Source organism: Passer domesticus, chromosome 1 (assembly GCF_036417665.1).
Source record: "Passer domesticus isolate bPasDom1 chromosome 1, bPasDom1.hap1, whole genome shotgun sequence".
Taxonomy (NCBI): Eukaryota; Metazoa; Chordata; class Aves; order Passeriformes; family Passeridae; genus Passer; species Passer domesticus.
The window spans coordinates 10931620-11075798 of record NC_087474.1 but is presented as its reverse complement, the minus strand read 5'-3'; the positions used below and the strand labels follow the sequence as shown (position 1 = coordinate 11075798).

Sequence of the window (144179 nt, the reverse complement as noted above, 5' to 3'; positions counted from 1 at the left end):
ATTTCACAGTCACTGGAAACCCAGGGGCTTGCTGTTGAGTGCAGCATGTGCCTGAGCAAACCTTTTAAATCAAATTCTAAAGGCAGGGATGATTTCCTACTCAGAAATAAACTGATATCAAGCCAATACCAACCATTTCAAACCCTCATGTAGAAGAGATAAATATGCAACTTGTACAGGTGGAGAGAGTACATCAGAAGAAAAATAGCATCATAGAATAAAAATCAAAGAAAACAGACAAAAAAGTAATGATAAGCTAGTTATTGAAAATACCATAGAACTAAAAATAAAACACAGAAAAATATTATTTTAGTATACACTGACAGTAGTGGTGAAACATGAGAGTTATGTTCTGCATACTGTTTTTAAAATAGAAGTATTGAAACCATTGTAGCAGAAACATTGTGAGGGCCTTCTTGTGTTGTAATTAATTCTAAACAAAATGATATGGCTTTTTACTTCTCACATGATGGATTTTATTACAAAATAACCCAAACCTAGAACTCAAAATACTGATATTCTTATCAGCAGAATGTGAATTGCTGTGTAGATTAAAACTGTCCTCTGTAAGCAACCCCATCCCCCACGCCAATGTAGATAGGGCTAGAGTCATGCAAATCTTCCAGACTGTCTTAAACTACCTTTCTTATTTCTTGCCTCTTAATCCAGTGATATTCACAAAAATTCATCATATTTAATGTTTCTCTTAATGTTTAAGCACCTCAATGTCTAAAAATCAAAATCTTTGTTGCTACCTTCTCACTATGAAAATTCTTACCTTTCCTGGTTTTCTCTTCAGCTCAATTCCTTCCCTGATTTTAGATAACAGGGTCAGATTCTGCTTCTGCTTGCTCCTATCTTCACACCAGTTCTTTCAGCACATAATTCTTGAAAGAAATATTTAAGATTTTTGTCATAGAGTTCACTACAGCGTAATTTCTGTGAGTGTATGTGTATGCAAAACTGAGCAAGCCTTTAACTGGAATGAATATGGGGTCTGACTCCAGATTCACCCATTAGGTTATTTTTGAGTGCCATGAATCCTGAATATCTGATCTGGCAGGTTCCCTGTGTGAGTAGCACAGTAGCATATTGACCAGGGACTGGATAAGTTGTTGTACAGTTAGAAGACCCTGAGTCAATGAATGGATTTTTAGCAGTATTGTCAGGCTTTGAATTCTGCCTGAAAACTGAGGGGAGAGAAGGAGTGGGTAGAATTTTCCTGCTTGCAGAATTCAGCTGTTGGGGAGAAAGTGCAATATTTCAAGAGCAGAAGGTGTGGGTGCTGCTTCAGAAGTACAGCTGTGAGGAGGAAATATGCTGTGATATATTAAGATATCTCATGCAAATGCTACACGTGGGTCCAGTGTCTGAGAAATATTGTAGAAAGGATTATGTGGAAAATCCATGTGAATTGTGAATTGGTTCATACAGACCAGCTCCAAATGAACAGCCAATTTTGTATAAATTAAGACTATGACATCACCTTTATATATGAGTAGTCTTTTTTTAATATGGAAAGTATTATTTTACTGTTCCAGATAGATTAATAACTTTAGAGATACAGCATGAGCTTCCCAGCTGTCTTCTGTCAATGAGCAGTCTCCTGTCATGTCCATATCCCCACTCAGCAACAGAGATAGACATGTATACACACACTGAAAACACAAAGTAGTTACTCAAAATAGCTTGAAACCACAAATATCTATTATTTTATACTATCTAAAGATGTTCCCTCTGAGATGAAAAAGGACTGAAATGCCACCATTCCTTGGTATTCTAAGGACTAGGAATGTTATTGGACCTACAATCTTTGCAAACTGTAAGATTTTTAATGACAATACCTAAGCCCCACTCCTGTGACTGTCTGCACTCCTAAGACTCTTAGTGCCAAAATATGAAAATTATTTCATGGATTCAAGAACAGCTATTTCTCCACACAAACACAGAATTTCCCAGACATGAAGGCAAAATCTGCCTCAGTCTCATCATTGTCCGTAACTTTGTTATAAATGCAATAACAAATTTGTATAATAAATCATTAATATCACAATTCGGTGTTTGATATAAAGGATGGGATTCCAGTTACATCATTGATGTACTATTTTATTTTTAATGTCTGAAGCTTATTCCAGTTTCTAATGCAGTAGGAAGAAATCACAGTTATTTTAGCTAGGTTTCCATTTCAAGCCTGCCTGAGCTCCCTGCACTTAAATTCAATGCCAGCTTTTTCCCACAAATATATGCTGTTAAAGAAGAGAGCTAAAATTCACAGAGCTGTCAAGTAAGATATCCATTAAGATATTAAGATGCCAGCGTTCAAACTTCAACATTATAGCATTAAATCTCAAAGGAATTCACTTTGTTAATGAGAAACAAGACAGGAAGGAGTGCATGATGCAGGGGGGTGGGAAATGGGATAAGAATATGGAACAATATGATTGCAGAATAGAAAGCACAGATTGAGGTACCACAAGGAATCTGAATTCCTCAACTAAGACTTGTCAATGAGATTTTTAGCATATGATATGCAGTTTTAATTAAATTATGGCCCAGAGTCAGAGAAGAAAGCCAAAGGCCCAGGTTTTTATTTCATTTTTAGAACAGAGATCTTATCTTCTACAGTATTTCATGAACTTCTAATTAAATATGGATTTATGGTTTTAAAGTACCTGGAAAACCAGCATGACTTTTAGGATTCATGCTTTGCTGGACTCAGAGCAGTGCTGTCAAAGAGTGAAATTCCAGCCCTCCTTCTTATAGGTTCAGATAGTTGTGGGTAAGGTGTTACGAAAAAGTTTAGCTTGAGCACTGTGTGCCAAAATTATTACTATACTTCAGAGCAACAAAAAAAAAGTGTCACTTTGTGTACAAACATATTCAACAAAACTTTACTTGTGCTTGCTTATAGTAACAGGGCTCAGTTTTATAAAAACCTAATGACTTCTGAGTACTGTCAAAAGTGCTGTTTCAATCTGATGGTTATTTTTTTGCTGTGCCTGCCAAATCCTACATATTTTGGTAACTCTAATTGCACTGCTTTCACACCCTATCACATTATTTCAAACAAATACATTATATCTTCTATTTAAAAAGTATAATATTCTTTTTACAATAAAAAAAATTTCTGCAAACAGTTTTATTCATGGTGATGATTTATTGTTTAACATATTTCAAGTAAGTTTACAGAGTGTAGCTGTGAAGACTGGGTGCAAAGGAATATCAGCACCTGTTTTGTTATGTTCATATAAGAAGAGAATGTGGAAAAAAATAATAAAGTGTGTTAGCTGAGGCTCTTTTGATATTACAGTGGGCAGATAATTTCTTGAAGGTCAGCTTCTCCTAAAAATTCTTAAAAATTCTTACAGGATTGAAGGGTTAAGATGCTCTAGTTAACAAAGCAATACTTATAATAACTGAATATATGTATGCATAAGCCATCAAATTCAGGAAATGAGACCCTAACACAAAATCTTCCAAGCCAGATTTACTTGGTAAAACTGAGAATAATATTACTACCTTAAAACTGAAGGGGTTTGTGCTTGCTTAGGACAAATGTCTGGTGCATGTGTATGATATACTTCTAGAATTTTCAGAAATAGGGGAGTTTCTTGTGGGTAATGTGCTGAGACTATTTGTCAACAGGATGTATGGCTGTTAAGGTAAGTTGGAAATGGTTCCTATTTTTCTCAACAGTTTCTAAGTGGAGGTGCATAATATATGACTACTTAATTTCATATCATTCTGCAGAAATGGCTGGGATTTGAGAAAGTCAGAAGCTTAAAATAAAAACAATAATAACAATTTCAAAAAAAAAGTACCAAGACTCACCCCAGTAAAAATACATTTATATTCATGGAATACACTGATGTCTTTCTTTGCCTGTACTCTCTTTGTGAAAAGAAAAAATACTTCAAAATAGAGTTTCTCAAATAAGTGTCCTGGTACAAATTCACCAGCTGCCAAACTGCACCATCACAAGTAAGAGGAGAATCAGTTTTGATGCTCTACTGCAGCTTGTTTTCATTGATTCTTGGAATTTAATCACATTTCAGTTGTTGTTTCTGTGAGATGATTTCAAAACCCATTGAATTCAATTGTATTATACCAAGAGACTGATTTTTTTTTCACTGCAACTGCACTCAAAACCTAATTTTTATGTTTTAGAAAGATAGAAGTATTTTCTGGTGTCATCTAGTTTAAATTTTTTTTTTTTTTTTTTTTTGAATGGTCCTTTGAAAATTAGGTCTGGAAATCTGTTTTGAAATTCAGAGTCCATCAAAGTCTCTCTCCTGTGAAATTGCTGTTTCTCCTTGAAGCTTTCCATCCTCAGTGAAAATGTTTCCGTTTGACTTCTTTTAACAAGTAGCTTACAACCACTACTATTTTGAAGAAACACTTTGATTTTTGAAACTGCAAATTCAGTTTGTAATGCTACTAATTAGGCAAAAAATTTCCAGTGTATCTAAGCATTAGAACAAAATCTATTAGGGGCTACCCAAACAAGTTGGTATCTTATCCTACACATTTAGTCACAAATCCACATTAGCTTGTGGCTTAAACAACAAATACAAAATTCTCTACAATTTATACAGATTTACTCTTCAAAATGCAGACTAAGATTTTAAAAGTATAAGAGTTAGCATTTGTCTAAATACAGAGCAGTGAAAAGTGCAAAAGTCCTCCACCTTTGATTATTACATATTTATGAAATAAGTTTATAACTACATTCTTATTCATGAATTTCCAGCCAACATCTGAGATATGCTATTTTCCTTCAGTACTTATGCATCTGAAGTGAACATTTAAACTCACATTCAAGCATTTGTCAGAACAGAAGTCTTAGGCCTCTACCACAGATCTGTTCTGGGAATGATATTTGAAAAAAAATTACTGAAGAAAACAAAAAGTTTTTCCATCTAATTGTCCCCAGCATTTCTTCTGACAGTTGGGTAATTTATTTACATTCTTTTGTTCTTTAGAAAATCTCTTCAGTCACCAAAGTGTGGACCTTGACAGCCACAAGTGTTCAAAATCAAACCTCTCAAACTCTTTGCCATTGATCTGTATTTAGTAAATGAGTCCATGGCAATGTTAGTTTTAACCCTTTTCACACTTCAAAAATATGCAATGAGTTAGGAGTGTGGGCATGGCCAGTTACTCAATGCACTCATTGGATCAACTATGTCGGGGCATTAGCCTGAAATATCCTTTCTTATGCTAATTCCCGTGGAAAATGTCCTTTCAAATTTTCTCTTTGTCTTCTCTTTCATTTCCTGGTCCACCTCTTCAAATGGTTCAGGTGAACATCAAGGGAAAGTGACGATTTTGGTGACAATAATGTCTCAGACAAGCAGAGGTCAAACTTTCCAGTACTTCATGCAAAATGCTAAAATCCTCTGCATTTTCTACAGCTGAGACCACACAGGCATATATAATTACATTATGTAGATTGACAATGAAAAATTAATTTAAACCGGTGTGCTCTCAGCCATGCAATTTTAGAGTAGTCTAATTTTTCTAGGAACTATGCCTAAGGCAAGGCTTACACTGAGTAGAAAGAAAAGAGGTTTAAAATATATCAAAAATTTTCAATCCTCTTTATCTGCTACTTCTCCTCCCTAAGAAATTTCATGCCCTCAAAGGCTTTTCCAAACCATATAACCTGATGTTAAGAGTTTAGTGTATTTAGTTGGGAAAAAGAAATTATGTCATTTGATTTATACAATCAATTATAACCCAAAACAGAGTTCTAGTATTCACTGTTCAGTCATCAATAACAATTCATGAGAAAGTAAGAGGATAATACTCAGAATAAAATTTTTTAAATTACAAGTACAAAGGTAATTCCAGAACTCTGTTAGGTGATAGCACATATTCTACAAGCAAAAAGGAACATTTTCAAGTCTTGTCATTAATAATACACAAAAGTCCATTTTGAATATTCTTTTAAATTTTCCCCTCCAGTGTCATATATAATAATAGTCTTTCTCAAGAAAGACTACTCTTTCTTGAGTAGTCCTACCCTTTAAGAAAATATCTTTTTCTCATTCTTTAAGAAAAGATCTTTTATTTTACATTCTGCTTTAATAAAAATCTAAAATTCAGCATATTTATTTCTGCAAGCTCAGCACTTCAAAATACACCATGTAAAGGACAAGCCAAATGTTTTTAGTGTAGTCAAAAATCCTATGTATTTTTTATCTCTTTAATTTTTTTTTGATGATGTATTTGAAATGCTTGTGGAATCTTGTAGCATTTAAGCATATCTTTTGTTTTGCTTAACAGGAAAGCACATAAGCCCCTATTAAAGATGATTTATCACTATGATAACAATAGATGTTGATTTTCTGTTCTCAGGCTGCTCTGTTTTTTTCTTGTTAAAGAACATTCAAAAGCAGAAGAAAAAAAAGTAATGAGAAATGCACTGGCCTTTGAAGTTGTAGAAAGTTTTTTGTACTCACTGTCCTCAGCCATTCCCTACTGCTTCTTAGCAAAGTATTTCTCTGATGTATAAATCAAATCTAAGAAAAGTGAAACACATATTCTAGCATGGAAGATGTCAGTTTAGATGCAAGATACGAAATTTTGGGGTTTATCTGCATGCACATGCACACATGCAAGGACATTTTTGATTTGCTCACTTAGCTAACATATTAGTCCACTAATCATTTCACTAGAGGGGAGCATTTGTCTGTCATTTCCCAAAGTATTTAATACAAGAGGAATTCCTAACACACCCAATTTTGTCTCTTCTGTTTTGTCTGAGGGTAAAGGGGAGGGTTGGCTCGTAGATAAGATCTCATGAATCACTCTGAGAACTGCAGAGCAAAGTCAGATATATTGTATTTCCTAACCTTAGAGCCACTGGGGAATGTCCTCCTGTACAGCACAGCAATGATTCACTTGTGCACAGGCAGGACTTCAGCCACTTGGCCACAGTTACACCCTGGCTACTGAAGAAACTGTAAAGTGAGGCAACAGCTGTAAGCAAACAGCACCAGGACATTTATTATCTGTGCTCTTGGTGATTCAGCAGAGAATAAATGCCATGCTGCCTGTGAGCCACCCAGGGCATGCCACTCTTTGTGTTACTCTGGGGAGTGACTTTGGGAGCCATGAGCAAGCCACGTGTATTGACACTCTGCTGTGACAGAGCTGCAGTTTCAGAAGTCTTCCCTTGTTAGTTTCTGTCCCAAATATCCTTGCATGGTGCAGATACTGCACCCTGGGATAGATGACTTCTCCATGAGCCCAGGCCCAACAAACATCAAGCTGTTGCATATCCACTGAAAAATCAAGGGCAACGGAAAGAGTTGAGCAGCTCCTAAGAAATTTTGCAAAAAAAGTTTTCACATAAGCCTATCACATACTCTTACCACATCTGACTACAGGTTTATAGCATTTATGAATACAGGACACTTCTTCTAAACTATGTATTTTTTATTTGCTGAAGTCCCTTTTCTAAGAAGGGGCCTGTGACCTAACTTTCAGGTGACTATGTTTAGGGAATTATAGAATTAGTTGGGAAATATACTTCACCATGATTAAAATGCAGTGGATGTGGCATTTGAAATATCAGCAAAAATCCTGCTGCAGAATTCCTTTTTTATTAGAATATATTGAAAGATACTACTTCTCTAAGATAATAAAAATCTAGTACAAGAACAAGATTCATGGGCTGAGGAAGTGCCATAGCCCTGAAAATAGCCTTTCCTCATTTGAGTACACATGGAATGATTTTGACAACTTTTGGTGTTTTACCGTTCTCTCCTAAGGCAGGATGGAAAGGTGTTTAAAAAATACTGGAATTCTCATGATATTAAATCCTTTATTTTATTTTAATAATGATACAAAAACTTGGGTTCTAAGTTTTTTTCCAGAAATAAGAGTATTGTAGCAACCTTTGAAAAACACCTCCTCTCCAATGTTTCTTTAACAGGAATTAAGTAAAAAGATTATGATAGAAGGATTGCTACATCTTGGTTTTGTAATCATCATTAAGTCCACTTTAATTTTAGAAATCTGATATTTGTTTAGGAAAAGTAAAATATTTGAACCTTAACAGGTTGCAAAAGCATTTTTTATCTTGCATTCTTGATTTATCTAGGGTATCCATCTGCATTTCTTGTTCCTGACATTTATGTTATAATTGAAACTCATCTAATTGACTGTAGTTATTCCAAGGACATTTCCTGTAGTTTCATTCAGTGAAACATGACCTCCTGAGCCTACTTTAGTGATTAACTTGCATGATTAGTGTTTGTTTGCTGGGAAAGAAAAAAAAAATCAAATTCTTCCCTGTTGGCCACTGGTCAAAGCAATGATTTTCTGTGAGAGTAAATCACAATAGTAGTATATTCTTTGGAGAATTGTAAAAGCACAATATATAGTTTTTGCCATCTAAACACATCTCAACAATACAAATGAGTTTGAGTGCTTTTGAAGGACTCAAATCTTTTGTCATTCTAAGTGGTATAACTAAATTATGACTTAAGATAACAGCAATAAAGAAAAGCTTTCTCATTTTCTTTGTGGCTTTCTTCACTGGTTGGTGTGAAATCAGACTCCCAAATAATTTATCTTAGATAACTTAGTCCCAATTCACCTTATGACTAAAGAAAGTATTGCCTCAGACCCTAAAGACATTGATCTCATCAAAGCTCATGTGTAGGAGGAATTCCCCCAAGAAAGAGGAGCAGCCCACAGTACTGAGATGCTGCTCAGAGCTAGACCACAATTTTTGGGTGTAGCTTCTGAGGAAGCAGTTGTTTGAGTTGTTTGAGCCTCACACCTGGTATTCTACAGTACTTTTACTCAAGGATTGAAAGTGTCCCTTCAGAGTGTTCCTCTCGAGCAACACTGAGAGGAACAACCAGCAAAATATCTGAGGAACTCCTAAAGGAAAATAGAAAAACTATGATTTGTAAATTAATTTGTTGTAATCTTCTGTTAGAGATAGGACTCCTACAATTATTTCAGCTGAAACTGGTGCAGCTTTGGAGGGTTATAACTTTCACTCCTTAGAGGAGAAAATATCTCTGTGTGTCGGATATGGCGTGCCTTAAAATCCAGACCTGAAACCTTGGTTTTCAAAATAATGGTTGTGGAGGCTGAAAATACTTAGACATGTAACGGTAGTTTACTAAAAAGTTACTAAAAGTTTACTAAAAGGAAGGGATAGAAAAAATATTAGCCTTCTACACCACCCTCTTCTTCTGAAGCAAAAGGGAAAAAAATCACCTGAAGAACAGGCTATGTTCTGGGTGCAGTTTTGTTTGTGCTAACTTTTTGATGCAGCAATGAGAGCTTGTCACCATGGTAAACAAGCAAACAGCCGGCTGAGTTAACCTGTGTAGCAACTCCTGTGTTTTCTTTCCTACTTTGTGTGTCTATTTGACTTACAGGAAGCAGAGCTGTCTACTTCACAGAAATAAAAGATTAACAGGTACTTATTGGAATGTGATCTCCTCAGAACCAAACACTAATAGAGGTTGAAATTAATTGTGCATTTAACTTCTGGTTAATGTCCAACCAGCCAGGGTACTGGGTGTACTCTTGTCATTTCAACAAAATATACAGGGTGACTCATCTAAGCAATGGATTAGTTATCTTGGGTCTACATAAAGGTTTACTATTTTCTGCAAAGGAAATATGAGCTGTGAAGAAAGGTAAATGGTCCATACACCCCATTCTATTGATAAGCCTTGAAGTAACTTTGGTGTTTGCAAACTCTCTGAGAATCAGATATGATGGTCTTGAAATAAAGACTGACAAAAATAATTTCACTTAGGAGCAGCTATCCTAATACTCTTTCTTGAGACAGCTCTTTAATTCCTTCATAATTTCCACTTGGACTTGATTAAACTTAGCTTTTTCTGCCATTCTTGCTAAGCCAGCCCTTGCATGACTCAGATGTTCCTGATTCTTCAGAAGGGATAAACTGCTTTTGTTGCTGTATAAGCCAAATATGTTTGAGGACCATGAGCATGAAAAGACACTGAACTCCATTCTCCATCCTTATGAACTCAAATATTGGATTCTCAAGAGATCATCTTTGTTTTTAAATTTGCATGATCTCTGGCTAATTAAAGTCCTACATTGCAGAATTGATTTTGTTGCCTAGGCATGTGGGATATAGCTGTGCTATTTCTTTTGCCCTTAAATTCTGCTTGAGATTGGTGTTCAAAAAAAATACAGTTTGAATGGTCCTTTCCTAATGCAAACAACATAATACTTTACTAATCCTCAAATTTTCTAAATGTCTCATTCAAATCACTGGGGGAGTACGTTCTCCTCAGTCATTGTTTTGTGACCCATGACTTAATACAACTTAATTCATCATACTAACAATGAATTCTTCCTTTCAAAGTATCATTTTTCCTTTCAAAGTATCATTTTTTCCTTTCAAAATATCATTTTTCAGAAGATCATGAGGCATATTAGCTAATTAAACTTCATGTAACTAGCTGTGTTGCTGGTGTTATAACACTTACGGACCTCAACTGACTGCTGGGTCATTCAAATTCTCTGGGTTAAACCAATGAGAAAACACTGCAAATATTAAATTTTTTTCTTGGTTTTTTTTTTCCCTTCTTGTAAAAAACAACGTAAACAATATTAGACAATGATTACCGGAGGATTATCAGAGATTAAGACTTCTGTAAATAACTTGTATATTTTTTCTAATGTGAGTATAAGAACTCAGTCATGAACAATAAATTGAAGCAAAACCATTTCTACTTTTCTTACAAAAAGGGGGAAAATCAACTACCAATTGCAGAAAGCTCAGCATATTTTCTCTTGTACACAAGCAATCTGAAGATTAAATTTTGATATGTATTTTTTTCTGTTCTATATCAGACCATTTTTTGTTTCAGCTCCACTTTATTTCGGCAAAACATGAGTCAATATTTAATATAAAGTCTGACAATGTGCTATTGGTATCAGTATTATAAATGTTTGTCTAATGCATTAGGCAAACTACTGCAGGATTTGGTTTCATGTAATATAAGGAGAGAGGAACAGCGCTTGTTGAGACTTTGATCTTATCCTTATCAACATTAGCTCTTTCTGTTTCTCAGAGAATCTGCTGCACAGAAAAGCTATGATGACAAGCTGCTTCTTGGAAAATGTGGAAAGTCTTTAAGAACTTAGGAGAAAAGATATTACGTGTTTCTGAGCTCTGTTGAAATATCTCCTACGCCTTTTCTCCTCCCTTTACTACGAGGATGTTTTAACCCACCCAGGTGGTGGGAAATATTTGGAAGGGGAGTTTCTTTGTATGCTTAGCAATGTGGGAAAGCTATGAGAGGGGTGTTCCCTGAAAGCTGTGACTCATCCCTTGTCTTGAATACAGGCTTTGTTTACTGTGGAACTGCTGAAATAAATACATTTTTATTTAGGCATAAAACCTTCATTATATGTACCTTAAATTAAAAAAATCACAAAACTGCTTGAAATGATACACCTACTAGATTCAGGAATGCTTCCCAGTTGTTTTGCACTTTGCCAAGTGAGCCCTTGTTTATGCAGGCTCTGCATGTATTGGCACTTATCCCAAGTCTTAGCAATTTTACAATCCTTTTCTGATAACAAAATTCTGAACATTCCTCCTCTTTGCTGGTGGTTAAGGGAGACACCTCCCATTCTGCCCAGCCAGTTAATGGTTAGAGATTTTTTTCTCAACTCCCAGAGATGGAATCACTGGTATCTCTGGTTAGCCAGATGATTCTGGATCTCCAGTTTTTCTCTGATTTGCAGGACTGAATCTAAAGAGCTTATTGTTTTGTAATGCCAAGGTTAAGGGTTTCCAGGTAAGCACTTTCACTGTTATTAGGAATGCTCCATTTTATATAAAATGTAAGACTGCTTGCAGGAGACATCTCTCTCCAGTTTCTAAGCTATTAATGCTCTCCCCAGGTCCAATAATGATTTCATTACTCCCTATAAGAGGAAGCAGAGTTTCACAAAAGTCTTTTTTCTCTCCCCACTGACTATAAAAGGACTTTAATCCCTTACCTTTGTCTTCTTAATTCTTCCTGAATTAGTCACCTAATTTGAACAATGTGAATATTTTGTGCGTTACTGAGGGCTGAAAATTCCAGCTGGTGTCCAAACACCTGAATGCTGATGTGGTAATTTTGGATTTAAGGGCCTGCAAGACATCTAAGCAATACACATAAGGGTGTTTCTACAAGAAACTCTTCATTTAGATAAAATTACTGTGATTAGGACTAGTGCAAACCAAGATATCTTAACAAAGATCAATCTACATGTTTTACATTTTTATGGGGTTTGTACTCTGTCAGACACATGTTAAAATAATCTCAAATATCTTCAGCTGTCTTTAAGTTTCTTTGGTATACATATCATGATACATATCTTTAGGTGTGTGTGCAGTCAGAGAGCTTTTTCTTTAGTAAATGGATAAAGCTCTAGTGATTTTGCTACCCAGCTTAAGACAGCTACCTAAAACAACTAGAATAGATTACATTGAAATTCTTTTGTCCATTGACCACTGAGAGAGTTCAGAAAATTAACAAGGTAAGATCTATATTACAGTATAAACCAAGGTTAAGTGAGATGTCTCTCACTGCACATTACAGTTTGGAGGCCACAGGTCCACTATTTAAATTTTTAATAGGACCACTATACATTCTGTAAAAACCAACTGGTTTTATAGAGGCCAACCTGAAATGAAAGAGTCTTATGAACATGGGTTACTAGATCACAAAAATATGAAAGGCAGTAGAACAGTTTAAATAGATAGGAGCAAAATTTTCTATGACTGTCAGTCACGGTCTGTGAGGAGAGCAGTTTGTAAGGCTAAAAGTGTGTGCAGTGGAAGAGTGTTCCTTTACAATTTGCAGCTGCAAGCTTGATTAAATTCAGATAAATGATTTAATATTTATAGTGAAGTTACACATTAAATGCAAGAATGGTGAATATATTTTAAATTCTCTCCTGATCTGAATAAGATTTCCAGCATTATGCAGGTCCCAAGACAAAGAACTGAACAGTGGTATTCAATTCCATAATTTAATTTGCTAAAAATTTCTTGGAAGGAACATATTGGAATTATGAGACTAATTTTTAATATGCTGGCATAACAAGCAATAAAATGACTTGATAAAGAAATCTGTTGCCTCCCTCTTTTTAACCTAGAAATCAGTTGTTAACTTTCCATTTGTTAAGCTTAGATAATAGCATTATAAGTGTTCACCTCATCTAAGTAGACTGATATTTTCCAGGTCAAACAAGTTTTATCACACTGTGATTTGTCCAACGTCATCTTAAAACTCCATTTTAAGGAAGTCAGCCCTAAAGGAACCTATTCTGAATTGAAAGCCTGATTTTGTTTCTCTCACTTGTAGTCTAGCAGTTGCATCAGAGCTGTAACTTTGCTCCTTTTATGGCCTTTATGAATAGACTGCTGTTTGCTGGCCACCAAAGACACAATCTAACTTTTTTCAAGCTTCTAGAAAAAAAACCACAATGCAATATTGAGAGTTCCTCCTTTTGCATAGGAAACCCCATTAATAGCTTGGTTCACATATTAAAGTCAGAGTCACAGCATGTCAAATCCTTTATCAGTCACACATCAATTCCCCTCTGAAATCCTCAATTACATAGCTCAGAGCACAATCCAACAAGAGCAGCTCTGTAATCAGATGCCGTGAATGTTTACTGGAATATACGTGTGCGTGTGTGTATTTATATACTTACATACGTATGCTAATTTTAATATTCCCATTGTAAACAACAACAACTTGCCCTATGCCTATTTATAATGATCACAAAATGTTCAGAGATTCAGCTAATAACACATTAGCACTTGGCCAGCTGGAGAATTTGTGACAGCTGCCAATTACTTAGAATTCTTCTAATAAACAATAGTTTCTCCCCCTCTTGAAATATATGGAAATGGGCTATTGTTAAAGTGCTGCTGTACTGAAATGGCACCTGGGCTTGCAATAACGTGGAACACTGCATTCCAAGAGAGAAACAAATAATACATGGAACTCCGTGTCCCAACCTATTTTCTGCAGAGTCTGTGAATCTATCCAAGAAAAAAGAAGGGGAGGGGAAAGTGACAGGGCAGCTATCTTCACTGCTTTAATTTGGATCATGTTTACCTTTTACTTACTCAGCCCACAGTACCAAAAGCTTGAGCAGGGTTTGTGAAACAATGAAAATGCTGTTTTTTAAACCATTATTCTTGAAATCTACATATGCATTAATACAAGAACTTGCCCCAAAAGCTGAGCAACCACTGTGCTAACAATTTAGCAAAGTCCTGGGGTCACTCATTTTATTCCTTTCAGTCACCAGTTTTTTTCAGTTTCCCTTCTATGGTATTCAGTAATTGGGACGATCCATAGATTTTGATTCTGCAAGTCATGAGCTGGCAAATAGGATTTTAGTCCTAAATTTCCTCATAAATCTCTCCTAAATTCATGAAACAGTCAGTTTTATAGTCAGTAGAAAGGTGAGTTATGGCAGACCAGAATGCTGCTGCTGTGGTATGAAGTGCAAAGCAGAACTTTAAATATATTTATTCAGGCAAGTAAAGGACTATTTTCCTTTAGTTCTCACTGATGTAGAAATTTCAAATCTCTATTCTTTGTCAGAAAGTGCTTTTGGTGGGGAGAGAACCACAGCTTCCATTGCTCCATTAAGATTTATGATCACATTTAAGACACATCTCTAAGGACAAATACAGTGGACAGAAACTACAAAAATCATTACACTGGTCTGAGTTCTTCTCTAGCTGTCTACAGGTAAACACATATCACAACATAACCTCATTTTATAAAATACATATTAAACTTCTTCAGGCATAAATCCCACACTAATATTCAGTTGCAGAAGCAGTACTGTGGTCCATAAGGCTGAAAGGTCATATAAAGTATTTATGCAAAATTATTTCTCCAATGTACAGAGCTTTTAGGATTTGGATTATAGCTGAATGTGTGTGTGGATGTAAGATGTTTATATTCATAATGTCCTTGTAATGGAAGCTCAGGTTTTGATTCAATTTCCACACATGACACTGGAACAAGCTCCCAAGGGAAGTGGTCACCAAGACGAAGTCTACAAGAGTTCAAGCAGTGTTTGGGCAACACTTTCAGGCATGTGGTGGCATTCTTGGTGCTGCTCTGTGCAGGGCCAGAAGTTGGACTTTGATAATCCTTGTGGGTTTCTTCCAGCTCAGGATACTCCATGATCTGTTTGGAATTGCTCCAGAAGAAGATTTTGACTCAAGTCCACCTCTAGAATGCCCTACTTAAACTGTGTCTTCTTACAACACATATCTGAAGAGTTTTTGGGGGTTCTAGAAAACCCTTCCCAGCATTTTAACCATATTCAGAAGTAATGATTATGTTCACTACAACTGGCACATTGATGAGCATGACAGCATTCCTTTCTCTAACCTCTGTGTTTATAAAAAAAAATTTTAAAAACCCCAAAAATACCCCAAAAAAAACCCCAAATTGTCCTCAGGTACTGTAACATGCCGTTTTTTTCCTGGAAAAAAACGTAAGTCTGATCAAGGCCAATTAAAGAGATTAGAATTAAATGATTTACGTGCTGTAATAAAAAAGGTCAGCCACAGTCAGCGTTCAGCTCTGTTTATCTGCAAGGCTTTCCCATAAATGTCTTTTGCCAAAAAGCACTGGAATGACCTCCAAGACAGGGTGCTTAACTTGACTGTACTCTTGCCTCTATTTTAATTAGGCTTTAAATGGTAAATATTTACTAATTGTCCTGTGGGTAAATAATTAAGAAGTCTTGATCTGTTTTGCTAGAGTTCATCTGGCAACACTTGCAGATCACAATCTAGACAGGTTTACCTTAATTAAATGTCCTTTTCTTGTATCATTTTTAGAAGCAAAAGTTTCTGAGATGTGCAGATTAGAAGTGTGTGGAAGGAATAGACCCAGCAGGACCTCAGACATGCCTGCCTTTCCAGATTACCAGCTCCAGTGGGTCTGATTTCAGCTATTCCTGTTTTATTGCACCCATTGACTCCCCATCACATCACAGTGGCCACCACTGGGATGTTCAAGTTAAGAGCCTCTGTGGCCTCTTAGGGATGTCAGGGAGTCCTACAGGATGGTGGCCAGGGAGCTGGGGACCACATGGGACTCCCAACTCCAGCCAGGATCAGTGTGTCCAGGGGACACTGGGGACATCCCCAGCCCTGGCACCGGGCACCTCCCTGAACATCTAGAGGGACCCGGGCTGGAGGTGACTGAGGGGCATCAGCAGGGACTGACAGCCCAGGGGACAGACACAGGTCCTGGGTCATGGCAGGGTGGGGCTGTTCCCAAGGACCTGGGCAAGGACAGGGGTGCCTGTGGTGTCTCAGCCCCGACAACCAACAGCAAAGCTGTGCTGTCACACATGACAGCCGCCTGTAACCTGCTGGTTTCCATTTTCTTTCAGTTTGTCCATGTCTGGGCAGATTTTTTTCCTGTGATGGTTCTGATCAGATTCCCACATGAAATCAGTTCTCTCACCAAGTGCAGAGTCTTTTCAGGCTGTCAGGAGAAGCAGATCTCTTCAAAGAAAAGATCACAGTCTTTTCAGGCTGTCAGGAGAAGCAGATCTCCTCAAAGAAAAGATCACAGTAAATTTTTGTCTCAGTGCCACATTTTACAGGAGCAGCAGCAGTATCTGAACAACAACAAGAAAAAAATTAAACCAAAGAGTATTTTAAAGGAGTAAATAAATGCTTAAAACTGCTAGTAGATGGTCACTGTGTTTGTTCAATTAGTCAATGAAAAGGCATAGTTGGACTGTAGGGAGTGTAATGAAATTATTTGCCCACCAAGAATTTTGCTTTAAAAGGGAATTGTGAGGTTGATTAAAGTTCAGGATAGAAGTAAATTTTTCTAATGTCAGGTTAAATCAATAAGACTTTCACATCTGGAATATTACATTAATTTTATTTGTAGTCTCCTTTAAAAGTTCAAGTGTCAGTTTATTAGATTTACAAGGAAGAATGAAAAGAAGGATTATTTAGCTTAAAGAAGAAATCAAGATAAGTAAAAGAAGATAGAGATATGCAACAAATAATTGGAGAATTTTACCAAGGAAGAATTGTAACCCTTTTCCAGGTCTTATTTTATGGAATTTCAAAGCAATTAGTTATTAACATTTAATGGGAACAACCATAAAACACAACAGATCACATTAAAAACCCATCTACTTATGATTCATGGCATACCACAGATTATAATCCTGAATTTGCAGAAAATAACATCTCCTGGTGTTTATCTTTTAAATCTGTAGCATGGATCTGTTTACAGTCAGTTATGATTTTAATGGATGCAAGGATGTTAGTAGAGAGTGATCCAAGCTAACAGAAATTTGTATATCACTTTAGTGTCTTAGGGCATTTCACAAAGGGTTTGAAGTTCTAAGATTCTTTCCTCCTTGGATCATGCCTATTTTTTCTTTGGTCAAGTCTTAAATGAAAAAGAAGGGAGAAAAGTAACAAAGAAAGCTATACCAGTTAGATAAATCTTTAATTTTATCCTACACTTATATATAATATAAAATCATAGTAACTGTATGTTATACTTCAGGGATTTCTTTTTGTCTCAGAACAGAAGCACTAGACAACATCTGATGTATCCCAGTATGAAAGTATGAAAGACATGCTATTAAATTATCAGTATCTGCAATGGAATCCAGTGACACTGAAAAGAAAGACAAGAAAAAAGATGACAAGCCTTGTCAGGGCTTCTCTAGTGACAAGGGCTTTCTTTCCCTGATGAGATGAAGACATAAAAAATATGCTAGTGAAGACACTTGCAGCATGATTTTATTAATACAGTGAAATGATTGATCAGAGAACAGAATAATGTGCTAAAATGTATTAGAGTCAAGAAAAATTTTTATGATCATTTCCCATCCCATTATGTGCTAAATGCAGATGCAAATAAAATCTATATTGAAATATTTACAAAATTACTCCAGTACAACCTATCTTCTCTATTGCAGCTTCTGGTCATTTTGGTGACAGTGATGGGATTTTGGGGCCAAGGGTGTTAGAGTTTCCTTTTCTGGCAGCATAAAAGAACCAGCAACCAAAACCAATGTTTGATTGGCAAAAATGCATGGAAGGGGATAATTTCTCCCTTGACACATCCACAATTTAAGCAGACATCTGGGCAGGAGGAAAAGAAAGGAGGCACTAAAGAGGGTCACAAAACAGGTCAGTGGCAAATCTGTGAAGAGAAGCCAAGCATCATGTCACCAGCCCTAAGGCCTCTAGGCAAGAACAGCTTACTTGGGAAATTTCATTGATACCTACATGCTTTTTATCAAAATCCACTCAACTGAAATAATATTTTGCTCTAATTCTCTTAGGCCAATCAGGCATGCCAAGACAGTTCATGGCTTGAAACTGTAATACAGTGCTGCAGCTGCCTCCAAAACACACCAGAGAAAATGTGTGTGTGTTGGGAAGAGTGGGAGCTCTTAAGAGTTCTCCTGTGGGAATATGAAAGATGTTGCATGAGTGCAACTTCTCCCTAGGCTGCTGATCCAGTAATCTGATCTTGAGTAACCCTGCTTTCAGCCACCCTGATTCTCTAATCTCTGTATGAATAATCTCTAATTATTCATCCCCTCCATGGGATTTTAAAGCCTTGATTTAGACAAGCGATCATGTAATCAACAGCCAAAGAAACACAACTGTGGCAACCTGGGCAGAGTTTGGGTTAGTTTTCATTAAACAAACCCCTGCATGCCTTGTGGCAGGAAAATGGGGCTTTTTTCTTTATTGGACTTCCTCCAATACTTCTAAATGGCTCAAGACAAAAACTTTCAGCATGGAGTGCGTGGGAAATTCGTGTTGAAGTCAGAGTGTGATTTGCATAAGATTGTTATATGACCCAATACGTGTGCAATCTACTTGTGCTCTGGTTTTAATTAGGTACGGACAGCCTGTTTCCAAAATAAATAGCAGTTCCAGTGACAGAGGTCTTTATCCATCCAGAGCAAAACTCAAGCCAAATTTTCAAATATGTTTTATGTCTTTGCTTTTACCTTTTGGATTTTTTGATAGTCAAAAATAGTAGTGCCATATTTTATGTGTTGTGTACTTTCAGCTGTGTCCCAAAAGGTGAACATGAAATCAGGAGAAAGTCTGCTCATAAATGTTTTTTCTGTCTGATTTTTTTATTAAATAAACTTGACATACATTCTTTAACCTTGATCTATTAACCTGCTTTACTTGCTCCTACAAAATGAATAGACATTTATAAGAAAAGTGTGTATTTTCTCAGGTTATTGTAATAGAAGTTCTCGTTCTGAGTCTTAAACTCAAGATGTACTGATATACATTTACTATAGCACATACATAAATATATATATGTGCTATAGTATATATGCTATTTTTATATGTATATATATAAATATATACATAAATGTATATATACATTTGCTATAACACAAAAATCAATACAAATTTTTAGTTATTATTGATCAGCTGTTTCTTATGCAACAATTTTATAGAGCATGTGGTTTACAGACCAATATTATTACACATAAGCTCTGAATGTATTGTAATTCATATGTGATTTGTTTCTCTTGTTAAAAAGCAATTTCAATGACAAAAAGTTTCAATAAAAGTGGAATCTTTTTATCCTCATGGATATTTTGCAAATGTTTATTTTTTCTCTTGCCTTGCTTGTTTTGAAGTTGGCATAGTTAAAAGTATTGGAAAAGGAATTATAAATTAAGCAGTAATGTCAGTAAGGGTCTGTACTATTTTAATTAAAATAAGGCAGTACTTTCATTTTCAAGAACCTCAGAGTAATACATGCTCTTTATATATTTATATCCTGACAGTAGTGTGCTCATCAAAGCCTGTGTTGATATTTCCTTTGATGTCAAAAAGTGCAATGTTTGTTTTCAAGACTCCCAAAGTATTAAGCATATGGGAAAGAGAGAGGTGAATAAGGAAGAGCAAGCTTAAGTAGATAGATTTGCAATCAGAGGATTGGAAGTGCATCATGAGAATTTTTTTCTGTACTAAATGGCCTATTGCAGAGGCTTAAAAATGAATGCAAGAACAAGGTGAGCACTAGGTAATCCTCTTTCCCTGCACTCTTGCAATTCCTGGGAATCAGCAGCTAAATGCCTTCCTGACCCAAAGACTTTATCTACATTCTTATTTTAATATCTACTAATGGATGTGATCAGCACTAAATTGTGCAGTTCATTCTGGAACACATTACACTGTTCTCCACGATAACAACCTGTAGCAACACACTCTCCTGTGCAGTAATGCAACAGGTAGTACTCTCTAAATGTGTGTGTATGTGTGGGGGGGTGGGGGTTATTTTGAAGTGTCATAACTTGGAAAAAAACCTCAATATGTACTCCCTTGAATTGGTACTATAATATGTACATCTGGAACTTATTGTAATTTTTTCTGTGTTTATAAGGTTTGAAGCAAAGAGTGGAGCACAACATGAAAATGGTGTGCATTGGTTCTGGCTGAGGCAGAGCTCATTTGCTCACAGCAGCCCTCACAGTGCTCGGTGCTGGCAGCCAGAAAGGTGCTGGTAAGAGCCCAGTTTGCTGGCTGCTGCTGAGCAGAGCTCCCACAGCATCAGGGCTGCCTCTCCAGCACCCCTCTCACCAGCAGCCTGGGGGTGGCAAGAACTTGGGAGGGGACACAGCCAGGACAGCTGACCCTACTGACCACAAGGATATTCCAACCAATTTGTCACCTGCCCAGCAATAAATGCTATGAGAAAAGGAGAGACCCAGGGAGGATCTGTTATTATGTTTGTGTTCTGGTGAAACCACTGCCTGTACTGAAGCCCTGCTTGCTGGAAGTGGCTGAACATTGTCTGCTGATGGGAAGTAGAGAATAATCTTTTGTTTTCTATGCTTCCACTCACAGCCTTTAATTTTGCCTGTTTAAATTGCATTTATCTAGACTCATAGTTTTCTCTATCTTTTCTACCCATACCTCTATCCTGCTGAGAAGGGGAGGGATAGATTGGTATGGTGGGCACCTGGTATCCAGGCATGGTAAACCTATCACATGGTGACATAACCTTACTGTAGCCTCTATCATGAATAATAAAAATAGGAAAAGTTGGCTCAGAGTTCAAAACTGTCAAGTAAAACCAGGAAAAGATAAACTACACCAGCAGCACATGTGCTCAGACATGATCTATATAAGTTTTAAGTGAGTTCTATTCAGTAAATCAGCTAATAGGGGATAATATGTCAGTGCATTGCCTTTGACAACATAATTTAACCTCTCAGTTTACTGATGAGAAAGAACCTAGGATATATTCCTGCTATACTAGTGCACAATTAGAATAATTTTTAAGTAAATGGCTGCTGCTCAGAGACACCTAAAAAAGAGCATCTTTATTTTTCACAGTGATCCAATCTATATTCCTATTGACCTGTTTTGCAGATGTGGAAGAAAATTAAAAGATAGGTTGAAATTCTTGTTTCCTATCTGATTAAGGCTTTCTTCTGTTTAGGCAATTAAATGCTCTCTCAGAGGGTGAAGGTGTCAGAAAAAATTGACCATCTGTCTTTCCTTTGAATTCTTTGAATGTACCCTTCTGGTATAAATCCAAAGCAACTTCACTAAAACATCTTGAAAATATAACCCCATCCTTTGTGTATATATACCTGTTTCAAATGCTGAAGTCTTGATGTTTTTAATATACTATTTTTGAGCAAAATCCTGCTTTCCATATTACTCATCAAGTTGCTCAGTTGCTTTCCATCTGTTTGCAAAACGGTTGCACTCCTATGGTGTTCTCTATTTGTAGAAGGTAGAGCTGATTGAGCTGATAGAATTTAGCAACCTAAATATATACTATGATAAGTAGCATAGACATATATCTCATTTCTAACAAAAGGGTAGCAGATTAAAAAATTAATTAGTTACAGATTAAATTTTCAGTAAGTTGTTCTTTATTTCTTGTAATGATACCAAATGTGCTAATTAGTTATAAATTTACCTCTCAGAGAACATATCAAAAACTAAAACGCTGATAGCGTGAGCAAATTTATCCCATACTTTTATCCTAATAGCCCTGTTTAATACAAATTTGAGGTTAGAACAAATGGCACCATCCTACAGATGTAGCTCTAACACAGTATGTGGTTTATGCTGAGCCATTAGAGCTATTAAAGCACATTAACATTAAGTAGTGTAATAACATGAATTGTGCCTCATGCATTACTGAAATGCTTCTCTCCTTAGTACTTTTATTTTGGAATTCTGTATGATTTATTACTGTGCACCTGAGATAATTTCAGTATTGCACATTTGATCATTTTGGTCTTGATTGGGTTAGTCATAAGTATCTGAAGGAAATTTGGGTTGATTAAATAGCTATCTCAGACTGAACAGGAAAGTTCATCTGAATTTTGGAAGCACCGATTACCATTTTACCAGATTTCAATCCCAATACATACTCTATTATTGCTGTACTGTGTGCTCTTAGGTGAAAAAAAAAAGGAATACTTGTAAGTGGTTAGCTTCTTTGCTTCACATGTTTTTTTGTGATTTGTTTTTCAGTTGCTTTTTTTAAGAGATGTCATGACTTATGCCAATATAATTGAGTGACAGAATGAACTTAATGAAAAACAAGTGAGTTGATATAATTTCCCTGAAGCAGCTTAGCAGAGAAGTGACAGCATTAAAATGAGATTTTCCTGTTTCAATCCAATCCCTCTTCAGTGCAGTATCTGTTGTTTCCAGTGCTGTATCTCACCCTTTTATAGTTGAGCTTTATGCTAAAGTTAAAGAGTTGAAGTTTAGTCTTTTATTTGGAACTTTAATATTGGTATTTTTTTCCTGAAGTATTGCTGAATGTCTCAGATAAAATACTGAAAAATAACAGTGCTTTACACCTGACCAATGGAAAATCTTTTCACCTGTAAAAGTATTGGTGTTTTCTTTTTCCTTAAATCATGAAATATGTCCAAGTCTGGCAACAATGTAGAATGTATGTTCTTATTTTATCATAGAATTATTAAATTTAGAAATTGGACAAGACTCAGTTACTTTTCCATTCAGCACAGTGCTGCACTTAAAAACCAGAGAGCAAAATGATTCTTAACTATCTGACATTCAGCGCTGAGGATAAAACTCCCCATGAAACATTTAATTTTAAAAGCCTAGAAATACTGTTCCTTCTAATATACCTTAGGCTACCTTTCCAGCCTTTGGGTATATACTGTACACTATTGATCTAATTGAGACCACAATGCAAAATAGACTACCCTATGTCCAGACTTTGCTCACTTAAAGACAGCAAAAGAAGAACGATGTTTTAAATAATGATGCAAAACACTACAAAAAGGAGCTATATTTTACCTACCTCTTCTGTTTGTCAGAGGGAATGTCCTCTCTGTAATTCAGGGGGTGAGCAAGTCCTTGCAATGCTGTTGTTTAGATTGAGTTCATTGATTCATTCATGAAGATTTGTATTAAAACTCTGATGCTTTAAATATATTAGATTTGTATCATAACTTAAAGATATGAATAGTTGAGTATAGTATTAAAGAGACAAGAAAATTTAGCTCAAAAAGAGCTTACCGATACCAAATCATGACAGGTTTTTTCCAGTTTAAATAAAAGAAGAAAAGCCTAAAAACTGAACAAACTGAAAAAAAAAATCAATCCCCCCCAAAAAACCCCAAATTTCTTCTTTACCCAATGAATGAAGTGGTTCTCTTCTACCAAAACTTTTGCTAATGGTTGAAATGTGTCACATAGAAAACTATTAATTGAACTGAAGAATACACAATTTAAAGAATTGTAAGATAGGTGGGGAAATAAGGGAAAAGAAAATGGCACTGAGTACTGTTGGAAAGGGAAGCATAAAGTTAGAGAGTAGAGGCTGAGATCCTCAAGGATCGAATTTTGGTTTCATTAATTATTTCACATAGATATTAAAAGCTTCCTGAGGAAAGTCAATAGTGTCATAAAGCTAAGAGCAGTTTCAGCACCAGGGAGAACTGAGACTATATATGCAGAACATGCCAGACAACCCTGAAACACACATGCAAAATGCTAGGTCATGCACTTGGCAGGATTTTATGTTACTTCCTACATGCTGAATATAAATGAGAAAGAGGACAGGTTAATGACAAGATGTGGCTATGAAATACGATGTAGCTATGAAAGAGGCAAATACAGAATTGTCTCTAGGTTGACAATAGGAAGGTTTTAAGGCATCTCTAGGATGGGTGAACTGTTCTTTTTTATGATTACAGAAAGAAAGATACTAATGCTAATTTTAAAGGATTTTGTTAGACCTCACCTGAACTACTGTTCTTCTGTTCTGGTTAGGCATAGAATATATGTGCAAGAATAAAGAACTCCATCTGAATCTTGTACTTATGGTCCTCTTGTGCTGTTTGATCAGAGGCAAAAATGTCTACAATGCAAGGAATATAGGCTAACCTACCTCATTATGTACAGAGAAAAAAGCAATTTTTATCTTGTTTTTTAGAGATGATATGCAAATAAGGAATAATAAAAGTCACTGGTACAACAGAAAGTGGAAATCACATATGGATTTATTATTAGTGGAAAAACATATGGATACATTTTATGGCAGAAACTAGAATGAGATCCACACCCACCACAGCAACTGACTAACCAATGTCTCTTTAGCTGCATGCAAGTAATAAGTGATTCAAGTGCAGCTTTCTTCTGCAGCTATAAAATATGACCTACAACAAAGCTATTCTGCTTAATGGCTGCTTAATACTCCAATTTCCTGATTGCCCATTCCTGGAAGACAGCAGGAACCAATGGGTCCACCACTGCAGTGATCTCATTGTGTTCCCAGCCAAGATCCAGCTCACTAATCAGAGCTGGTTTCCTCCGTGAACAGGCTTGGAATATCTTCTTTCCAAAGGTTTCTGAGGAATGTGTCTGGCAGGAGAGCTGTGATAAAAGCACAGAGTCCTAAAGCCAGGAAGCCTTATGTCCTTTGGAATATAATGTGGTGAGCAGAAATACAGAAGTGTCACCTGGTACACAGCTAAGCTGCCCATGTGGTTTGCTGTCCCTGAGCAGAGGTGTGCAAGTGTGACTGAAACTGGCTAATCATTAAAGGGGAAAAAAAACAGCTTTGTGGTTTCTGACTTGTTTCAGTCATAGGAAGGCTATCATGTGACAAGGATGCACATGCAGGAAGGACAGCTTTGAACCTGCTATTTGAAGCTAAGTGGAGTAATGCCTAAAACAAACTATAATAAAGTGCATAAAAGCTGGAGTGTTAAACCAGGCTTTAGAATTTTAATAATGTAATAAACCAATTCATAAGGGATTGATAACAACATGTGAAGAGGACTTTGCATCTTCCTTGTTTGAATTAGCGAATTACTTGACCTTTCTACATATCACCTGCTGTCTACGTATTCCTTATCTGTGCTTGCTTCCTCTTCCTTATTCTATTAATAACCAAGCTAAATGACAGCTCTGGTGTACAATCAGATCTGTTGTTAAAAGAATCTTATTGAAAACCCTTGTTGATTCACAGTACCATCTGTGGAAGGCTGGACACCTAACTTTTAAATGACTAAACATAATTCTTACCCTTAATGCCTGTCAGGGATGTCTGTATTCTGGAAATAACAATGAAAGGAAAGAGGAGATGAAGAGAAATACCATTTAAGTCACTGTGATACTGTTTTAGAATGGTGTATACAGATATAAATATGTTTTTTCTTCTCATTTTTCCAAAATAGTCTACCTTTTAAGCAGTTTTTTTCTTTTTCTTGCATGCAGTGGAGCACTGCATTATATTGTTATCCTCTAAAGATCAGAAGAAGGAAAATAATAGAGAAAAATAATAAATATCTGCCAACAGATACCCTTACTTTTAATGAGCAACCCAAAACCTATGAAATAGTAAAAAGCCTTGTGAAACAAGCAAATAAAGAGACAGAAATCCATAAATTCAAAATATTCTGGTTTGAGCTGTTCTACATCATGTTAAAAAGTTTCCTATACTATCCTGACCTCATTAACCAGCAAATCACTGAATGCAGTCCATGATAACTTTTTGTACATTTTGAAGAATGATGATTCTCAGTCCATGGATTTAAATTTTTAAATCATCTATTATAAGTTTTTTTCACTCTCCAGGTTCACCTTAACCACTTTTTATTTTCTAGTGTTACACCCGGGGCAGGGAATGAAACCAAGGAACACAAAACATGATCTGAGCTGTCTCACAGCAAATTGGCTTCAGTAATGGGGCAAGGGTAACCCCATAACCATGTAGCCCAACAAAATATTGACAAGGCTGAATAATACTAATTGTTGACATGGTTTTTGTCTTGTAACTGCAGTGTGAGGCACAGCCTAGGCAAAGTTTCAATGCCTAAAAACCAGTAATGAAGAAAAAAGAGGAGGAAAAATAGTTTTCTTACAGTTGTAAAAGCTGTCCTTCATATTTTGCAGACTGTCAAATCTGGCATATCTACCTTAAAGTAAATGTCTTTAATATCTGCACAAACTGCAATAAATACCAGTGAGATGTCGTTGTAGAAGGAGGAAAAGCACATTTGCCAACTATTTCATTTTCTCCCCATCCACTCTTCATAAGTGAAAAAAGCTAATATCTTGAAAGCTTATGAGCTGAATGTCTGTATCCCATCATGAATACTGTTATTGATTCTGCTCAGTAGCAAAGTGAGTGAGGCAAAGCAAGTAAAGCAAAGCAAGGATTGGAATGTAAAACAGGTGAAATAGCTTTTGACATCTACTTCACAGTTTATTTTACACTGCTTCAAAAGTAGCTGGCTTTCCAATGCCATTAGTGGTGTGTAGATGAACGGGCATTGCAGCAGCAGATGGAATTCTCTGATGACAAATACAAGGTAATGAACACGGGAAGAAATAATTCGAACTGCTTACACACATTACTAGGTTTTAAATTAACTGTAAGCAATTACTCAGGAAAAAAATAGGGATCAGGGTCAAAATTTCTGGCCAATGAACTGCAGGTGATAAAAAAAGGGAGTAAAATATTGATACATATCAGAAATTAAACAGCAAATTATTTATCTACTTTGCATATGTGTTTTTATTGTTTCTAGTCACCATGGAATTTGTGAATCTTTTATGTAATGTCATTAATATTGAGAAATATCTGTGAAATAAAATGAAGTTTCTGTTGTTTATCACGTGCCTGGGCTCCAGGTGTTTATGTGTGTTTGTATTAGTGCTTATTCACATGCACATTATCCATTTCTTACAGTTATTTTACAACTAAATAAGGGATAAAAATATCAGTCTTTGGTTAATATGCCATATGGTGTGATGATACCATATAACATGGGCGTATGTCTGAGTTTTATTTGACTGGTATATGTTTACACAAAAAAAAGAAGTAGTTTTCCTAGGCAGCAAACCTGTTGCAGGAGATAACCTGGTTACCTACATTTTACCTGAAGTTATTCAATAATAGAATGCTGATAGATTTAGGGCAGCATACACTATCAAGACACCTTTGTTGCATTTTTAAATACATCAGTTCTCTTTTATTTAGAACACACATAGCTTTCTTTTTCTTGGTATTCCTTCACATATAAGAATTACTAATTTTGTGCTTTGGCTGTGCTTGTGTTTCTGAAGGCTTCCTGCCAATTGAATCCCATTAACTTTCACAACATTGTTTCCAGTGTATGACAGTGTAACTTGCATCAACTTTAGTTCTTAAATTCAATTGACACCATTACTCTGAATTAAAGACAATTAGGGAAACTCCAGTAGTACTGTTTTTCTAGCAGAAATTATTCTGAAATAGATGAATATGGATGTTCATGGTAATTGTCCTTTTGAATGATGCATATGGATAAATTCTGGCAATAGTGAGAGATCTACACTGTCAAAAGGTAAAACTGATTTGATTTTCACTTTTATTCAGGACATTTCTTTAACTCCTCTGAGTAATTTTCTATAATATTTTACTACTTTACATTGTTTAGAACTTAAATATAGTTATAAGCATTATAACATATTTAAATATTGTTTGAAATAAGTATCTACTTGAACCCAAAACAGAGTTTTAAGAAAAATACTTTTCAGGCAATTTTGTCCAGAGATGAGGAAAAAGGACACTCAGAGCTGGAACAGCTCTGAAATCCACCATGGAAATTACTCTTTATTCTCCCTCTAAGCTCAGTGTACAAAATGCAGAGACATTTAAATTACACGTTGGTTGTTTGTTTTGACTATAAGGGCAAAAAAGCAATTAAATGTCTATAATTTTTCAAAAGAGGGAGATGAAAGAAGACTTAGACAAGAAGCCATACTGCAGATATAGTGTGTAGTACTGAGTACAGTATTTTCACATTTGGGAAGCATGAAGTGACATATTTATTGCAACTCAAGAAGTTTCTTTTTTAAGAAAGCCTTGAATTCTCTTGAGCTACCTTAAAATATCAGTCTAGTAAAACAGTCTCTATGGAGATATTCATGTTACAGCATTCTCTGCCTTTGTGTTTCCCCACACTTTAAATAACATGATTTAAGGATTTATGTGTTTCATAAAAAGAATAAAGAGAACATTTATTAAAAGAAGATGACACTATATGGATGTAGGACTGAAAAGGACATTCTGTGTCATCAAGTCCAGTTCTTAGTTATACAATTATGTTTATAATGGTAAATAAAATATGACCAGAACAGTTTTTTGTTGCTGACACCACACGAGAATGAATAACTTGTGTATATTTCATCCTTTTTCTTGCTCTCCAAAGTAGATATGCACAAAGAATGTTCCCCAATTGATGCAAACTCACTGACCATCCCAGGAAATATTAAGGAATTGCTTGAAAGTTCCTGACAAAGAATCACTTTGGGATCACTTTTAGAGTGTAGACAACTGAGTTCCCATGCTCAAGAGTGTTTCTTCACCAGTATAGGTGTAATTAATACCTTTATAAGTTGATTTAACTGTATTAGAACTGCTAATTATTTGCTCTTCTTAGGTCTCTTGTGAGGCAGCTCTAGAAATTTGCTTCTTCAGTGAATAAAAAATCTGTCTAATCTACATTATAAATTTATTCACATCTAGATTATATACCATAGTTCTTTTTGCTATATGCTGTAAAACAGTATATTAGATTACAATCTGCTTTATCAAACTCTTGATTTATGTGAAGTAAAAGAAAAAATACCAAGATAACAAATTCAGAGTCAAGATGTTCTGAATTAAATATTTGACCAAGGTTTCTGCCAACTTTTCCTGTAATTCCTATTTAATAATGGCAAAAAGGTTGTTTTGTATCATAATGATTAAGCAGAGTACATTATTGAACCCTGTGGGCTTTGTTTGGACATGTGGACCCCAAGGACATAATGAAGAATGATGAAGTTAACAGTTTAATAAGGAAATCTATTTAGCAAATCTTCTCATGAAATAGTTTCACAATAAATTATCATCCTCTTTTATTTTGAATGGCTTTGGACTCAAAATTACTGATCATGAGTGTATAGAGGATTTATAGGGATTTCAAAGTCATAGCACTGAGTGACTGATTCTTAGCCTGAGTGTTCGTTGTTCGTTAGAATATCCCAATTAACATCAGTGGAAAGGTGATGTGATTAAATGCCCCTCAGTATGTAGAATCTTGTCTGGTGCAACTTTGCCAGCAATTCATTACAGTCAATTTAAAATGGTATGAAAAATGCACAAACCCTCAACCCAAAAAAAATGTTTTATTAATACAAATTTACAATGTTAATGTAAATTTAAGACAGAGTGATTATATTTTGGAGAACCTGCTTACCCTCCTCTGGTATATTGCATACATCTATCAGCCTCTACCAAAAAAACCTATTTTGGTATGTGTTCTGGCTGTTCCATCTTCTGTAATATGACAAAAAACCTGAATAGTGCATATGTGCATATTCATGCACATCGATGACCCTGTATTGGTGTCTGGGTTAAGAAATTAAGTGCACAAAACTGAAAATTAGTCAGGGTTTGTTCTGCTTCGTGTAGGAATCATGGCTCAAAAGACATAACTATAAACCCCATAACTACAGCAACCAAATTTTCACACCCAAAGACAATTCCAATTTACATTGTGTCATTCAACACAAAACCTATACACCAATAACAGCAATGTTTTTTATATAAGCAAAAAAACACCAAACACATATCTTCAATCTGTTTTTCCTGTCCAAAGGAAAATATTTCAATTCTACTCCAATATTATGTTTTTACTTCATTATACAGATGTAAAAAAAGCACAGATAATGAAAGAAAAAATCGTCGAAAGAGCTGAAAATTACAGTAACTACTGAGACCCTCATCCAATGCCCCTGAAATTCCAAAAGTTCTTTCTAGCTGCAGGAAAAGGGTGACAGCAAAACTGACTGGGTGTCTTACAGTGCAATATAACGTCAAGACAGTGGATACTCAGACTCTTTTTTCCCTACACGCCAATGGTTCGTGTTCCTATTATTCATATGGCTTCTGGTTATTATTTCTGCTTGCTTTCCTTCTGTATCTCTCTCCTGCTGTGCTATATTAGAAAACCGGAGTTCCTGCTGAGCTCTCACAAAGCTGTCATTCTCTGGTTTTCACCTCAAATAAACAAACAAATAAACAAAAGAATAAAAGTTCTTTCCATAGGCGTGTGGGGATCATGATAGTTACAGTTAGTTAACTTTTTTCTTTTTCCCTGGTGCCTGCTAAAGAACTGTGCATTTTAATTTATGGAAAAGCAAAAACTCATATTATTTCCATTTTTAAAGAATTGTGGATTTTGTTCTGAAGAATTTTCATTTTTATCACAATGTATCTTTTATGATTAAAAAATATTTTTACTTTTAGATGAAGTGCAGTCATTAGTGAAATTTAGCACAGTTTCTACAACTAATGCATGGTATTTCACAGACAGACAAGTGAAAGTCTTCTGAAATTTCCTGGAGATGTTGGAAAAGCTATTATAGCAACTATATATATACATATATATAAAGCTGCTGAAATTTTACTGTATAAAAGTTATCTTTCTTACTTACCATCCTTAAAAACTGCAAACACAGCTGTGTCAAGCATTTTAAAACCCTGACCTTTTTGAGACCATTTCTTTCTCAGTGGATGGGGAATGGCAGGTATTTCAGGGGCTCAGTTTGATATAGTGAGAGATGTGCCTATAAAGGAACTTCTCATTCCAGTGGAAAGTAACCAAACTGTGCCCATGGAACCTGGGCTGCTGAGTCTGTACCAGTCTTTAGCATTTTGACACTAAATAGCATTGATTTGATGAAATGTACTGTTCTGAAGTGATCAGAGCTTCACAGTCTGCAGAGATCCAGTCAATGCACTCAGTGCAGTCTTGGGTGCAATTCATCTCCTAGGTAAATATCTGTCTGAAATAGCTCAGGTGAATCACATCCCTGAGACATCTATGTCTCTCCTTTGACTCTTAAGAGAGATTTAGGTCACTGGTTGTGATGTTAACATCTGCATCATGGGTGTTGAAAGGCCGGTGAGCCAAAATTCAGGCAATGTTCTCTGGATAACTGAACTTACTCTCTGTTCCTTTTTCATGGTTAAAAAAAAGTAGATGGGATAAATGTTCACACACCTCACAGAGTATTGTTACTTTTTGATTGCTGCAAAACTGCTGTTTGTCTGGCTTGCAGAGAATAAAGACAATTCTTTTAACAGCCACCCTGGCTAGCAATTTATTCTTGGCCTTACTTTGGATCTATTCTTATTATTGGTGCATTTATGGACATGATGAACTGTATGTTCTTGATCATAGATTTCATGAACTCACACTCTGGTTGATGTTTTGTGGGGGTTCCCTGGACGAATGAAGAGACGTTAATTTTGACTCTATGTTTCAGAAGGCTGGTTTATTATATTATTATATATTATATTAAAATGATATATTGAAAACTATACTAAGAGAATAGAGAGAAAAGGATTCATCAGAAGGCTACAATGAACAGGAATGGAATGAAATAACAAAAGCTTGTGACTCGGAGAGTCCGAGCCAGCTGACTGTGATTGGCCATTAATTACAACAACCAACATGCACCAATCACAGCTGCACCTGTTGCATTCCACAGCAGCAGATAGTTGTTGTTTACATTTCTTTCCTGAGGCTCCTCAGCTTCTCAGGAGAAAAAATTCCAGCAAAGGATTTTTCATAAAGTATAATGTCTACACTCAAGCAATTGAGTGATATGATAAAACCCATGAAGATACAAGTCCACTGAGCAGCTTGCTTCCCACATTCACTTGACCTTCAGGAGAAAGTATATGCAGTACAAGAACCAAAAGTTAGAAATAATCTGAGTGATCAGTGAATAACCTGATTTTCAAGGCTCCCGAGCACAAAATGCTTTGATTCTATAAGGGAAAAATGCAGAAAACCAAATTAAGATGTTTTTTAAAATCTGTAAAATGTGTTTCCACAGTCACTGAAATGCCATAATCATATAGCTGTTCGCTGACATGATTACAGAACATAGTCAGGATTGTTTGCCTAGTTTAATTATATAGTTCCCACATGAGTTCTTTTACATAAAAACTTAATTCTTCACTTCATCTACTCCAACTCTCCTCTCTAGATATCTCTTTTGAGAGATCTTTATCTTAACATTTTTCAGAGACAAACTGTTTCACATTCTATACTGAATAATGTTTAATGCCTTTGAAGCATTTCCCATTCTGAAAAAATGGAAAGAACAGTGAATAATATCTCTCCTGACTAGACTGAGAGCCTCAGCCTACATATAGGGGGCCAGAAAAGGGGGGGAAAAAAAGAAACCTTGGAAGAAATGGATGAACCAAATGTTGCCACCAATATGGAAAATCACTGTATTAAGCAGGATTGTTTTTATTGTTTTTCACAGTTCTTTCTTGTAGTGATTTAATCTTACTACTAAGATTTCTGTATTTCTTTATGGAAGTGCTCAAGTCCAGACTGGATAGGGCTCTGAGCAACCTGGTCTAGTTACAGCTGTCCCTGCCTGTGGCAGGGGGGTGAAACTAGATGATCTTTAAGGTCTCTTCCAAACCAAACCATTCTGTGATTCTATTGCATCATATTGGATTATTCACCTGAGGTTACCTGTTGGACAGTGTGGCTAGTCACTTGTGAGTCGAATTTTCCTTATTAACTCTATTGATTTAATGTAGATGAAAAAATGGCACAAATCTACTTAAGAATAAATCAAAAATATCCTGCTATAACCCTAGGTCCTTCATGAGTTTACTATTGTCCTTCCTGCAAATTCTGCTATTCTTAAATATATTTAAAAATTATTTGTGATATGCAATGTTCAAACACTAAAGATGTACAGAAATGTAAAAATATACTGGGCTTGGGTAACAAAAAAAAGTAATTAGTGGTTTTCTGCTCATCCTTCTCACCCCTGTTCCATTTCATTTTGATTCACTTGTATCCTTCTGCTACTCTTTGCCCATATTTTTGGCCCTGACTCCTTTATTATCTACCACTCTCTTACTGAGCTCATACTCATTGAGTTTCTAAACAGAGTGAACTTCAGAGCATCTTACAAATCCCTCAAGGTTTTTCTTAAATCAGTGACCATCTGAGAGATCATCAATAACAACACCACAGCAGGCACCACGAAAATTAAGGAAATGTTTCAAAAAATAAGCTGCAAGTTATGATATTTGAAGATTCTAAAATGAAAGTTAATTAGACATATCAGAGTCAGGGTTGTGTATTGTAAGGGGAGGATGTTTGTTTTCCTTTAAACCATTTTGGGGGTTTTGGAACTCAAAACAGAGGCTGGTTTTTGGCCCCTACCTCCTCACTTTGTGTGCTGGGGTCAGTAGATGTGATTTACAATGTGCCCTCAGGGGTAAAAACAGTCACTGTGGTAGGATGGGCTGATCCAGATAGTTTGGTTGGGTTTTAACGTGACCAAATGCAATTCTTACCTTGATCCATCTGATTTTCCCTCAGATTTCTCTGCCATATGCACTTGACTATCTTTTGAACTTAAATTAAACCTCAACTATCTGTTTTATATGAAAAAAAGAGTAATAAACCACATAATTGCTATAATGAAGTTGCACTGCTGCTCTTTGGGATTTACATCAACAATTTTGTCTAAATTGTTTAGGCATATAGTGCTGAAATGACAGTGTATACCTCAAGAGAAATAACTTGAGATAAAATGATCCTAATGGGTAAGAGATGAAAAGAAATAGAAGGACAGTTAATTATCTATACACACATAATCTGGGGCTTTGTACTCTTTAAAGGGAGGACTCGGTTTCACCTGACAGCATCATGCCTCTACAGTATATGCTGATTTTTTTAAATCATCTTTCATACATAATCTCAAAAATAATTGTTAACATTAAAAAGTAATCTTAAAGCATCCCCAGTGTGATGGAGATTAGAGATAGCCAGACATTATATTTTATATTAGAGACAGTCATTCAGAAATATACAGTGGACAGGTCCTGCACTGGCCCTCTGTTAGGGTGCCATATTTTTAATGCAAGGAACAAACAAAACAGCAAGAATTGGTTGAGCTTATAAAAAAAAAAAAAAAGGGTCTTTGAGGTTCCTGCTATTGCTGAAACTTTTAATAGCTTACTTTTTCTTGAAGAAAAAAATATAATATTTGATAAATTTTTGTGTTTCAAGATTTATCTTTATTCAGCTCAAACATGTTTTCTTCTGTCTCTCTTCTCCTTCCTAATTCCCATGGCCAAAAATCCAGAGACTGAGAAGAGGGAGGTGGGACTGTGAAATAAATGAAAGAAAAAGAGAAATGTTAACAGTAGAGAGCAGATGAGTAAGATGCTATTTCCTTCCTCAGTATCAGTACCTTGGCTACTTCTAGCATATTTCAATGGCCCAAATGCAAAATTCTTGGTTTTTTTGTACTGACAAAATAAGAAACTGAACAAGGTGAAGGACATTTTCTCTCTTAAAATTCACCTAATTTATTCACTGAAAATGATTGCACTGTTCTACACATCAGTTTGTTTTTCCAGCTGTTGCTGAAGCTGACCATTCCTTTTCTTCTTTCAAACATCCAAGAAGGAAATGCATCTTGCATTTGGTGGACTACTTGCTCACAGCATCAAGGAAGGAATAATTGGAGTATTATTTTGAGACTAAAATAAAGATATTGACTGAGACCTTGTAAAGATAGGTTACAGATTTGCTGGTAGTCCTGACTGATCTCTGAGACTGGGGATATAGCTGTTCATAACATGTCTCCAGCAAGACTTTGGATGTCACCCTTCTGGTACAAAGTCCTGGTAAAAATAGGAGAGGTGGCTAAGCAGAGGAAGGTTGTCCAGAGATGCAGCTCACTCTTCATCCTTGAGTGTTTTCAAGGTCCTGAACAATCATTTCTGATCTCCTGCCAGACCCTTCCTTGAGCAGTGGATTATCCTGGAGACCAGCTGAGCTCCCTCCACACCTGGGCTATCCACTCATCCAAGGAGCACTTCCAGAGGCTGCTGGGTTTGGAGCTGCTCTAATCTTGCCCAGCAGATCCAAGCACAGCACACAGCATTGCAGAGACAAGAGGAACACAAGAGGCTGGGGCAGTGCCAAGGAGAATGGGTGAAAAACAAGCACACACATTCCACAAACTGAATACGGAAAATAAAGAAGGAGAGGAGCTAATGGAGTAGAGAGCACATTAGTAATCCCCTTGCCAACACAGCCCTCCAGTGTTTCCTCTGAAGGACACGGGGTTAGGACATAACACTGCATTTAGACAAAAACTGGAAGTCAAAGTTGGGTACTTTTCAGACTCAAGCAATAAAATTAATTCTTCCTCTTTTGTAAGCATATGTAAGAGATATTCAGCTTCAAAAAATACTTGGTCATACAAGGACAAGCTGAGAGTAAATGAAGACAGATTTGGACTCATTTTGTGAGTGAGAAAGAATTGCAGACATGGTGCTGCAGCAATAATACTACTACCCTTTCTCAAAGATAAACCCAGATTCCTCACATATTTTCCACATTTGCATGCATAAAAACAAGTTGATTTTTTGCTGCATAGAATGTTTTTCTTTTCACCTTTGGTTGGAACTATGGGCTGTGCTGGTGAAGCCCCAGCACAGCAGGAATCCCCAGGTCTCTGTGATTCCTAGGCAGGGAAACCACAGGGAAGCCTCCTGCCAGGAGCTGTGCAGGTGTTACCCTGCCATGCTTTGGAACTCCAGCAGTCACCTACATGCAGCACATTGTGGGCTGGAGCCCAGTTTTGCATCACCAGAGTAAATCTAACATAGCTACTCAGAACCAAACTGAATATAAAACATGAGCCATAAAACCAGTTAGAGTAGAATTTCCTTTCCTGATATTAAAAGTCTTCATGTGGCTTATTTTATGTGTACATCTCAAAGGGGGTTAAGTGGGATGAAAGCTGTGCAGTGAAGAGCTTCTCTTTTGGCTTTATCAGATTAGTCATTAGGTCATTTTTATGAGAAAGGGGAGAACTGAGGCCGACAGCAGTAAACACAGCATGTTAATGGCTTAACTGGCTGACTACAAACAATTAAAAAAGAGTTTATAACTGCATACAGGCTATTTGCATCTGCATATCACTTCATCCATTTACTTATAAAGAATGCCTTTACCATCTAATGTTTGGGGGTTTTATTCATTAAAAAAGAAACTCTTTAGGCAGAGACTGTGGTTTTCTTTGTAATGAATACTATTAAAAAACCCTCTTGCTATCAGTGGCTACATCTTTACATTTAATTTTCCTATATGGATTTATGATAAATAACCTATTTTTTAACTAAATGATTATCATATCTAATGGTTACATCATTTAACTATAATAACCAACACTGAGAATGTAAGTAATAAATAGCCAGCTGTTTACTCAGTGCATTTTTCTTATCATAGCATTTGTGAATTATTGATGACATTTTAATTGATATATTAACCTATTGGAAATTAGTAATGAAAGAATTGCTGCAATTATTTCATGGTCTACAGTTTGAGGAGTAAACCTGAAGCATTCCTTGCAATTACCAGTGGATTATTTCCTCTCTTTTTTTTTTTTTCCTGGTAAGGACTGTTTCTATTTTTTAGGCAGGAAACATCTACTGTAAGAGGAAAAATGTTCTACATTAAAAATCAAAGTCCAAATGCTTTATGCAAATATCAGTCTTTTTTTCTTACAATGAAAATATTTATTTTTCACATTTTGATAACAACTTTTTGGTTTTTTGTACATTTTCTGCAGAAAAATAAATTCTGACCAGTTATGATCATAGTGTAAAGTAAAGACATAGGTTTTGCACAGGAACACTTCATTGGTCATATGAAAACACTCTCTATGTCCTCAAGGAACAACTAATTTTTAAAGGCAAAACTTTTATTTCTTTCACATTGTCTTCTTAGATAGAATTTTTATATTATTAATCTAACATGTTACTGTTACAAGATGCTCCAATCAAGACATGAGTCTTTTAATGCAGGTGCAAAGCTACTACAACAAATTAATTCATTCAGTAGGACAAGAGAGGCTGTTCAAAAATTTTTATCTAATGTCAGAAGGGAAACTCCAGCAAAATGGAGTTAAAGCCACTTTCTTTTATGACCTCTGTATAAGAATGGAACTCCTGTCTTAGGTGGGGACTTCTAAGCAAAACTGCATTTGAGCAAAATGTTAAGAATAGCAAAGAGAAGAGAGAAACATTTTTAACGGAAGCATCTCTTTCCTTTCTGTCTCTTTCTAGTGTTGGTAAATATGTGATTTATCTTGTAGGCTTCATAATTTTAACCCAACAAATAAAGAAAAGCAAGGAAAGTATTCTTGTATTTGAATGAGGAAGGAAACTCAATTTGCAGCACAGCTGAATAATCATGGGTGCCATGCTACAAGAGTTTGTTGACAAAATGAGCATATAAAAAAGTGGCTCTGTTATCAATGATCATTGATCCATTCTACTAGCAAAAAATCAGCTGTTAAGCCTAATAATCTCTTATGGCATTGTGCAGTGGAAAAATGAAAGCAGCAACCACACTGCTGAGTCCATGTTTACAACTCAGTGAGATTTACTTCCACCAGGAGCAGAAATATGTGGTGTGACAGTGCTTTGGAGCCTCTGCTGGGGTACCCCAACCCCTCCTGTGCTGCAGACAAGCAGCCACCCAGCCCCACAGGTGCCCCACAGGTGCCCTGTAGGGAATGACAAGGTGCCCATTGTCTGGCAGAGCCCTGTGTGTCATGGGGTGGTTCTGAATGATGTTAATGGCAAATAGCTTTGTTTTAGGGAACAAAATAGCTCATGTTTCTTCTGTTGTGTTTGCAAAGCAGAAATATTTCCCAGCTGATGTAATGAAGTGAATTTGAATGAGTTCCCCTGGCAAACATTTTAACTCTTTCCAAAGCTGTTATTACTTTGATGCCCTGTGGTACAACATGATCATCTTCAAAGTTCCACAATAGTGTTTTACCTTGTATTTGAAACTGGATCTCCTAATATCTCATATGAATTTATGGAATAATCCAAGTGCAGTCACCAGAACAACTGTGTGGAATGCTGTCACTCTCTGCATGACCAACACAACTCGTACAAGCAACTCAGGATTCCACCCATCTGCTTGTGCATGAAGATGGGCATGACCTGGGAGAACTGCTAACAGACTGAAGGAACAGCAAGGTTTTGGGGTCATTTGGTGGTAGAAGCCTAGATTCTGACAGAAATATGTCTATAAACCATGCTCAATGCCACACTATGAACCTGCAAATTCAAAATAATGACTACTCTTTTTTGAATACTTTGAAAGGACAGGTCTTTTGCAATGTGAACATAGTTATTGAGAAAGCAGGGATGAGATGTGTGCAAAAATAGTGCTGAAAGAAGCTCAGAGGTAACACCAGAAACAAATCCATGGTCCCTAATTTTTGTGAATCTGTACCTTTCCATGAAAACCTCAATTTTACCATCTCATGGATGAGGAACGGGGATCTAGTTAGGGTTGGTATTTTTCTGCTGACATAAAGAGTGAAAGGGCAGGGCAAGACCCCCTCTGCTGTTGCCATTGACTCCAGACTGGGGGATAACAGGAATTGGGGCTTTGGGGATTTGCCATCTCTTTCAAGCACATGTTTTAAGCATAGGAGCACATGCACATATGCTCACTGCTGCAATTGCATGTGCAAACCTTGCTTGCACCTAATCTCTCTGCAGATAAAAGCCTAAATGCTAAGCACTCAATTGCCCCACCTGCATTCTCTCCATTGAAAAATTGCATTGAAATTCTGAGAAGTGTCCTTGATTCATTTTCAAGGTAGAAATAGGAAATAAATGCAAATATTTTGAGCCCTTTGACACGCTGCCTGTGTTGCTGCTGCCTGGAGAGAGGGGAAGGAGATGTGCAGTGCTGCTTGTTCTGCCTATGAGAAATGCAGTAGCAAAGGCTTGTGCTTGTCTGGCTTTTGCACTAATTCAGCATGACCAAGGCACACATACAGAGCTAACATCAGACTCCTTCTAGCAGCCACAGTGTGTCAAGACTCTGGCCTGACTGCTGGCTCAAAATTCCCTGAAAATCCAGGTTAAAAATCAAGAGATACCGAATTTTTACCTTTTTTTTTTAGCATTTGAGCTATTTTGATATTTCCTAAGTTGTGTTGTCCCTTGAAACATAGCCTGAGACACTAATCTTCTGCAGTTAGTAAAGGTGCCAACCCTAAACATGAGCAGATAGCAAAACGCCAAGGTTAAATAAAGCCACACCTGCACTTGTGGGTTTCTTTTTTAGGACTTTTACATATTGGCAGTGAATACAATTCCTTTTTGTCTGAGTCCATTCTCATTTCTGTTCTTGACTATGAGCTATGAGTGTCCAGCTGGTACCTTGGAAAGCTTAGTCTGCTTAGTAATCTTTAGCTTATTTAGGAAATTGTCAACAAATAGTGAAATTTAAAAATATCTGTTTCTTGGACAAATACATAACTGCTGCCAAGAAAGAATCTTAGAATTTTCCATAGCAAAAAGGTACTACAGTAAGAAAAAGGGTTTAGTAAACATGGAGATCATCACTCCATTTGCAAGCAGTCAGGATGTCTCCCTGACAAGCAAGGCATATGATTTTATGAGGAGAAAAAAGAAATAGGGAAAATTTTAAATCCATTATCAAATAAAAACTTTCAGGAAGTCTCTACTGGAATTCCTTAAGGAAAACCTACTGAAACAATTGCAGCATCACAGAATATGCTGATTTGGAATTTCTTTAAACTTTTTTAGAAATTATATTTATAATTCCCGCTCATGCCTATTCAGTCTGTAGACCAGAGACAATGCACATAAAACATGCAGAGACTGAACATCAGCACCAGCAGGTTTGCTGATGGGGACCCATTCCTGTTTGACTGCACTACTTGCTAATTATAGACAGGTTTTGGTTGCACTGCAGTCTGTGAGCTCTGACAATTCAGCAGTGTGATCCAAGCGTCCCAAGAAGGGATAACAGGAAGGTTTACTTCAAAATCTCACAGCTGATCCAAGCATGAGCACTAAGAGAAACACTGGGTAGCCTGTTCCAGTGCCCAACCAACCTCTGGGAAAAAACCTTTTCTAAAATCCAACCTAAACCTGCCCTGACACAACTTCAGGCCATTCCCTCGGGTCCTGTCACTGTCACCACAGAGCAGAGATCAGTGCCTGCCCCTCCTCTGCCCCTCACAGGGAGCTGTGACTGCAGTGAGGTCTCCCCTCAGCCTCCTCTTCTCCAGGCTGAGCAGAACAAGTGACCTCAGCTGCTCCTCACACAGCTTCTCCTCATCTTTGCTGTTTTCCTTTGGATGCTCTCTCATAGTTTAATATCTTTCTTACATTGCTGTGAACAAAACTCACACAGAACTCAAGGTGAGGCCACACCAGTGCAGAGCAGGGCAGGACAATCACACAACAAATGAGTACTTGAATGACCTAAAAAGGAGTTCTGAATTTTGTTCCAAGTCAGATCTTGAAGGCTTTATGTATTATCTTGTTTCTGTAAAGTTAAAGGAGGTAACTGAGGGTCACTCGAAATGTTTTGTTGATTATTTTGTGAAAAATATTTTCTTTCGCCTAAAACCTCCAGGCAGCAATGGTTTAGAAATAATTTGGATTTCAAAAGGGATTTTCAATAATTAGGTTCCTGATTCTAAAGAGACAAGCTTAGAGAGACACACACAGGAGACAGAAAAAAAGACCCTGTGAAGGAATTTAAAGTAAATAGTAGATTCAGAGAGCAAACTTGGAGCTAGGGAGGAGTGGTACATAATTTTGCATAACCTAGCCCATGGCCCCTCAGGGAAGTAACTGGACACTCACCAAAGAACAAGGAAGCAGCAAATCACTCACAGCTGAGCAAGACTTAAAACACCTCAAAATATTTTTCTTAACCATTGTTTGTGTCCATTTTTAGACTACTATAATTCCTTGAGCACACAAGAAGAGGGAAATAACTAAAGGAGTGTGTTTCTGCCATGTGTTGCAACACTTCTGATATTAAATTTATGTGAATCAGGGACAGAAGAAATTCAGTTGTAGAGGAAATGGGCAGTAGAGAAACTTTTGGGATCCTGAAAATCCTCTGAATAACCACTCTGCTCTGTTTGTCTCTTTAAAACACCTCTCTGCAAAGAGTGGCAATGTTTCTATGGCTGTGGTTTGAGCACAATTTTAATCTCATGGTTTTTTTCATTGAAGGATCATCTGTCTGCCTGTATCCAATGACAGAGAGGCAAAAACCAAGCAAATATTTGTAGTTATTTGGCTGAATTGCACACATCATTCTGGCAGCACTTTGATCTGATCTGTTAATAAGCAAAAGGAACATGTTCTGCAAGTCTAAAGGAAAGAGTTTTAGCACCAAAATTACCAAGTAGGCACCACTGGGGGACCTCTGCATGCAGTAATCACAGAGATCCATGTGACCTTCCTGTTGCCAAGCTCAGCTGTATCTATTTAAAAAGTACAAATATATACATGAACACTGTTTACTATTTAGAACTTGAGTGCTCCTGTTTCTTTGGTGTCACAATTTTCTATTGTCCTAAAATTGTTTAGTATCATAGTAATGATTGCTTGTTAAAAATGAAAATTCTGACACTCAGAAATGTTCTTTTCTGATGATAGGTAAATATAGATATTCGAGTGCAATAACTGCCTGGGTACACGAAGTTAAGTGAGACCTTTCTTGTTTTCCTAGTTTAACATGACTGAGTAGTTGCCATTATTTGTTCTGTGTTAGTAATTTTTATTTCATTGATTAGGTGACTCAGTAGTATCCAGTCTCATAATGGCATCTTTAGAAATAGGCTAGAAGGCTGCAATAGTAATTAATATGAAATATTATCCAATGAGCAGTGATGCAAGCTAGTATTTTGTTGAAATACAATTGCATGCCCACAGCTATTTGATGGGGCATAAATGATTATTATTTTTACTATTAATGTACAGAGCAGAGCTCATTCATTTCTGTAGAAACTACTCTTTTTTCTTTCTTTTTTTTTTTTTTCTGGCGTAGTGGCTTCCTCTATATGTGAAACAAAGCTGAAGTTTCAGTGCTGGAAAACATTGTTATGCAACTCTGGGATGCTAAACTCAAAATTAGGCTTTGGTGCTAGCATAGAGTGTAGTGAAGCAGCAGCCATACCACTAATTAAAGGCATATTGATTTGTTTGGCCTAATCTAACTATAGTCTTTATAATAAATCAGAATGTGTTTTGCAATTAGGAAACCCATACTAAATAACAAAAGTACTGTTATCTTTGTAAGCTTACTAGCTGTCTTTTAATACAGGCTTGCTGTTCATGGAGATGCATTTTATGGCTTTTCATTTGAGCCTCATTCAGGACTTTAGAGGCCCACATTACCCTGAGAGGATCCACTTAGAAGTATGCACCAAATAACCCCTCAATATGGTTTTTCCCTCAGGATTTTCAAAGTCCTTTTCTTTGTTTATGTTCTTCTTCAATTTTATTCTGCTGCAAGCATTGCTTTAAAAACTAGCTACTACAAATAAGTATCTACTTAGACATTTATCTTAAACTCAAATTCCTAGTTTACACACAAAGGTATGAAACTTTTTTTTTTTGCAGACAGCTAACAGTTAAAAAAAGCCCTGTCTCGTATACCTGTATACCTTTTATGTCTTGTATACCTCTTCACACCTGCCCCTTCTAACCTTCAGAAAGTAAAATCAGAGTTATTGCTGGGTTGAACATGAAGCTACATCTCTGTTAGTGGTGTCTGACCACTAAAACTGAAGGCATTGAACCAGAAAACTATTTGCTCTCTACCAATTGTACCATTTTCTTTCCAAAATGTCAGTTTACAGGGGATAATTGTATATGCAGAAACATGATCCATGCATGTTTTTCATGCAAAACATCTTTATGCACTAAACTGTGCATAACACAAAGGCAAGAAGGTAATGACTTAATAAGAGCTGTTAACACAAATAAGGGGATTAAAAGCCAATTTCAGAGCAATTAATTAAATTGGGATTTCTGTTATGGAGTTAAAAATTAATTGCGGCATTGTAAAAAGAATACCTGAAATTAATCTCAGGAAAGGCACCATAGTCTAATTTGAATTTGTAATTTTCCTTAAAAAATATAAAAGAAATACTGCATAGTTGTGGTTAAGCTTTTAGTCACACAGGTTCAATATATCTGAAGGCAGAACTTGCCATTAAGGGAGAGTAATTCCCATTTTCACTTTGTTACTCCTGCACTATAGTAAAAATGGCCTGACCATGGGTGTAAAAGCAATTTGCTAGAGCAAAGTGTAAATTAGGAACAGGATGAAAGTTTCAGCAATGTTATTGTGTTGCAATTCTGAGATGCTGTACATCAGCAAATAAAGACAAAGGTAAAACTGAAGCAGCCTTTATACACTTAGTAATAGCATCATTTCATTCCATTGTGCCTAAGTTCTATAACTTAGATTTATCAAGAGTAGTCAGAGTCCCTTGACAGAAGATAATATCACCATTATAACATATGGTAAGACTGAAATTGTGTTCATTCTTTATCTTTAAATATTTTGCTCTGGTCCTACCTCTAGCATTATGGTAATACTGGGGGTTTCTTGATTTAGTTACATACTCAGGAGCGTGCTCTCCCTTTGGATGGTGCACATAACTTCCATTAATGGTACTGGCACTTGTGTGTGCATGTTGAGTTGGGAATGCTCCCCTCCAGAAATTATACATGAAAATCCCTAAGGGAATAATATTTTCCACAACTGCACCATTACCCTAAATAGTTAGCATGCACAGTAATTAAGCAAGTACAACAGGCAAATTCAAATTTCAGGAGTCTGGGGTTTATTGTTACAGATGTTCTTCCGAGCAAAGTCTGCTCAGCAGTTCCTTAGGTCATAAATGTTTAATTTTTAATCTGTTTCTTATCAGTTTTGTGTAATGCAAGCTCCTTGTAAATTGAAAGAATTTTTACAAGTGGGTTTTTTATGTCTTGGAAATTTAAAGTAATAGTGGTTGTTTAGCATTTTTCTTCTAAAAACATCCTGCCCAATAGTAGTGTTATGTTTAACTCTAAAAGTGAATTCATTTGCTTGTGACTAGTGCTGTGAATTTGACAGTGAAAAAATAGATTTTTTTTTTTTAAGAGAATCTAAGGACTTGTTTCCATTCAGTCAATTATGTGACTTTAAAAATCTCTCCCATTTGGAAATGACCCTCCACTCCCCAGTCCCACTGTGAAAATAAATGCTTTGAAAATGTCCTCCTGCAGGGCTCTGAGGGTACACACCACCCTGAAGGACCAGATCTGGTGAGCAGGCACATCAGATGTACACTTCCTATTTATGTTGCTGTTTACAGATGGCAGTCTGTTTGCACAGATTGAATATTCTCCTGTGAAAACCACACAAGTTATTTCGCCAGTGTATTGTTGGACTCACTTTGGGTTACATCATTTATTTGCACTGAAGATATCTATTTAGGAGACTCAGAACCTCAAAACAATAGCTGTTTCAGGTGATATTTATCTTTTGTGACTCAAACAGCTGTCTTCTCTATTTGCATGATGATATAGTTTGTTAGTTAACAGGAGCTGATAAAAGGTAAACTGCTTTTTGAAAGACTGAAAGATAATAACATAATGATTGTGGGGGGAAACTCCTGGTGATTTAAACATATTTACATTTTATCTTCTGCCATCTGCTCTGAGCCAGAAATATGCTCATCCACATCATGTTGTGTGCTCCAGTCACTCAGCCCACCAGACGGGAAATTACTGTCTCCAGCTTCACAGAGTTAAATATTCCTGTGGCCACTGCCTGACCCAGTACAGCTCACTTTACACCATGTTCAAGGAAAAAAATAAATACATACATACATACATTGAAAAAAAATCTTAATTTTTAATCTAGAGAGAGAGAGAATCTATTATATTTTGTATAATGCAGTTGGCCTTTAGTCAACAGTCTAACACAAATTATAACCTACAATTAAGTAATTATTCTTTGTTGGTCTAGATGGAATTCTGGCAAGGAAGGGCACAAGTATTTACTTATTCCTGCAAGGTGCTGTAGGAAACAATCATGATGATAGAGTGCTAAGAAACCAGTTGAATATTTCAGAAATGCCGGGGTACCTAGTTAAGTTGCTTTTCTTTCCACAGAATTTAGATATATCACTAGTTCTGGATCTGAAATGGGTGTTTTCCTGTGCCTTTATGTACCAAAATACCTGCATTTGTCAGTCCATTTATCCCAGTAGCTTTCAAAATGAATTTGGCCATTTTGAAATTCATGTCCTCTAAAGCTGCAGTTCCAGATCTAGAAATACCATCTAGGACTTGAGTACTGAAACCTATTCTTTAGGTTCATCCTTTTGCAATGAGGTTTGGAGAGAGCTGGGCTGGGTCAGAGCCCAGCAGAGGTGACACCAGGGCTGAGGGAAGGTGGGGTTTGCAGTGCACAGCCGGGGGCTCCCCATGTCTGGACATGGGAGAGGATGGGGATGTTGAAGGTGTCTGGCTCAGCAGGTGTTTGGGGTCAGCCCAGACTGAGGACAGCACCCCTGCCGTGCCTGCAGCAGGGAGGTGAGGCTCCTGCACATGTGCTGGGACAGCTCCCATGGGAAGGAGAGGGAGGGAGGACCAGGCAGCTCTGCCTGCTCTGCTCCTGTAGCTTTCAATCTTGTGGCTGTAAGATGAGGCGCTGGAGGCTTTGGCTTTTCCCTCCAGTCCATGCTGTGACTTCCACGTTATGAAAAGGACAATGCAGTCAAGCAGAGTGAGCAGAAGTGCACCCTGCTCCTCTGTGAAATGGATTCCAGCTTCCAGTGCCCCACCCATTGCTTTCAATCAAATATATTGTTGGAAACTGAGCTATAATAACATTTTAATGTTCTCCAGTTATTAAAGTTAAACAGAGGGGAATAATTCTCCTTGGTAATCCAAAGCATTCAAGAATGAGAACAACAGTATCAGAAGATTGGCACAAAAATTAAAATATTTATATGCAATAAGTTATGGAGCGTTTTTGTATTCTGTATTTGTATTTTGTATTTGTGTTCTTGCTACCTTCTGATTTTTTCAAGTGTCATTAACCCTGGAAGCTCCTGGAGAAGAGAAGGGAAGGGAAGGGAAGGGAAGGGAAGGGAAGGGAAGGGAAGGGAAGGGAAGGGAAGGGAAGGGAAGGGAAGGGAAGGGAAGGGAAGGGAAGGGAAGGGAAGGGAAGGGAAGGGAAGGGAAGGGAAGGGAAGGGAAGGGAAGGGAAGGGAAGGGAAGGGAAGGGAAGGGAAGGGAAGGGAAGGGAAGGGAAGGGAAGGGAAGGGAAGGGAAGGGAAGGGAAGGGAAGGGAAGGGAAGGGAAGGGTTCCTAGGTCAATAAGCAAAAAGCTTAAATTCTGTCAGACTTTGTGGAAAAGACATAAGAGACAGCAGAAGCCTCACCCTTTGTTAACTTGGAAAAGGATAAATTCCCCATATATTTGCATTAACTTGTGCAGTTGGGGTCAGGTGCTCACAAACTGAACTGGAAGAAGTATCCGGTTTCTGGATAAAAGTATCTGGAAAAGGTATTTTTGTCTTGTTGCTGTGCCTGATGTTAGAAATTTTGAAATAATAACAATGTTTTGCTTCATTTTTTTTCCCCTTCATGGAAGATATTTTCATTTTTTTCCAAAATGCCCCAGAGTAACAAAGGTAGGTAAACCTGCAAATATTTAACTGTTAAACTTGTCAAAAAAAAAGCCTGAATTTTCTTACCTCTAGAAAAAGTACTTTACTATTTTTTGAGGGTGAATGACCAACAAAAGAAATGTAATTCAGACACATTACAAAGCAGAATACCTTGCTTCACAGAATACAGGAAGCATAAAGCACAAAGTGACACCTCTCAGCACACATTTTTTGCTCTCTAGGTCTTGTATTTTTGCTGCACCTAAAGAGAAAATTTAAGTATTTGTGGTTGCTGTTATGGAATATTTCCAATGAAATTTCAGGCATTTTTTTTCTCTAGAAGATTGTAAACTCCTCCCCCAACATGTGCACAGATAGAATGGCTAATTCTACTTCAGTTTTATGTGCTTTTTCTTCTGCCTCTCAGAAGGATTCTGCTTCCTTCTATTCCACTTCTACCCCCACATTTTTATGTAAACATTTTTATGTAAACATTTTTCTAAATTCTCCTTTACACTCATTCCACTTATCTTCTGCATCCCACTTAAACTCTGCAACAAATTTAATCTCCTCACGCTATCAATATCCCCATGGTTTAATTCCTGCCCGTACCTTAGTGCAGCAGCCAAACCAACCCTCATCCAGCTGTGGCTATTACTTTCAGCTCAGATTTGCTGTTTCTTGGTTGATGGCAGAATTTCTCCTAAAATACATTTGAACCATTTAAATCACTAAATCCTCTCATTTCAAATTCCTTAATTAACTGACAAGGCTTTGCCCCCTATTTTTTCTTTTCTCAGACAAAGGCTCAAAGACAGATAATAGATCTCCTAGTAACACCTGAATGTCTTTTATGTCATTGAATGTACACAGCTGGACTCAGAGCAATCCTTTGACTGATGGTAGGGAAAATATTGACTTTGGGAGTGAAAGATGAAAATACAATACACAATAACACAATACATCCTCTACTTTTAGAAGTGATTTTCAAGGCTAGATATTTAGTAACTGCTCTAAAAGATGTTTGTAGATCAATTTTTTTTTGTTCTATGTCCTTTGGGAAATGACCTTGCTGCTAAGAATGAAGAAGGCAGCATATGTGCTCCTTTAGACATGCTGAAATAAAAGGAATATCTTCACACATAATGGTTTTTCTTCATGGATATTTCTATAGAGCACTACAGCTCATGTCTGTAAATCACACGTGGATCACATCCTGCACCCACTGAAAACAAACACAAGTTTTCACTTCAACAAAAAAAGTTTTATCTGGTGAGCTTATAGCCAGGTTGTAAATGGTAACCTAGTGCATCAAAATGATCACTGTGTGAATGAGAGATCTTGAACCTGCAAATCCCTTCTGTCTGGAAAATTTCTCAATGACTTCTGTAGGCATTCAATTCAGTTCCACATCTGCAAAAATACCAGAGTGAAAAATACTATTGTGTGAATAGAGCCTGCTTTTCTTTCACAAAAATGTTGATTTTTTTAAATCACAGTTTTCACAATTGAACAATATTTGCTATGCAGCTAAGAAATCCTTGTCCTGGAGAATCTTCACTAAGGCTTAATAATCAAAATAACATCTTGTACTGAATTAGGCTCTGGCATTACTTCATTATACATATTTTTCTCTTAAGTTGGGATTCCAGATTCATATATAACTTTTCAGACGTGATTTTCTCACCAGCATTTTGTATTTTTTCCTTTGAAATATATTTAATTATTTTTTTTGTACATATCTTTACCAGACTTTTGTATCACCATTATATTTGAAGAATATAATTTTGAAAAACACTGAAATAGAATTAGGAAATAGACTGATAAAGCAGCTTGTTAACCCAAGACTAGTGAAAAAGACCCAGGTCTGAATCATGCACGACTTATAGCTAAGCAGTTTGAAGGTCTAAATTGCATCTTAGACCTAATTTCTTCAACAGTTTTCTGAAAGATACAGTTCTGCTATCTTATAGAATAATAACGAATTTCATACATACTAGTAGTCCATAGATGCTAGCAAAATTGGGGGAAAAAATCATCACACGTGTTCTTTCTTATAGGAACCACATTTTATCATTTCCTATAAGGAAATCAGAGTGCAGTAGGTGCTGTGGCAGTTAAGGGACAAGGAATTCAACAGAGGCTCTTCATCACTTGAAGCAAGGCGAGTCTGCATAGCAGCCTGCTGGTCCCATGTGCCCCAAGGAGGGGCAGAACCCTCTTTCCCCATCCACTGCCTTTGTTTGGGTCCTGGTTCTGTGACAGAGAGAACAAACTGTGATGGGGGCTGATATCTTCATCTCAGCTGGCCTAAAGCCTAGGCTCAAACTGCACTCTTTGGAAAGAGACACTGGTGCTTCCCAAGGCAACTCCTGCCTCAGTGTGGGATGGATTTCTGAAATGAAATACCTGAAATTCTGACAGGCTACTAAACACAGTTTAGTATTCAGTGTGTTAAAATGTGTTCACTGGGAGACTGGGGCAGCTGTCTAATATGAGCAGCTCATAACTTCAGTCACCTCTGTCTTGCACAGATGTGTTTTCTAATGGGATGGGGTTTAGAAACACTATGAATGAGAATGAAATTGTTGCATCTTCTATATCTTCTATCCTCTTCAGAATTAGCCCAAAATAAAGAAAAATAGTTTAGGGAAAGTAAGAGATTGGGAAATAGAGCACGAAGGCACAAGTTGTTTGACATTGTAAAATCAAGGTTCTTCACTCAGGATGTGACTCACCCCAGCTAATCTTAGTTGTCAATATTTCCCCAGTCTTTTTGGGATCTCTCTTACCATAGGAGGGGAGTGGAAAGACTTTTAGGGCATGAGTCATCTGTGAATATGGACATCCCTCTACAGCCCTGCTCTCAACAAATACCTGGAAGGAGGTTGTGTGAGGTGGGGGTCAGTCTCCTCTCCCAGGAGAGGAGAGGAAATTAACAACAGGGAAAAGGGCCTCAAGTTGTGCCAAGAGACATTCAGATTGGATGTTAAAATAATTTATTAATTGAGAGAGCAATTAAACAGTGGAACTGGCTCTCAAAAAACAGTGATGGAGTCACCATCCCTGGAAGCATTCAAAAATGAGCAAATGTAACACTTTGCTATATGGTTAAGTGGACATGGTGGTATTCTGTCAATTGTTTTATTCATGATCTTAGAACTATTTTCTAACTTTAATGATCCTACGATACAATGATCTGACTAATTATAATTATATAAATTTACCTATTTTCTTCTCAATCACAAAGGAGGAATCTAATGTGACTAGCTCAGACATGGATGTTTCCTCTGTGGAAGTCTAGGTCTGGTCAGATAAATCCCCTCCAGAACATAATAAACATCTGCACATCACAGAATCAGAATATGAAACTTTCCATGTGCAAAAAGGATATTTGCATATGTATAATAAACTTGAATGTAACTGCTTTATTTCATATAAACAAATAAAAGCTTCATGTAAGAAAATCACATGTATTTAGCAAAAGCAAGAAAAATATTTCTTTTTTCATATAAAAATCTTTATTCTCTTGTCCAAGGTTATTCTTATTTAAAAAATATATAAATATTCATTCTGTTCTTGATCTATATTTTTTCAGGGGCATATTCTGACAATTTTAAAATGTCAGTGGGGTTTCAAATACTTTCAGAATTAAGTACCAAATCTCTCACACCAATCAGGTTCTGTACCTTAACTCCTTCAGCTGATTTTAGAAGGTTTGCAGAGAGAAATCCAATGGACAACAAGTCAGAGATGCAGAGCACTGTGGTGATTAAAAGGAGAGGGAGCATTTCTCAGGGCATCAGACAATACAGACAGAACCTTATGTGCCTAATAGCAATATGCTAAAGCTATTTTCAAAATCAGATATCTTTGCATCTCTTTCATTTTCCCTTCACTTTTACTTCCTTAAATATGTTAGGTGTTAGGTCTTTCTGACTGCTGTGAGTCTGTGCCACCTTCTTACAGCACAGAACTACCTAACTAATGCAGAATTAATTTCAAGTACACTTTTATCTTCACCTCACCCTTTTTCACAATATTTTTATTTTAAAAATGTTTGTGCTTACATGGCAACAATATTTAAAACCTGCAAGTAGAAGAAATGTACCTTCAAAATACAGTTTTATTACTAAAAAAGTTTCCTTTACATAGATATATATTCTGCTTTGTTTGATTTTTTTTACATTGAATTATAGTTAAATACTGGGTACTAATAAACAGGAGTTGATCAGGCTTTTACTTCATATATCCCCTTAGTCATAACTAATATTATTGAGTTTCAACAAGACAGATTTGTCATAGAAGTAAAGTAGGAGCAGAAAAGACAGAAGAGGAGAAAATCCAGCAATTCAAATTACTTCTTGGAACCGATTTTGCAGTGATAATATGTAATGGGTAGTAAACTATAACTACTGCACACACATGGTCATAAACTTACATTATACAATCTATTTCTTCAGAAAAAAAGCCTATGTGTGTGATTATATGCAGTTACTACATAATTTAAGCTGTAACAGTATCATATGTACAGTTACAATTTTCATTATCAATTTTTATAATCTGTGGTTGTTAACTCCAGCAGGCCTCTTAGTAAAAAAATAACTATAAGCCTACAGCAAATGTTGACCTATGTTCAGTCCATTTTACCCATTTGAGCTGGCTAAATAGGTTACATGAGTTCACACCATACTTAGTGCAGAGAGGCAGAGAGAGGTGTTTCAAGAAAATGATTCATATCACCAGAAGAGACACAGGAAAAATAGATGGGGTGAACAGCTTTCCTCTTGTGACTTTGCTGCCTGTGAATTAGCTTATAGGTAGCTGAATTTAGCTGAGAGATTTTACACAAAACAGAGGCACTCCAACAAAGAGACCACAGATGTAAAAATTAAAAATAAATATTTTCTTTATAAAAGGTTATCTATTCCTTTTAGGTAATCTTGTGTTTCACAGTCCTTTTGATGTTGCAGCTTCTAATGCTTTGGGCACTATCACCATAGTAACTGACTAGAAAACTACTATACCAACAGTTCAAAAGTCAAGATGGAAATTTTCCAATATCATAGTTTACAAACATGTCCACCCTTTTAAAGCACAGCTGAGAGGTTTTCATCAATTTCCACATGTTGCCTACAAATAAGAGTTAAAAGATACTTTTCAAGCACAAATTAATGCCGATTACTTGCCTCCAGATTATGTTCCTCTAATTCAGAAGTCTTCAAATACATAGAGTTGGTATACATTATTTATGTTCACATTTCTATTTTTGCAAGGAGATGTGATGACAGGACAAAGGGTAATAGCTTTAAACTAAAAGAGGAGAGATTTAGATGAGATATGATGAAGAAATTCTTGTGATATGGTGAAACACTGGAAGAGTTTTCCCAAATTGTGGACGTCCCATCACTGGAAGTGTTCAAAGCCAGGTTGGTGGTCATTTGACCAGCCTGGTCTAGTGAAAAGTATTCCTGCCTATGGCAGGGACTGGAAACTAGATGATCTTTAGTTTTCCATGCAACTCAAACCATCCTGAGATTCTCCAACTTTTTTGGGATAAAGGTAATTTCAATAACTGAAAATGACTCTCACACTTAGTAATAATTTTACTTTATTTTTTTTCTCTAAATAAATATTCCTGATCTGACTGGGTTTTTTTCCCCCAAGCATATTATTCTTTTCTTTATTTATTCATTTTTATCTTTTTTTTGGTTTTTGGGTTTTTTAGTGATTTTGGGTGCCCCAGCATATCGAGTTTATTTAGAGATTTCTTCAAAGCTTCCGATTTTCAGGAAGGGCTGAATAAATAACACTTACAGATTTGGTAAGGCATGAGTGTATTCTGTAAGGTTTTAAGGGTTCCTTGCTATGATAAATGAAGAGATGGGATGAATCAAGGTGGTTTTTCGTGTCTCTGTTTAGGGATCTCTTTCTTTTTCTCTCAATGAAAATGTAAATCTTCAGGCACCAGGCTCTGAAACTTCAATACACCACTCATAAGCCTTCAGACTGAGGCTTTGTATGTGTGATTCCTGTTTTATACCTGCATCAATAGGTTACCTATCCAAAGCTGCCACATATTTACCTATTTTTGCATTCAGATTTTACATGACAAAATGAGCACCTGTCCATCATAATACACCTGCATTTAAGTTATTCCTTATAATGTTCAGGAGCCTAGAGACAAACATGACATCATTGTTCCCATTTGAAAAAGAGTCCAACTCATGCAATTGCAGCAAATATACTTAGAAAAAGAATTTAATACATGTACTGGTCTCCCTGACCTTTCAGGATCCTGTTCAAATGCATTAATGCAGGACATGGAGCTCACTCTTAGCTCTCGGAGTGACCACATTAATCCTGGGCCACCATCCTGATAAACATCCATGGCACAGCCGTGACCGGAGTGACTTTAAATAAAGATTCCAGTGCCTCTTTCCACAGTAACCAGCTGGGTCTTCCAGCATCCACAGCAGTAAAGAAACCCTGAGGGCTCCACAGTGTTTTCTTTTTACTTATTCAATTACATGGGCATGGATAAATACAGAATGATTTTACAGCAGACTGCAGCTTTTACAATGTCCAAAGGACATCTTATTATATGTTTAAAACTAGAAAATTCTCCAATAGCTATCTGAAGGATACCCCAAGGACTCCAGCACTTCGGATGAGCTACCAACACAGGGGAAAGATAAGGAATTTTATTTCACTTGAGTCTTCTATTCTATTTGTTAAAATAAATAAACAAAGTTGATTAATCAATACAATTTAACCTTCTTACTCGAACTGTACTAAGGTTAAATATGATGGGCAGTTTCTTTTGTACCTACATTCTTGTTTTATTATAGCATTAACTGGTCATCAACTATACTGTTATTTACTGGAGACTAATTAATCATTCATTGTCTTCTCATTAAAGCTTTAGTTTGCTGCTATCTTTTTCCTTCCATTTGGAAACATAAATGTCATAGTTCAAATTCTTCTTGTGTAGATTATACTTACTGTGCTCCAACAGAGAATTGAATAAACAAGTTAAAGATTAATAAATTATGTTAGGATTTTCAAAGCACCTAAAGAAGGAGGGTCTTGCATTCCTAAGAACACCATGAAGAGATGTTTGTTTGTCTAACTCTCCTCCTCTCTGCTGAAAGCTTGAATTCTTATTTTCTACATCGGAAGTCTGCATAGGATGATGTTCTGCAGGACTGAAATTTAAACAATAATTTAGCTTGTGACCATTTGCATCAGCAAGTCAAGGCAGAAAATAGAAAACTTCAGCCAAATGACAAATCAAAAGTTTGCCACAGCAATTCATACTTGACTGTGCCATGCGTGGAGAGGAACCCATGGCAGGAGAGCACCTTGTCTTCTTTTCACTGGCATACACACATTTACTATAGGAGTAGTTCAAAGGAACATGAGAGCTGCATAAAGGTCAGCAGTCTACAAAAGCACAAATATTAATTTTGCTTGGATCCAGAGGATACTCAGCACTCTATCTCCACTTCAGTTCAAGCAGTTCTAACTGGGTTTGCTGGCCATGCATAAAGACAGGTTTCCAGGTTTAACATACTTCACTTTATGTACTTGCCTAAATTTGAACCAGCAGTGAGATTTGACAGTGTGGAGAGCTGGGCTCTTTTTTCCAGACATATGTTTTCAGTTATGGTTGAACTTTTCTCCTCCTCACACTAAAGTCCTAAAACATCTTGCTATGGCAGTAAATTTTTCAATCAGTGTTTATTAAAGGAGTGTGTGGACATTCCACATGATGTGAGCACTTCTCTTATTAAAGTTGTCATTTGTTGACAAATGGGATGCAATTATGGTATATGTAAGAAGATTACAAGTTCTTCTTGCTGACAAGCCTAATTGCATAATTTCCTATACATATTACTAAGCAAATCAGAGGGAGCAGCAACGGTGGATTTGGATCAGCAAATAAGAAAATTGAAGAGGTCTTGTATAACAGATAATGGTAGAAAGTGCATTATGCATAACTATTATGTAATGAAATATATTTGTTTGGGTTTTGTGGTACAAAGCAAGCCTCATAATGAGATGCAGATGGCTCAGGGCCATTTCACAACATAGCAACCCACATTCAGGGAAGAGCCTTGCAGGATTCTGAGTTGGCATCCAACAAGCCTGATACATACATCTCTTATTTTTCTTATGAAAGAGAACTGCAATAATTCTTTGTAGAATGCTTCATCTATTGATTTGAAGGTTTTTGCACTTCAGCAAGCTATTAAGAATTGCCTCATAAACAAAAACAAAATCAGAAAAAGAAATGTTTCATGTTGAGATATAAAACCACTGCTCAAAGTACATTCCATGGTCTAAGAAGATACTGCCCTTAGACAAATCTCAGAGGTCTTTATTTCCTAAGTATATCTCAGAGACGTCACCTAGCTCAGAAGTCACACACTAAACATTGGGTCATCAGTATGTGTCACCACACTGAGATGCAGGTTCTCTTCTTGGTTACACCACAGTAAACCCAAAGCTGTTCCAACAGTCTCAAGTTCATATGGATGTCTGTGAAGGAAGGAAATGGCTCTGGAGCCTGGCACTGGGTAAACATGCAGTCACCACTTTCCAGACCCACAGAAAGAATACATCTCTTGCTGTGCAAGCATTATTTCCTGTAGTCATAATGGGGGAACTGATCCAAAGAATGTATTGTTTACTTTCCAAAAGTTAATTCCTAATTTATAAAAATGTCTATCTGTGTGTGTGTGTTTATTTTTAATTAGTGCAAAATACTCAAATGTCTTCTTGTTGGAAATCCAATATAGTATCTAAAAATTGATCTAACAGTTCCTGTGCCATACAATTGTATTTGAAATCAATGTTGCAAAGATTTTCTGGACAACTGCAAGAGCTATGAGCTAAATTAAGTTCTGCAAATGCTTCACCTGACCCAGCTTCCACAGAAGACAGTGAGAACTTCTGTAGTAACTTTTCCAGAAATCATACTGAGTTATATGCTCCTGAAAACTGATGGAGACATCTCTATGAGGTTTTGTTTGGGTTTTGAAATTATCTGTGAGACTGAATGTGTTATTTTGGGAAAGTTTGAGTAAACAGGTAGGTTTTTCATGTAATCTTTAGTATGGCAAGTAGTCTTCCTTCTTTCTTCTTCACAGCAGGAAACTGATGTAAGTGTTGCTTGATCCAGATAAGTGAAAATACTCTTTTATTTTCATAATGCCAAAAATAACTATTTTACTTGAAAAGTGAATTTCTTAAGCAGTTTCAGGACCAAATTTCAGATAGCTGTTTGCATGTTTTAAAGGTATGTTGAAAATTAATTTTTAATTAAAATTTGACTAACCATTGCCTATAAAAATGCTAAGCATTAATTTTTTATTCAGTATGAACTGTACATTTTATAAGTATTGGATATCCACAAAGCCACTATCATGTCAACAGTATAGGGCTATATGAAGGACTAGAAATATTATCCAAAAAACCCTTACTGGAAACGGCTCAGATATTTTTGCTCTATTTGCACAACGCAAAAATAGCCTAAATACATTTTTAATGCAATCAGCTGAATTCCGTAAATCCAAATTGTGTGCTAACTGCTCATGCTGATTAGTGTGAAATATTAATTTGCACTAATCAGCTCCAGGCAAGGAAAGCATAATAAACTTGACACATACATTTCACGCTTTACAGTGTTGGAACTTGCCTTTAAACACTATCAGTGCTGTTAGCTATGTCACAGGGGCTGTGTACTCAAGGTGCACTTGGAAAAATTTCTTTAGCCCATGCTTCAGCTGGATTAGTGTTGTGAAAATTCTGGTCTCTGGGAACTGATGGTCTGCACCAGCTAAATGTTGTCAGAAACATTTTTCTCTGCAGTGAGCTGGAGCATCTGATTCCTGCCCTGGCTGGTTCATGACTAAGTCATTTCCATTCACATTACCTCTGCTCTCAGTCTACCAGGGTGAGATTAGACTCCACAAACCAGTGGCTTCCTGCTTCCTTTCTATCTGGAACATGTGCATATAGCAACAAAATAAAACTGTGTCACTAGGCCTAAAGAAATACACCAGCTATTAGACAAACACACAGGGGAATAGCAACGTCAGGTTTCATACATTATGTCTGAGGGTTGCTTCTTGCAGCCCATCTCAGCCTTCTGCAGAATGGTGCTTGCAATTCCTGAATTCATGGGTTAGCATTACCCGCAATCAGCATCTGATTTAGCAAGGACACCCGCCCCAGATGCTCTTTTATGCCATAAACCCATCATGTGATGTGATAAACAGGGCCTTTCCTCTCTAATACATGACTAAATATGTAGTACCTTCGAAGCTGGGTCACAGTGAAAGTGAGAGTCTGACAGAAGGCTGGAGGGGAAAAAATTCTATTTATATGTACTTAAGACAATCATGTGCATAAGTGAAAAGGGATAATCTGTGCAGACAAATCTGTTGCTCACTGCTGCCTGGGTTGTTCCATCTTTCCTACTCTGAGCACTGCTCACAAGGGTCTGGCTGAGTTTGCAGCCCTGCCAAATATAAGGGATAGACATGAATGAAAACACATACGGTGAAAGTCGCCATTTAGTTGAACAACAAAATTGCAAAGGCCTGTAATCCTACTGGATTTTCACTGACCTCTGCCCTCCTGTATTTTTCTCTTCCTTTTAAATATAAATTACTCCAGGACACAGCTATGTGGATGCTGTACCCCAAGCCAGATTTTTCGATTGCCTGTCTGAAATGTGGGTCACCCAGCTGTTAATGGGGAAAAGAGCATTCCTCATGTTAAGTGGAAGCATGGGGAAATTTGAATTGTTTGTGCTGTGTTTACATGTGATTAAAATGACCTAATAAAACAACATAATTATCTCATGTGTTCTGCTCCCCAGGGCAGGCAGAGCTAAGCACACTGCTGAGCACAAAGCACATTGCTCAGCACAAAGCTCATGACAAGCTCATTGACCTCAGTGAAACCAGTAACCACCATTTACACATAACCAGATACACATTTGGTGTGACATGCTCTCAACAATAGCCGTTTGATTACAGCCATTTATGTTTTCTAGAGGCAAATGTAATTTGCCGTTTCATAAGAAGGGGCATGTGGAACTTGAAACGGGTTGGCAGTATTAGTTCTAGCTGTAAATGGCCATAAACATCAACGGACATATGAAAAGTGTTAATTATCCTGTTTAGCTTCTGTTTAGCTTTTGAACAATGTATCTATGGTTGGAACAAATTTCATTCATTCTCCCCCCGTAACACTTCTGCAACCTGAAGATTTTTTTTTTTATACATCAAGGAAAATTAAAAGAATCATTGGTCATTATATGAGTGCAGATACAGTTTGGATTTTTTTTTAAATCTTTTAATAGTCTAAGAACAAGCTACAACACTGTCTTAAAAATCTTTGGTGTAATCATTTATCTGTGTATTTCTCTCCTCTGTATTTGACCACTGCAGGTAATCAAAAGCACTTACTAAACTTTGTTTTACTATGTGTGTTTAGCCTGAGTGAACACAACTCCATTCTTTCATTTTTCCCAACTATGTCAAGTTTCATAAATTAAGTGTGACAAAGTCAGATGGATGGATCATTTTTAAGAATACTAGATCTTGCTACTTTCATCTTTTCTCACACAAGTAAATCCCACTTAAGTCCCTGACAGCTGGGGGTGTAGATAGAGGAAAGAGGAAAGAAAAAAGGATGACTCAGATCCTGGCCCTTAAAGCATTTTTACCTCTGCACTAGGGAGAATTCCATTTTTGGAGAAATGTAATATTTCAGTCCTGACCACTCATAATTCATTATATATTCCTAATATCTCACATACCTCTGTCAGAATTCAGCTTGTGTGATTATATCCAGAGAAACTTCAATTCTCTTTGCAGTTTCAACTTATCACTTCTATATATAGATACATTCTTCTTTTTTAATTCTGACTTTTTCTTTCATTAACTAAATACTTTCTCTCTTCACAACTATTCTAGCACATTTTATCTTTCTCCTTCTCTTTTATTCTTAATAGGGTGTAGCAAGTGCGCATCTGAACAGAATTTCAAGACTTCTCTAATGTTTGATGTATTCTTATTTACTAAGTTAACATTAGGTGAGTTAGAAAACATTCAGCTACTTTGAGTTTTAAGCTCTTTCCCTTGGACACTGTGGGAATAAAGAAATATTTTTTTTTCTGTTTGGGGTTTTAAATCACTGTGTGTAACAGTATGTTACTTGTCTTTATTAATGTACTTGCACAGTTTTTGCCAAGAGAAAAGATAAATAATATATCATAGCAATTTCACTGAAATATACAATTGAATCTTCTTCCTTAAATTTATTACTATTCATAGGACTGTCTTCATTGTTTTAGATTCTGTACAAACACTTAGGAAGAGACAGCAATTACTCCAAAGCACTTGTAATCACACTTACGTGCAGTTAATTAATTAAATTAAATCAAGAAGAAATAATTGTAAAATAATTTAGATTAATCCACCAAGGCTTTGCATCATTTTAACTTAATGTGCTCAAAAAAAGTAATGTAGTGTCACTGATGTAGATTGTATTTAAAAATAGGACACCATTATACAAGAGAAGGCTCCTGGAAAACTCCACATTTGTACACTGCATACAGTAAAGGAAGAGCAAATAATGGGTCACTAGGCAGGAATGGGTGTCTAAGGCCTCAATCATTTAAACATCTTGCCTAAAGAAGGCAAGAGAAGTTCAAAGCAGAGAACAATGGAAAGAATCCCAAAACAGGAAATATCTGTTACAGACATTAGAAATGCAGTAGATGATCCAGGTGCAGTCACATACTGACCAGGAAGGAATATTAGGCTTTGTTGCAGAGAATAACAAATCCCCAAAGCATTCAGCTTGATATGCAGCTGCAGAGCACAAGACAAACAAAAATTATTCCAGCAATAAAAAAATACAATAGAAATCAAAGGATATAGTTCTGCTTCTAAAAATAACACTGCTCATTAGACTTCACCTAGCAGGCAATGTGCAGGCTACTGACTGCGGTTTAGAGGCGACGTGCATATAAACCACACCAGTGCCTGAAGGCATGCACTGTTTGGCAGCAGGAATACAAATTTTGATGTTTATTAGTGCAAAAATTAGAGAATAAAAGTCTGAGAATGCATTGAACCAATAAAATTATTTCTTAAATATCTCTTTTTTGTGGAAAGACAGTTATGGAGTACAGGACAGAGAAGGAACAGAATAGGTTCATGTAGCAAAGACAAGGGAGGTCACTTCATTTAACAGAGAGCTTCTGAGACTACTGGAAAAATTGGCTTTACAGGCTGAAAAATGAGCACACAAAGCCCTTTACATGAAAGCAGGATTTAGATCTTGCTCAATGTTTTTCCTAGTTCATAGCTGTCCTCTTCCAACAAAGGAAATCAATGAACTGGGTTTTCATATATGGGAAAAGACCCATTTGGGGGAGTGAGTACCCAGAATAAGGATGCAATGAGGTGGTGAGAGGGGATGAAAGGAGACCCTCCATGACCTCTCCACTGTGAGGGGTCCAGCAGCTGCAGGGCAGGGGGCAGTTCTGTGGGACAGGAAGCAGCAGGGCTGCAAGCCCTGCACAGCCCAGCCTCCCTGGGAGAAGGTCTAAACCCACAGCCCTGCCTAGCTTCTTCCTCTTGAATGCCCAGACACTAGTGATGGGCTTGATGCCACAAGACTGCCCACTGTGAGCTTAAAAAAAAAAGCAAAAAATCCCAAAAAAACTCCCAAAAAATAAACAGAAAGATCTTGCCTAGTAGCTGAAAAATTTGCAGGATGTGCATAAACCTTTGCCAAGATGCAGAAATAGAACGTAGGTCTTTCTTCTGATGCAGTGAGAAAAGTCTAAGAGTAGGCAAACCCTTTCCTCTAAAGGCATGTGGGATGGAACAAATTCTCATAAAGTAATCACGACTCTGTTTCCAGTAGATAGGGAAAATAAAATACAGGAAATTTTACCAGAGTCAAAACACCACATAAAGAAAGAAGAAATGCTACTGATCTTAGAAGGAAAAGGGTAAAGGGAGGAGGGTCATGACTTTCCAGATGTACAAGAAAATTCATCTACAATCCAGCTTCTCTGCAAGGGAAATGAAAGCCCCTTCTGTTCTACTGCCCTGATCTTCTTGTGAGATGACTTGAGTCAATTAGACCCAAAGCAAGAGAAATGCCAGATTATTGTTGCCATATGAAAAGCTAACTTTCCCTCTGTAACTGGTTTCTGCAAGCCAAAATTCATCAAAGGACTGAGTGAATTTGAAGTTTGACACAGCTGGAATAAAAATCTCATGCAAAGCTTCAAAAAGAGTAGTCTAAATATAGGTTCTAAAATATATGTAACCTGTTTTTCAAGAATGTGAAGTTCTTGAATAGTCAGCTCCTATAAGAAAATCAGGCCAAATCTACTTCATAGCTTCACTAGGTATTGAGATTTTGGATAAATCTCCCCAAAGCAGCAGAAATAGTTCTAATACAAGGATTGGTGTTTGTGAACTTGTGAGTCACTGAAAAGTCTTGGCTCTGTCTTGGCCCATACTCTGGCAGTCAGTATGCTGAGTCTGGTCTCATATTATTTGGAAAACAGGAAATGAAAAGGAAATTTCAGAAGGAGGATTTCCTCAAGGAAGGGAGATTCTGAAGGGTGTGGAGGCAGATTCTACGAGCGCTGTTTGAGCTAATGCCAAATATAAGAAAACAGATATTACTTACAGCTAAGAATGAAAATTAAAATATAATTGATATACACTCCATTAATTAAATGATAAAAGTTGAAATAAATCAAGCCTATTACAAACAAATTAGCATTAAGTAATTACTGCTTATAACCACAATGCCACTTCAAATAAGAAAAGGTAGCTCATGTTTCAGCCTTAGATTATCTACATACACAGAACTAATTTCTAAATGATACACCAGATTGTCTTTACTGCATCATTAAAATCCTCTGGCTTTGTGCATCTCTGACTTTGACTAGAGGTTGCTATTTTTATACTCTGTGTTAGGTGTATTTTATTTCCCTAAAATAAAATTTGTTGTTGTCTTTGTTTATAAAACACAGTGAATGACACCTCTTTTAAAAGTAGCCAAATTTGATATTTCAACCTAGTTCTGCAGTGAGGTTTCTATGCATGGAATATGTTTGGGGATCCCATTTCTTCCTGCTTTCCCCTTCACCCAAGTGATAGGTAGGAAGAAGTTTATGTTATACAAAACTAGAATAGCATTCTTTTAAATGCTTTTTCAGCTCTCTAATGATATTCACAGGGCTATGCTTTAGAACTCACTAGAAACTCATCAGGGCATGCAGCCAGGACTGAATGTTTCTACATGCTTAGTAAATGCAGTTATTTGTAACTCAGAAGTACGTGTGTATTTATATTGTTTCTGGTAGGGAGAGAAAAACAGACACAATAGCATTTTAATAGTGTCCTTAATTTTAGATCTGTAATTCCAGTGAAGTCAATGGATCCCCCCAGGTTCTTAAAATAAAAAATTTAAAAATGCTGGAATTATTTCAAACTCCTTAAAAAACCCAATCTTAATATTTAAAGAGACCTTATAATTTCTATATTCAGAAAAAAATTACTATAGGAGAAAACTATCCAGACAGAACATGTTCTTAAATACTTAAATGCAGGTCTATTTTTCATAATTGTTGACTGAGTGCTGGGAAGATGCATCTATTGCTAAAAATAGACCTAAAGTAAAATATGTAGGAATAAATTTGACTTCCAATGACAGATGCATTTCCATAAACATAGCTCCATTGAGAGAATGCACCTAAAACTAGGAAACTTATTTATTATTCCTTCAGCTTCATTTACATACTACTGTATCAGTTCTTTTTACTCTAGTCAGCCAAAACTACACAGCATTTTAGTCTGGTTTGGAGGCCTGTGGTGGAAAAAGCCAAATTCAAATTTTAGCACCCGTAAATTTTCCTTTCAGAGATATTTATGGACCTTGTTTTCCTGAATTGCATGGAATTCAGTGATTAAAAATATACAGAATTATGGCTTCACCATTGTGAAAATTACTTTTCTTAGCAGCTGAACATCTACTACTTAAATTCATGAAAACAAACATGCAGAGAGATGAGCTGGGTTTTAAACATTCCAGTGCTGGAGATTCCAAAATATTTCTGGGAAACTGGATCTACAAGTCTTTGATACCCCCTGCCCCTTGCAGTAAAATTTTGTCCTTAATTTAACATGAAATTTCTTGTATTTCAACTGATGCCCATTGCCTCTTCTCTTGCCACTGAGCACCACTGGGAAAATTCTGGCTCTATCTTCTTTCCTCTGGCCCAGCAGGCACTGATACCCATGGATAAGGTCCCCCTGCTGTTCTGTTCTCCAAGCTGGGCAGCCCCACCTCTCAGCTTTTCCTTAAACATCTTTGTGAGCCTGTGCTGGACTCACTTCTCTGTCTCCTTGTCTCTCTTGTAGTGAGGAACCCAGCATGGGGCCAAGCACTCCAGATTTATTAATTCCAGTGCTGAGCACAGGGGAAGGACCACCTCCTTCATCCTGCTGGCAGTGCTCTTCCTCATGCAGCCCACAAGGCTGCTCTGCTGCGAGGGAACACTGATGGATCAGTTCAGCAGCTCTTGTCCACCAGGAGCTGGAGGCTGTTCTTTCAAAGCTGCTCTCCAAACTGTTGGCTCCCAGCTCTGTAAGGTTTTTTACTCCCTATCCACATGTGTAAGGTTTTTCCTCTCTGGGTCAGGCCTTTAGCATTTCCTTTTGCTGAACTTCATGAGGTTCCTGCTGTCCCATTTCTCCAACCGATCCAGGTCTGTCTGAATGGCAGCACAATTTTCTGTTATATTACCATTTCTAGTTGGATAATTACAGCTGGGTAGTTCTGCTGAAGGTCTGCCCTGCACCTGCATGCAGATGTCTCATTCCCTCTGCTTGTTCTTTTTTGCTGCACATTTCTTTCCCAGAGCAAGAGCGAGCACTTCCCCTCATAATGCTGTGATCCTGACACTTTTTTATTTGTGTCTATATGGTCACAGTGGGCTGCCTTCCATCCCTTTCTTTTGATTTTGTGGTCTCTCCTTCCACATCAGCCAGTCTACCACTTCCCCACTTGATTGTGTGCTATCATCTCCTTCCCCCTCACTGTTCCTAGTTTAAGGCTGTCCTCAGTGGGCTGTCCAGCCTGCTGACAACAAAATTTTTGCTTCACTTGGTTAGGTCTATCCTACCTCTCCCTAGCAGTTCTCAGTCATCCAAAAGTACTGTGGCTTTCTTTGTAAAGCAAATTCCTGTCTCCAGCACCTGATGTTCAACCAGTTGTTGGTTCTCAGGATCCACAAAGGACAGATGTGTGTGAATAATCTCACAGGAACTGTGCTGGCTGCAGTGCTGGCACAGGGCACAGCTGATCCCTGCTCTGAAGAGAACCAGGGTGTTGTGAGTCTCAATACATAATTTGGGGCTGAATTCACTCTGGCTGTAATAGAAAGGCAGAGACCTTCTTTGAAGGTTTTAATGAGCCTACCATGGAAGAAAAAGGTGCACCTGAGAATTGTACCTGTTTAAGATGGTACATATAGAAGGGTGGCTTCATGAATATGTGATGAACAAACAAATTTTTTTTAAAGTGAAACAGTCTTGATTCCTAAAGACAAAACATAAATAGGTCAAAAGCCAACATGACTGTAAGTGTGCTAATTTATAAAGAAATCCTCATCTCACTCCAGCATTTAAAACTTGTCTAAACTTTGCTAATGATTGTGATTTTATTTTATTATTAATATTATTCCTAATCTGAATGTAATTGAAATAGCAAAACAGCTGTGGAACTTAAAATGTTTTCAGTCATTATCTTTTTATCAAAGTCGTTGCAAGCAGGTTCTATTTCTCTTTGTGGCTAATCTTCATTGATTGGGGATGAACAAGCAGCAGTATATTCCCAAATGACTGTATTTGACTAGAAATTGCAATTACTTGATGCCTAGTAATATGCATTTCAAATGTGTTTGGCATTCTTTCAATATTCATTGATTACCATTATGAGCTCAACAAATTAAAATGCATCCACAGGTATGAGAGAATATAGGAAAATACTGGTTGAAATCCTGGTTGTAGAGAAACCATTGGCTTTGCCATTGACTTTTGGAAATACAATCAATGCTCAGGTGTTGGGTCTCTAGCAATGGTCAATGACTGGATACTTTCCTTTTCTTTAGACAGGAAAAGAAAAAGGTCTGCTTTAATTTATTATTTCAATAGTGTGATCGTATTGCTTCTGACTCTGCAGCCTTTCCAATAACCTTATGGTAAACATCTATAAATACTTCCCCTGCGGTATTCCTAAATACTCTTAGACATCACTTCTGCCACAGGATTTAAAGTAAAATATCTATATCATACATCCAATTAGCAGATGAACCAGTCTTCCCTAAAGCAAAGAATGTAGCAAAGAACCTAAAGAATTAAAACTTGTGTTGGCTTTCTTCTTGCCAATTTTGGAAAAGTGAGCTCACCTTTCTAACACAGATGCCTGAGAAAAAGTTCCCATCCCATGGACACCTGGGCAACGAGAAAGAGATGCCCTTCACACAAAACAATAAAATCAGTGCCTTTCAATATTGTGCTGAAAAACACAAACATTTATAAGTTGATCAATTATTATAAACTATACTCTGATGTGAAGAGCATTAAGTTGGGATAAAAAAGCAAAGACTAATTTTAATCACTTAAGCAAATCTCCAGCAATGGAAGCTAAAATCAATTGAGAATTTTTAAAAACCTAAGCTTGGATTCATCTTCTCTAAATGCAGAGGCCTCTGCTGAGACATCTAATCAGCTGAACTGCTCACTGCAGGATGCCTTTGCAGCCAACAGAGACTGAGTTGGTGGAAGCTCAGGCTGACTCATCACAATTCAAAATCCCTGTAAATATCCACTCTGCTCTACTCTTTTCAGAGGAAACTGAGGATGGCTTGCTTAATTAGGTGTGTTTATATCATAGATGCCTCAAGTTAGAGCTCCCTGGTTTATTAGTGAATAAAGTCTGAGCTTCTTGTCTGAATTGCTCAGTTTAGCAAACAACAATAGATCATCAGCTGCTCTGACAAAAGATCTGATCCTCCTTTGGTAAACAAACTGGAACACACTGGGATGTGTCTCTTGCAACCAACAGACAAATTTCTTCTAGATAAATCTACAGTGATGGAATAATTTTTTTTCAAATAGAAAATTCTCTGTTGTCTCTGCATAACAAGAATTAAAATCAGATATTCAATTTCTTAATTCCCATCAGAATCAGTAGATTCATGTGGCAAAAATAAAATTAGGAACAGAATAGCTTTGCAGTATAGTCTTAAATATAAGGTAAAAGCATCTATTTCAGAAACACCTGAATTTCAACCCAGAAAAATGTCATATTACTCTTTGAACAGAAGCCTGGAATCCACTTTGGTGTTTTTGGCTAGTTGCTGTATTATGCTGCTGTCCAGCTGAGTTTACATAAGAACATATTGATTTTCTCTTCTCCCTTCTCCTGCACCCCTCCCCCTCCAATATGAACAGCATGGAAGAATCAGCACTTAAAAAAAAAAAAAAAAGGCCATTGGAGTGGACCAGCTCCTGACTCATACCTCATACATACACTGGGAAAACATTTTTTAAATATTTTTGTTTTCAGACAGGACATTCTGGAAACATCCACCTTTTATTTAAGGCTTTTTAATGACAAAACCAAGTTAATTCTGAGCCTGTTAAATCATTTCAGTTTCAGGCCACTGACAAGTTACTTTTTTCTAGTGGCCCAGGTTGTCAGTCTTGTTCACCTCAGGAGAGAGTTAAGAGCAAACATTTGCCTGGTGTCTCTTGTGGATACCAGTCAAACTTAAAAAAAAAAAAAAAAATTGGATTTGTGCAAGCGTGGGAACGTTTTTTTTCCAGGAAATTTGAGTGTATGGTTGGATTCACACAACTGTGGGCCATTTTATTAACCTACATTATGGTTGCTATTGCAATATATGTCTCACTGTGGCAGTATTTAAAGTTTATAGTCAGTCTCATTTTGCAAGGCCCTGTGAATGAGCTGTGCTTCACCAAAATGATGTAATCTGGAAATTAGAATCTAATTTAGTGGTTTGGACCATAGTTTAGATTCCCTTTAATGAATGAAGTGCCAGCAAATTGTCCATTACAAGAGACTGATACGCCTGGGTGAAAAAAATAAACCCAGTTATGTTCCATACAGGGGCTACATCCCAGCTGCTGACAGAAAAGGGGCAAAGATGGAGAAGCTAAATGAAAACGGGGTTTAGTTTCTTGTCCAAGTGCAGAGCAAGAACAGGTGCTTTTCTAAAGAAATGTCTGGCAGTTTCTCCGTGGACTGAAATCCAAAATCAGATTCCTTATTGGGACACAATATAAGAACACTGGCCAGTGAATTTATCTTCCACTTACCTTAAAAGTAAATATAAAATGCAATGTTTTCTTGTTTCTCTCTAAACAAAAGTGAAAGTCTAGCACCTCTATGCCACAAACACACAGACACTGTGTCATGGTAAATCTTCGCTGCAAGGTGATAAAACAACTTATAAATGTCATGCAAGGCTAAGGTCAACTTCTATTGCTCTTGGCTGATTTTTTGATTGCCTTGGGTTTGAGTCTGAATGTTTCTTTGGTCTTTTTAGTTTTCATTTGCAAGAAATCTTACGTTTGATTGCTTACTATTCATGAAGGTAGACATGAAACAACCTTACAAGTGTCTATTCTCTTAACACAAAGATGCTCATTTCTGAAGATGTCAGATATACAGCTATATCTGGATAATCCTGACACTTCATAGTGAACAAAGTAAGACTTCATTTTATTTATCTCTGAGCTGACACTCAGGTCAAGCTGAGGATTATGCTTCCAACTTTCCAAAACAATCCCTCTTGTAGCCAAATTTGGAGATGTTTCCCAAGGATATTCCCACTGAATGCAGCAGAACCATGCAGCAAGTGCTGAAAACTGTGAGCAGAGGTGTAGGAAACTGACATTTAGACTGAGAGAAAGACGGAAAAGTCTACCCTGAATTTCCAAACAGGTAGATGAGCTCATGGCTGCTCTTCTTCCCAGATCCTGGCAGTACCCCAAGTGCAGCACAGCATGGACAGAGGTGCAGGAGGCAGAAGAGAACAGGTCCTATCCGGAAATAAAAACAGAAGGAAAGATTGAAATCTCCATAGGTGCAATAAAACAAACAATTACATATGTATGCAGCACTGGTCTTTAGGTGAATTCAGAAGAGAAATTCCGTGGAGAGTGACAGCTGTCCTGTGTTACTGTGTGGGTACAGTTAAACACCTTACAACTTTCCTGGTTTCAAGAAAGGGGCAAATTGTAACTACCTGGAGCTTCCCTCTGCTTCCTTGCTGACTCTCTTTTGCTTGCCTTAGAGTTTGGCAGCATATAATCTCGTCATTCCACCTGTGGTTCCTGAGCTGTTGGTGCAGAGCATCCTGTATGACATTCCCTGGCAATATCCCCAGAATTCAGCTTTATTATTCATTCTGGCTTGCCACAAGGCTTCTGTTTCTGAAGCTTCCTGCTTCAGTGTCCACCAGACAAAGAAATAAATTGGAGACAGAAAGGAAGTAAGATAAGAATGGTGGATTTCTGCTAAGAAAAATTCACAATGCTTCATATGAAAATTTTGGTGCCATAGAAGTTCCAACACTGATATTGTACTGATATAATTTAAGATTTTTTTTTTCATAAGAAAAAGAACCTACAGGGCAACAGGAGCTCCAATGTATATTGAAGATACTGGTAATTAACTCAGCTTTACCATGTGGCTTATTATAATAGCTCTTAGAGTATTTCTATATCCCACAACATTATGCCACGAAGAGATACCCCAGTGATCTATAAAACAGCCCTACTGAGAAACTAATTAGTCAAGGCAGTGCTCTGTGTTAATTCTACTCTGCTGCTCCTGGTATTACACTAGCTCACTCAGAAAGAGAAATAAAAGGCAAACTGAAATTAAATAACTGGCCTGGGGATACAGAGGGTGGGATCCATCTCACCTGACTTTAGAAATCAACAATGTAGACATTTAAACTCAAGCTAGCCCCTGGGGCTCAATGTATAGTCACTGGAGACAAATATGGCCTTTTAGGGTGCCAATCATCTGCCCTATTTCAGACACCTAATTTAGGAGAGGATGAATTGCCCCCTGGATTCTATTGACTAGTTCTTTGCTGAGTATCTACTGAGCCAGATGCAGATGTCTTCAGCACAGGCATCACATTTAGTCAATATATTTACCTGCAAAGTCTATGACAAAGTTAGAAATAGCATATTTCCTTTATTCCCAGGACTGTGCACCATTCTGTAGATCATATCACCACTTTGGTAACTCTCCTAGTAGTGGTGACACTTGAAATTATGCTCTGTGATACTTAGAGATTGTTCAATTATTATAAATTAAAGTTTATTAAATGGACTAGTTAAGTAACTGAACACTTGGCTGATATTAAAAAAAAAACCAAAACATATTCAAACAGGAAAAATAATTTTAGTATAATTAAAATCCATTCTAGGGTTTCAGCTGCATTCGCGCTGGTCAACATCACAATGGATTAATACTTTAAAATTTTGATTCAGCTTAAAAAAAAGAGCTGCAGTTATGCAGTCACAGTGTCAGGATGGGGCTTCTCAAACAGGAGCTCTGGGATAAGCACACACAGCATTTTGCATATTGTCCAGTCATGGACAGTGTCATGAGAAACACATTCCTGTGTACAGTAGGAAATCCATTTCCTCTGCATGTGAATAAATGCTAAAAACTCAGCAAGTGTGGGTGGTGTTATGTGAACAAGAACTTTGGGATGAATGGAAACGTGTCTGTGGTGTCCCAGCTTCAGTTTGCTGCAGGTAACGCAAGGTACCAAAGAAAAGAGGAAGGAAGAATATTGTAGAAAGTATAGTGCTTCATTACTAAATACACTGAGGAGAGGCTTGGCTGCAGATTCAGGCAAATAAATTGGTTTCCTACCAGCTCAGAGTGTCTGTGTCAGCTGAGTGCCTCCACTCCATCAGCAGACGTGGCCAGGGCACAGACAGAGCACTGGGCAGTGCTGGGCTCCCCAGCCAGAGGAGCAGCTCCCCAGGCCCTGCTGGCACTGCTGGGAGCTCTGCTGCCTAACTCAGATGTAGACTCACAGCATAAACTTCTGCCTGTAGCTGTCTCAGTGCAAAGCTCAGCTCAACACTTAACAGCATGCAAGGCACTTGTACCATCTCCCTGCCTCTGCCACAGTGCTCATTTTGGATTAGAGTCAGCTGTTAACATTTTTATTCCCAGATTTCTGGGTATGATTTGCAGAAATTCAGAAGACTGAAGCACATGGATAGATGACTAGAATGCAGATTGTCTATTTAATGCTATTGCCCCTGAGAAATTATAGGCTAGGTGTCTAAAGTTGGTCATCAAAAATTAGTGTAGGATTTTGACAGCTTTGTCTATAATTTATCTTTTCTTCAGTTCTCCATCTGTAAAATGATGGTAATAATATGCTTAATTGCTAGGGCTGCTGTGAATATAAATTCATGATGTTTGTGAAGAACTGACAAATTGCAGAAAGAGCACCATAAAAACCACATGAGGAACTTAATAACAATGTATTCAGCTGAGGCTTTAGATTGTGATTAATAGAGCCTGGAGCCATACATTGAAGAAAGGAGATAAAAAGAACCATTTCATAATTATCCATACAGAGAAATGAAAATAATAGATGACCGTGCAATTAAAGACTGGGGCAAAACAGATATGCACAGGGAGCTATATGAAGGTGACAGATGAAATTTCTGATGTTTACAGAACAATATCAGGAAAATGAAGACATAAAAAATCTCTAACTGTAGGTGAAAGGCTGAACACTTCCTGCTGCCTACAAGATTGTGCCCATGGAACAGCTTCAGGTTCCAGCAGGTCCTTGTTAGGATCCAGATGTAAGAAATCACCTTTCTCTTTACTTTTCATTTTTGTGTCCCTTTTTGTGCTATTTCAGAGTTACTTTATCTCAGGAGAGTCTCTGGTCTGGTTCAATGCAAGCCCCTACAAACTGCAGCACTGGCAGAACTGGAGAGGAGATGTGGGGTGAGCAGAACATCCATTGGGAGAGAAGGAGCATCCTGAAGGGAGGGAACACAAGGACAACAGAGAGCAGGAGCCATAAAAGCCAGCAGGGAGAGAAAAGGCCATTTAAAAGGCCCTGCAACCAGATGACTCTCTAATCAAGGTCCATCTTTTTAAAAAGCCCCTGAGAAAGGCAGGTGGTTCATGCAGAAAGCAGTCTGCATTTTAATATTTTTTTTTCTTTCCCAAACATGGCATGAAAGTGCTATCCTCAGCGATAAAAGCTCCCCTGAGACTCCACCTCACTTTCCAGCCCTTGAGTACTGACTTCCCCTGGTGTGAAGGAAGGTTGAAGTGCCAGCTGTTAGAAGAAATAATTATTACAGCACTTCCTGCAAGCACTTCAGATTCCAAAGAGGAGAAGCAAAAGCTACCTGATTCTTCACTCTTTTTTAAAAAATTTGCTTTTGCATTTTTATTTTTTTTCCCTTACTCCCTTAACAACCTTCATCTGTAGTCAGTGAATAAGCCTTTACCCTGAGGATTCAACATGTTGCTAAGGGCTGTCATTACAGTGAGCACATTTCTCTAAGTCATATTCACAGAGTCATTTCAAAAGCAGCACAGGCTAACCCTTTCCCATTACAGACATGGAAATTCTCTCACAATTAAACCCAGTCCACACCTTCTAAACATTTAGAATGATGTGGGTGTCTAGGAAATGTTAAGAAATGTGCATGCACTCAAGATCACAGAATACAAAGGCAATAGCTGGAATGAGCTTTGCCATTGTTCACCTCCCGATTGCTGCTCGCAGCTAATTGCATAGAAAGGAGCCATCATTTACTGGCTATGCACAATTCACTCCTACATATCAGCCACTTCCTTGTCCTTATCTCAGTGGTCTGGCACTGGCTCTGTGGCAGCTATCTCTGTGTGGGCATCTACACGTGTTGTTTCTCTGCCTCTCACTCTGCAGTTGCAGGTCCACGCAGACCGGTGCTGATCATCTCTGCAATAACAGCTGTGGGCACTGGTTTTAACACGGGCTGAAACCAACAGAATTAACAAACCTGCTTCAATTGCTCTCTATTATCCTTCCAAGACCTGATTAAAGCCTGTTTGAATGATGCTGTTCTTTCTCCTGTTGTTACTTCATTTCATTTTGTAAAATGTTGGCATTCTGAGTGAAAATATAATTAAACTATGGCACAGAAGCTGATAGCTTTGATCCCACCTAGCTTAGTAAAAAAGACAAAACAGGCACATTTAATCCACTATTTGTTCAGTTACAATGTGCTAGGTTTAAACTGTGCACATTCCAGGGACTGAACGAATATATGAGGAATGCCAAAAATTAATGTATGAGTTACATTTATTACCATACAAAGGCTGTTACAGTGCACACCAAAAATCTCAAAAAATGAGGTTATGTTGCCATAAAACATAATGCATGGCTAAATCATAATGCAAAAAGAATTTTGAAGAACTCTGTTCTCATGTGCACAGCCTGTGGCCTGTGATTCAGTAGGGCATATTCATATGCATTTGTAGGAAGAGATTTCCCCTCTCCAGATTTCCCCCATCACACACTTCTGAGTATCTTTTCCCTCTTTAGTGCATCTCCCCCTGCTTCTGCTGCCCTCTGCCTTTGCCTCTGCTTCTCTGCAGGTTGCCTAAGCATTACTGGAGGAAATTGATTTGCCTGAAGATTTATTTGCATAGGCATGAAGCTTATCTGATATGTAAGTTTTACCCATGGAAGTATGGTATTCATTTTGTGCATAGACAGAGACACACACAGAGCCAGGTGTGGTAATGCAAATATTCAGCATTTTTGATTCCCAAAATGTCCTGCAAGTGTTAACTAATTAATCCTCAAAACACCTCTTTGAGTTATCCATGCTTATCCAAATTTTTTGGGTAGATGCGGGGAAATTGAGAGGTTAAGTGATTGCAAGAGCTTCCACAATGGTCAGGGAGGGAGAGAAGAACAAAACCCTTGACAGCTTTCATGGAACTTCAATCAGGTACAAAGCAATTTGTCTAACAACACCAAAATGTCAGGATATATCTGCAAATTCCTGGGACTGATTCCCATCTTTTGGTCTGCCCTGAATTGGTCAGGCAGCTGAGACAGATGATCATGACAGGTCACTTCCAGCTGAAAATATGCTATTCTATGCTATTCTATCCTCTGCTCTTCTGTGTCTGGCTCAGGTCAGACACGTGCAGCCCCTGAGCTCCATCAGCACGGCTGCCCGAGGGATTTTGCTGCTGGCAGCCGTGCTTGCATTCGCACTGCACCGTTCCTGCAGCATTTCTTTGCATCTCCTTCCCAGCAGAACACAGCAGGACGAAAAATGATGGCAGGTGACAAGGTGGCTTTTTGCTTGTGACAGGGCACTGAGCCACATGACCTGTCTCCATGGACAGCTGTGGTGTGACATGCTTCACACTGCAGGCAGAGGTCAGAGAGCTGCAGCCCCCCTGGCCTCCTTACAAACAGCCCCCACCCCCAATGCTCTCTCAGTCTGACAGCTGAACAAAATGAAGGCTATTTCTGATTTATAGCTGCAACCTGCAATGAATTATACTTGGGTGGTTTATTAATATGAAGCACGTTAGCAAGACTACATTGTCTGTCTGCCACAGATGGAAAAACTAACTCTATCGATGATGGTAATCCATTCATTGTTTTATGAATCCAGCATCCTCCAGAGAGCACCACAAAACCCCTTTCAGTGTCTCTGAATACTACATTTTACATTTAGATTTTCTGGCTTAAAGAAAAGATGTGTAAAATCACAAGCAGGCACAGCATTCCCCACTGACTAGTGCATTTATGAAGTCTTTTGTGGTGTTATTACAGAAAGCATATGAAATACAATGTACATGAAACTAGGAATAGGGAAATAAATACATCTGTATTTTTTAAAGGAACAAGAGGCTGATATTTCTTCACTGTGAGAGTGGTGAAGCACTGGATCAGGTTGCCCAGAGAAGCTGTGAATGCCCCATCCCTGGAAATGTTCAAGACCAGGTTGGATGGGGCTCTGATCAATCTGGTCTAGTGGAAGGTGTCTCTAAAAAAGGTAGGGAAGCTGGAACTAAATGGTCTTTAACAACCCTTTCAACCCAAACCATTCTACAATTCTGACATTCAGTTTTATACCCCACAGTTTAGATTGGAAATGCTGCATTCTTTTTAAAAAACATGAACCTGAAAAACAGATTGAAGTGTCTCCTTGAGAGGTCTGGTGTAAGACAGGCTTTTTGAGGCTTTTGGTCAGAGTTAATTTTGAATTCACCCAGGGGGTCCTGTATAACCAGTCATATAGCTCTGGGAAATCATGGGGCTTTGGGCCAAGCCTTTGGCAGTAGGAATAAATGCATATGGAAGTGTGTCCAGAGGGATTTTGAATTGTCTGGGGAGCTTACCAGAATGGTTGTAAAAGGTGGACCCAAATGGCAGGCCAGCTGGACTGTGTCAAACCTCACCTGAAGTTGTCCTCACACCCTCAGGCTGTACAAATGGTAGAACCAAGTCCTCTGGGTCTCTCTGAGAGCAAATGTGAGAGAAAGGACTGAAGTTTCCCACTTTACACTGATGGACTCATCTTTTCTACACTATTTCTTATGTATAACCTCTGCATATCCCAGTATATCCCTGGATGTCACAAGAGCCTCCATGAATGTGCACCAATGGATATGGACCATTTCCTTCTTCCCACAGGAAATTTTTTACACTTGAAGCCTACAAAACTGCATAAGGCTGAGCTTTCAAAGCACCTATTTCACAATATATTCACCACAATTGGCTGTTACTCATGGGATTGAAAAGTGCCACAATTTAGCAAAATTTGTCCCAAAACAACCCAACCTCACTGTGGAGCTTGCTCTTGGAGCATTGCACTGCACACCCTGCTCTGGCATTGTCACACCACGGGGTCATGGGGCACAACTGCTGTTAGACTGTGACTAAACCCTTCTTTGGCCTTTGCTACCCCCTGGCTGAAGCTTTCTGGAGCAGGAGGGACCTGATAAGACACGTGGCCAAATGGTTACAGTCCATGGGCACACAGCATCCACATCTTATTTAAGAGAGACAGTCCAAATCCTCCAAACACCTACAAGGATGACTTCTGCACCAGACACCACCACATGGTCACTGACTAGTAGATGCCCATCCTGAATCTTTTAAGTCCCTCTTTGTCCAAAGTTAAAACCCTATTTGCTTATCTCAGATGTGACAGGAATTAATTTATTATGTATGAAGAAAAATTTCATAATAATAGATAAGAATTCAAAGCATTATTTTTTATATAAAATATTAATCAAGCCCTGTTTTCAAACCTTTATTCAGTCCAACCTGTTACTGAGGTCAGATCATTATTTTATATAAACATGTACTGCCAGCTCCAAGTGCTTTAAAAATTTTACTGATTCTAGCAGAAATTTTGCTAGAATGGAGACAACAGGGTTTAGCCTGTTGCAGGTGATTCGATCTTATGCAAAAGATGTTTATATTTCCTGAAGCAAAATACTCATCACCTATATTAGTTAATAGGAAAACAATCAGCTAATTTGCCAGGTTTTGCTGTGTGCTGGAAAAAAATTACATCTCTATTCAGAAATTACTAATATTGTCTCTTCCCAAGCATGAGAACAGTGCCTCTCTCTTGAATAGTGGCCCTAGGTTTTGAGATTTTTACAGTCCTTTTCATTGTTTTTTTAAAAATGTATTTATCCTTTCAGTTCTCTCCTTCAAGGTAGTTTACAAATGAGTATAAATCTCAGTCACATGACCAAGATATTGCAGCTGAATATTCACTATGCATTATCTGAGATGTGGTGACTGTCCTCGTGCTAACTCAGCCTATAGCAAACGCAAGGCTACACTATTTATCTCGAATTTCTTTAACTGTAAGTGAAGCTAAGCTGAATTTCCTGTGGACTACAACTATGAACACAGGCAACTGCTCTGACTCACCTGATTCAGAGGAACTCCTACAATTTAAGAAGATTGCCTGCCTGTCTGAGCCTTCCCAAAAGCATGCAGTGATTTGCATACACTCACACAGAAAATCCCTGGCAGGACAGGGAATCCCACTTCATGCAAAAATCAGTGCCTAACTTTCCCATTCTGGCTATATCATACCATGTGGAAAGTAGCTCATGGTCCTGAGAGAACACCCACTCAAACAAAATACATTTTTATTTAAAGGAAGGGAAATATATTAATAACTTTAGTTGGACAGCCTAACAGGGTGCTGCAAACAGTGAGAAGAGCAGCCTTACCTTTTCATACAATTCCTCTGAATAGTATTTTCCTTTTGTTATTTTATTTACTTACAGTTGACTGAACTAATATCTCTTATCTTAGCCTGCAAAGAAAAGCTGTAAAAAAAATTAAACTGGAAAAGCTAAATTATTTATACAGTTTTATGTGCTGGATGTTTTGGTACAGTTGAGCCTTGCTTCTTCCTAATAGCACAAGACTATTAGGAATTGTAATACTCCTCAGGGGATGTAAGATTTATCAACCCTTGCAGAACGGGATGGAAGCCAAGGCAGGAGATTAAGGGATACTAGTTAAATTAATCAACCTTCTCTCCATATATTGGCCAGGAGAATGCAGTAAGTTGTTATTCATACATTTTACACAGTAGGAGCACAATTTGACCACAACCATATGTTGAATTTAATATTAAACATTGGATCTTTCCAAAAACAACTCCATAAAAATGTCAATACTGCTTTTTTTTTTAGACAAATGGCTCTATTCATTTTTAAAGGCATTTACACTCACACACAAAATGAAAAAGTGCTTTTCTATACCAGTTCTGAAAACAACTTTCCATTTTAATCCTGGTTCAGGACCCTATTGTGCTTGTTTATGAGTCAAAGTCTAAAGCTAAGATTAATAGAGAAGACAGAAGAGTTGCAAACACTCCTTTTTTTTGACCTCCCGTTTAACTACAAAAGGGTCAGGAAGATATTTTCCTTTTCAAGCTGAAAACCTTGGAATGCTATCTTTTGCTTTATGAACAGTGCTGAAATTCAAGTTTCCTGAAATGAATGCACACCACTATTTCTGTCTGCACAAAACAAAAAGCTTCATTACATGAGAAATTTTTGGAGCGTATTACACCTATGGAACTACATTTTTTAAAAAACCCAGAAACCGGCTAAAGAACAACAACATAAAAAAAATTTGTAGATGAGAAAATCAGACCATCCTGAGCAGGTGGAGCTGTTGAAAGAGCATCTTTGAGCTATGTCTAACAGCCCCTCCCAGAAGCAGGTAAACTGATCCCATGCTCTGTGTTGCAGTCAGGAGTGGACAAGTCTCTAAACACCTGCTGGCTCTGGCTGTAAGGTCTGTAATGTCTGCTGGAGCTCCTTTACAGGGTATTGCACTCCCCCTGGTTTCAGGAGAGTTTGTGCAGCCTCACCCAAGTCAGTGCCTGTGCTCTCCCTGCTCCTGAGAGCAGTGTGACAACCTGGGCTGTGGCCATCAGGTCCCCAAGGCCGAGCATGTGGTTGCTCAATTAAGTGTCGTGGCTCAGTTCCCAGCTTTGGGGCAATTAAGGATGTGAACACCAAAAAAAAGGCTTCTGGCAGAAAGTTGTGTGTGCATACTTAGGGCTGTGGATCATGGCAGAAAAACTGAGTTTCAAACATCCCTCATAGTAACTCTGACATCAGGATAAGCAACAAAGTTAAAAAAAACAAAAACAACCAAACAAACAATCAAAGCATTTGGTGGTTCATATATTTAATCCTTATAAATTGATGAAATGAGAGAATGTTAAATATTGTTTCATAAATATGTGGTTTTCTGTGCACTTTAGCACTGGTTTAAACTAAAGGGCTGTAAATTTTTGAGACAACTAGGGGGATAAATGTGTGAAGTAATGAATCCAGGGAAATTAATTGTTAGGATTTGGAAGGGTAAGGAAAAAAGAGAAAGACAGTGTATTTGTAATCTCCACAGCTAGTACAGCACATGTCACACAAAAAAGGGACTACTATATCACAGAAACTGACATCAACTGACTGGAAGCAGCCTTTCAATAATTATTCTGTTCCTTTTTTAACTGAAAGGGATCAAAAATGTGCCTATATTACAAAAAAATGTTTCAGAATCCTATTAACAGCAACACTTCTTAAGGCAATATAACATTCTCCCCTGAAAAATAGACAGAAAAAAAAATCTTTCAGTAAGAAGATAGCAGTGTTTGCAATGGCAAAATAAGTCAATTGAAAGTGTAATGACTTCTTATAATGTCAACAGAAGTGTTTGGTTCACACACTCATATAATGCATAAGCCATTCGCCTGACATTGTATCCAGTTGCTGTTATAATTTATATGAATAAGGGCCCGTAAAAACTCTATTTTTTAGTCTATTATGATATCAGAAATGTTTGTTGTGAGTGAAACCCTTTCTAATGCTCATTTATTATAAGTGAAAGACAGTAACACTAACATTAAACAAGAAAGCTTATTGCTTTCCAGTTTTCTTTAGTATGTGCTCTGCATTCATCTGCACTTTCACAGACCATCTGATCTGAAAGGGGATTATATAATCCTCTCTTGGAGGTACATCAGTTCTGCCTGAAATAAGGCATATGGTTCAACAGTCCACAGTCACTGTATTATATCAGCATTTAGGAAAACTAGCCATAAACATTCATTTCACCATGACTCAAAAAAAATCACCCAATGAAGTTTGCTGAAGACCACTGAATTTTCCATCATTTAACACAATGTTTTGAGTACAGACCACAGAGTTCATGCAGTTACCTTGGTGTTGAATCCAGTGGACCATTTCCTCTGGCCAAGGCCAAATGCAGCTGTAATGTGGAGAGGGAGCCCCTACTGCTCTGAGGTGTGTGAACCTTACAGTACTAATGGAAGCACCACTATAGTTTTAATTCTCCTCTTTTCTCTGCTTTGCCTTGTCCCTTCTCCAGTAAAACCTGCAACTGATATTTTATATAAATTTTATATATACATTTTATATATATATTCTTGCCTGATACTTTTCAGGCAAGAAAATTCTTCTTAGGACAATCTTTTCATTAGGAAGAGAAGGAACCAAACCATTGGTTCATATTTGCTGGGTGTTCAGACAAACTGTAGGCACAGTGCAGCAGTGGACTGAAAATGAAGCATTCCCATTTAGGAAATGTATGTAACCCTGTGATCCAGGTGAACTCACACAACCTAGCAGCATGAAAACAAATTCCCAGTAAAAACACAATAGACACAGTTAAGACAGGAAATAGCTTGCAAGGAATCCACAGGCTACAGCATGTTTGTACAAACCTGTCAGCTAATGCCTAGTTTTGCCAGCTGTATTCACTCTAAGTGTACATTTATTCCAGTGTACATTTATTCAATTTATTAAAAAAAAAAAAGTGAGGTTTTTACACAAATAATTTCTCTGAAAAGCTTAAAGTAGCAATTTTTGATGAGTAAGCTGTTTTGCTGAGAGTAGCTTACTCTGATCTGTGTGTGCCTGTACACAACATGCTGGAAAGTGCATGACATTAAAAAAATCTTTTCATGGGAAATAAATACATCAAATTCAAATAAAGCTGCAGTTTGAGACTTGGTTATGCACTGCAAAACCCTGGTCAAGAATGTAATTTTTTGTGTGGAAGCATCCAAGGGCCACCCCTGGCTCCTAAACTCTTTAAACACACAAACAGGTATCACAGGTATACAGATGGAATTAATTTCAGCCAGTTTTTCCCTCTCAGCTTCAAAAGCATCAAAAACTAGAACTGTTGATGTCAGATTAATTGTTTTCACAAAATTCAACACTTTCTAAAAGATGTGTAGATGTGTTTTCTGTCTTCATTGTAAAGAGGTTCTATATCAAAGTGGTGAATTAGTTGTTCAAAGGTTAAAGACACCAGAAGAACATTCAGTAATTTGAGAATACAAGTTTGAGTTTATAACCCAAGTGTCTGCAGCTGTATCCTTGTCTTGAAAAGGCCATCTTTTCTTTCCCCCTCTTCCCATAGTAAAGGTAGCACTACTTAAACAGGTTTGAAACTTCCGAAAACTTTACTCATCTGATTCATCATAATCCCTTCTTTCTACATTGAAATTAGGGGAAATTCAAAAATTTTAAATTTATTTTTAATTCTACTCTTTAACTGAACATTAAGAGTCAAACAGAAAAACAACTCTGTGGAAGAAATATATAATATGTCTATCTTTTCTCCTAGATTTCTTATGACTTCATTAATTTTCCAGGCTCATTTCTTACAGCTTATTAATCCAGTGTTGCTGAATCTTCTTTCCTTGTGATTTTTATTACCTCTTTTATATTCACAGGATGAATATTACCTGTGAATCATCAAAATTCACATTATTTTTATTTGCCAGACTCACTCTATTTCTACAGATATGTTATGCCTGGATGCTGATTGGTCCTGTGAAGGAACAGTGCAGTTTTCTGTGTGCATATCGTATCCCTGATTGCTTTTAATCACTGACCTATGGGCTGTTATCCAAAAGATTAGCAACATGAAAAAGATTCTGCTGTGCTGGTAAGACGATCAGAAGTTAGGCATCTAATCTGCAGAGATGCTCCTGTAAATTTTGTTTGTCACCTTCTGGCTTCTAAGGTACTTGAATAGCTACATAAATCTTACCTTTGATCTAGAGCTCTTCCCTCATATTATATTACAGCAGCACCTCCTCAGCCATGCTCGAGGCACCATGCACATCCAGTAAGAGATCTCTCCCAGCCTGAATAGCTTAAAAGACCTTTTCAATCTATATGGGAAAATAAAAAAAGAAAAGGAAAAGGAAAAAAAAAAAGAAAATAAGGAAAGATTTAAAAAGAGCTGGAAATAGAAAAGGAGCACACAGGTGACAGAACTATGAAATGGCATCTGAGGGAAGAATCACCAAATACATGTTCTTTCCTGGAAAATAAATCAATTAAGGTGCCCCAAAGGAAAGTGATCTATAAAATCACGAGTTACATGGAGAGGATAAACAAAGAATGATCAGTCAGTGTTCGCTGTTGCAGCACAATGACATCAAATCAAACTAGCAGTTGGCAGACTGAAAGCAGACAAAGAGGCTCATTCTCACACAAAGGGAAGGAAGGTAAGACACGGACAATGCTGGGGGGGCCAAAGGCTTCCCCAGCTTCACACTGACACAAGAGCCATATGTTAGGGAGTGATTGAATACTGAGTGTTTCTGGCTTGAGCAAGCCCTGAACTTGAAATGACTGGAACTGAAGAGAGAATTCTTGGCAAGTTCTGCTACGTCTGTCCTGTCCTTAAACTCATCTGTAAGCTTTTGCTCATTGTTAGAGAAAGATTTGGGACTGACCCAGAAAAGGCTTTTTACGTTCTTATGTTGCATTAAATAAGCAAATCAAGGACATTAAATTAAGCAAATTTGAATCAATCTGCGTCACAGGCCAGCAAAATAACTGGAATCAAGACTTCTACAATGGCTGTGCTCCATCACAGCTGCATCTGCTCTAGTAAATAAAAGTGACCAGAGAATGTTCTTTGGCCCTGAACCAAGTGGTAGGAGAGGGCCATTGTCCATACAGCTGAACTATTTTACCTGCTGAAAGCAGAGATACCATATCCAGACTGGCCACTGGGACTATTCCTTGGTCCACACCAGTTCTTGAGAATGATCATAAAATTAGGAAAACCTGATCTTATTTTTCCATTTCCAAGACCTAGCTATGAAGAAAAACAGAAAAAAAACATATTTTCTGCATCAGGCACCTTTGTAACCAATGGTCTCTGAATGTTTAAGTGTTTCTAGACATAAGATGTTTTTGTGTTGCAGAATAAATCAGGTCTCCTATATTGCAAGTTCTTGGCATGGCTCCTATAATTGGTCCAGGACTGTCAGCAGCCTTGGAACTGTGCTCATGGTGATAATTAACCAGTGTCAGTTAGTCCTAGTGCCCAGTTTCATCTTCTGTAGCTGTGGCTACATCTTTTACACAGAAGAACTCAGAAGATGTATTAATAATTTCAGTGTCACTTAAAATCCTTATATATACACAGAGATGACAAAATGATGCTCTAATGCCACCGTAGGACTCCAGGTGCTGGAATTAATGTCTTCCTACAGAAACTTGTGAGTTCTCAGACAGCTGGAAAACAGTGAGGGATAGTTCTCTAAAAGTTCTGCTGCTTTGGCCAGACTAGATTATGATAACTTCTGTTATTGAGGTGGAGGAAGGGAGATAATCCTAACTTTTTGTTTTCCTTCTTAAAAAAAGAAAAAAAAAATCTGTGGAAAGCAAAGAAATATGGTTGTTATCTCTCAGCTGTACACATGCAGTAGTATTATTTGATATTTCTGAAACCAGGAACATCCTGTTTAGAAAATGGAAAAAAAAAACCCGATGGGAATTACTACACTCTCTCCATTTTTTCTGCTCCCCAATCAAAGAAAAAGTACTTGAAAAGCGTGAACATTATGTTTAAAAATAGTTCTGCTGAAATATGCCCAGAGACCAGAAAAAACTTCCATATTTGGAAGAACCTACAGTATGTTCTGCCAAAGTATTTGGCTTTTCTTTAGGTCAAGGCAACCCTGGGCTTTGGTGTTGTTCCCATAATGTGCTATAGACGGGGTGAAAGTGCTCTCCTGTCATTTCCAGTTTACAGTACAGTTTGTGCTGGCTCTTGTGGGACATGCCTTTGCAGCCAGTCCTGCTTCAAAAACCTCAGTAACTGCACACTCATATTCTCCTGTGCTGTACTTGTATTTCCTGTGAGTACACATGCAGAGCTGGCAGAATTTCCTTGAAACCTAAAGGATTTCTCTCCTTTTTTCTCACTGATTCCCCTCTACATATCCAGTCAAAAATACTTTTTTTATTTTTTTCAAAATTTGTTTCTAGATGACTTGGTAAGAACTAGTAAAAAATTACATTGCATCTATTTAGGTTCTTTACATTTGCTTCTTTTTGGTTTTTGTTTCTGTGTTTGTTTTTTTTTAATGAAAAGTTTTCATGATGTTATTTTCTCAATATCTGTTTTACTATTAAATATTTAATTTCAGAAGCATTTCTGCTACCAGTAGTCATGGTGAGTAAAAGCTCCATTGATTCATCTAATAGACTGGGATTTATCTTTTTAACCACTGACACCTCATTGCATGTCTAAAGAATGAAGTACCATTGAAATGCTTCCAAATATTGTGATGCAGCTCTGTGTGAATTAACTCAAGCATGACCTTATATTCCTCTTTAATGCCCTACTCTTTAGGTAGATAATTACATATTAGTATAATATATTTGGTTTTTTTGTGTTTTGCCTTCTTTAACTTTACTGTCTCTCCTGACACTGCTTTTCATGTTCTAAAAAATAGTTGCCACCTTTAGATTAGTTCCATTGTGCTAGCTGAATACATAAATCTTGTTCTGTTAGCATACAAATTCCTTCAGAAGGGGGTTCAAGTACAGTGTTATTTCTGCTCTCCTGTGCTGTTCCATCAAAATTGTCCCCTCTAAAAATAAGGTGATTAAATCAGGGAGTTTCCTGAGCAGCCCTGACAATACGTATGTGCCATTTACTGTCTCAGCATTTCCTGCTCCTCAGCTGCTCTGTTGTCCTCCCAAGCTACCTCAAATACATGAGGAAGTGTCATCATCTCTTGTCCTCAGAGGGTTGCTGGTTTGTGCATTTTATTCAGTGTACAAGGCTACATAATACAAAAGAACTTATGAGCAGAGCAATGGACGATGGACATCCAAAACCAGTCCCTCAGTGCTTGAACCAGAATATTGATAAGCAAATAATTGCAAACTCCTATTTCTAACCTAATTCTGTTTTCAATCCTGCTCTTTGCCACTCTCAGACTCACCATTCCTGAGGTGCTTTCCATGCTCTTAAGACCTTTTGGTCAAGGCAAGTCAAGTACAAAAGAAGCTGAGGCTCAAGCCTGCACTGCAGCACTGTGATGAGCTCACAGCGTCTCATAAAATGAAGGATAGAGAGTTAAAGATTTGCTTTCAAGCTGGAAAAAATGCATCCAGTAAATCCTCCTGGCTGGGTTTATAGGGACTTTGTTTTGTGGGTAAAATAAAAGTTAGGAAATAAAATTTGCTTCAAGGATTAAGGTTTTAATCCTTGGCTCTCCTTTGGCCAATAAAGTGTTTGATGGATATTGTAAGTCTCCATCAAAGTCTGTGTCTCAGCACTGACTTAGCTAGTCCCCTGAGCAAACTAGAAAACCTCACATGCAGCTTGGAGCCATGGCACCAGGCAAATCAGTAAGCCCAAAATACAGTTTCAGGAATATTCATGTTTTGCATAAGAAGTTTGTGAGTTGATAAGTGTTGCAGAAGCATTGCGGCCTTAATAAATAATGGAGTGTGTCTCCAGTGCCAACCCTTGTTTCAAGGGGGTGCCCTGTAGTAACTCAATGTAGATCATCACAAGACTTCCCAGTGAGCCTTCCTTCAAAAACCTAGTGAGCACACACTGAATCTCCAAATTCATTTTTCTGGGAAAGTCATATTCATTTATGATAAAACTGAGCCTTGTGCAGTTGTCAGTGCAAATGTTGAGCTTCTCTCTGTTGGATTTTATATTCCTGTACCTAGACAAAAGTCAGCTGGGGTGAGTGCTTTTTTTCTGAGGGGGAAAATTATAAGTACTTGGTATAATGACTTTGGGTTATCTCTGACTTGATGACTGATGACAATCCAAATGTAAGAAAATAATGTAATGTCTTATCTGTCAAGAGAAATAAATTGCTTTTAAAATGTTAGGTAAACTATGTGTTTTACAGAACAAAATGAGATTATGGGTGAAGTTAAACTGGGACTCCGTACTATGCAATTACATGAATTTACACCTGCAATATCTGTGCAGTTTTTCTGAATCCTTGATAATTTAATTGGGGTCTTAATCTGTTAAACATTCAATTTGCACTGAATTTCAGTAGACTTCAGATATTTTTACCTCTTTAGGCTCCTTTGACATTCTCTCTTCACACAGACATGTGGCTTACACACAATCCTGGAGCTGAAATGAGGTACAAGGACACAGCAGGAAATGTTTCTGCTCCTATGTGTGACAACATTCAGGTGTAGGAGCAGCACTGACAAGGGAGATAATGCTGGCTCCAAAGCAGTGTCCACGGCTGCACACAGCTCCTTCCCACTCTGGACTAAATTGTCTCAATTCATCAGGCATCTCCCTTTGGCTCAGAGCTCTCACAAGAACCTTTACCACGGCCCTGACGTGTAGTAACTTGTTACTTTGAAGTGACTTGATTGAACATCTGACTCTACCTCACCAGTGCCTCCTCAGCTCTCAAACCTGAAAGAGTAAATTGGGAAATCAGGGAGTATTTTTAGGATTTACTGTTAGTAGACTCATAATTGAGCCTTCTGACTCTCTTGCTGGAGTTGATGAGCAAGCACTGAGTAGTTGAATGCTCTTACACCCTCCAAGGCCTTTAAGTAATGACTTCTTCAGACACTCAAAAGACCAGAATGCACTCCAGGCTGATCAACCATCTTCCCTTCTGGATTAAAACCATCAGGAGTCCTTTTGTCCCAATGAGAAAATTGGTGTGTTGTCTGTATCAGTCCTTCTACCTTTACTCTTGACATAAAGCACATCACCAGCTGTAAGTTGGCAGCTTTTTTTGGTCCTTGGTTGTACAGGCAGCATTCTAACAAACACCACCACTGGCAGTAGCCGAGCCAAGAACCATAATACACGAATGTAAACCACTGCCAATTTCTATAGATTTTTTTTCTACCACTCATGAAATGCCACTTCCCATATTTTTTCATCCCTGATGCTGTACATACCCTGAGTCTTTCACATCACTTTAAATTAATGTGTCCTTACTGTTCCTTTGCTTTCTTTTTCCTCCCCTTCTAAGAACCGCTGGTTTTATTTTCCTTTCTGGCTTACATTAGAGCCAGCTTCGATCTGATCACTACCAGTGCATCAGAGGAAACATACAGTACATACTGTGCTTTGAGCTGGGTGGAGAGGGAGCTATACATAACCCTCAGTTAGCAATAATATGACTAATGAATACGTTGTACTATGGGTTTCCTGCAAAGGAGCAATTCACACAACCCAGCCTTTATCACATTGTTTTTGTTAGCCATCACTCTTTATTTGCTGTCACTGAGGCTGGGAAAGACAGCTCATTTTGTCAGCATTGTGCATATGTATCTGAGCTGGAGCTGGCAGTACAACTTGTTCTTCTCCTGCATGTTTTATAACCTGTTTTTTATTTTATAGTACTCTAGTAATTCATTCTCTCTAAAATTAAAGTGGAATGACTATTCTGTACATGAGCTACCTTGCACATTACACTCTGGTTTTGAGAAAGCATAAAGGATCATATTCAAGCTTATACATCTCTCACTGGTACATTGAAGGTCCCAGAAATCCAATAGTGTTTGCTGGCCTATTTGGAGGGACAGTTTTAATTCCAAGATGTCACCTAGCTAGAGGCCTTTGATGGATTCCATTTTCAAACTATAAAGCATACTGCTTTTTTCAATATCACTTCTAGCTGTTTATATATGGAGCAGATTTACTGGACATTCAAGAAAACTGTTACACCCTGCTTCTTTTTCACCATTCTGTGTGCTTTCAGAGGGTAAGAAAATGGCTGTGTCCCTGTTCAGCCTCTCCTCCCACACAATACTTTTCATTCTTTGTCACAAAACTTACCTTTATTGCTTAGGTGCTCATACTTCAGATGCTTGTATCTTAGGCATATAAATACCCACTATCAAAGATTCCAAGTCTTGTTGCAAGATGAAAGCCCCTCATACAGACTCAACTTTGTTTATCCTCTTATGATGTCTTTATGTAAAAGCAAGGTTTCCATGATGACACTTCAGTATTACTTTTTTCAAAAGAGAACAAGTATTTTTTGACTGGCATTCGTAGAAATTCCTGCAGTTGGGTCCTGAGTGCCTCTTGATGTGAGAGCTGGATTAAGAGCTGAAAAAGTTTTACAAGACCATTTAGTCTTTAATACCTTCCTTTCCTCTGGGTTTGTGCTCCTTCCACATTTAATGTCTACACTGGTCACAAAGGCCATTGCAGCAGCAAAAAAGAGCTATTGAGTTTCAAGGCAAGTAAATTGTAACAGACCTAACAGAGATCTACAAGGGGACTCTGTAAGACATGCTCATACACTAAAATAGCAAATATGTATCTTAGAAAAACAGTTCAACTGCAGAAGAACAGCAATTAGAAAGTCATAATTTCAAATTAATGTCACATGGCATCCCTACTTCATAGTGTTCATCTCTCCAAATATTTAATTTCTTCTTTTCATTACTCTTTATTAGCCCCTCTAGCCATTTTCTCAGTTCTTTTTTTTTTTAGTTTAGTTTTGGTTTTTTGGTTTTTTTTTTTCTTTTGTGCAGAGTCAGGTATTTTCCTACAGCATAATTACTCATATTTCTGTAAAACTAGCTGGTTTAGATGATGGGAATAAGTGACTGGTTCAAAATGTTTGGGGTGATGTATACTCAGTCCAATATTGCTTCTACTGATTAACCCAATCTCTTGCAGAGTTTAAATATTTAAAAGAAGAATTCAGTGTTATTCTTGGAAAGCTTAGTATTTACATAAAACAGTAGACTCTACCAAAAAATCAATTCTCAGGCTGTGAGAGTCAGCAGCCTCTTAGATTTTCTTCTTGTCTGACTCATACAGATAAAAAGGCTTCATGTCACATTTTGGCTGGTTGCTGAAATCCTTAGCCAGCTTGTCTGCTCCTGTGAAAATGCAACAAGAAATTCCTGTGAAGTCCTGTGCCCAGCCAGTGCTAGGGGAGGTGCCACTCTGCTGTGCCCCTCAAAGCCAGTATAGCACAGGATTCTGCACGAGCAGTCTGGAGAAGCTGTGGCAAAATACTGCACCCTGTGCCACCACAGCACAGAGCTGCTGTAGTTTGTGTCACCTCGCCCCTCACCGTATCCTCCTCTGGGACAGGGGAAAGATTTTTGTGTATAAACATTATTATATACCTAAGATAAGGTATTTTAGAACATTTGTTATTCTCTCTCTGAATGAAAAGTCTCTTTAAGGTGTTTTTTGCTTAAAGACTACAATTGGAAACATAAAAACTTCCAGGTACTTTCACACATTATTTCAAATGGAAAACACACGCAAAGCTCAGAGGAGAGATCATCCAATGCTACGCACTCCTAAAATGCATTCACTTAGTGGTTTTATTTTTCTTCCTCCTTTTTTCCAAATATCCCAGCTTTGTAGAGAAGCAAAATAAATATTAGATATTGTACAGATGTGATCTCAGTATTTTGGAACTGCTTAAAACAGTGGGAGCCCCAGACTGCAGTCCTTATGTAGAAATTACCCAAATAAAGCTCCCACTGAGGCCAAGTGTTTTACTGCCATTTATACAATTGTATAAAATGAGCTACATGCTTTACAGAACAAATAAAGAAAAATCACATGATGTCTTTATCTCCTTGCCTAGTTTGTCTTACTCTCACAATTCATTGCATAAGAGAAACAGAGCACAGGAGCAGGAGAGAAAAGAAACACCATAAATGGCGATAGAAAACTCTATAAAAACAACAGCTGGATGGGGCAAAAGTTCCTTTGTTGAAGTCAGATAGCTATTTATTTTTAAACATTTGACAAAATATTTTGCTTTTTGATTGACTAGCTGCTAAATCCACAGGAGTTTTACCTAAGTGGACACTAAATGAGGACTCGTGAATAAACCTGTTATAAACTATTAGATCACTGCTGTGCATTATGGTCTTATTTTTACCCAAAGACTTCTACTAAAATAGCACAGCTTTCATCTGAGCTCCCTTGTCAGACAGGGCTGTGAGGAACATTTTGGCACTGCTTGCTCCCCTCTGCTGATTCCCCAGCCCAGGGGGCTCTGCAGGGACGTGGGGGAGCAGCAGCGGTGCCACTCTCCCTCCCTCCCTCTGAGTGCCTCACACCTCTCTGCTCTGGAGGCTTCTCCCAGAAACCCTCAGCTCACTGAAAAACAATTTATCATAGTATTGTTGTTGTTATTATTATTAATATTATTTTTCAGCAAAGAAATGAGCTGTGTTTTATTTTTTTAATTTGACCATTCAGACTCAAAGAGCTTCTCCATCAAGAGCTGCTACAAACAAAAATTTTAAAAGGATCCTACTTTACAGAGATTTCTGATCTTTTCCTTTCTCCTGGTGACACTGAGATAAAAACAGCACTTTAGTTGACAGGATTATGTTGCAGTGAAATGGAGCTTTGCGTGGGAGTAAAGTGAGATCCATTGTATGAAACTCCCATTACTAATCATATAATTGGGAAGTAAAAACTTTTCCAGATTAGCCTTGGCTTTCATAAGGAAGGACAGAGATCTCTTTTCAAGCATGTTATCATTAGAGCAGAAGGGATTGAATGAATTGTGATCAGGACATATGGAAGGGTAGCTCAGACCCTGAGCTGGACAGGTAGAGGGAAGGGAGGGAAGGAGAGGGCTGGGCACATGCTGCAGGCTGTAGCAAAACTCATGTAGTAAAACTCAAGCCATGTGTGTATTTAAGGACATTTGTGTATTGCTGAAGACTAGGAAGACATAGAATTTGCATAAATAATTACCTGAAAGAATATGTTATTCCATGAGTAGCCCATCTCAAACACTTTACAAATATAATGGAAGATAGTAAAAAAAATTTGGAAAAAAGAAAGAAAATACTTTGATAAATGAGTAGACAATAGGTTATGAAACATGCATACTGAGGTACCTGTCTTATAGACTTTCATTGGCTTGAAACAAGGGTTTAAATGATTGTGAGATTCCAAATATTCTGTCTAACCTGGCTGCAGTATTTCTTTGATAATGACATATGGCAAGTAGATATATTACTATATTCTGCTTCAGTAACAGAAGCACTTTCCTCTCCATTCTGGTTGAGCAACTTTATGACACTGTGGGAATGAAGAGATCAGTATTTAAATATGCCTTACCAAGAAGAAGCAAAAAAGTCCTGATTAGCCCAAAAATGCCTCTCTCCTCTACTTCAGACCAGAAAGTCCCTTCTGAAATGGTGTTCACATGCTTACGAAAATTTTGTAAGCCTGTGTTGTGGAGATAGTGTCCTCACTGCTATTCTTTGATGAAACTAAAGAATAATGGAATACGACTGTTTTTGCATGCAAGCCAGGACAGACCAAAAATGGGGTTTGGGCTTAAATTATTTTTGTATAGATATCTCTAAGCCAAAAATGTCATTCACCACAGTGACAATGAACTAATACAATAACTAATACTACACTCCCTGTGTATCTGAAAGGAATAGAAATGCATTCAGTATCACCTGCTCAGCATAACTAATATCTTATTAACAGGTAATGGAGTTTGGTGCTGGTTGAAACTGAAACAGAAAGGAAAAAAGAAAAAAAAAAAAAAAGCATGGCAAAATTTCTGGCTAAGATTTGTTTGTTTCCATAAAACATTACCAGGCTGAAGACCTGATTCTAGCACAGTATCATTACTCACTACTGCAGGGCTCTAAATAAAAACTCCTGGGCAGTGAGGTAAAAGCACAGTGAAGGGGGAAAGGGCTCTACTGGGTATTAAAGGGGCTCAAACCTAATACTGGCAGCATGACTAGAGATAAACTAATGGACACACTGAGGTGTGGAATCACTCTGCTGGGCCCTCTAAAGCCCTGCATTATTCCATGTCATATCCTACTTGCCACTCTGAGATGCAGAGGAGGTGGATATTATCCAAACATCCTTGTTCTCATGTTCTATGCTCATATGAGAGATGGTATGATGGCAATGGTGGTAAGAGAATCAGAGACTATACTAGAATAACAGGCACCATGGGTAAGCCAGCATCTCTTTTCTGGACACCAGACAGTTTTTCCTCTCAGTGGAGGCATAGCTATAATAGGACATTGTTAAAGCAAACAACATTTGAAGGTGTATTATTGGAGTGTACCTGTCAGCCCCCAAAAAAGGAACTGAGTAAATGCTAGAGAAAAAAACAAATGTGTCTCCCAGAGAGACTTGATTTCACATCAGAGTCATATGTTCACAGTTCTCACACATAGATTAGACAATTGCAAATTATCTCTGCAGCATGTTCCATATAGTGAACAGAATGCTTTCAATGCAAACATAATAAATAGCATCTCTGTAAACAGTACCCTTTGGCACCTTCATAAACCATCTTATCAGAATCAAAAGCCTGGATAATCCTGAAGACTAAGGACTAGACTCTTTAAGGTATTTTAAGGATCTGTGTGTTTGTGCCTTCTTATGTTTACCACTGATTCTTACAGCCTCTGAGAAAACTGTACCTCTGACATTTTCTTATCTCTCTGACCACACTCCCTCTGCTGAGCAGGTCTTTAGCCATCACTTTCCTCTTCAGGTAGAGTCAGACAATTTCTCTTTCTCAGCCTGGACATCCAACACAGCCCACACACAGCAAATAAGATTTAAAGAAAACATCTGATTTTAGTCCAAATCTTTAGTCCCATCAGTTTAGTTCTGTTCCCTTTTGACAAAAGCTTCCTTATACACAGCATTATTTACCAAGGACAAAATTGTTTCTTCAGAGCAACACAACGAAGAATTGATGATCCAATTTTTCTCCCATACCTTTCCTAATTCTGACACAGTTTCACACTCTACTGCTTTCAGTCCCGCCACTTCTCCTGAAGGACATAATATCCTCAAGGAGACCTACACCATCTCCTACTCAGCTTTCCTGTCTCTGAAAGTGGAGTAGAACAGCTTCTCTATTAGCACCAAAGAAGAAGGGCAAGTAGGAAGTAATCTTTCCTGTCATGCAGTCTGTCATATGTTGTATTAGACAACTGTTTCCAGTGACCAGGAAAGGACTTACCTCAAGAAATAGGCCATTTTTGCTCCAGATAATTTTTTACCCCTTCTGTGCTCTTTTCTCTCTCATGCTTTTATTTTTAATTATTCACATTAAAAAAAATACAAAACAAAACAAAACAAACAAACAAACAAAAAAAAAAAACAAACAAAAAAAAAAAAAAACCAGAATCACAACTGACTGAAGACATAAGCAGGATTCCTATAGATTATCTTGAATCTCTTTCCCTCCTCTACATGTTAGAGAAATTTCTATTAATTGACTGTATGTTTTTTCTGATCACTTTTCCCCTAGCCTGATTTAAATTAGTTCAATGTTTTCAGACAGAACAGCTCTTAGTTCCCTCTGTAGACTACAACAGTCTTGCAACTTTTCCTTGTTGATCACAGAAACAATTATCCACAGATGAAAATACAGAAGCTTCATGCCAACTGCATTACAGAGAAGTTTGTTATTCTGTTGTCTCTAATAGACAAATATTGTCCTCATTCTCCAGTGCTTTCATTCCAGCAGCAATTACAGAAAATACTTTGCCTTGGAAGAAAATAATAAAAAAAAAAATTTGAGAGTTTAGTTTCAGAGGATTAGATATGATGTTGACATCCACTAGTCTGGAGTTAGAGCTGCACTGAAAGGAAAACAGAACAGAGATAAAAAGAGAGAAGACAAAACAAAACTTATCACCTTCAAATGAAGTGATGAAGCCAACTCAGGAGGACACATAAGGCAGACAAGTAATAGCATTCATCACATTTTCTATTTATATATACAAGAAAATATAAAAAAATCATCACTAAAGGCGTCCATGAGCAATTGTATTGCCTTGTGTGTAGTTTCAGGTATTATACACTCCTAAGAAATCCAAACTTGAACATCTGATTGTGGAGACTTTGAAAGGCACTTCTAGGAAAGCAATTTGCCCAGTCTACCTTAGAAGAGTTCCCTGTTCCAAGCTCTGCTTGGGATAAGCTGATTGTCTGTTTCTTCCAGGGAATCCTTATAAACACTGCTTGTGTCTAAGTGAAAAATATCTGGAAGAAGGAAACTGAATCACTGTGATGTGTACACTGTGTGAGCTGGTGGTATCTGCCAGAGTGCAAAACAGCATCAGAACAGGGTAAACATTGAAGATATAGGATGGAGCATGGCAGTATTCCCACAGGATCACTAATCACATCCACAGGCTGCCCAAATCTCATGATAGAAAAGGCAAAGCAAAGCAGATGTTTGCCTGTGCAGCCTGTGTCTCACCACCTTGAAGTGAGGATATCCTTGCAGGAAACAACTCTTTCAGTGTATACAGACACACAAGGATATTTTTGTGGGTTTGGAAGGCAGTGAGTTTTGTGACACTTGTTTTTTGGGCTTTTTTTTTTTTTTAAATAAGCTACAGAGGAGGCTTGAACATTTCTCATAACCCTAAAGAGTTGTGTTCTGAAGCCCCCTCAAAGTTCTGTAGTGTGCACATTCAACTTGCACCTGTTAAGTCTGTGATGGCTGCAGGATCCAGGCACAAAGCAATTAATAAAATCTTGAAGTCATTCATGGGTATTCACTATAGCCCAGATCTCACTTTCACTTCACATAAAACTTTTCTAATAGTATTTAAATTATGAAATCTTCAAAACCCCATACAAAAAATAGTTCATAAAGATATGAAAAGCTATGTTTCAGGTCTCTTGAGCAGTAGCTATAATTAAAACTATTGAATAGTGATTATAGACTTGAACTATGAAAATACTGAGAGAGAATCAGCCAAAATAAAAGTCTTGATTAAACTGGGACTTGATGGGGAAGAGCTCAGAGACTTTAGTAAGGCACAGTCTGTAATAAAAGTCTGAAAGTCGCAGATAGAGTTTACAACAGGAGAATTAATTTCTAATATTCAGTTATCACTGATTCTTTACTTATCCAGATTACCTTTGATTTTATTCACAGTATAAATTTAGCAATCTTCACAGAGCTTTGCCAACAAAAAATGAGCCAAAGTTTTGACCAGGTGACTGCCCATTTGGTAACAAGATCTGAGCCCTGGAAATTGTACTAGAAATGTCAGATAAGAAACTTTTCAGTTTCTGATTGCATTGGTAGGAATTACTGTAAAGATGGGCTGTGCTTCGGCTTTTCAATTTTTCTGGGGCAGGGGCAGAAAATGCCACACAAAAATGTAATGAAATGCCAGTGGTTTCTTTGCTAGCCAACTGCATTCACAAGCCTCCAAGACTGCTACACATGCAGGCCACATATGGATAAATTACTAACTAGTTTGCTTCTTAGTTAATGGTCTGAATTAATTGGTGACATGAAGGGGAATGACTTGAATGAAGGACTTTCTATGCCAAAAATATTTTATGTGTGGACATAGCTAAATATGGAACTAATGTAAGATAAGGAAAAAAATTATTAAAAATAATACAAAAGAAAGAAGCCTAAATGTTTTCAAGACAAAGATCTGGTTTGTGCTGACCTTGCTTTGAACTTCTGAAGGAATGAATGAATTCTGATGATCCAAACTAGTTTAATCCTGCATACCTGAAAAATGAGTGTGATAAACAATGATACTGATACCTCTGCAACAATTGCCTTGTTACATAAGCGGGAGAAGTGGAGCATGATCAGCAAAACCAGAAGTTGCTCTGCCATGGCTCATCTTGCAGCTCCTTCTGAACCAGAACCTGGAACCTTCTCTTGCTCAATAGGAACAGATCCTCCCACAAATTCAAGTACTCAGCCACCAAATCCCTTACCATACAAAAGGCAGGGTGACATAGAAAAATTCAAAATAATGGGAAAGAGTGAAGCTGGTGAAATGGGTCATAGGGGGCAGCTCTTGCTGTGGTCACTTTGTGCAGCTTCTTACTTAGGTGATTACTGCAGCCCATGTGGCACAGGCAGTGGGTCACAGCGGATCAGATTCTTCCCTAGCTGTATCTGTGACCTGCTGGGTAACTCTGGGTAAATCCCATTCCATATTGTCTGCCCCAATTTCCAAACAGTTTAAAAAAAATAAAAGAAAGAAAAAAGGTAAAGAGAAAGAAAAATAGTATTAATGGTTTTATTTGCAAAAGGTACTGGGAGCTTGAACTCTTTCTTTTTAGTAGCAGTGAGAATTATTTTCCATATAAAGAAACAACCAAGGACAAGTTCAAGCTAGCTGAGAAGGCAGCATCTTGATCTGCTGACCTAGAGAGTCAGTACAGGCGCCAAGTTTTCTGTTTAAGCTAACAGAAAAGTTAATATGGGCATGGCAAAATAAAAGCCCAAAGACAGAAGCTGACTTTCTTCTCTACATGCTTAGTTCAGCATGCTACTTGTAGGATCAGAGAACTTTAAGCTCATAGCTTCCAGTCAAGCCAAAAGCTCCTGTGATGTGATCTAAATAAAATGCGAGAAAAAGCAGAATAGAAATTCACATGGAAAATTTTATGTCTCTGAAAAACATCAAGAAGAAAATTTCAGTGCAGCTACCTCTGAAGAAGGGTAATGGCATGGATTTTAGGAGAGCACCTCAGTTTTTATAGCTCAAACATAAAAGCAAAAACTGAGCTTTGTCTTCCTAACATACAGATGGAACAATTGCAGCCTTGAGGCTGAGAGGAGACTTGGTGGAGGGCTCAGATTGAAAACGTGGAGTTTCTATGCAGTCCTTGCAGATTGCCAGTTCAGGACCCCAGAAAAAGCAAATTTTTGTGACCACAGGTGCCCCTGCTTTCAGAGGCAGAGCAATAGGCCTGTCTGGGTACTGCCCAGTCAGCCTGGCAAGCAGGTTACAGGAGCCTTGCCACCAACTCTTTCTCCAAGCAAAGTCAAACTGCAGCACACCATCAAATCTTTGCAAATATGATTGTAGAAAACATAGTATTTTCCCATTTTCTGCACAACATAAAAATGCAGTCTTGCCAGGTTGGGATCAAGCAGAATTACAGTCCAACGTGTGTCAAGGTGAGAAAGAGGACAAAGTGAACATGATATGGTGACATGATAACAATAGTCATGGAAAACAATGATAATAATATCTCATGCAGGAGAGCAGTTGTCAGGGAGTTTTCAAATGCCATACTTCCACTAATCTCTCACCTCTCATTTTGACCACAATGAAATAATATGCAGACTATGACAGGGATAATCTTGAACTTCACTGAACACCCAGTTATCAGCTCTCTACTGAAAAGCAGGTATGACATTTGCCTGTAAGTATAAGCATGTCAAGACAAGTACCTTCTGAGATAAATTAATATGCTAGCAACTAAAGTTGTTAGCAAAATAAAAATATTAACTAGATAAAGCCTGAAAGGATTTCTTCACTTAGTTCTCTGTCTGGACTAAATGTAATCTCCACATCACCTTTCTGGTCTCCTAAAATAATTCAAAAGGAAAAAAATAAATCAGCAAGATGGCTTATAGTTGACATACTGGTACAGACCAACAGATTGATCTTTAAGGTCAAATGTTATGGGCTTACAAGGCAGGATCAACAATTTCTGGATTCATGGTAAAATGGATGCTATGACCACTGTAAACAATACATGCTGCTCAATGAGGGGTGATAGATATTCACAGTCAGGTCATAGAATTGCAGCTCAAATTTATTTGAGTAAATTACTTGACATTATCATGTGTTTGTGTGTGTGTGTGTATTTCTACTGCATCCTTGCCCCTAAGCCAAGGAAATAATTACACACTGTGCATACAAAAGATAAGACACAAGGGCCAAAGAGTGAGGAAGAAGTTGCATTTGTAAAATTTAGTTGTATCAGTTCATTTATTACTCTCAGAGCTCAGTTCTTTGCCTTGCTGATGCTGTTTGTTCACAAGAGCTGATGACTCATTGAAGAGAAGCCTAATTGCCTGTCATAACAAACTGCAAGGAAAAAAGGCTCAAAAGTTTAATCAAATTATCTCAATATTCAGTCAAAAGATGGTATATCAATTTGAAGTACTTCAGGAAGAATCTAAGTTCACTGAAAGGAGAAGAAACATTGCAGGACAAATCCTTTTAAATGCCAAATCAGCACGTTGCCCTGTATGCGTCACTTGACCCTCGTGACTCCACAACCTTGCCCTGCCACCAAGGCCAGGCTGACAGGCCTGTAGGTGCCCTCATCCTCCCTACAGCCCTTCTTGCAGATGGGCATCAAATTAGTCAAACATCAGCCAAAAGGGACCTCCCTGGTTAGCCAGAACTGCTGCTAAATGGTGGGATGTGGCTCAGCAAGCACTTCCACAGCACCTTTGGAGCCCTCGCATGGACCCATCCAGGCCCATGGATGTGTGTGTGTCTCAGTGCAGCAGCAGTTCAAGCAATTTCACCTTGTATTATGGGCTTCATTTTCCTCCTCATCCCTGCCTTCCAGCTCAGGGGCTGGGTACTCAGAAATAACTGGTCTTTATTTAAGACTGACGCAAAGAAGGCATTAAGTACCTCAGCCTTTTCCTCATGCATTGTCACTGTGTTTTCCCCCCACAGTCAGTAAATTATGGAGATTCTTCATAGACTTCCTTTTGTTGCCAATATATTTACAAAAACATTTTTATTGTCTTTTACAGTAGTAGACAAAGTAAGTTCTAGCTGCATTTTGGCCCTTCTGATTTTCTACTTTCAAAACCCCACAACATTTTTGTACTCTTCCTGAGATGCCTGCCCCTCTCTCCGGGTGGGGATCAGCCTCTTCTTCCAAGTAAAAAGTGATAGGACTAGTGGAAATGGCCTCAAGTTGTGCTAGGAGAGGTGTAGAATGGAAATTAGAAAAAGGAAATTTCCTGAGAGGGTTGTCAAGCACTGGCATGGGTGCCCAGGGCAGTGGTTGGGTCACCAGTCCTGGAGTGATTTAAAAGACATTTAATGTGCTGCTTTGGGACACAGTTTAATGGTGGACTTGGAAGTCCTGGGTCAGTGGTTGAACTTGAGGATATTAAAGTTCTTTTCCAGCCTAAATTGTTCTACGACTCGATGATTCTTAAATCACTAGGAGCTGCTTGTTAAGATCAGTGTCATTTTAAACTTCAGATTCTTTCACTTGATACCCAGCAAGTAAAATTTCTATGTATTTGTGAAGATACTGGTGTTTAAACAGATGTCAGAAGCTTTTTAAGTATAAATGGAAATTGAGTTACAGATTATGATCGCTTAGGGATTTGAGTGGTGTATAATATCAAAAACTGCATCTGAGAAACAATGTACTGTTGAAAATAATGATCTTCAAATTCCTGTACACAGCAACTTTTATGTTTTCTTTAACTAGATTCTTTTAGTGATATTATTAAGGATGTAGTAGACAAATACAATGAACAAAAAAAGTCAAATATTTGACATTTTCTGTTTCATCTGCCTGCCTATTTTTTCCCCATGGCCTTCCAGAATTTTGTATTTCTTCGCATTCCTCTTAATTTAAACCTTCCAGAGTGTCTAATGCAATTCCTATATAAACTCAGCCTGATAAAACATCATCCACAAACACAGCAGATATATCATTAGCACCACCAGCTGCAAAATGGAAGTCCTATAATCCACCAGTAGTTAAGTTACCTGCTGGTATCCACTCATTCTTTTAAAAAAATGTGGAAATAAATTACCTTGATGAGTTGTTTTGGAGGGTAATGCCTTTGGGCCTTTCCCTGTCAGGGGCCTAGGAATTAATTTTTATATCACAATTCCTTCCTGGTAATGGAAGTCAGAAAAAATTGCACATTAGGGCAGGAAAGGGAGCACAGGGATTATACAGTGGACTGCCACAAGGACAAGGAATTCATCTGCAAAAACTCTTATAAAGAATGCTGTGCTATGGCTGGAAACATGCTTTGAAACTTTAACACAGTCCAGTACACTACCTGTACTCTGGAAAGAAATATCTCAAGCAAGTAAAAATTTCCACAGCTGCATTCTTTCCACCATGAACATTTACCCATAAAGTTCACTTCAGAAACTTCTCAATATTGCAATAATTTATGCTATATGTCACACATTTTCAACATCAGTGGCAGATGAATTCTGTACATAATTGGCAGATGAGAAGTAAGGAACTGCTTTTGCATCTAGACACTGGTTTAACACACCTCTCTGGAAGTCAGAAGACTCAGTCTGATTTGTGTTTGCACCATTTGCTATTTAGAGCTTCAACTGCAATTTATCATTACATCCCAATTAAATATCTTCTCCATTCTCAGACCTAGTTAAATATAAATATAATCCTATCAAATGAATACATAATCAAACTTTTTCTCAAATTACTCTAAAAAAGCCTAAAATGTCATTAAGTATTTGAGTTTCTATTGAGTTTCTTGTTTCTCAAGCTGGCTGGAATAGAAGCTACCAATCCAGCTCTTTACCTCTAGTTGAGACGATTTTCAACTGGTCATCTTCAGAGAAGTAATTTTTTTAAATCATTCTGAATGCAAATTATCTGAAAAAAATCACATCTAAAGAGTAAAGTATCCATTATTACCCTTCATTACTAACTAGATATGGGTTGTATAATCTATCTTTCAGGATTCTGTGAAAAAGTATTATACAGGCAACAAGCACTGCATCTTTTCCTGTGAATAAAATTATTCCCCTCACAAAGGTACCTTTGGATCTATTTTTGCTGCTTATCTATTTTTGCCTAGGATTTGATGCATGCCTGGATCCTGGGACTTCAGAGAGAATGCTGCATGAGTGTCACAGCTGAATACAGCCTTTTGTTTACTTTTACCAGAGGCCATACCGTTTCTCCAGAATGAGATCTGCTCCTTCACAGTTCTGACTGAGATTTCTGTCTTTTGAATTGTTTCCAAACACATGCTATTAATCTGACATGACTCAGATAAACCTTCTAAGTAAACAGTCTTCCCTTTTAAATGCAAGATTCTGCTTCCAGCACACAGCTATACATGAGTGGGCACACAAAAGGTACACTGATTTCAGTTTTCTCTCTTGGTGGTCAGAAGCAGATATCCACACCATTTTGCAGTCCTAGAGGAAGTGGAGACTGTTCATTTCTCTGGAAGGCTCCTGGCCACCAGCTGAGCACAGATCATGGAACTCTTCAGTTTTATGTACAGTAGTCCTGGATCAATTAAACCTTTTAGCCATGGAAACATTACCTCATTCTGTTATCAGGAATTTCACAGTTTAATTGCATCTGCAGGAAGAAAAATCCTCCTTGTTTTGAACCTCATGCATGCTGGTTTCACTACACGCCACCCAGCTCTTTAAAGAAAGATTAAACAACTGGTCTCTGTCCTGTCCATGCTGTATCACAGTCCTTTATCATACCCACCTCAGCTGCCTCTTTTGCAGACTGAAGAATCATAGCCTATGTGGCCACACCTCATTGGGAAGCCACTTCACACCTTTGATGGTCTGTATAGCCCTTTCTGAAGTCCTCCCACAGATTTTTTGATATCCGGAGTGTTTTGTTCCAGACACAGATGGATTCCCACAGTGGCATGTTTTGCCAGCATGCTGTGCTAACCTGTGGTTAGACTGAGTGCTGGTTCATTGCATGGCTGGGATGGCTCTGAGCTAACAATCAGAATATGCACCCCGCAGTTGAATATAATACTTTGTAGATAAAATCTGCCCTGGGATGTGGCTTAGCTCAAGTCAGGTGCTTTAATGTCACAGGAATTCTGACCCAGCCCAATATACCTGCACAGTTACCCAAACACACAAATATAGAAAGAGGCAATAACATTTTGATAATGCTTCTTATCTGTCTGGATTTCACTGAATTCCTGTTGGCCCAGTCCTCCACCTGTGCAAGTCCCTCTGGATGGCTGCTCTCTTCTCAGGCATGCTGACTCCCTTTGCTGTCATCTGCCAACACAATTAGAGTTGCCACCTTCAGGTCACAAACAGAGCTGTGAAACGTGACAAATCTCAGGATAAACCCCTTCAATACCCAATTTATTATGGACCAATGGCCATAGTATAGCTCACTCACTCACTTTTTACCTACTTGGTATATATTATGGAGTAGCTACATCTTTCACATGTAGATTGGAAGAAGGCAGTGAGTGGCTGAAGGCAAAATCAGATGTACAAGAGGTGTGATAATGTGAATAGAATCCTACCATCCTGCACTTTAAAGCATCAGTCCTTAGCAGTTATAGGACAAATTCAATAGACTTGCAATAGATTTTCAATTATCAGGAAGGTATGTGACTGTCTCTTATAAACACAATAGCCCCAGCAATGTGAGGATCACATCACATTCAACAAATAAAACATATTTGAAACACAATTGTGGTTCCAAATCTGCTTTTGGTAACACACATTCAACTCTCTTGACATTATTGTACTCATAATAGAATTTAGTCCAATTAATGCATTTTTTCCTTTAGACATTCTTTGTGTTTCCAATAGCACCTGTGCTCTTCAAGCTGGTCATTTTATGTCAACTAGTGACAAGCCAAGCAAAGGGCTCACAGGTTGTTCTCAGGCACTAAACAGGTCATCAGATGCCAGGAAATGCCTGTTCCATGAGTCATTAATACTGAAATAGCAGTGTCTGTTAATAATAGATGAATATCGTCTTTTCAGAAGAGGATTGGTCTTTTTGACACTAATGTACTGGACTGAATGAGACTTTTCATTAATTTCATGTAATAACTTAAAGTCATAAAGAATAGAATCATTTATGTTGGCAAAGACCTCTGAAGGTCACCTCATTCAGACTTGGACTCAAAGCAGAGCCAACTTAAAAATTAGTCTGGACTTCTCAAGGCCACGTCCAGTTAGCCACACAGCACATGTTCCAGCCCAGGTCCATTGTGGGGACTCCCTGCTGAACTCACTCCTACAGGAACACTCTGCTCCCAAAGTGCCCTTCCAAGAGTTGTAGAGGAAATAAAACATTTTCCTTGTCCCTGCTGGTTGTTCTTTTGCCAATACAGCCCATCATACTGTTACCCTTCATGGCTGCAAGGACTCACTACTAATTCATGTCCAGTGGTTTATTTATGAGGGTTTCCAGGCCCTTTTGGCAGAGCTGCTAACTGGACAGTCATTTCCCAGCCTGGACTGCTGCATGGAGTTCTTCCATTCCAAGTTCAGGGCTTTGCACTGCTCTTTGTGGGACTTGATGAATTTTCCAATTCTCCTGCTGGTTGATATCCCTCTTCTGTACTATCAACTCATCTCCCTGTTTTGATGTCAATTGAAAACTTTGAGGTTATGCTTTGTCCCCTTGTCCAGGTCATTGGTAAAAATGTTATGTGCTACAGGGAATATACCACAATTTTCTTGTCCAGACTCTGCCTCATCTTCACCCCTAACTGCCCTCACACAATCTGTCACAGAGGAAAAAAAGAAAAAAAAAACCAACTGGGTGTAGGAACTATACAAAATCTCCCCATTTCACACGTGAGAAGCACCACATGAACTACGCTATGGAAGCAACATACATAAGTAAGATAGCTCAGCCAAACAAGGATAACCCAAAGTCAACATTAAATAGGTGGGAATATAGCTTTTCACAACTTGATTTTTAATTTCTTACTGTGTTTTTGTATACAGTGTTTCTAACAGCAAAAGATGTAGGTGAAACTGTAAAGCCAGTAATAATAATAGAAAGAGAGGAGCTCAGCCAAAAAAGCAAGTTGTCCTTAAAAGGAGGTTAAATTCATAAATACAGACCATGTGTTAAGCAGTAAAACAAATTTAATACTTACTGAATAGTGTCACTGATATAAAAATAGAGCATGTTGCTTCATGCTTAATGGACCATATCAGATTCAGAAAAAAGGTTTTAGATATTTTTGTTAGTTCAAAATAGCCACGTGACACACAACATCCACACTGCCCCATGTTGGTAAACAATCAGCAAAACCAGGCAGCTTTTGGAGAAAAACTGAAAAGTGCAAAGTGCAATAAATGAGTTTTTGATATCAGGATGGTGCTAAACTACATCCATTTGATCTTCTCTCAAACCATGTGATATGTTCTATGTGGCACAAAAGAAAGTGGTACTTTCCTAGAAAGAACACAGAACTATAGAAAAGTCTGGATTGGAAGGAACCTTAAAGATCCTCTACTTCCAAAGCCCCTTCCATGTGCAGGAACACCTTCCACTGTACCACATTCCACTGGTCCCTATCCAGCCTGACTCTGAACACTTCCAGGAATGGGGCATCCATACCATCTCTGAGCAACTTGTGTCTATCACCCTCACAGTAAAGAATTTCTTCCATATATCTAACCTAACCCTGCTCTCTATATTTTGAAGAGATTCCCCCCTTGTCCAATCACAAAATGCCCTTGTAGTATCTTTAGGTACTAGAAGGTGCTATAAGATCTTCCTGGAGCCTTCTCCAGGCTGAAAAAACTCAGTTGTCTCAGCCTGTCTTCACAGGAGAGGTGCTCCAATCCTCTGATCTTTTTTGTGGCCTCCTCTGGATTTGCCCTAGCATGTCCATGACCTTCTTATGTTGGGAGCACCAGACTTGTAAACAGCACTGCAGATGGGAGCTCACTGAGCAGGACAGAGGGGAAGAAGTGCCTTCCTCAACCTGTTGGCCACAGAGCAATGCCAAACTCACAATATTTAAACACCTCTCACAGTATCTAACCCTGTCTCTTCCTTCTCCAGGAGAGTGTTTAGTGAAAACCTTACGACATACAGAAAATGCTTTCTTTATAAAACTTTGTGTAGGGCAATATAGGAAGGATTATTTAGGTGATGGGCAGCATAATAATTCACTGATAACTTTCAGAGGCTACAAATACTGAGGTTATCTAAGATGGGGTCACTGACTATTTCTACTGAGGATTTCTATAAGAAGTGCTGGGTAGCTTGAACCTGGAAACCTTGCAGATGGTGAGTGATCGTTCTCTATTTTCTAAGGAAAAGCAAGGTCCAGCAGAAAATCATAGACTATCCTGAGATAAAAGGGACCCACAAGGGTCATCACAGCACAATTTGCCCTTGCCCCTGCATGAGACAATCCCAAGAATAACACTGTGCCTGAGAGCATTGTCCAAATGCTTCTTGAACTCTGTCAGGCTTGGTGCTGTGACCATTGCCCTGAGGAACCTGTTCCAGTGCCCAGCCACCCTCTGGGTGGAAAAAAAAAAAAAATAAATAATCAGAACCACAGAATGCTCAGAGTTGGAAGGAACCCACAAGGATGATCAAGTCCAAATGTGAATGCTGTCAGGTGTGAGAGGTACTGGAGCCTCAGATTTCTCTAATAGTAACATTGCCCTGTCACTGCTAACACCAGTGCCAACAGGAGGCAAAGAAAACTTTTCATTTGTCTTAGGCTTTGAAAGGGATGGTGGAGGAGCATCTGCTTGAGCAGTCACAAGATCTAGTGGTGTATTTGATACAAGGAAGGACTTGATAAACTCAGCAGTGTTCCAGATTTGCTGTTTTAATTCTGTTCATTCATTATCAGTTAAGCCTTTTTCATTTCCCTTTTGAAATGGATTGTAATTCCTAGATAGGCATTCTCGAGGTTCAAAGTAGGTCTGAATTTTCAGCTGAGATTTTTTTTTTCAAAAAACGCTAATACAAGTTGTAACCATTCCTCCTGGTTTTGTGCCAGGTTACTTGGGGAATGCATAGAATTGGGCAGTTCCTTTAATCTAATTTGATGCTTTGCCAAGGTGGGTTATTTTTACTATTAACCTTCTGTCATGCCTGCTGTACAACAGTCCAGAAACCTCTTGAGTCATTGGCAGAGCAGCAAGGGAGACTCTCTGGCAAAGGAATAAGAAGGACTCAAAACCAATGGAATTTAAATTATTATGAAGAACAATAAAAAACTAAGCTTAAAAATATCTTGAGGACCCTGCTGCATCCAGCAGTGGGAGTTAGTGATTGCTAACAAAGTATTTGTATTATTGTCAGGGTGGCCACCCAGAGGTGAATTTGATGATCAGTTCATACAAAACCAGGTATCTCTACTGAAACAACTGTGTTCACAATTATAGTACATCCTCCTTTTTGATGTTTCAGTAGATGTCAACAACTGACTGAACATAAAATAAATGTGCTTTCATTTAGATGAGAAACATCCCAGTCATCCAAATCAGGAATTTTCTGGGCTTCAAGAAATCATGATCTTGTTTTCAAATACTTGTGCTCTGTTTTCACAACAGGAGGGTTGCTATTATTCTCTACTCCAATTCCAATTTCTCTTTCTATTTTATTTATGTCTAGCCCCTTCTACAGTAAATCCTCTCACCTAAAGACACATAAACAGCTCATAGCTTCAGTCTAAAATGCTGTGATTCATTTGTGACCCACTGCTTTGTTTGGAATTACATAAGGAATACCCCCTTTTTTTAACAAAAAAAAATGTTGACAATATTTTGGATAAAATATGATTCCTTTGAGGAAATTGAGGCGATCAATCTTTTGCAGCAAAACTTCATGAGTATGCATGTTAGGAACTTTCTTCTCAAGCATAACTCTGCAGAGGTAGATGATTTCCACTTCAGAATTTGCTTTATAGCCTCAAATATTCTTCATGTTGTCTTCCTGCCCTTTAAAACAGGCTGTTCCTTTTGGCCTTTGAAACTTTGAAGTCAATAGAATTATATACATGAGAAGACCAGGCTGCATACAGTGTTTCTGAGGCACAGTAGTATAATCTGACTAGCACTTTACCTCTTAACAGTGAGGATTTATGTTTTATTTAAATAGAAAAATCAGCACAGAAAGATGTCAAAACTAAAGAACTCCCTTGGCCTTCAGGAATTCAAAGTCCAGATATTTTTATTTCGCATGAACTCTCTGGTAAGGTGTATAAAGGGTGAGTATTTCAAGAAGTATTAGTCAACTAATGCCAAGTTAGGTATCTCATTAATTTTTAAAGTATCTCTCCTGTTAACTTTTTATCAAAGGACCTGCTCTATCATATTAAGCTTTGTCTGTCTCAGGTTATATTTAAAATAAGGAAAAAATGGGAAATGTCTTACAAATAAGAACTGAAAGAATCTCTCAAAGTTCACAGATTCAAAAAGTTAAGGGGAATTTACACAGGATCCCACTGCTATTTTTTTTTGTGTGGCCTTCCTAATATTTCTGTCAAAAATCCCAGTCTTTACCGGAAATGGTTCCCTCACACAAACTTCTCACTCTCATAGTCCCTGCAAGGTTCATTCAACCCTTGTAACACCACTTGGCAAATGCACTGACTGACATGACAGCAGATTAAGACCATTAATAAAATCCACTGCACAACCAACCTTCCAATGAGAATGTGCCCTGTGGTAATGGGGAAACTGTCAGTAGTAACTAAAAAGGAACAGCAAATCTACAAAAGGAAACTCATAACCATCTAACCTATGTAGCCTGCAGTAATGACCTAACTGAAATGATTTAACTAAATAATACAATGTTTAACTTTCCTCAGTGAGAAAAGGAAAGAAGAAAGGCATACATACTAAAGAATTTAATTTTAGGAAGCTTGCTCAAGGGAACATGAATGTTATAAGTATTTATTTTTTATTCTTAGAAATACCTATGGGATTGGTAATTTGCCCTTTAACACTTTTACCATTTCACACATCAAGGTATTTTATCGGAGGGGAAAAGAAATAAATGTGGGATAGGAATATGGACCTCCTTATTTTTCTATTTGTTTAGTAACAGCATGGTCCTCTCATGCTGTGCATGCAGACAGAGCAGATATTTCACTTTCTATCAGGCAAATGGGAATGGAAAGATGGAATCTTTGTGACATAAGTTTCTGTCAGGGTCATTTAATGGACATCAGGCTAAGAAAACTTTTAAGGAGAAATTTATAAGAAGAAAGGTGGTTGAACTAGAGAGGAGGAAGCAGAAAGGTTTATTTGCCATACAGCCCTTATTACATTAGCACTGGAAAGCCTGGACTACAAAAGCTTGAGCAACCAAAATAAAATCAATAGGGCCATTTGTATAAATTAAACTTACATTATGTGGCACAGCTACTGTACACAGCTGTACATTCTTCATGTAAACAATCTTCTTCCTTGGTTTAAATTAATGTCTGAGGGATAAGGGATACTCAGTCGCTAGTGGCTATTATCATGGAAAACAGAGGATGTGGTAGTAGGAAAGAAAGAAGAAGGAAAAGGAGCTGGGAAAAAAACCATTCTTTTAGATCCCAATTTTCAGTCACAAGACAACAGTCTTTTCCCATTGACCTTAGCATCAAATCAGGCTGAAGGATGACTGAAGGATGAGGAGGGACAGGGGAGGGCTAAGTGGGCCTCTTTCTCAGAATAATGTTGATTTCTGCACATGGGGTTTTTGACCATCATTATTTTACCCGACTAGAGCAAAGTGAAAGGACACGGATAAAACAAGAATTTATTCACTATGATACTCTATCTTCCTTTTCCTGTGACAAAAGACAGTTCTGTGGCATGCAGAAAGCTCCCTGCACAGAAGGTGCTAACCTTTTGCAGTGACCCAAAATGGGGAAATTACTAAGAAAGGCAACAGATCTTCTCAGAAATTATAAATGTCACTCTTTATTGCGCATAAAGAATCTCTTTCTTTACCTTATTTTGCCTTTCATGATCCATTTTAGCAGTGGGTGATACTGAATTTTTTGGAAAGCAAAGGACTCCAGGGAGAGAGATGTAACAGTAAGAAAAGCCTGTGAGTCACATTTTCTGTTGATCTAAATCACTGTCATTCCAGCTGTCTTCATTAGAAATACACTGATTTACACAGACTGAGGACCTTGCCCTGTATTTCCAGGAATTAAAAAACAGAGGATGATTCAAAAATTTGTATTATAGTTCTTACGTTATAACTCTATTTTCTAAGGAGAAGGAGGAGGATGCTTTTATGTACAGTATCTATGCTGATCCATAGTTATCATTAATCGTCTTTGGGTACATGATACCTCTCTTATGAATAGATGAAATTCCCAGCTGTAAATGACAAGATAAATTGATTGACCAGCTGGTAGTTGGGAGATGCAGTATTTCTCCAAAGTATCCAAAGCTTGAAGTAGGGGAAGGGATTTATTTTGTTTTAACCAGGATTCAGCATTTCTTCATACAAACAGGACTAACAGAACAAATCTGATGAACACATCTAGGTCATGAAGGAAAAAAAAAAAAGAGACATTTTCCTTTAATTGTATATTCTGACTTGCAAAACATTTCCTCTCCTCCTCCCCCCAGCACACACACAGTGGATGTACCTTTGGTTTACTTTCGCATATTTTATGAAAAATGCATGATGAGGAGCAGCAGCGGGCAGCTGCCATCTGCCGGCAATTCCTCAGCCTGGGAGAGGGGGCTGTGCGCTGACATTGATCCAGACATTTCAGAGATTACTATTGCAAGTCAAAGTACATTTGGAAAAACAGAACAATAAATCAAAATTATCAGAATCTAATCTGGTAACGGTCTTTAGGATACACCCCTATCGAAATTGCAATTCCCTGTCAGACTGACAGTAACCACAGTGATCCTGATCAAAGAACTTTGTTTTCCGAGCAGAAAAACAGAGAACCGAACCTGACACCACGCGCCCCAAGCAGGAATCCTTCTAAAAACTGTTTGTTTTATTTTATTTAGAAGCTGGGAGGAGAACTGCTGGGGGAAGGAGAGAGGCTGCATTTCTGAAATTCTTTCTTTGTGAATCAGCAGATAGTGCTTCTGGAGCTGGGAATGTTTCCTCTTGGACCGACTCCATCTCCTTTTTTGGTCTGCAAACGCTTGAGGTTAATGGTTGGGGTTGAAGAAGTTGAAGCACATGGTAGTGCTTTGAATATGAAAAGAGGAATTTGCACAATATGGGTGCATTAGTCATTTGCAGTTCACTAATTATCTGTTTTATGTTAATGCTAATGCTCCATGTAAGTAAAGTAAATTAACACGATAACATAAAAGAAGCAATTAATGGAATATATAACATTTGTAGCTTTAATAAAACCGATTTCATTCCACACACAGAGAAAGCGGCTATTTAGGTCTCTGAAATAAATGAGGAGCTTGCTGAAACCTTGCTGCTCTAAGTAACACCAAGGACAGACTCACATGACATAATATTGTTGCCATGGTAACAGGGATGTGCACCAGTGGAATCATGCCCATATATCATTAATTTAGTGCTCTGCTAAACAGAAAATAATACCTCTTCTAATTATATTGTGTCTTTGATTCTTAAGAATGTAACACCATTATTACCTAGAGTCAACAGTAGGACATTTGAGGCACAATGGCTATCAGTCCATAGAACTTAACCAGAACATATAGCTTCTTGTACAGTCTCTTAGATACAAAAAAGAACATATTAAACCAAAAAAAAAAAAAAAAAAAAAAAAGAAAAAGAAAAAAATCTGAGGAATCCACATCCACAAGTCTCCCATATCCACAAGTCTCCCCTAATTCTCCTATATATGCCACAGAGGAAGCTAATTGGATGTGTGCCATTTGGCAACATCCTTCTTTACAGTCTTCCTGAGGCTCTGTGATATCAACCACTTCCCAAAGCCTGGAGGCTCAGCTTGATTTAGAACCGCATCTGGTGCTTTTGGGAAGCGCGCTTGATATCAGCAATCACACTGCACACACACAACTTCCCGAATATCACATCCATACCCAGAATACTCATAGCAGCAGCCAAAAAAGGGGGAGGGGAAAAAAAAAACACCAACATAAAAAGCTGTGACTAAATTTATTGATGAGAAAATGCTGATGTTGGTGAAGCCACAGGATGACTTGAAATGTTAGTAATGTTATTAAGTCACCTTAGAGGAAATCACCCTGCAGACTAATGTAAAAAAAGGCTGTTTTATTGCACAAAGTGTTTCATTCAGGTAATGAATAGTTTCCAGAGGATCCCGAGTTTCAGGAGGTTGCAGGATCTCACACTCCTCTCAATCCTGTTACCTTACTTCTGTCACTCACTCTAATTCAGTCAGGTATTTCAGTGCATGTAGTAGAAACACACCATGTGGTCTCGCTGAAAGCAAGAGCACAGCTCATCAAATGCCTTCTGGATTTGGAGTCACAGTGCTTTATTTTCCTATACCTTGATCCCCCAGCACATCACACTGCTTCCTCCTAAGTGGGTTTGCATGATCAGCTTGCTCATTTTGAATCTCAGCTTCCTTCTGATTTGCAGAAGAAGGCCAGAGAACTCCGCTGAATGACAGGCTAATTTCACATCTCATTTCTCTGGATGGAAGGGAAATCTCCGAGAACCTGGAGTAACCCTTCTCACATTCCAGTCTGGCTGACCCATTTTGCAGGACAGCACTCAGGTGCATCTCTCCTGTAGCCATCTTCTGATAGTCCCCCCCGCCCCAAACATAAATTTGATTATCTGCTTCTTCCACCAAGAGAGGTGGAAGAATTTTCCCCATTTTCCTCACCACCCTTCCCCATTAATCTAAAACATCTCCTACTTAAATAAATAAATAAATAAATAATTTTTTTAAAAAAAGGAAATACTGCAGAGGGGGCTAGGGGGTGGTCTTTAATAGTCTTTTATATTAATTCAGTTTGTAACCTCAGTTGAATGCTTGGTTCTCTTGAGGTGAGACATAATAATCATCATGTTACTTGTATGTATTTGAGTTCCATTTTTAACACATTTTAAACTCATGGGGGATTTTTTTTTTCCTGAAAAGACAATGCAATTTGTATGCAGTTTTCCTAGTGATTATTCTGGAGGACATTTTTCTTCAAACGATGATTACAGTCCTAACAAGGTTCAATACCTCCCATCACTTCACGGCGAGGATTCCGAGGACCACACTGTCACCTAGTGGAATGCTCCTGCAGCCAGCCCGGCACCCACTAAACCCCGGGGTTGCCCAGGAGCTCAAGTCCCTGCTGCTGTGCTGTGCTGTGCTGGGTTATTAAAAAAAACCAAACCTCCAATATAAATAAACAATTGTTTAAATAAATAAATAAAATCACAGACAAGCTGAAAAAACCCACTAGGCAAAGTCTGGGACTATCTGTTACTGTTGTTATCTCTAAGCAACCAAAAGCATCACTTGTATAGTTTTGTTTGGAAAAAATATGTTCCCTTACACAGGGACTTGTGTCATTCACAGCACTGTAAATAAGAGCTATATGCATGAATGGGTAGGAGTCTCTCTCTACACTGCTAAATGAAAATCCACTCCAGGCAAATGCTAAATAAAATTTAATGTCATGTACTTCTACTTTCAGTGCCTGCATCCATTGTACACAGTATAGAAACAGCATGTGACAGAGCTAAGTAACGTTTTGCTTTTATCCTATTTCGAATTTGATTATTCCAGCTTTTATACTGCTGACGCATGGCAGGCACCTGATATATAATATGATATTAAAAGGGAAATTACTCCTACAAGCAGTCTTAAGTAGCACTTACTTCTAGCCTCTGCTTCTTCCAGACAGGAGCCTTCTGACAGACCTTACAAGATGGATTTGCCTAAAATAACCTCTGATTTAATAAATCAGCAACAAGAAAAATCAGCAGCAAAATTAGGACATTAAGACACTGTACTTTGGACCAGACTGTCCAATACCTGGCTAGATCCAGTGCTGCCAATGGGTACATGAGGTTCCTTTGTCTAAGAATCTAGTTGAATATTTCTTGTTATTAATCTGTGCAATTTTTGGCAGGGGGAGAGCACAGGAACAGACTGCAGCTTTATTCTCATTACCCAAATGCAGGGGCTGTACAAGAATCCTCCCAGCTGTTAGTACAAGACAGATTTGCTTTCCTTGGTGCCCAAAGGGCACAGAAGAGTTGCATTATTCAGTGCTCAGAATGTTCCCGAAAAACCCTAAAATGTCCACTAGTGTTCAGCCAGGCTGTAAGGCTGTTTGTGTCCAAGCTCTCATGAAGTAGCCTCTGGAGACCACTTTTGCCTTCTGTAAAGCCCTTTTATACCTTAAGGATGGCAGAGAGAAGCACTATTATGACAGATTATCTGTTCTTTGTCAGTCTGTGCTGAGGTCCTTTGGATGTGACCTGAACAGAAGAGCATTGGGTCACTGCATTTTCTGGAGTCTGGTAGATACAATTCCTGTACAGAAGAGAACTTCAGGCACTGAGGAAGGACAAAATATTGCAAACAAAACAAATTATACTTTTATAAACTCTTTTTCATGTTTTAGAAATGATTTATAATGTAGTGATTAATAATGGTGTTTATTGTGATTGTTTAGGCAAATGTGACAGAACTCTTAGCAGCAGCTGAGCTATAGCAAGGAGAAGCAGAACATATTATTTTTCCAGAAGAATGAAACTAGAAAAAATGAGAGGATATGAAAGGACAAGTGCTATAAATTTAAAAGCCTTCCAATTACGCCATCTTGCAAAAATTTCAGCTTGGTGTGTGCCACAGCCAAACTTTTCTTCTCATTCTTTCAGTATGCAACAAGACCCTAATGGGGGGTCAGGAGGCAAAGATGCCTTTTATTCTGGCATTTTCAATTGCTTTCTGTGAAGTGCCTGGAAGAGAGATTCACCAAGTGAACCTCAGAGCAGACACTGGAGGACATCATCATCCACTTGCAAATATTTCTGTCAGCAGAAAGAAAAGCTCAATTTTTCAAATTGCATACCCTCTACAAATTACTCCCACAACTGTAATTAGGAACGTGCCCCCGAGTACAAATAAAACACACTGTAAAAAGCAGAATTTCTCTCTGAGATTTGACAGGGGCACTTTGTGAGAGGCTTACTAGGTTTCTTTGTACTTAAACTAAAGCATTGGATCCACACAAATACAGACTTGCTGTAACAAATTAGTCACTGAGACCTGAAGGTTTCCTATCATAACCAGCTGAATTACACTATCATATGCATAATTTCCTATGAAAATTAACAGTCCACCTCAGACAATATAGTGTAGGTAATTTTATTTCACTCTACCTTTAGACCACCTACACCAAAACCTTTTAATTGCCATCAAAAACTGAGGATCACCATCCCTGGACTGGTTGTGCATCTCAGCTCTTTTGTGTAACATGATGATGCTTCATGAATCTCTCTTAATGGCTGTGGTTCTCAAATATTCTTTGTAGGGCAGTTCCAGCATTCTGTAAAATCAGTGGAAGTCCTTCCTTTGATTTCAGTGGGAGCTGGATGAAATCTGTAATTTATAAATTACTAAAGCAGCTGGAATTTGAGACAAGCCCTCGGATTGAAATCTACAGACGTCTGAGATAACTTACAATTACTGTATCTGAGGAAGGCTAACATGGGATTTCATTGCATAGCATTTTCCCTAGGTACTTACAGTGAATTATTGAAACAAGACATAGGGTTTTGAACAGCATTACATTCAGCATTGCATATTCTGAACATTTCTGAGTTTCAAATAAAACAGTGTGACATTAAACAGACATGATGTCTTTTACCAAAGGATCTTACAATGCTTTAGAAGCAGCAATTAAGCTGGCAAGGTATTTAAGTGGTGCTACAGATGGTCACTACAGCACAAAGACATTTCCAAGGTTACTCAATAAATCAGTGACAGCAACAGAGCTAAACCCCAGGCATCCCTGTCTCCCCACTGCAGCCACATGTAGGGCCAGCCTGTACCTCTGTTCTGTGCTTTCACTGCCCCCACACTTTGGTTTTTTAAAATTTCTTGGAGGTTTTGCGAGTGCTGGATGTTTGGTTATATGAATTGAGCAAGGTAATTTGCTGATTTAAATTGGCTGGATTTGACTGACTCCTGAGCAATGTATCATGTGCAATGCAGCATTTGCATTTAGCTTTGATACAGAATGATGTGAAATATGACAGTTTGATGCAGTTGGCCACCATCACACTTGGGTCCTGCAGGTCTGATTTAAAAGGCACTGTCAGTGACTTTGTTGGAGCTATGGCAGTTGAAACCAGCTGAGGATCTGACCCAGTAATCTCCTAAAACCTTTGAAAAATACAGAAGCAGATAGAATTTCATACAAGAAAGATTGATATATCACAAATCATAGTTGGGCATTTTACACATTCAACAGGCTCTTTAACTATTTACCTGCAGTTAAAGATTTGGCATGAAAATACACACACACACACACAAAAAAAAAAAAAAAAGAAGATTGATGCCTTTGGTTTGGTGTAAATACATAAATAAACAGAGATTGAGACTCCTTGAACACAAAGAAGCCAGGAGTAAATGAATATTCAATATTAAATGTTACATTGTGAATAGTAAAAGAACATTGAAACAATTCTCATAATGCCCTGCAATGAGACAATTTTAATTATCCATAATAAATGCTTAGTTTAGATGACCAGAGAACATTTGCAAGGGGGAAATTGAGACTGAGAGTTGATGACCTTGCCTCTGGACACAGAACAGGTCAGTAGTGGAGTGGAGTTTAGATTTTACCATTTCTCAAACCCCCATCCTGTATTCATTCCTCCAGAGCCCAGGCTCCTAATTTAGGAGGCATGTATTTAGCGACACACTGTCAAAACAAGTCATCATTTTTCAGGAAGAGATAATGTGACTGGAATTTACAAGCACCAGAACCTCTGCCATGTTTGATCATCAGCATAAAACACTGTCTGCGCCCTACTGCCAGATTTCCTCAAAGTTGGAACTTTTCCATAAGCACAACTGCACAGCCCAGTAAGTCACCATTCCCTAGGTCAGCTCTTCTGAGGTTAAACCCTCACTCACCTTCCACTTACAAAGAAGAAAGGGAATGTCTTTGTGGGTGTTTTTACAATTATTACTCAGACATGCATCTTTACCTTTAAAATAAAACCAAATAATATATAAAGATTGCTTTAAAAAGATAAATACTGTGTAAAGATTATTGTCTTTCACATTAGCTGTAAAAATACCTTTCGTTTCTGACTCATGACCAGTATGCAATATGTGGCCATATTCTGAAGGGCAAGAGAGTGTCTGGATGGTAACCAAATGTTATCTCATTCTCTGACTATTTTAAAATATTCATTAACATGAACCCAAACTTGTAAAATGGAATAATTATTTTAGTACTTTTATCATCATTCATAATATAGCAATTGCATGCTAATGAGCAAGAAATAGTCTCATTGCAAGAAATAACCCCATTGCTGTAAAATACCTGAGGAAAACTACAGGAAGTTGAAACTAACTCATTCCAATGGAACTGTACAAGGAAAACAGGAGTAAAGCAGAAGGCATGTGATGGTTATATTAAAAACATTCCCTTATTGAAGATTTGTATTCTATTAAAGTCATAGCTATGCTCTTATCTCCTTAGTCAGAGAATAAAAGGGTGAGTTCTTCCACTCCAAAGGCCTCAACCTCATTATGATAGGAAATGGCTTCATGTTAGAAAAACCATAAATATCATTTAACTAATCTACTTCTAAACACATATGAACTTAGGGCATCTATAGCTGTAAGGAAGACTGCAACTAAATTTAGGAGTAAATGAAGGGTTAAAAATGAAGAGGTCATCCACCAGAACAGAATTATTCTTATGCTTATTAACATTTTACTTGAAATGCATTTGTAGGCATGGTAAATTTTCCCAGACATATCTTCTGAAACCAAACACCCCTTTTAAATTCTTCTCTTAGTTCAGGTTGTTGATTCTAGATGCTGTGGGAAAAGAATTTCAGCAGTGATTTAAGCTAGCACCCAGCACCCATGTAAACATTTATCCTTCTACAAAGCGTGATGCTATGTTTTTGCAAATATTTCCATCTCTTTTATGTTTCTTGGTGCTAGGCTATTCAGTCCCATATGATTTTCCCCATTTTCTCAAAGGCTGCAGTCACTTTTTATTGCAGTCAGCAGTTTAGTTTGATTTGTAGGACAAATGCTCTTAACACTTGGGGATCATTCTTGAATTTAAATTTCACAAAATGTACACTGAAATAGGCTTATTTTCTTGTCTCTGGTACAGAATTCCCCACAGTCTTAAAGGACATAATCTATTGGAGCACCAAAACTCCACACTTGGAATTCTATCTGGAGACTTGATCTCCAAGAATTGATTAAACAAGGAGTTAATTTTTTTGAATAATTAAGGGAAGTTCTCCACTTAAATACCAAAAACTGAACCGAGAGGCTCAGCAAGGATTCTGCATATGCTTAGCATTCCACATATTAGTGTGGGAGAAAGGAAATATATGAAGACTAATTTTGTTATTTATGAGATATATGCCCTTTGGTAGGATGACCGTGCTAAAAGTGACGGCTTTTGCAAGGTTCTCAAGTAGAATGTTTGAATTGTGTCTCTTTGGTAGACAGCAACAGCTTTTGAAAATCAAGAAAAGTTGAGAAAAATCAAGATCACAGAGAACTGATGAAAGGTTTTATATAATAATTTTTCTATGTATAAAGTCAGACCTGAATTTGCTTGCAGGATGGTCAAACAAAGGAGTAATTAATGACAATTAATCCATCCCTATAAAGTGAAAGGTGACCAATTGTGTGTTTGAAGAACCTCACTATGTACAACTTGATACTGGGAATTTTTCACTATGCCATGATAAATGTGATGCTTGTTTACCATCACTGCTTCCTTTCACTCTATATTGACTTCACTCCACTGGAAGTAAATTTGCATCTGGCACATGGATTATAATGAATGGTCATTAAACCTTAATTATCATATGAATCTTAATTATCATCTGTTTATAATAAATGCTTTGGGACAAGGCAGTGCTTAAAGACCAGGATGTGCCAATATTTCAAGTCTGAAGACTTGGCTAAGATGAACAACTGGTGGTAAGAACTGCTTAGGAATTCACTGGAACAAAGTGAGTGAAGCATTGTGGAATAGAAGTTTGTAGTTCAGTTTTTAATAAAGACTAAGGGACAAAGAAAGGGAGAAAAAAGTTTGAAGAGGGTACATACTTTGAAGTAATTCCTGAGCTCCTGAAGGTCTCTATCTATTGTTCAAAAGCTTAATGAAAATTAAGAGTAATAAGGCAAGAAAATGATTTGAAGTGTTTCATTGATCTGAGCAAAAGTTTGAATGAATGGTTTGGGAATGGTGCTTCTTCCTAGTGGAGAATTAGAAGACCATGAGCACTTGCCAAAGCTGTCAGTCAAAAAGGCCAGTGAGTGCAGGAGCAGACTCTGAGGAGCTATGCCTCATGTTCTCTGCTTGTCAGCATCCAGACTGCTCATGTCCAAGGTAGATGCTTACATCTACTCACATGAATCCCATCCAAGGCACTTGCTGCACCTGAGCCAAGCATGTGAGGCCCAAGCACAGCAGTCAGTCAAGTGCCCAGAGACAAAGGGAACACTGCCAGGGCGGGAATAATACAGACTGGGATTAAAATGTCATCTAAGACATTTTAACTATAGACTGTCCATTTAAAATGTCATCTAAGTTTTAATGCTCGTTAATTAAAATGAACAGGACCTGACTAATCTCTCTGTACTTCTTTTTAAATCCAACCCCCCAATTCCTTATGCTTTCAAATGTTCACAATTTTATAAATCTATAAACTGTGTTACTTGAATATATAATATTTATTTTTTAAATTTAAACCCACAGAGGCTGGATTTTTAAAATTTGCTCATATCATTGAAAATGCATGATTCACAATCTATGTATTTTAGAATATTTCTATCCCTTACCTCAACTTACTCTACATTTCAGTCTTTGTTCCTCAAAGATGCCCAACTAAATCCATGCTTCTGCAGCTCTCAAGTCCCCATGATCTCAGCTGCACCACAAGACTCATGAGTCAGATGTTATAAACTATCATCACCTCCCTGAGAAGAGGGATGAGTGAAGGCTCAGCCCTTGGAAGCTCTGGATCATTACCCCCCCCCAGCTCCTTGGTGCTGAGGAATAAACACTGGCCACAGAGGCACCTCAGACTCTCAGACTCTGAACCTGCCTGCAGCCTCAGCCAATGAGCTATTTACACAATTCTGTATAAAACCTTACATTTTTATAGTAAGAGCCTCTAAGGAATACAAGGAAGATCCTTGAATATCAGTATTACCCAAAAAGACCATATTTTCTCATAGGAACATCAGTCTCACTTGTAGCCCTTTCCCAGGGAATCACCAAGAAACACAATGCCTGCCAGAAAGAGCCCAGAGCTATGACAGATAAAGATTGTAACAAACCTGTGGCATGAAGCTTATTAAATCTTTCAGAATATATATTATCACTCACTATTGTTGATGGGGACATTCCTGGGAACTACATAAACACCCAGCTACCTTTTAATCTTACTAAGTCTTCAGCCTTAAAAGCATTCTAAGAAGTTTTAATATTTACCAGCTCTGTGCAACAATATATTTCTTTTTATCTGTTTTGAATTTACCACCTTTTAATTTCATAAAAGCCCCCATATTCTTGTGTTATGAGACAGGGAGAACAGATGCTCCTGATCTATTTCTTATATACTTTTTATTATTTTGCATTTTTTATCACATTCCCTTATTCGTCTTTTTTATCCCAGTGCTTTCAATTTCTGTTATGAGTTTCTCCACTGCTCTATTCATTGTATAAAATAGATTAAAAATGAAATAATTTTAAAATACTTACATCAGATAAAATGGCTGAAGCATACAAAATAATAAAGTTATAAACTTTTTTTTTAAAGTCTCCAAGGATATCAAGGATGAAAAATATTAGCAACAAAGTCCTTTGTTTCAGACAATGACCTCAATAAGGAAAATTAATCTTGTTGCTATTATGTATAACAGTACAGATAAATGTACAAACCTACTTATTCATATACAGACATTTAAATACATAAATGTACACACATCCATACAATATGTTTGAATTACCTCCAGGTATTGTGAGTCCTATGGCCACAGGCAATTAAATGGTTGAATTAGAATTGTAAGTACAAAGATTTGACAGTTCATGATACACCTCAGCATGTTCCAGACACTGAAATTTATTTGCCAGACTGTTTTAATAGAACAGACATTAATATGACAGAATTCTAGTTAAAATACAAGATTCATGGAGTTATAGAGCAAGTAACATGGTGCCTATAAACCTGTTTTGTTAGCAGGAAAATTAAGGATGGGTCTTACACCAGCTGCAGAACCCAATTTTGCAATCATCACAAATAAGTAACTTTACTCAAATGCATTTATCTTGGCCATGTTAGCTTTCTCATCTTTAATTTAGGCCCCTGCTTCATTTGATTTATTGCAATCATTACCCTCTTAAATCACAGCCTGAGACACCTTTTCAAGCTCAAATAGATAAATATTCTGCTTTCCTACAAGTAACCCCATATATTTATTTATTTTCTTACTCTGCAGTTGTCCTTTTATGTTATAAATGACAGTGAATGTACTGTATTTGAACAGTAAAACCGCTATCCAGTCTAGAATTTCAGCTTCCATATGAAACATGGATTATAATATAGTTTACAGCACAATCTGTGGCTACATTAATGTCTTAAATCATCACCAGGTTCCATCTGTCTCTATTTGATCAACACACACAGAAAATGAGAGCCAAGATATAACAAGCATTTGCTGGAACTTTTTTATGAACATGTCCAGTTTATTTTGCACTTCAAATAGACAGAAGCAAAACCAGGAGTGAGGAACATAATCTCATGTGATTTAATCTCTGCTCCCATCACCACTCAGCAGCACACTCCGTGTCAGTCTGTGCACTAGGCTCTTGTGTGCTGAAGCAGAAATGAGCTGGGGAACCACCGTGAGTACACAGCCTGGCATCGATTCTGGTTCTTCCACACAACCCTGGGAGACTCCAGGAGGAGGAAAGCTCCTTAAAGAAGACGAGTGAAGACCATATTTGCATTTATTCACCATCCTGTCTAAACCAAAGGACAGATCAATGGCTTCTGCTGTCCCTGCTCACTTACGAGTCATTGGGCATCCCCACCTTCACCTGGGCATCAATATTTTTGGAATCTGCTGAAGTCAGGGCATGATTTCCCAGAGAAGGAAAAATCTTTTCTCTCCTGCTCTGTTCACCTGCACCACAGTCAGCACAGTTGGATTAGTCAGCAGTGTCTATCCAGCATCTGCAGTACAATATCTTTGCATCTTTGGGAAAAGAAAAACATAATCTTTTCATGCAGTGCAGATAGGACCGATTCCTTAAAAGTGCAAATAAAGAACAGTGGAAAACTGATACCTTTCTGCACTGCAGAGGCACCTCCTTGACACAGATTTTCCTGGTTTCAGCTCATTTAATGTAATGCATGCTGAGTTTCACTCCATGATTATAGAGTATCTAAGAAGTGAGAATGCTGAAAGGAAAATAATAAGTCAATATTATTTGAGTTCTAAAAATTTCCAAATAAGATGTGAGAATTTTTCTGTTACAGAACAGAATGCAAAATGTTAGCAATTTTTAAGAGTCAAGCAGCGGCACAATTTTCATTCTCCAGTGAAACAACTGAAATTTATTTGCCAGACTGTTTTAATAGAACAGACATTAATAGGACAGAATTAAAATACATATTAAAATACATTTTAGTTCTATTTAGTTCTATTTAGTTCTACATTCTAGTTAAAATACAATTTTCATTTTGGTTTTAAATATCCACAGCAGGATACTTTTATTCTTGAAAGTTCTTCAAAATGACATGAACCCTAAGAATGAGTCAGTTTTAATTTTTTTTTAAATACCAAAAAATTCAAGTCCAGCTCTGGAGGTATGCAGACTGATTTAGTCCTTACAGACAGCAATGGGCATGCTATTGAAATCAAGTTCAATGTTTCAAATACACCTTTGTACCACATCAGTTTTTATGGGTATGAATTCTTGAAATCACAGGTCTAGTGTATATTTACCTCACCCACAGTTCTTAGAAGAACAACTATTTCTGCTTGTGTGAGGGAGGCAGGTTTGTGTGCAAGGAAACAGCATATGTTTCTGCAAAGATCAGTTTTCTCTCAAAGCTAGATTCTATCAATGTACTGCAGGACAGGAAAAGTTGAAGACAGGCAGATGTGTCCCTCACTTGCAGATTTGGGGACGGCAAATGCAAATTCAAGTCCTGTTTGGATCCACTGGCAAGGGGTTTGCCAGCAGCAGCAGCAAGCAGAAAGGCTTTCCCTGCACACACGAGATAAGGAAGAAATCTTGACTCTAAAGAGCCATTACTGGTGTAGCCATTGCAGATAATTTTTTCTTTCATGTGAACAACCTGCAGTAAAATTCCCTTATAGCAAGGAGTTAACTCTCATTTAAGTCACCCACTCCCTTCTCTAGATGCTCTGCTGAAGGGATATCTGAAAGTCTGCTGGGAGATCAGGGTTGGAGCCAAAGCCCAACAAAGCCAGGAGGTTGCTGCCCCAAACCAGAATGAACCATCCATCCTGCAGCATTTTCACACTTATGGGTTTGCCCAGTTGGTATCAGCTGATCAAGTCAGATAGCCAAATATTTATCACACCCCACTCCAGCCTGACTGCCTGGTTGCATAACGTGTCTGTGCTGCACAAAGGAAATGCCAAAGCCTGAGAAGTTTTTCCAATTCAGGTTTCCGCTAACTCTGAAGGAAAACTGCTGGCAACTGTGGTAACAAAACCTGACAAGCTGTCACTCTGCCTACAGCAAAGAGAGAAAAGCTGTGGTTTTACACGAGGACCTGTCCGATTGAAAGAAAACAAACACTGAAACCACACGTTTAAGAGGTTGCAATGAAAAATGACTTGATAATTAAAAGAAACTTTTCAATTGAACAAAAGATACCACTTAGAGCTTTGTTGCCAGCTATTAAAATTCCTCAGAGAGACATTTTTAACCATGAATTTTAGTGTTTTTGTAAGTGGCAGCTGGATACATAAAGGCACAAGGCCAGCACAGGGGATATGGGAGCTGGCTGCCTCTCGTGCCCTGCTCCCTCTTGACCAGGCACACAGCTGACCATTAGAAATTAGTGCCTCCAAGGCTGTCCCATCCTGGTCTCCCTGTCTGCTGACATTGCCAGAGGGTCGTTTTCAGATAGAGACAAGAGTGCATCACAAATGCATAAACATGTCAAAACGAGACTGTTTAAAACTCTGTTTTATTACACTGGAGCTTGCAGCAGTGATCAGGAATGACTGATGAGTCTGGGTTTCGGGTTTGAGGATGGCCAAGTTTTCATTAAGTTACATCATTTTTGGCCTTGACCATTGGCTTTTATGTTTTTAAACTTTTTTGCTGGCACAAGCCTTTTTGATCCCCATCCAATTACCCATCTCAAAATAGGTTTACCTCATGCTTTTCAAGAGAGGTTTTATTAGCATTGTCTAGTGGTGAGAGGAATGCTCAAGGAGCCCAGTTTAGCTTTTAGTCAGAAAATGCCATGCCACTGATGTATTAAAAACCACTAAGTCAGAGGCAGAAAAAAGGGATAAAAATAAGAAATAATAGTGATAAAAATAAGAAATGAAAGAGTAGATTCTTCCATAATTAATAGATCACAGAGCTCTTCATTATTAATATAAACTCAATACAGCTACCTTTGTATTCTGGACCTTCTTATTCTGTGTATGTAACTGTTTTTCATTATTAGCTGTTCCATCAAGTCTTTATATAAATGCTTTCTGTCACAAACCCATCTTACTCTGTCCTCTAGGAAACATTTGCTCATTCTAGGTGCAGAATGGGTAATGAAGTCATCCATTACAGGCTCTGGTCTACTCTGTCATACCCAGTTTATTCAGCAGAGAAGTGTCTCATGGATACAGGCACACTCTTGCAGGCCCTCCAGCAGGAGATACAGTCCTGGCTGACAGTATTTTTGTTGATAAACTCCTCAAGCCACATTCCTGTCAGTGCCTTTGCATGCTGCCTGCAGGCCTGTAACCTGCCAGCTCAGGCAGAGGCACTCCAGGAATCAGCTCCCAGAACAGAATCCTCTGTATCTCCCCAGACTGGATGGACGGCTCCTGGCTTCCCAGGGAGCTCGGGGTTAAGGGTCCTACTCTGCCAATCTCTTTGCAAGGTGTTTTTCCATTTTGCTATGCCCCAAAAGCTTTCCCCCCTGTTCCTTGCCTGGATCCTGTTAAAGCTAATAGCTGGACATTTTGTTTTGCAACAGAGGAAAAACTGTTACTCTCCAGGGTCATTAAAAATTACACATTCAGTGTTACAAATCCAGACAGAAAGTCCAGTTATGCAGGGAAATTGGAAAAAAAGACTCCTAAAACTCTATAAATACCTTTCCTTCATTGGGAGATGCAGTTTAATGCTTAACATCAAGACAAAACTGAATGGACTTACTTTCACTTGGGAATGTCAATAATCTTTATTTAGAAATTTTTTATTCTGTGGATCATTTCAATTATAATAATGGCCAAATATTCAGATTTTTAAAAAAGGGACTGAAATGAAGGGGCATTCCAGAATATGGAAGATTCAGTTTTTATTTTGTTCTAAGTCTAAAATTCACAATTAAATCCTGAGAGATTCCTATCTGATGTAAAAGTCCCCACAAAGTCTTAGTGAAAGACGATGACGAGCTTTTGACTGTTTACAAGCATTCAAAATAGCTGACAAATTCAAAATGCTTCATAACAGAAACAGTTTCTGTCTCTGTAAGTTGAGAAGATGATTGAAGAGAGCAACAAAATGTATTTGGAATTTCAATTCATTTTCAGAAAAACACTTAAGTATGTGCTTAGTTTTCAGCAGAGCCAAGCTAAATAAAGTTAAGTTAAACGTGGCTAATATGCTTTCTTGAACAGAGATAATTTTCTGCATCAGGTTGTTAATGAACAAATGGTAAGCGAAACTTTTTTCCGCTACACGTACAAATGAATCACAGTAATTTCCAACCAGCAAGTAATAAAACTATATTGTGAGGAGTACCTTGCTAAGAAAATCTACTATGAAATGTTATATAAAAATAACAGATTGTTCTGCATTTGATTTCTCCAAATGATCTCATTTAAATGTAAATTTTAACTAAGTTATGCTTCCCTTGGTGGTATTACTGTTTAAACTAATTGCTGGCTGTTAGAACTCAAAATCGTGTGTATGCAGCTGTGAATAATAAATTTCTATCATCTCACTAAAGAGCTCAGGTTTGTCTCTCTTGATATCTCTTTGTCTTCATGGTATTATTAGAACCAGTTTTTACTCCGAACAAAGTTCAAGAAAGGTAACATAGGAAATCTTAAAAATAGATTTTGTAAGAGATTAGGTAGGTCTCTTCCAAGAGAAACATCTGTAAGTTTCCACAGTTTTACCTAGAAGTCACTCTAAGATCATTTACTGTCAGCACAAAACAACCTCTTGCAAATCTGTGATCCCTTGCTTTCAGTCCCCATACCCATAATTTTTTTTCTCTTGTCAGAGCAGTTTGATTTTGGCCAAATTTTTCAATGTGAGGAGAAGAATCAACTGAACAGCTAAGGGATAAATGGTATCACTATGATATATCTTTTTTTTCCTAGCAGATTTTCTCCAGTTTGTAGCTGCACATTCATGGCGTGGTTCGGATGCCCAGGTCTGTTTGTGCCTTACAGTGGTGACCATGTGCAGAGAGCAGGACCTGCCCCAGACAACACACATCCAAAACCACTCCTTTGGAGGCTTTGCAGAACTGTGCATGTTCCACCTGCCCCCAGTGCTTAGCTTGCTCTCCAAGAGAGCTACACAGCAGCTCAGTGGCTGCCCTTTGTGCAGAAAAAAATAACCACAATATAGAAATGATTTCGTGTAGGAATGACGCAGGCAGGAAGTAGTAGGTGATATAATCTTTTCTGAATTTATAGCTCTTGAAGGGGGACCTTGGAGAATTTCCATTTTGTATTGTGATAATTAATTTGCAAAATTACTCAAAAAAATCCTAACAGAAGTGCTCTAAGTGTAAAAAATAAATCTGGTCAGGTGCTTAGATAGTATAGCCACAAAAACCAAAATTAAACAATATAAAAAAAACAAACAACAAAACACAATTTTTAAAAAATCCACAAAAAATGCAGACAGATAAAACTTCAATGAGAGCACAGACAGAAAACAAAGTGTGAATTCCAGCCACTTCTGAGAAAGAGGAGATCTTATGAAAGAAGCCCTGTTACTTGAAAAACCAGGTGATTTGACTGGAACCCAGCGTAGAATTTACACACATTATTTAAAAGCCAAACTACTGATTTGAAAGCCAAAGAGATCCTTTATGCATCTATTGCCAGCAAAGCTGATATATTTCACTTTGCCCATTGCTTTTTTTCCTGCCAATGCTACAAAATAAATTCATTCATTCATCCTGCTGTCACTTTGCTTTAAATGAAGTTTCCAGATATTCATTTAACTTAAAATATGAGCTGAAGATGATAAGTTTTGACCAGAGGTGGGAGTTTTAATGATTTCAGAAATCAGCAACTGGACAGAATCTTTCTACTTTGATTACCAATTAAAACCTAATCAAAGTGTAACCTCTCAGGGTCTGGTTATGAAATTCATTGACACCTTGCACCTCATTTTTGAACAGCAAACCACTTTGTATCTGGCACTTACTGGGTGACTTGTTGGTCATCCAAGTTTTAAGATTTAAGAGATTTCTAAATTGAATCTTTTTCCAAGAGTTGAAGAGTGTGCAAGGTCCTGCTGCTGTAGGTGATGGGGTGTGCTCCCAGGCTGGAATTGCTGGGATCCCTTCCACTTCCCACATGGGCTTAAGTTCACAGGTTAAAGCCCAAATTTAACTTTTCTGGGCACTTTCTCTAGGACTGGCAGCAATGACAGTGCTATTATTTTATCACTCTAGATCATTTGCTGGTGGTGGGTGTGTTTTTAGTCTCCTGCCCACAGTACTAGGAAAACACTAACACAATCTGAAGAAATGGATCCTCCCACAAATGCCATAACCTTTATGGTTGCCAAACCTAACACCTATACTTAACACACCCATGGAAAAATTGCACCCCAGTAGTTACCAAGTCAACACAGAGCTACAATAAACTGCTGCACCCCTTTTTATGTAAGTTCATGATTCCTCACATTTAGAGAAAAAAGGATGGTGTTTTACAGAAGCATCCAGAAAAGGTTGATTTCTCATGGTTGCTGCTGGAATACAAACTGTGATTATTGCAGTCAGTCAAGTTATATTTTATTTCTACAATGATTTTTTTTCTCAAAATAAATAACAACACTTCTATAACCATAAATTTTGCTCTGCTTTCTAGTCTCCTAAAACAAATGGAAATTACATGAAAGTGTATCCCAAAGATACAATGATAGCTTGGAAATTAATCAGGGAATACAAAACTATGGTTCTGACAACAGCCATTATATTTTCCACATTGTATAATGTAGTTGCTGCATAACTTGTTTTACTCCCTTTAAATCAGAGTTAAGGCAGTTTAGATTGAACTTTTATTAATGTTAACTTAAAAGATGCCCACTGAATCTTCAGTAGCCTGGGACAAACCTAAAAAAGATTTTTATTTTATTTGTTCTTGTTCTTGGGAAGTGAAATTACATAATTCTGATGAAAAATATGTGCTTTCTCTTTGTCAAAAGAGACAGCATTTTTCACTTTGTAATACTGTCTTCATTGAATCAGATTTATCAAGAGGGTCAGCAAGTGTTATATTACAAAATCAGAAAAACAGTGTAGAAAATCCCTTGAACAGCATAAAGCAGGATCTGTAGTGTGGGAACACTAAACCTCAGCCCTTCTTTTGGAGAGCTGCTTGAACACTCTCCATAAATTCTACCTGAATGTCTTTTTATTTGCTTTTGTGGACTGCCTTTGCAGCTCTGGAACGGTCGTTAAATTGAACCAATATAGATATATCATTTTGTACTATTGAGGGCAATTTTCTTTAATTAGCATAATAAGAGGGAAATTACACATCTTAGCAAAGGCCACTTGTGCCATTTCCCTGTGTAGGCAGGTCTTTCCAGCTGATTGTTTTCAATCAACCTGGAAAGCACCAGTGAATGAAGCTGCTGCAGTGGAGCAGCCTCAGTTCCAACGTGATCCATTTCATGCATGACATTTGCAAACAGGGTTTCTGAGATCCACACCACATGAAAGGATTCCTCCTGACTGTTTCAGATAGTTTGCGGTCTATTTGTTCACTTACAGTCATCATAGGAAGACTGACTCAATGCCTGCATGTTTTTAGTGGTTTGGATTTTTTTTTCCTCTTTTCTGTCTTGTGAGACAAGATGAAAGAAGAACCTAATTACTCTAGGATTAAACTTCTTTATATGAAGGACAGTTCGCTGGGACTTTGAACATTAATACCGCTAGAAAACACAGAGACAATAATTGCCATTTACCATGCAGGTTCAGATGATGCAATGCACTGAATGAAAGGATGTAAAACTATAATTATATATGTATATATACACACACCTATATGTCTTGTCAGAAAGTGAAAGGAATGTTATAATAGCTGCTAATTAACTTTTACAGCATGAGTAAAGTTGGTAAAGTATTTTGAATTACGAGAAGGTGAAAAGCCTTACTGCTTCTGAACTGTGAAAAAAAGTGATATGAACATTTTTGCCCCCAGAAAAATCACTCAAAACCAGATAAACTTGTATTTGAAACTTGGCATGTGAAAAATGGCTAGTGATCCTGTTCTTTGATGCACTGTAAAAGACTTGGTTGTCAAGTAACACAGGGCAACTAGCAGCTACAGAGGCATAGCTCTGAACTTCTAAAAATATGTTGTCATATATGCACATTAAAAGTAAATCTAAGGATCTGTCACTGGAAATGTCTTGTAGCAATACTGCTTTTCATTTATTATGGAAGTTTTTTTTTCATTTTCAGGAGATGGCTTCATTTTTGTTAAACACAAAAAAGAGAGCATTTTAAAGGAAATAAAATTAATTTTTAAGATATTCTAGAAATTGAAAAAATATATTTTTGTGGATATTTTTTCACTAGACTATATAAAAGAAACCCCTTTTAAAAATTTTTCATAGTTCCTTTATTTTTGAGTAGATGAAAATGTTATTTTTCTCAAACAAATGCACTAGAAAAATAAATAAAATTTTGACACATACATTTATATATTATCCATGTAGCCATGATTCACAACTTCATAATAGTAGAAAACTAGGACATGCACACCAGGACAAGAAGCTAAACTCTGCTTTTAGCTAAAGGTTCTCATGTAGGTAAGTCCTACATACTCACCTAGAGCTTGCCTGATAACTTTATCCAGACTGAGCAATGCCCAGCTTCACCAGGAATTTTATGAAGGCACTGGAGGAATATTCACTGGGAAGAAAAATATTGCATTACTGCCTTGCAATATGAATTCAATCAAAACTTGTACACTGGCCTGCATTCATTTTGAGGAATCTAAGACAAAAACTGAATGCCTTATTTGTATCAAAAAGTATTGCCCAAAAGTATTACCTCTGAGTAAAATGCTGCATTTTATTTTTAAATGGCCTTTTCAAAAAAAAAAAAACAACCCAACAAAACCAAAAACATCAACAAAACAAAACAAGGCAAAATAAAAATCACCAATAAAAATTCCATTTACAAAGGATTTTTGCAGTGGAAGTTTTATTCTAGTCAACCCAAATTTTCAATTTGTTTGTTTGTTTGTTTGTTTGTTTTTGGAGCTTTTTTCCTGCCTTCACATGAACGACATCACTAATTGACAGTGGGATCATCCAATTTTCCACATTTCAAGTAAATCAATTTTCTTGGCACAAAGCATGCAGGATTATGACAGTTTTGCCCAGTACCAAAGCAATGCTGCCATAAAGCCATGTGTCACTGACACTGCTTATTGCCCACAATCCTGAGGTACGCTGATGTGCACTCCACAAGCCTTGGAGCCAAACCTTTCTGTTATTCATTACCTGGCTTTCCATTCTCCACAGTACACGTGCAAGATTGTAACATGGGAGGAAACATACTATTTTCTTTTTATAATAATCAATATCAACATGCCCTCCAGGTTGCATCCTTCTCAAGTAAGAGACTTCCAAGGAATAAATAAATATCACTTAATGCTCCATTAATTAGCATTTATTTTGCAATGGCCAAAGGCAAGGTCACAGGGACTTGGAAAGGAGCTGCTTTTATAAACTTCAACAAATCTAGTGCTCATAGTGCTTCTATGAGCAAATCAAAACCAAGCCACTTTTTACGTAGAATTTTAAAATGTGAATTACTCACAAAAAGCTTCTCTGGCTTTGATTCTCCATTCGTATTACCTGCAATTGCTTGCAAGCACTTAGATGCAAATAAGCACCATTTCCTTTCAAGATCAAAGACTTATTGAATGTCAGATTTTATCTGTGACAATCACAGCTCTATATGCATAAGCCTAATGCTGTATGTTCGTGCAGTCAGAGCTCTGCGTTTACTGTGTTAAACAGAAAGTAGGTCATTGCCACACAGTAAGTGAATGAGAATAACAGTATAAGAAATCAATAATTCTCTCTTGAGGCTTCAACAAGAGAAACAGGGAAAGAGATTGGATTAATTCTACTGAAACAGTGTGGTTGGTCATTATTCTTTATGTGGATCAATATGAATTGAGTCTGAGCTATTCTAAAACGTACTGTTACTTTCCAGAAGGCAGGGAGCTATTTTGGTGATGTGCTCAAACCATAATAGTTACATTTGTCAGATTATCCATTACACCTCACATCTCCATAGAAATTCTCAGTGCTCTGATGTGCTGATAGGAATCATCTTGGGTACTTTTACTTGGAGGTGAGATAATATAGCTGGGGGTATTTTGGGCAATTTTTAAATGATCTTTATTATCTTAGTGATTCTTTAAATAGTACTGAGGACAATTTGGTTGTAATTATCCCTAGACATTTTGGCTATTTTAAAAATTCATTTACTGTCTAATCTGAGTGTATCATAATAAAACAGGATTAGACCTTCAAATATCAGATGCCACCTTAATATTAGCAACAAAGTAGTTACTGCTCAGGCTTTTCTGCCTCTCTGAATTGTGCTTACTTTCTCAGCACCAGAATTCTGACAGATATCCAAGATGTATGAAATCCCAGCTGTCTCTTGGGAATATGCTTCATGGTGCTATTGATGCCTGCTGATCTGATCCTGTAATAAATGAACAGCTTCTGGAACTGTTAAATTCCTTTTTCTAAGGACTAGGATTTTTGCTGGGGTAAACTGTTACTGAAAGAAGGAGAAAGACTTCAATGGGTCTACAAGTATTTAAATCAGCTAACATTTTGCCACCACTTTCATGAATTCAGAAGGAGTTGCAGCCTTTCAACACCATGTTGCAGGATGAAGCCCTGAGGAATAAAAGTTAAAAATCCCCTTACAACCTCTATCATAGAGACTATGTGCTCAGAATGTACATTCAAGGAAGTGTTTAGAGCTGCATAATACATGCCATGAAAATGTCCTTCCTCCTTTTGACATTGACACAGATTGCCTCAACTCATGGCAGAATTCTTCCCTCTTATAGCTAACTTCTTTTCCATTTATTATCTTCCCTGTATCTAATGATAGTGGGTGCAACATGCAGTGATTTGGACCAAAGCAATGTTCTTATTTTCATACCCAGTAAATGGGAATGAAACAAGGATGTCCAGAAGCAAAGAAGGACTGCATGGAAGATATGGAGGGCACTGAAAAGTCAGCTTTTTGAAGGGAATGTGTAAGGAGATTATTGTAATCATCTTTATATGAAGATAAAGCACTTGACCTTTACCTCCACTGCAGCATTTAAAGGATAGGTAAAGTGTTTTGGTTTTTAACTCAAAAGGCAAGAAATCAAATCTGAAAAAAGCACTCATTTTCAGTGTTAGCTATACAAAAAGTAAAACCTATTTTCTCATATAATGCTTAGTAGACAGAGCTTCTCAGTAGATATCACTCAAAATGAATGAAAAGAGTTATGAACAGTGGCTAAAAATCCTTTCTTCTCTCATTTGCACAGATTTCAGTCTCTTTTCTCCTGAGATGTCATAATTTCATTGTATCTCCAGTTACTATAGTGTTTTTCACAATGGACAGGAGCTGAAAGCACATTAAAGAATAATAAATGACTAAGCAAATGGAAGAAAACCCTCTTTTTTTTCTTTTTCAAAATGTTTTGAAAATGACTTTGTTCCTGAGAAAATAAATACGATGGATTAAATTAAAGCAATGCCGACATTGTGGCTGGAAAATGCAAGGGCATTACACATTTATTACTTCCCACTGAGTCACAGAATTTAGAGAAAGATCACTACCTCACAGTGTACTTAAGGTCCTTGATTCTGCTACCACGCACTTAAAACATGGGAGCAATTTCATGTGATTGCAATGGCAAAACTAGTATGCTTAAAGTTAAGAAGCTGCATATGTCTTTGTGGGCTGAAAACCCAGATGGACAAGGCAGCCATTATGAGCACACAAACAAACCCAAATTTCTGCATCCTAGATATGGAGAAATACATCTTAAGTTTACTTCTGCTGCAAGTTATAAATTACTTTTTCCTTTTGGATATCATTACGCAACAGGAATATGTGGAGATTAAAACAACATATTAAATTTTTAAACAGAACCCTTTAAAATACAGAAATTCCAGGAATAGTGCTGCCTAAAGGTAATGTCACACACTTTCTAATAGGGAGTACATACAGGGAGTGCAAACATGCAAAACTCCTAGGAATCGGGTCAGTGAGGCAAGTGACTGAATGTGGATTTTGGATTAGAATTTTCAAACAAGTTAGATCCCTCCTCTGCAACACTGTCCTCAAACCTAAGTGACTTAAATTACTTAAATGCCTGAATCTTACTGCCCTTTCCTTTGATCTACTGAAACTCCTAGTCTAGGATTGAAACCCAGGTCTCATTAAAGTCCATAAAAACCCACTCATTTGATTTCAACAATGTTCCAGGATTTCACCTGGAATGTCTAACTTTGTCCACCCTAGGAGCTTGTTTCTTTACCCAGTAATGACTTAATTTAGCACTAAAATGAGCCAGAGTAATTACCTTGACTTCAATCCAACTTGAGGTGAATGATCTTTTAAGGAAAACTATCACAAAGTGACAATAAACCATGAACAAAATAGCCCCAATAAAAATCACAAATTTCTGCAAGGACACGGGGATTTATTATGCTTTCTATGGGCAGAAGGCAGTATTGTTGATCTGTGCTGCCACCCTGTGTCATTCAGCACTCTGCCTGCTGATTTCAGTTGCTAACATATGGAGTATTCTCTATGCAGCTCGAAATGCCTTACAATATTGGCCCCTTTTCCATTTCCTTTCTGGTGAACTTCGCCCACAGAAAACACCCCTCACTAGATTCCATCAGTGAGTGGGATGTATATTCCAGCTGGACATATCTGATACCAGCCTAGTTCCAAACACGTGAGTGCATCAACCCTTGAAAAGTAAAAGCTTTCTTCATAGCAAAGTCAAGCTGATACTTTTTTACCACTAGGGACGGACATCATTGTGTGCTAATTGTCAAATGGGTTATGCTCTGATTTAATTGGAAAACTGCAATTGAAAGTGATGGAGAATGTTTTTGTTACATTTTTTTCAAGGCGTTGCTTAATCATAGTTCATAATGGGGAAATATTCCAACTGGATTTCCCTCAGCCAGTCTGGGGACAAAAACTATCCTTTCATTTTCATGTGAAGTCCTTTAGGCAAGAAGATTGCAATCTTTAATCATGGCCCTCAAACACAACCACAACTAATAAATGCAATTTACATAGGGATGCATATTCAGTTGGAAATTATAACTTTTAATTCTGTGCAGATGTGCAACAGCTTGAGTGGCCATGGGAAAACTGAGCTGGCTGTTTCCTCATGGACAATTAGTGTTTCCCTCTGTTCAAGGGTGCAAAGGGCAGAAACATTCATTCCTTTCAACCACAACCTTCCGGTTCTTTAAGAAAATATTGTATATAGAGAATGCTACAATCTATTGGTTAAAGTTAGCTGCCAGCAAAACCGCATGGTGTCTGTCCCTTGGCAGACAGGAAGAGTTTTAATTAAAGAATGATGTTTGGCATTCACTGATCAGTGAGCGCTCAAACTTTGTTTTCTTTCATCTGAAGCTGGGAGGCCTCCACTCTTTTCTTGTTTGTGGTTCCCTTTGGAGCTGTAACAGCCAGGAAGTTTTACAGAGACTCTGCAGTCTTGGCTTCGACTCTTCAGGTTGTTTCTTCATAATTCAGTTATCTTCCTTCTAGATTATCCCTGCCCAGACTGCTGAGTGGGATATTTCTCATACGTCCTGTCTCCATTAGAGAAATACTCATTAGATACCAAGTTTTGCATTTTATTTCACAAAACTAGGTTTAGAAAGTAACTGGTATAAAAACCCCAGTGCACAGAAAATATAAGACTGAAGATAGTTAATTAATTAATAAGTTAACTAATTGTTAATTAATGAAAACTGTCTTTGATCATACACTGGTTTTTTTCCACAATGTTATTTAGTGCTGATAGCTAGTCCACCATAAACTGACATTCCTGGTAACTCTCAGGACACTCAACATTGGGCTCTCATTTACTATGTGTTGTTTAAAGCCAAATGTGCACGTAGGATGTTCCATCTCTTCATGGCCTTTTCATGCTATATCACAGCTCCATTCTTCACAAGTATTCAGTAATTCCAGGTATGTGTGCACCAAGCAGTGGAGAGATGGACAGGCCAGCCACAAAGCTAAAAGCATTACAAATGTACCAGTGTCACATTGCTCCTTTTCTTAAGGAGATGTTTTTTGCCATGGAATGAGAATCACACTCTTTCTGTAACTCAGATGAGTATCCCTCCACAGGAATGTGCTCTGCCCTTCAGCCACACCAAACAACTTGAAGCTGGCAGAGGGATCTGGAACACAGTGCTGTCTTGTATCACACAAACATGGCCTTATCTTCACTATGCTGTGAAAAAGGAGATATTATTCTTCTTGCTTTAGGAAGTTTTTGCCCCTATTACAGAATACCTTCAGCTTGGTTTTTCAGAGATGGGAGCAGTTTTATGGCACTTTAAAATACTTTTATGCTCCATTTGCAAACCTGGATTTTGCTTTCAGTTTCAAGTTAAAATAATCACATTGCAAAGTTCTGTCATGGTATGGACAGTGTTCTAGAAAGATAAACAAAAAAAACCCAGCCTAGACCACATATTAAAAAATTTGTAAAATTTCAGTGGAAAACCACATGTCTACAGAGATCTTTTAAGACAACAAATCACAAATTGCACATGCAATAACTGCCTTCAGTTTTCAGAGAAGGTTGTGAATAGCATTGGAGGAGTTTTATCACTTTGCTGCAGTGTCAGATTTTAGCTTTAGAATCTAATCCCACCCACCTAATGAGCTCTAAGTGCTCGGCTTGTCTCACTGCCAACTGTGTCAAACAAAAGCTCCTCCTGGAGGCAGCCCAATCGATAATGCAATTGGAGCAGCAAAAGGAGGGGAGCTAAAACCAGCAGTGTGACTGACAAGAGAGTGGAGGTTAAGCCAAGGCTTTGCCATAAAAAAGGGTGATGGCATCAGCTTTAAATAAGACTGGGGTAGAAGTAATGCTGCAAAACAGGACTCAATCCTATATCCAGGAGGTTTTAAGATATGAGGGACGCCCTCATTCTCCAGAGGTTTTGTGACCAACAACCAACCGGGCTCTCTTGGGCTCACAAATCCTTCACTGCAGCTCATGTGTGAAAAGGCTCAGGTCGTGGAAATTCCTGGGCTGCAGGGGTGCTGGCAGGGCAGGGCTGTGTGCAGGCCTGGGAGCTGTCCATGCTGGTTCTGGCTGGGACAGAGTTAATTTTCTTCCCAATAGGTAGTATGGAGCTGTGATCTGCATTTGAGCTGGAAACTGTTGCTAACAAATGGATGTTCTAGCTATTGCTCAGCAGTGCTTATAGTCAAAGCCTTTCTGCTTCTCACCCTGCCCCACCAGCGAGGGGGCTGGGGGGCAAGAGAAAGGGGACAGCTGGACCCAAGGGATGTCCCACACCATGTGACACCATGCTCAGTGAGCAAAGCTGTGGGAGGAAGGTGGTGGCGGGGACATTCAGAGTGGTGAAGTTTGTCATGCCAAGTCACCATTGCACATGATGGAACCCTGCTTTCCTGGGCATGGCTCAACACCTGCCTGCACACAGGAGGCAGGGAATGAGTTCCTTATTTTCCTCTGCTTGCACATGCAGCCTTTTCCCCCTCTATTAAACTGTCTTTATCTTAACCCATGAGTTTCCTCACTTTTACTCTCCCAATTCTCTCTTCTATCCCACTGGGGGAGGGTGTGTGAGCAGCTGTGTAGGGCTTAGTTGCTGCCTGAGTTTAAACCATGAAACTCACTGCAAAAACTGAACACTCAAGCTATCAGTCTGAACTCTAAAGCAATCTGTAAGATGATTCAGGAGCTTCTGGAGCTACAAACTTTCAAATCGTGACTTTCTTGGAACAAACCAGAGCAGGTGTCACTTTCCAATACCAGTTCTGGAGCATTAACTCAGCCATGATCCTCGATCTCACCTAAAACTAATATCACCCTTCCCATGGCATAGCCTCAGTTTAGCTTTCCTCTCCTTCCCTGTTCTCTGGCCAGCTTTAATTACCCTTTGTGTGGCACAAACACCAGCTTTGTCTTGCATTCCATTATTTTTCCTTCTACCTTCTCCACAGTTTGCAAAGGTGTGGAAGATGAGGCAGTTTTGTAACTTTTCACTAATCCAACACCTACTATTATGCCAGCCTAAAATTCTCCACTGTCAGTACTGGTTCCTTAAAAAATGAACCATTAATATGTGTGAAGAAAGCAAAATTGTCATCCAAGGAATGGATGGTGTGTAACAAAACCTGTTTGGTTGTGGAGGACAAATAATTTTTTGACAGTTCCAAAGTCACCAAACTAAAAGAGTATTCCCAAGATAATTTAAGCAATGCTAAACGGATCATTTAGCAGAAAACTCTTAAATATGCATGTCATGTAATAGCACTTCGGAAGCAGTTTGTACTTTTATTTTTGAAAGATGTGTAAATTTGACCAGCGTTCCCTAAGGTGTAAATTTTAAGGCTCTGTTGAATTTTAATTGCTTACTAACAACATTATGTAATTCTCCAATTAATCTTCTCTCAAAACAAGCTTACCCATGAGATATTATTTCAAAGCCTATTTGTGCAAAATTGTTATTTTTAAAAATGAAAATGAATTTGAATTCCTAGCTTGACTTTATATCTTCTATTTTTGAGCAATGTATTTAGCAGAAAATGTAACTGTTTAGTTTTGAAAATAAATGCAGCCCTTCTTGTAATTTAATTACATCAAACCTTCCTCTGGAAAGTGTTGATATACCAGAAGAAGGTTTGGCACTGACATTAAAAGAGCAGAATCTATAATTGATGTTCTATAATATCAATATCCTATATATCAATATTCTCTATAATATCAGTATCCTATAGTTGATATTCTATAATCTATAGTCTACAAACTATAATCTCAAACTGGATGTATTCTTGGCACATTTGCTATTTCAATAGTTTGCACATGTACAACATACACGGGTGCTTCACACATTACACAGCACACAGTTAAATAGTTTATTTTAGCCAAACGCAATTATCTGAAGGCAAAATGGGAATTTGGTGAGCTCTACTTTTAATAGATAAATTACTGAAAGAAGTGTATTTATAAGCAGGCCTGAAGCATGTACATTCAATGACTATTCTATGTATGGTGATTTTTCTACTGGTTGATGTTGTATCTGACATTCAGGATGTACATTATTCCATTTATTGAAAGCACTGTTGGTTCTGTTTTGAATGGCAAACTGTATGTGCTTGAGTTAACCACAATAGAAGAGTTTATCATAATAATGGCACACAAACTGCAAGAGGGCAAAAGCTTTGGCCCAGAGCAGCACTGTATGAGACATTGCCTCATCTGGATGCAATTGCCCCATAAGTTATGTTTAAGAGTTGAATAAGTCAAAGTTATTATCATGTTCACTTTTGTGCTCAGTTGTCACTCTAGAGACATAGTGTACTGACACTCACATGCTGCTTGGCCTTGATGTTTTTATTGGGTATTCATCTTATAGGAAAAATTAAAAAATAGTATTTGTTGCTCCAGAAACAGAATGCCTTTTTCTGACTTGCTAAGTACAGAAATGTGAAGTATATAGAATGGGTAAAGTGAAAAATATTATATATATATTATTGACAGTAAGATTTGGAAGCTCCAAGGATTCTGTATTTCTAGCTACACATTTTTTAATTAGAGTCTTCCAATCTCTTTTTAGTTCCCTTTTGTCATAGCCTCAGAACTTCAGGCTGGAATTTTTCTGTTTGTGACTACATACCCCATTAGTCATAATTCAGTCCAGTTTCTCCTGACAAAATGAAAGGACAAACCTGTAACTGAAACCTTGCTATGCTGACCCTATTTGCAGAGTGGTCCTTGATTAGATTAGCATTTTTTCACATCCTCTTCATTCTCCATTTGTTTGTGAAAGACATGGGAGATGACATTGCAAAAGGATAGAAAGCTGAGTGACATGTACATTCCCCATACATATGGATGAAATCCATACTGAAATGTTCTTCATTTGTTTGTTTTAACAATGCAGGAGGCTGTAGCTACAAGCTAACATCATGAGTTCTTTTAACACTGCTTTTGCTATGATTTTAGTCAAAATGAGCAAAAAGCAAGCTTTAGAGAATTTGCTGCTCTTGAGAAAGATTCACTGCTGAATTACTTTACATGTTGCTAAGAAAACTAACACAAAAAACCCCCAAAGTTTTCAAAATGTATAAAATCACCTGTGTTCAAACTAGATCTATTTGTGTAGGAAATGCATATATGCAAAATAAATATTTCAGAAAATTGCCTTATTTTGAAAGTCATAATGAAGGATTAAGATTTGCATTTCTGTAAAAAGTGTGCCAACTTTCCTGGAACTCCGGAAGATATTTCACCTATATATGTCAACACATAGGTTTCTGCTAAAGAAATAATATTGTTGCCGAGTTCTACTGATCAATTAATGTAATCCTATTATATATAAAACAGATAAGAATAGCAACCTTAACTCATGAATCCTTTGAGAAATAATGGGACTGAGAGACTTGGTGACTGAAGTAGAGATTATAGTGATGCAGAAGTCACCATTAACCTTAGCAAGGTCAGGGCTTCTTTTTGTAAGTCAGTGGCAAAGTTAAGATTCCTGGAGTGATGACATAGAGTCTTCAGTTTTAATAACTACTAAATTCATCAAAAATACTAACTCAATTTTCATATTATTGTTACAGGCAGTCATCCAACACTAAGCTTCTGTAGTAGCTTGCCTTCAATTATTAAGCAGTAAAAGGTGGCAGGTCTTTATCAGGAACAGAGATGAAAGAGAATACTTTGCTTTAATACACGAAGGGAGAGACATGTTGCTGAACATAATGAACTGTATACTGTGTGGAGTACATCATAATGGGCTCTTTATTTGGGTTACATGTGGAAGATGAAACAAATATGTTCATACATTTCAGAGACATCTTTTCAAAACTTCAAATCATCTCATTTCATTCACATTGGATAATATTTTACATCTGACAAAGCATAAGATCATTCAGCAGATTAGGTCATGTTGCCTATTTGAAGACTTTATGGATTATTCAAAGGAGAGAGACTTACATGTCCTGAAAACTGTAAGTAGAAGTGAAACGTGCATGATAAAAAGTCTGCTTCAGTTCTGCAACCTTATCTAGGTGTAGCTCCCAGGAGATTTACAGGAATGCCTGTACTTTTCCTGAAACTCAAGGACCTCAGAAGCTGCAGCTCTGTCAGAAGGATGCTTTTCTGGTGGTAGCAGTACTTGTGCACCTCTCCTTCCAGTCAGCTGCCACTGTAACTACAGCTATGGAGAAAGCACCATAAAGAACAAAAGCCATGGGACAATATTGCACTGGTTTGTATTTCATGAAATGCTAATTATTTCAGTATACAACTTACTATCACATATGTAAGTTAGCAGAAATTGCTTGACCCATGAGACTTGAGGATTAACTGAAAACTAGGGTTTTGAGCAAATTTAAAATAAATAATAATGCACAATCTTCAACATTTCTGAAGTGTTTTGACTCCAAATCTTCAGAAAAATGACCCACATTTTAAAGTTTAATTTCAATGGTACAAAATGATGACACAAAAAAGACATTTAACAAGACTTGAAATTGTGTCTCGTGTCTACAATGTGTTTATAAGAGCTGGCCAACTGCAGCACCATGTGGACATTAACAGCAGAAGATACAGATGGTTTCTGCTTAGCATTTGTCTACAATAATAAAGTGTAAGTCAAGTTGCATTTTGTGCTGCATTTTAAACAGCTGTTTAAGACCCAGTACAAAATCTAAAACCAAGTACTACTTAGAATATAACATGCCTTGTTTTTCAGAAAGAGTCAGCAAACTGGAGAATGTTTTGATTACTTTAACTGGATATCCTTTGTACATTTTCGTTTGCTAAGAAAATTAGACTTGCAGCTCATGCTTTTCCTGCCTATCACTGAGTTCCCCTCTCCTCTGCCAACTAATTGAAATAGAAGCTGATGAGAGCAGAAGTCCCAGGGATATTAGATTCCATGTTTTGTTTAAAGAGACAAGATGAGCAACAGAAAAGCGGAGTTCTCAAAGGAGGGAAAAGCAGGAAGAGCCCATCCCTATATGCTCAGTTTGCTGAGCAATCAGTCCATGAATCACTCCAAATCAGCTCCAGGTGGCCTACATGGTGCTCAGGTAGCCAAGATGGCCCATGGCATCATGGTTTATGCTGTGGTTTTACCCCAACCAACAACTAAGCCCTACACAGCTGCTCCCTCACTGTCCCACCAGTGGGACCAGTGGGGGAGCAAATCAAAAGGGTAAAACTTGTAGGTTGAGATAAAGACCCAGGGAAAGCAAAAACAAAGGAAAGAAAAACAAGGAATTAATTTGGTGTTTCCCATGGTGGGCAGGTGTTCAGCCATCTCCAGGAGAGCAGGGCCCTATCACACATAATGGTGACTTGTCAAGACCCCATCACTCCAAACATCCCCCTTTTCTCCTTCTTCCCCCCGCTTTATACACTGAGCATGGTGTCACATAGTCCAGAATGTCCCTTTGGCCAGCTGGGGTCACTTCTCCTGCCTCTGTCTCCTTCCACCCTCCCAGGCACCCCCAGCCTCCTGGCCACTGTGGCTGTATGGAAAACAGAAAAGGCCTTGGCTCAGTGTGAGCAAGAACATCACTAAATTATCAACCCCGTGTTCAGCAAAATCCAAAATACAACCCCTCACCACCCCTGTGAAGACAATTAATTCTACCTCAGCCAAACCCAGCACAACTTCTGTGGCCAGCAAGACTGAGGAAGTCATTGCTCCTCTTCACTCCACACAGGTGAGGCCGCACCTCGAACCCTGCGCTCAGTTTGGGCCTCTCCTCACAAGGAAGACCCTGAGGGGCTGAATTGTGTCCAGAGAAGGGAACAGAGCTGGGGAAGGGTCTGCAGCACAAGTTCCATGAGGAGCACCTGAGGAACCTGGGAGTTCCTGCTCAGCCTGGAGAAAAGGAGGCTCGGGGGAGACCTCATTGCTCTCTAGAGATCCATGGAAGGAGGGTGCAGCCAGGTGGGGATCAGCCTCTTCTCCCAGTGACAAGAGACGTGAGGAAATCACCTTAAGTTGCATCAGGGGAAGTTTAGATTGGGTACTAGGAAAAATATCTTAATGGAAACAGCTGTCAATCACTGGAATAGAGAAATGGTTGAGTCACCAGTCCTGGAGGAATTCAAAAGACGTGTAGATGTGCTGCTTTGGCACATGGTTTAGTGGTGGACTTGGCAGTGTGATGGTAATGGTTGGACTTGATAATCTTAAAAGTCTCTTCCAAACTAAATGATTCTATGATTTTACACTGCTAGCACAAGAAATAAAAAAATCAGAGTAGGGATAAGAGGCTTTGACAGCACTGTAATATGGGGACAGATAATGGGGAATGCCTTTACTTCAATGTAATGTACACAACTTATGTAAGCACCTGTCTCTTCACATAACAAACTTCTGATACCTTAGGTAGTTGAAAACAAGGCATTTTTATTGTCACTGGCTACTTCAGCATGTCCAAATTCAACCAGCTGAGTAAACCGTGTTCAAACATAATAAGGAAAGCTGAAGATCAGTAAGGAATTGCTCCTCTGGCTATTGGAGTACAGACTCTGGCAATACCATCCCCTGGTGGTTGTGATTATATAAACATTAATTCACTCTCAGGCTTTTGAAGTGAATAACTGAGTCCTGAAATGAAACCTGGTAAAATTATGAAGACAAGTTGCTCAAAAACCTTCTCTAAAAGGCAACTGGAAGAGGAATTCATGGGGTTAGGCTGCCATCACATTATACAACTATTAACTTAATGCCAGGGCTTTGCACTTCAGATTCCTTCAAGGCCCTTTTTACACACACAGAAGAATGAAGTACAGTTTCATATTATAAAAACACTGCCCTAGTAAGCTGTATTACAGCTCTCTCATATTTCAGTTAATTTTAACTAAAATTCCCTCTCCTCAGCTATATTGTAGGGCAACATAGTGACTTGAGGAGACCAAGGCTCAAGTGTCTTAATTTATAGTCTTCTCTCTCTGGTTGAAGATGTTTTTCGTCATGGGGACAGCCTGTAACTTTGATACTTAAGTGCAGGTACACAGTTTGTGGTGATTGGGAGTGGGGCTGAGCTTCATCCTCAGTGGGCACAGCTGTGAGGAGCAGGGGAGCAGCACTGACAGCAATGAGCCATGGAGTGCCCAGGGGCACTGACCAACCACAAAGGGAACAGAGGGCAAACAGGGGCAATACATGGACATGAGGGGTAGAAAAGGTTGGGCTAAAGAACAAGAAATGCTTGTAGCCTTCTCATAAGATGTGGTGTTACTCTGTATGGGCAGACACCTGAAGCCCTCTGAAGTGGTAGGGTCTTTCTATGTATGGGTTGAAGCTTTCTGAAATTGCATGGTGGTATTGTGTGTATCATGGCTCTCACAGCTGTGACTTATGCTGTGACGCTTAATATGCAAAAGTTGCTAGAAATGGGAGGGTTAAATACTTTTCCCCTCCTTTCAGTCCTCCTCCCAAAATGAAAGGTAAGAGACAATGTGAAAAAATTATTTCCAGTGTGTGGCAGTTGGAACATAAATAGATGCAGAGCAATTTTCCATCTATTCTGGACGGCATCAGATACGGACTAGATCTCACTTGTCCTCAATATATGTTTCACTTATAGTGCAGGCAAGTATTTCACCTTTTTTTTCCTATTATTACAGCTTCACAGGATCTAGAAAGTGGTTTTGTAGACATAGGCAGTGAGTTCCCTTTGAAAATGAAAATTATAGCATGAACTCCACAACTCCTTTATGCAGACATTGTTATTCCCACACAGAAAGAGTTTGCTTTGGCCTGTAGCTGTGCTATTTGTGTATCTGCACTGCTAAGGACTTAATAAAGGCTCTCTGTCAGCAGGGTGACAGAAGCAAGACTGATGAACCTTGTTAGAGTTATGTGAGAGACCACATCTGCACATCATTAATCTCTACCCTGGCTTTTCTCACTGTGATTCAACAAAGAAGTTGAGAAATTAAATATAATCCAACCAAGGTTAGCCAACAAAGATTAAAAGAAAATTCATAAAATCTAGATCACTCTGCAGTATTGAGAATATGTTTATCCTCTTCTTGGTGTTGTGGACTATAGTTTATGAATAGGTCTGTGACAACAACAGTGAAATTTCTCATCAGCAAGGCTTATGGCTTTTTTTTTTCCTATTGAGAAAAATGGACTTTGATGTAACTCATGATAATGTTAAAGTTAACTCCCTACAGAAAGTAACATTACTAATATTAAATAGAGATATTCCCAAAACATTTCCAAAAGGTTGAATGAAAAGTCTTGTAAGAACAGATAGGAAACATAGCAGAATATTTCTGGGTACTGTAAGCAACCTGCCAATGGAGGTCCTTCCAAACAGAAAATGATCCTTCAGCTGCTGTTGTTAATAAGTGACTCATACAGACTTTGAATACAACAATAAATTGCAATTTGGAGGCAGCATTCAAGTTGTGCGCAAAGCTGCTTAACTCCTGAGAAACTAAGGTGTTGAGCAACTTTCCACTTCTACATTTTGTAGCAATGTTTTGCATTTATTCCTTCATAATAAAGGAATAAACGCAAAACTGTTTTGTGGAAATAACATTGATATGTGACCTCCCTTATACGTATGCATAAAATTATAGGACCATGATCTTTTTGTCAACCTTCACCCAAACCCTTATTTCCCCTTTACCTTCCTGTCCCTGAATTCCTCACTGTCTACACTAAACACTATTTGTTAGCAAAAGAAACAATCAAAATGTTAATATTTTGAGATTTTTAAGGAGGGTAGTAAAATTATTTCAAATGTAAACTGTTAAGTAAGGTTTTTGTTTTGATCCTGACCAGATATTCTGGTCTGCTTTACAATAACCCTAAAACACAGATGCACTTCTGATATACTACCTTATCCAAGCTTTTAGCAAGGCACATGAGTTTCCTTTTTTCCTTCTTTCATATGATTGTTTGGGAACAAACCTACTTCTGGCACTGTAGCAATAGCAGTATCCTGACCTCTGACAGGACAGAACAAAGCAGGGTCTGCATGTGCTAGCTGCAGTCCTGCATGGGGTCACCAAGCCCAGTGCAAAGCCTATGTCCACCTTATGGATCTCTTGAAATAAATTGTACAAAAATCATCATCCTAAACACTGGGCTTTGTTTTAATTCTGATTTCTACTGCAAAATCTTTTCGGGGAATGCTCCCCTCTCTTTAGCACATATTTGTTTCATAAGCTTCCAAATGCTACTGACAGGAGGTTGCTAGTGAGCAGACAATCCCTGGGAAAGTCCTTAATTTCAGGCTAATGAGACACTTGTGAAATTAGGAAGGAAGAAGAAAAGCATCAGCAGTACAACCATCAGCTTCTGTCTCTGCTTCTTGCAAACCCATCTGGAAAAAAATGCAGACAGGGTAGATGAGAAGGTGTGCTGAGGCATGGCGTTCCTTTCCATGTGGATTTGCAAAATACTGATTTCAGTGCCCCACTGAATATTGCCTGACAATTGTGATACAAAATCCTTGGCTTGCTGAGGTTTTGTTATTGAAGAAAATACACTTAAAGAC

The 144179-nt window shown here is 37.8% G+C and overlaps 3 long non-coding RNA genes across 6 annotated transcripts; 1 reads left to right on the top strand and 2 right to left on the bottom strand.

Moving 5' to 3' along the window:
- Nucleotides 1-66965: 66965 nt before the first annotated feature.
- On the bottom strand, nt 66966-93222 carry LOC135287015 (uncharacterized). 2 transcript variants are annotated; one of them, XR_010350935.1, is made up of 3 exons: nt 93135-93222; nt 80979-81102; nt 66966-68361 (listed from the first exon to the last, which is right to left on the bottom strand). It is a non-coding gene; the product is annotated as an uncharacterized LOC135287015 (long non-coding RNA). The 2 variants fall into 2 exon arrangements; XR_010350938.1 differs by lacking the exon at nt 93135-93222 and adding an exon at nt 81916-82046.
- On the top strand, nt 83020-109161 carry LOC135287022 (uncharacterized). 2 transcript variants are annotated; one of them, XR_010350941.1, is made up of 4 exons: nt 83020-83088; nt 83380-83405; nt 105837-105929; nt 108716-109161. It is a non-coding gene; the product is annotated as an uncharacterized LOC135287022 (long non-coding RNA). The 2 variants fall into 2 exon arrangements; XR_010350940.1 differs by lacking the exons at nt 105837-105929; nt 108716-109161 and adding an exon at nt 84178-84608 and having other exon boundaries at nt 83030-83088.
- Nucleotides 109162-119174: 10013 nt separating this feature from the next.
- On the bottom strand, nt 119175-140495 carry LOC135282284 (uncharacterized). 2 transcript variants are annotated; one of them, XR_010348560.1, is made up of 5 exons: nt 140300-140495; nt 138634-138856; nt 128175-128258; nt 120212-120326; nt 119175-120120 (listed from the first exon to the last, which is right to left on the bottom strand). It is a non-coding gene; the product is annotated as an uncharacterized LOC135282284 (long non-coding RNA). The 2 variants fall into 2 exon arrangements; XR_010348551.1 differs by having other exon boundaries at nt 119175-120326; nt 140300-140493.
- Nucleotides 140496-144179: the final 3684 nt, after the last annotated feature.